At 51.7% G+C, this 138,865-nt stretch overlaps 5 protein-coding genes across 6 annotated transcripts in view; 4 read left to right on the top strand and 1 right to left on the bottom strand.

Moving 5' to 3' along the window:
* The window catches only part of ACE (angiotensin I converting enzyme), a 16,634-nt gene extending 2,753 nt beyond the window's left edge, over positions 1–13,881 (top strand). The window contains exons 2-25 of the mRNA XM_084300932.1: positions 355–522; positions 1,725–1,812; positions 2,087–2,230; positions 2,465–2,656; positions 2,783–2,880; positions 3,390–3,562; positions 3,815–4,038; positions 5,757–5,901; positions 6,193–6,291; positions 6,513–6,635; positions 7,127–7,338; positions 7,847–7,983; positions 8,256–8,414; positions 8,823–8,910; positions 9,112–9,255; positions 9,484–9,675; positions 9,896–9,993; positions 10,288–10,460; positions 10,920–11,143; positions 11,365–11,509; positions 11,716–11,814; positions 12,239–12,361; positions 12,909–13,096; positions 13,377–13,881. Of these exons, the coding sequence (XP_084157058.1) occupies positions 355–522; positions 1,725–1,812; positions 2,087–2,230; positions 2,465–2,656; positions 2,783–2,880; positions 3,390–3,562; positions 3,815–4,038; positions 5,757–5,901; positions 6,193–6,291; positions 6,513–6,635; positions 7,127–7,338; positions 7,847–7,983; positions 8,256–8,414; positions 8,823–8,910; positions 9,112–9,255; positions 9,484–9,675; positions 9,896–9,993; positions 10,288–10,460; positions 10,920–11,143; positions 11,365–11,509; positions 11,716–11,814; positions 12,239–12,361; positions 12,909–13,096; positions 13,377–13,576 (3,636 nt within the window). The 3' untranslated portion in view covers positions 13,577–13,881. The remainder of the gene's footprint in view (positions 1–354; positions 523–1,724; positions 1,813–2,086; positions 2,231–2,464; positions 2,657–2,782; positions 2,881–3,389; positions 3,563–3,814; positions 4,039–5,756; positions 5,902–6,192; positions 6,292–6,512; positions 6,636–7,126; positions 7,339–7,846; positions 7,984–8,255; positions 8,415–8,822; positions 8,911–9,111; positions 9,256–9,483; positions 9,676–9,895; positions 9,994–10,287; positions 10,461–10,919; positions 11,144–11,364; positions 11,510–11,715; positions 11,815–12,238; positions 12,362–12,908; positions 13,097–13,376) is intronic.
* Positions 13,882–21,315: 7,434 nt separating this feature from the next.
* On the top strand, positions 21,316–50,990 carry KCNH6 (potassium voltage-gated channel subfamily H member 6; the record flags this gene model as incomplete). Its single annotated transcript, XM_084300935.1, has 14 exons — positions 21,316–21,391; positions 24,269–24,499; positions 31,873–32,028; positions 38,202–38,413; positions 42,684–43,112; positions 43,900–44,299; positions 44,540–44,739; positions 46,438–46,690; positions 47,159–47,352; positions 47,767–47,866; positions 48,153–48,440; positions 48,823–49,003; positions 50,144–50,342; positions 50,703–50,990. 14 exons carry the CDS (start codon positions 21,316–21,318, stop codon positions 50,988–50,990), a joined length of 3,207 nt encoding a protein of 1,068 aa, XP_084157061.1.
* A 1,751-nt stretch (positions 50,991–52,741) lies between these two features.
* On the top strand, positions 52,742–68,670 carry DCAF7 (DDB1 and CUL4 associated factor 7). Its single transcript, XM_084301068.1, has 7 exons — positions 52,742–53,075; positions 58,115–58,273; positions 58,674–58,785; positions 59,858–59,976; positions 60,613–60,822; positions 61,412–61,529; positions 62,101–68,670. Exons 1-7 carry the CDS (start codon positions 52,938–52,940, stop codon positions 62,271–62,273), a joined length of 1,029 nt encoding a protein of 342 aa, XP_084157194.1. The 5' UTR covers positions 52,742–52,937; the 3' UTR covers positions 62,274–68,670.
* A 6,742-nt stretch (positions 68,671–75,412) lies between these two features.
* On the top strand, positions 75,413–117,957 carry MAP3K3 (mitogen-activated protein kinase kinase kinase 3). Of its 2 annotated transcripts, none has more exons than XM_084301373.1 (17): positions 75,413–75,514; positions 82,549–82,670; positions 83,016–83,105; positions 86,236–86,276; positions 91,033–91,132; positions 92,429–92,542; positions 96,002–96,122; positions 100,075–100,208; positions 100,870–100,931; positions 102,666–102,733; positions 102,991–103,083; positions 103,906–104,097; positions 105,938–106,086; positions 107,948–108,079; positions 108,953–109,082; positions 110,729–110,906; positions 113,353–117,957. In XM_084301373.1, the coding sequence occupies exons 1-17, from the start codon at positions 75,511–75,513 to the stop codon at positions 113,579–113,581; spliced, it is 1,959 nt and encodes a 652-aa protein (XP_084157499.1). In that variant the 5' UTR covers positions 75,413–75,510; the 3' UTR covers positions 113,582–117,957. The 2 variants fall into 2 exon arrangements, with proteins under 2 accessions (XP_084157499.1, XP_084157498.1); XM_084301372.1 differs by having other exon boundaries at positions 100,870–100,943.
* Positions 117,958–124,284: 6,327 nt separating this feature from the next.
* On the bottom strand, positions 124,285–137,030 carry LIMD2 (LIM domain containing 2). The gene is made up of 5 exons (XM_084301060.1): positions 136,876–137,030; positions 128,498–128,642; positions 125,925–125,969; positions 125,533–125,672; positions 124,285–125,073 (listed from the first exon to the last, which is right to left on the bottom strand). The coding sequence occupies exons 2-5, from the start codon at positions 128,537–128,539 to the stop codon at positions 124,914–124,916; spliced, it is 387 nt and encodes a 128-aa protein (XP_084157186.1). The 5' UTR covers positions 128,540–128,642; positions 136,876–137,030; the 3' UTR covers positions 124,285–124,913.
* Between the last annotated feature and the right edge of the window lie 1,835 nt (positions 137,031–138,865).

Below are 138,865 nucleotides of genomic sequence, written 5' to 3'. Positions count from 1 at the left end.
AACGTTGCTCGAGCACGGATATAATGATGCTGGCACAATGGCCCACAAGCATCCAACACCCTGCCCACGGGACACGGACCCCCCGTCCTAATATCCCCATCCCACCCAGGGCACAACACCACTTCCAAAACAACCTCAAAATCTACTCCTTGGGTGCTCTGCGAGGCGAGCGGGGGCTGCAGATGTTGCCTCTTCGGCTGGAAACTGTTGTCTCTTTCTATAAATGTCACGGCTCAGGGACAGCCCTGCCTGCCACCGCATGTCCCCTGCCCTCTGGCTCACTCAAACCCCGTGACTCTGAGCGCAGTGTCACGTCCCGGCGCTGGTCCCCACGTCCCCTCTCTCACCGCGCAGGTTGAGGCATCGCTGGAGGAGCAAAACTTCACAGAGGCATGGGGCAAGAAAGCCAAGGAGCTCTATGGCGACATCTGGAGCAACTTCAGTGACACCCAGCTGAAGAAAATCATCGGCTCCATCCAGACCCTGGGGCCCTCCAACCTGCCCCTGGACAAGCGACAGCAGGTAGGCAAGGCTGTGGTGAAGCCCTGGGAGATGCTTGGGTGCTGCGATTCCCCCTCAAAGCCTTTTTTCCTGAGCGTGCAGAGTCTGCTGCTGGCCCCTCAGCTGCATTTTGTAGGGTCTCCTGGAGGCTGAAAACTGGGGAAAAGTGATGGAAGGGGGGAGATGGGAGCTGGGGTCCCACCTCGGGGAGGTCACACAGCCAGGATCTGTCCCTAACGTCAGTTTGGAGCTACCTGCAAGCAGGGGCTGGAGATTTCCTGCTTACATTGAGCAGCCTTGGGCGTTCCCTGGACGCCGGCCAGGCTGTGCCCATGGCTGGGGCCAGCTGGCTTGAGCGCCCTCAGACACAGCCCAGCAAACAGGAGGGCTGTGGCAGCCACCTGGCTCCCTGTGCACCCGGAGCGGCTGTGACCGGTGGCACAGACCAGCAGCAGCGACATCAGGACAGCCTTCCCCATCACAGCCCCGAGCTTGCGGGGTCCTTTAATTAAATGCAAGTAAAATGCTCGAGGCAGCGATTCCTGCACATCTCCAGTGGCTCCCGGGGCACCTCCCCACCGAAACCCTGCTTGGCTTGCAAGCCCGGTAATACAATCCTCACTGGAGCAGCGTCAGCCCCAGTTCCTTCCCGGAAACCTGTCCCTGATAACAGAAAGGATCCCATCTCCCTGCACATCACCCACGTTTCTCCCCGCCCGCAGCCACCGCCGTCCCCTCCGGAGCAGAGGAATGGGAGCAGAGAGAGGGGGACGGCGCGGGGGAATTTCCGTCCCTGGGAATGGGCTCCCCGAGCAGGTTCCAGGAAACCTCCCGTTGCTATTGTTTGCTGTTGTTGAAGCTCACAGAAATAAATACCCTCCCCTCCTCCTGTGGTTTTTCTTTTTTTTTTTTTTTTTTTTTTTTTTTTTTGCCCGCTTAGATAAACAGCCTGTGCCGCAGCCCTTCTGACGAAGGGCGTTATAAATAGCCGTGCTCCGGGACACGGAGGGGGCTCGGTGAGCGGCCGTGCGTGGGCTGTCTGTCCCAAAGTGCAGAAACAACGGGTGACAACACACACCTCACCCCAAATAAAGCACTGTATAAACACCCCGATCCTCCTTTGGACACACACACGTGCTCTGGAGATGGGAAGTCTTTGTAAATCCCTCCTCAACAGCCCTTCCCACCCTCTTCCAGCCCCAATGCCTTTTCCCTCCCCGCAGTACAACACCATCCTGAGCGACATGGACAAAATCTACTCCACGGCCAAGGTGTGCCCGGCCAACGATACCTGCTGGGAGCTGGAGCCAGGTGCGGTCCTGTCCCCAACCCTGTCCCCATCCCCATCCCAGTCCCCATCCTCATCTCCGTCCCCTGCTTAGGGTCTGCTCCTGATGAGCACCCCCAGGCTCTGACTTCTCCCTGGTCCCAAATTCCCATTGGGATGGGGTTGGCAGGGTCCTGGTCCACATTCACAGGGCTGTCCTGGGGTGCGGATGGCTCGATTTGGGTCAATTTTGTGCCCCACTCCCGCACGTCCTTCCCGCTTGGATCTTTCATGTCCCGTGTGTCCCTTTTGTCTCAGACCTCTCGGACATCATGGCCACGTCCCGCAGCTACAAGAAGCTCCTGTATGCCTGGGAGGGCTGGCACAACGCCGCAGGAAACCCGCTGCGTGCCAAGTACGAGGAGTTCGTGCAGCTGAGCAACGAGGCGTACCGGATGGACGGTGCGAGCGGGATGGGGACGTGGTGGGTCAGGGAGCAGGGTGGGAAGAGGGGCAACACAGTGTCCTGCTCTCCCCATCCCACTTCATCCAGCCTCCATTTCACTTCTGTCCTGGTGTTGACACCCTGGGGAAGGTGCAAAAATCCTACTGGTGCCCAACAGGCCCAGCTCTTGGGGCTGGATGTGGGGCAGCCCCTTGGGGATGGAGCTGGGGGTCATCACTGCCTCCCTGCAGGCTTCGAGGACACGGGCAGCTACTGGCGCTCCTGGTACGACTCAGCCTCCTTCGAGGATGACCTGGAGCATCTCTACCACCAGCTGGAGCCGCTCTACCTCAACCTGCACGCCTTTGTCCGGAGGAAACTGTATGACCGCTACGGCCCCAAATACGTCAACCTGAAGGGTCCCATCCCTGCCCACCTCCTGGGTAAGAGCCAGGGGTCCTGGTGGGACTGCAGAGCCGTGGTGGGATGGCGGGTGGTCCCACTTATTGCTGTGTTTCTCTTCCTCCTGACCCACCCCTGGGTCTGCTCTGTCTGCTTTCTCTCCTCAGGCAACATGTGGGCTCAGCAATGGAACAACATCTATGACCTGATGGTCCCCTACCCTGAGAAGCCCAACCTTGATGTGACAAGCACCATGGTGGATCAGGTAATGGGCTGAGGGACCTGCTAGGGCACCACTGGGAAAAAAGGGGGGATACGTTGGCCAGGGCTTCCCCATAACTTTGATCCTATGGAAGTGGTTGCCCACATCTGCATATGGGACAGTAGAAAAAACAGGTTTGGGAGGGGTAGGGACAGAGAAATGGCCCTGCGCCCACTCCAGCAATAGCCAGAGAGGCAGCAGGTGGGAAAAGAGGCAGGCTGGTGTGGTGGGAGCAGTGCTGGTCCTTACGCTGGGGGCTGCATCCCCACCATCACTCATCTCCAAGCCCTCCTGAGACACCTGTCCTGCTCCTATCTCCTGTCCGTTCTGGGCACCAGCACTGCTGCTTGGTGCTGCTTAGGGACGCTCACCCCATTTCTGGGGATGGAGCTTCCCATCAGGGTGAGAGGGGCAGGAGCCCCTCCCTGTGGTGCTGTGGGAGTATCAAAGGTGATGCCCAAGGCATGGGCAGTCCTTTCCTTGGCCATAACCTGCTGCCTCCTGCCCTCCAGGGCTGGAATGCCACCCACATGTTCCGGGTCTCGGAGGAGTTCTTCACCTCCCTGGGGCTGTTGGAGATGCCCCCTGAGTTTTGGGACAAGTCCATGCTGGAGAAGCCGACGGATGGGCGGGAGGTGGTGTGTCACGCCTCGGCCTGGGACTTCTACAACCGCAAGGACTTCAGGTGCGTGGGGCCACACAGGGGCCCAGGGCTATGGGACAAGAGCTTCTTCCACCCCCTTGGTGGTCACTATTTTGGGTACCCCATCACCATCTGGGGTAAGGTTTCAGGGCACCACATAGCTGTGCCTTCCCCTCTACTGGGTTTTTCCTCTTTCCCATGGGGTGCTGCCACCCTCTAAGGGTCCTTCCCACTGGGGATGTGCGTGGGCAGACCAGGGACCCTCACCGAGCTCAGGCATCGCTCCTTTCACAGGATCAAGCAGTGCACAACGGTGACCATGGAGCAGCTGTTCACAGTGCACCACGAGATGGGCCACGTGCAGTACTACCTGCAGTACAAGGACCAGCCCGTCTCCTTCCGCAGCGGGGCCAACCCCGGCTTCCACGAGGCCATCGGAGATGTCATGTCCCTGTCCGTCTCCACCCCCAGCCACCTCAAGAAAATCGGACTCCTCAGCAGTGCCACCGAGGACGCGGGTATGGCAGCTGCCCTAGGACCAGGAGGGTTCATGGGACACTGACCATGGCACCAGGAAGGGTTTGGGATGTGCCAGGGCAGGCTGCAGCCTGGCAATGCAGCCCTGAGCAGGACAAACCCCGTGGTTGACACAAACCTTTCAACCATCCTTAGTTCGACGGACCTTTACTCTACAATTACCCTAAAGGAGGCTGTAGCGAGATGGGAATCGGTCTCTCCTCCAAGTGCCAAGTGATAAGACAAGAGGAAGTGGGCTTAATTTGTATCAGGGGAGGCTTAGGTCAGATATTAGGAAAAATTTCTTCACTGAAAGGGTTGTGAAATGTTGGAACTGGCTGTCCAAGACAGTAGATGAGTCACTATCCCGGGAGGTCTTCAAAAAACTTAGAGATGTAGAGCTTAGTGGTTGAACGGTGGGCTTGGCAGTGCTAGGTTAAAGGTTGGACGAGATGATCTTGGAAATCTTTTCCAACTTAATTGATTCCATAATCCTGGTTCTTGTTGCCATGGGTCCATGCATATACACCTCCTTGGGTCCATGCATGACCCCTTCTGGGCTCTGTGGGCAACTTCTTGGCTCCATCCTCTTCACCACCAGAAGCAGCAGCAATGCTCCCTGGAGCCTTGTCTGTTCCCTTCCCCTCCCCAGCAGAGACTCAAACCGAAAGCAGCACCTATGGTGTTTATTGGTTTTGACATTTCCAGTGTCTCCCCTTCCTGTCCACCCGGGAGCTCACCACGTAGCTCTGCGGAGGCGGCACCGAGTGCTCGCTCAGACAACCCGCCTGGTCACAAGGACAGGCAGCGGGTGACACATCCGCCTGCCAGCCAGTGCAGAGGAGGAGGACTTGTCGCTGCAGGACGTTTCCCAGCTTGGCAAGGGTCTGCACACCCCCCCACACCTCCCAGCCAACACGTCAAACCAGACAGCAGCAGAGGAAACCAAGCGTTCGCAGAGCCCTGCCGCAGGCGGCTGCTTTGCGGAGGAGGGCCAGTCCCGGGTCCTCCTGCCTTGTCGTTAAATCTGTTTCGTGATGGGGAAGCCGTCACAGCAGCCAAAATTGTTGGGCTGATGCTGCACAAACATCACGGAGCAGATGGTCGCTGCCTCAAGGCATCGCTGCCTGACTTGGCGGCCGCGCCACCACCGTGGTGGCAGCCAGCAGCCCGTCGGGGCAGTGCTGCCAACCCCTTCCCGACCCTACAGCTGCAGCTGGGTCTCCAGCTGGTCCTTCTTTAGTCTTCCTTTGCTCAAGGTGAAGGGGAAAGCAGATGTCACCATCACCTGTGCTCCGCGTGGTATGGTGGTGACTGCCCCAGGTCTGGATCCAAACCATGGCAGCCTTTGCTTTGGTGTGCCAGCCCTGGGGACCAAATCCCTTTCACCCTGAAGCCCCTGTAGGGTGAACGTGTTAACAGGGAGCCCTTAGAGTTACCCTCACCAGAGACTTCTCCAGGCTTCAGGCAAGGGGACACCAGGCTTGTCACTCCCATTGCTCCCATTCAGTAGAAAGACAAGTTGCCCCAAGCAGGAGCTGCAGTCAGAAAAACATCCTGTGTCCTGTGCACAAATTTCTAAGGATCACAATTATATGTTGAAATGTTGTTCCAACCTCTCATCCATCTCTCCTCACCCCACTGCCAACAAAAACCCAGTGACCATAGTGCCGCCCGCCAGGGCTCCTTCCCGACCTCATTCGGGCTCTGTTTCATGCAGAGAGCAACATCAACTACTTGCTGAAGATGGCCTTGGAGAAGATCGCCTTCCTGCCCTTTGGCTACCTCATCGACCAGTGGCGCTGGAACGTGTTCAATGGCCACACGCCCCCCAGTCGTTACAACTACGACTGGTGGTATCTGAGGTAGGGGACAGTGGCAGAGGGTGGATACATGCATGGAAGCTGAGGGTGTGCAAGGATGGAGGGTGGGCAGAAAGGAAGAAGGGGCCATGGAGATGGCTGGAGAAAGATGGGTGGAGGGGTGGAGGGGTGGGAGGGAGAAATGCATAGGAGGGTGGGTTGAGGATCGGGAAGACATGGAAGGACACTAATTGTGCAGATCTCTTCAGCACTGTGCCTTCATTTCCTGTTCCCTGCCTTGGTTCCTCTGGCTCCCTCTTTCCAGCTCATGTTCTTGTTCTCTGTTGCCTACAGAACTAAATACCAGGGTATCTGTGCTCCAATTTCGAGGAACGAAAGCAACTTCGACCCTGGGGCAAAGTACCACATCCCTGGGAACACCCCTTACATCAGGTAGAGGAGGTGCTGGGAAGGGGATGGAGGCTTGGGGCAGGGGGTGTGGGGACCCCAACTCTTCAGGCAGGGACTGGGATGCATTGCTCAAGACACAGACACCATCCAACACTTGGGAGCACAAATGGTGGGGAGCAGATGTGTGGCAAGGTGCCTTCAGCCATGCCCTGGGACTCATCTGCTTTGTCCCTGGTGCTCACCTTCACGGCCTTCCTCGGCAGGTACTTTGTGAGCTTCATCCTCCAGTTCCAGTTTCACAAGGCGCTGTGCCAGGCGGCCAACCACACCGGTCCCCTACACACCTGTGACATCTACATGTCCAAAGAGGCTGGAGCCAAACTCAGGTGGGGACAGAGAAGGGTCGGGACAATCGCCATGGGCAGATGTGTGCGTGGAAGCTGATGGTGTGCAAGGAAGAAAGGAAGGAAAGAAGAAAGGAAGGAAGGAAAAAGTGGCCATGGAGATGGCTGGAGAAATAGCTTTGCAGATGGATGGATGGATAGATGGAAATACAAGGAAGCACTGGGGTGGGGTGAGTGGTCCTCACCAGAGTCCTGCTATTGTCCCTGTCACTAGCTCCCACCCAGACAAGAGGTCACTAAAGCATGTTTGGTTCCTGTAGACTCCCTGGGCGTTAATGAATGCATGAGAATGTGGCGGAAAGTCTTCAGCCCCCAAGCACAGGATAGCTGGGGGGCTTCAGAGGCAGTTTCCAGGCTCACATCCTTCTCAGGAATAGCATCTTCAACCCATGTGAAGCAGAGACACCACCACTGCTTTTCTGCCGTCCATCCTCCGACCTAATGCTGGCTCCTGCTGTCCCACTCCTCTGCAGGGAGGTGCTGAAAGCTGGGTCTTCCAAGTCATGGCAGGAAATCCTGTTCAACCTCACTGGCACGGATAAGATGGACGCTGGGGCCCTCCTGGAGTACTTCAGCCCTGTCACCACCTGGCTTGAGGAGCAGAACAACAAGACCAATGAGGTGCTGGGCTGGCCAGAGTTCGACTGGCGTCCCCCCGTCCCCGAAGGCTACCCCGAAGGCATCGGTAAGGCTGCAGCCCCAGGAGGGACAGGAAAAGTTCTCCCAAGTGCCACCACCAACCCCTAGGCAGGACAGTTCTGGGGGAGATCTCTGCTGTAGATGGGTGAGGTCTCCATGCCAGGAAAGAGAGGAATAACCACCTCCATGTGCAGTCCCACAGGGTCCCATTTTGTGGGTGGTCACATCTTGCTTTGAAGCAGATGCCATATTCCAGCCCCTTGACGTACCGTTGTGCAGAGCTGTGGCCCTGCCACTGTAGTAAGGCCATCAGTCCTGGTGTGACAGGTCATCTGCTTTCAGCTGCATCCTTTCTGCCCAGCTGGAAGGGTTTAGGGCAGGCAGCTTGTCCTGCGATCGCATCCCCAGTCCCGTGGGACGCCTCCACCTTCAGCATGCTCCCAGGCATCCTTCAGCAGACCTGCAACTCTGGGACGTGTTCAGGTGGAGAAACCTCTTGAAAGTCCTCTTGCAAAAAGGACTTCCCCTCTCTTTCCTCTTATCTCTTCCTCTAGACAAAATAGCAGACGAGGCACAAGCTAAAGAGTTCTTGTCCGAGTACAACAGGACGGCCGAGGAGGTGTGGAACGCCTACACTGAGGCGTCCTGGACCTACAACACCAACATCACCGACTACAACAAAGAGATCATGGTATGGAAACAACCCAGGCAACAGCCACGGCAGGCAGCTGGTTCCCATTGCAAATGAGCTCTGAAAGCCAGGACAACCTCTGCTCCTAGCAGAGCTGTAGATGAGAACCCCATTCTCATCCAGAAGGTGACTTGTCCATGAAAAGTCATGCCATGAGGTACCCCCAGGGAAGCCACGGGGAGGTTGTCAGCCATGGCAGGGCAGGTGGTGCTTGTGGTGAAGGCCTGAGTCTCAGGGAGCTCCCTCAGGTAACTCCTCTCCTGCCTTTGCAGCTGGAGAAGAACTTGGCCATGTCCAAGCACACCCTCGAGTATGGGATGAGAGCCAGGCAGTTCGATGCCTCCGACTTCCAGGACCAAACTGTCACACGCATCCTCAAGAAGCTGAGCATCATCGAGAGGGCAGCCCTGCCTGAGGATGAGCTGAAGGAGGTGAGCTGCAAGGGGACAGGGCAGGACGGGCTGTCCTTTGCCACTACCCTGTGGGAAGACACAGGCTTTGCCCAGCTTTTAGGAAATGGCCCTGGGCAGCTGCCCCTGCCCCTGCAGAAGGTGATAGTTTGGTACCTTCTGCACAAAAGCAAGACCCTCACCTCCAGGATTTCTCACCCAAAGGTTGCCTGCCCCAGCCTGCTGTGGGTGCAGCTGCTTGTGTGGCAATGGCACATTGCATGCTGGCCCCATACTTGCCATAGTAACTCAGCTTTGATTCCTTCTGGGGTCATACTTGACCTGCCAGGACAGTGTGGAAGGGGCCAGGGGAACATCCCAATGGGCTGTGTTGTTCCCCAAGAGCAGGAGCAAAGTTAACAAGCTCACATGATTCGATTTCCTTTGCAGTACAACACGCTTCTCTCAGATATGGAGACCACATACAGCGTAGCCAAGGTCTGCAGGGAGAACAAAACCTGTCACCCCCTGGACCCTGGTAAGACCTGGCAGGGTGCTCAGCGAGTCATCTGCAGCAGGCCCAGGAAGGAGGGATTCTTCATAGGGACATGGAGAAGGGTCGTGAAGGGGCCTTTCCACCTTCTCGGTGATGGCCCCTGAGCAGTATATTGGGTCTAGCATCGTTGCATCAGGCTAGCCCAGCCAACGCCATCATCTGGCTTCACTGCTCTCTCTTTAGACCTCACGGACATCCTGGCCAAGTCACAGGACTATGATGAGCTCCTCTTTGTCTGGAAGGGCTGGCGGGATGCTTCTGGGAAGAAAATGAGGAACAACTACAAGCGATACGTGGAACTGAGCAACAAGGCAGCTGTGCTCAACGGTCAGTGTCCTGCTCCTTCAGAGACCCACCAACGTCTCAGCACCCCATGAGCAGAGAATTGAGTTGATCGTCCAACTCAAAGCCAATATCTTGAGGGCATAAAAGTCCCACCAACTGTCATTGGGTCCCCTGTCTCATAGGCATGGAGGGACCTGGGGTGTCTGAGTGGCAAGACAGACTCTTGCCCAAGAAGGGAAGTGTCTGACAGCTCCTTTTGCCCTACCTCAGGCTACACAGACAATGGGGCTTACTGGAGATCCCTGTATGAGACATCCACCTTCGAGGAAGATCTGGAGAAGTTGTACCTGCAGCTGCAGCCCCTGTACCTCAACCTGCATGCCTATGTACGCCGGGCCCTATACAAAAAGTATGGAGCTGAGCACATAAACTTGAAGGGTCCTATTCCTGCTCACCTGCTAGGTAAGGGCTTTGCGGAGGCCTTGAGCAGAGCTGTGTCTCCCACCAGGCATAAATTGCTGCAAGTCATGCCAGGACCTCATGCTTGCATTGTCCTTGTGCAGGCGGTGCAGGGACTGGTGACTGTGCAACCTGGCCACAGACAGGGTAGCCCATCCTGAAAAGTGGGGAGTAACAAGTTGTCTTTGTTCTTCTCCCTCCATCTTCCTCCTGCTCTTCCCAGGCAACATGTGGGCCCAGTCATGGTCCAACATTTTCAACCTGGTGGTGCCCTACCCAGATGCCACCAAGGTGGATGCCACCCCAGCCATGAAGGAACAGGTCAGTGCTTTTACAGTCTGCTCTGGAGATGTCCCCTGGGACCCATCACCCTCTGGCCGCTGGCAACACCCCCATTGCTGAATGCTTTGATGCTGCCAAAAGTTTCCATGACATGCCCTTATTCCTTCCCCATCCAGAAATACCAAGGGCTGGACCCAACAGTAGTTGCCATCAAAGACCTCCCAAGCCCAGAGGAACAAGACTGTCCCCAGCCTCCCATCCTTCCCACAGCCTCCAGCACCCACAGGATCCCCCATTGCCCCTCACCAAATCCTCCATCTGCTCTCTCCCCAGGGCTGGACACCCAAAATGATGTTTGAAGAGTCGGACCGTTTCTTTACCTCCCTGGGCCTCATCCCCATGCCGCAGGAGTTCTGGGACAAATCCATGATCGAGAAGCCGACGGACGGGCGGGAGGTGGTGTGTCACGCCTCAGCATGGGACTTCTACAACCGCAAGGACTTCAGGTGCTTGCAGGGAGCGAGTGGTGCCCCTGGCTCCTATGGTGCTGGGGCAGCATCTTGGTGGGATAAGGGCACACGGGATGGTGCCACCGCGGTGTCTCTTGCTCAGCAGCTGTGGCAGCCCCTCTCTGGCACTGCCACTGGTACCCAAGATGCTGGCATTGATGGCAGAAGTCCCAATAGCAGGGGGAGGGCAACTTATACCTTCCCTGAGCTGCCCAGAAGATGGAAAAGCTGACAAACATAGACAGGGAATGGGCAGGGGCAGCAGGAGAGGCAGAAAGACAGTCAGGGACCAACCCCATGGAGCAGGACCAGCATCAGACCTGGGGAGGGGACACGTGGAAAGAGACCAGAGGGAAACGTAGGTGGTTATGGTACCATAATGGGGTATGGTCGTTCTTGGAGACTTTCACCCCAGCTCTGCCCTTTCTTTTCTCCCCACCCCACGTCCTCATCCAGGATCAAGCAGTGCACTGTGGTGAACATGGATGACCTGATCACGGTGCACCACGAGATGGGCCACGTCCAGTACTTCCTGCAGTACATGGACCAGCCCATCTCATTCCGCGATGGAGCCAACCCTGGCTTCCACGAGGCTATTGGGGACGTTATGGCCTTGTCCGTCTCCACCCCCAAACATCTGCACAGCATCAAGCTGCTGGACCAAGTCACAGAAAACGAAGGTGAGTTGGCATGGGGGCACCCCACGGCACAGGTGGGGGCAGCTGGGGATGCAGAGGGCCAGGATGGGCTGGGCAAGGTAGAAGGGGACACGCACGATGGCTTGGTATGCAGGGAAGAGACAGGATCTGATGGGGACCCTCTGCCCCCGGGCAGAATGACCCACACAGGGTGGAGAGGTGGGCACAGTACCCCCTTGCTCACACCTTCCCACTCTGGACAGAAAGTGACATTAACTACCTGATGAGCGTCGCCCTGGACAAAATCGCCTTCCTGCCCTTCGGGTACCTCATGGACCAGTGGCGCTGGAAGGTGTTTGATGGGCGCATCAAGGAGGACGAGTACAACCAGCAGTGGTGGAACCTCAGGTGTGCTCGAGCTCAGACCTCTCTTTGGTGCAAGGTCCTTGGCCATCGTCCCACTTGGTGTTTTCTCCCTGTGGCCCAGGTGGCTGCAGTGGGACATGATGGGATAACACAACCCCTTACCCTGTCCCCACACCCCGCTGTGTCCCCTCCTGGCTTACCCCACCTTCTCCTCCCCAAACTGAGCTAATTCTCCCTCTCTGGCCCAGGCTGAAGTACCAGGGCTTGTGCCCACCAACACCAAGGTCTGAAGATGACTTTGACCCTGGAGCAAAGTTTCACATCCCTGCCAATGTCCCCTACATCAGGTGAGTGAGCAGGGCTGGGAGGGACACCGCTGAGACAGGTGAGCCCATGCAGAAGCAGGGACCTCTGATTCAGGTGCTAGCAATGGCACCTTGTTTCATGGCTGGAGGGACACCTGGTGGTGCCCATCCCAAAATACCGGGTATATATCAACAGAACCTTAGAGGGAAAGGCTGGATCTAGGGGAAATTTCTCCTTGTCCAAGGGAGGTGGGCTCAGCCACACAGGCAGCTATAAAATGCACACTAAAAGGAAAAAATGGCATCAGCACATTGGACCAAACTGATGCAGGTGGAGATCCAAAGCCAGTGATACTCCTCCAGGCTGGGATTCTGCACCTGGAGGATAAGGGGGAGCACATCCTCCCCCTGCACAGCCACTAGCAGGGTCTGTCCCCGTGTCCTCACCCCTCTGTGGCCCCTCCAGGTACTTTGTCAGCTTCGTGATCCAGTTCCAGTTCCACCAGGCTCTCTGTAACGCAGCTGGGCACACGGGGCCCTTGCACAAGTGTGACATCTACCAGTCCAAGGAGGCCGGGAATCTCTTGGGGTAAGTGCGGGCAGGGCAGAGCCAAGACCTTTATGACCCCAAATACCTCAAAGTCAGGCCACAGCTCTGCGGGACAGCAGAGCCCCTGGTGCTTCATCCTCTCCCTGCCCCAGCAATGCTCCAGTCCCTGGCCCTGGGACATGGGGGACCCTGGGCTGGGTGCTGCAGCTGTGATTGCAAAAGCAGCCACTAGATGGTAGCTGGGCCACTGGCAGGTGGAAGGCTCCCTCCCTCCTCCTCTTCCTCCTCCGCAGCCCCCAGTTCCTTAGGGAAAAGAGCCCCCTTGCTTCAAGGGAAGCACCTGTAAAATTAACGCTTTCACCCATAAACTGATCTGCATCGGTCTGGGTTCCCTGGAAGGCTTTAGGCGTGTAAAACCCCATATCCCACATGCAAAACCTTTTCCCCCACGCTCTGGGCTCACGGATACCAGAAAGCAGAGATCATGCCCCAGGGCTGCTGGCACCAAGAGCCCCAAGCCCTGAAGGCAAGGGCTGGTGGCAAAGGGGCAATGGGGAACCCACTGGAGCCGATTTTTCCCTCGCAGGGAGGCCATGAAGCTGGGTTTCAGCAAGCCGTGGCCTGAAGCCATGCAGCTCATCACGGGGCAGCCCAACATGTCGGCCGAGGCCCTGATGAGCTACTTCCAGCCCCTCATGACGTGGCTGGTGAAGGAGAACGAGAAGAACGGGGAGGTCCTGGGCTGGCCCGAGTACGACTGGACTCCTTACACAGGTACGTGGGAATGGGCTGGACACGGTGGGTCCACGATGGGGGAGAGTATGGTCCTCTCCAGGGTGGGGATGGGGCTCACAGCGGAGATGGAGCTGCCCTGGTACCCCTTGGCCACCCCAAAAACCACAGGGGTTTTGGATGCTCCTCCTTGACTTCCCAGCAAGCCGAGTCTAAAGGAGACAAGTGACCCAAGAGACCAGCAAAGGAGAAGCTGGTGACCCACCACAGCCAGCCCAGAGCCACCAGCACTAACCATGTCCCTCATTTCTCCATTTTCCAGCCGCTCAAAGCCAAGCTGGCTCCTCCGACCGTACCGATTTCCTGGGCATGTCCCTGAGCAGCAAAGAAGCCACAGCAGGTGGCTGGGTCCTGCTCGCCCTGGCACTCGTCTTCGTGATCACCACCATCTTCCTGGGCGTCAAGTTGTCCTCGGCAAGGAGAAAGGCCTTCAAATCCAGCTCAGAAATGGAACTGAAATAAGGCGGACACCGATGGGGGAGCACAGACAGGGTACGAGCGCAGGCACTCGGGCAGGCTGGTGGCAATGCTGTGGGCACGTTCGCCCACGAAGCCATGGGTTTCCACAGCCCAGGACTCCTCTCTCCAATCAGGTTGGACTTTTTTTTTTCCACTATGCAAGAGCCAAAGCAGAAAAGACCTATTTATTTGTCAGCGTCTGCATAAGGGGGAGAGAAATTCAGGCACCGGCAGGCACGGAGCCATCACGGGCTGCCCCCATGCCTGGGGGGCGCAGGTCCAGCCCAGGCACCCACCATCTATCTCCAACCCCTATGCCAGGGTGGCCAAAGCCATGGGGGCTTCAAGTGACAGAGGGCAGGCTTGGGAAGGACAGAGCATGTTTGTGTTCTCTGTCCATCCCTGGTTTGCCCACTGCTGGGCTGTTCGCTTGCATGGATGAAAAATAAACCCATGTCTTGTTACCCCCAGCGCAGCAGCTCGGCTCCTTCTTGTGGGTGGTATCTCCGTGGGATGCTGGGCTGGTGAGAATACAATTTCCTAGGGGTCAATGTGGCTTTTGGGGTCTCCTCCGTCCCCATCATGAAAGCTCAGCATCCCTTTATAGCAGCATCATCACCCCCTAAACATTGGCTCCCGTTGCAGCTGCTGTCTCAGGGTTTCTCCGTAGGGCACAGACCTAACGGAGGGGCTGCATTAGGGCCAGAAAACCCCAGCTGAGAAGTGGGTTTCCAGAAAAGTCCAAGCCTGAGCTGTAATGAGAGTTGAGGGTCACCAAGTCCAAGCAGGGACAGGGCTCGAGCTCGCGGCTCCAGCACAGGGACGATGCGCGTTTACGTAAGGGCCGGGGGGGCTGTGAGGTCAGCGATCGCCGCCTGCTCCCCAGCTCTGATTATCTTGGGATCAGCCGTGCTTGAGGCTTTTTTTCCCCGTCTTTCTTCTGCTTCTGTAAATAAAACTTCGTATTTGTTCTGCGGTGATTAGGTGCAAAACTAATCCCAGGCCAGGGATTATTGCAGCCTTAAAGAGCCGCGATCTGCTGCAGCCCCAAGCAGGAAGGGAAATGAGGGGACGCAGGGCAGATCATGCCATCCCTCTCACCCGATGGCCTCCACCCTCAGTCCTGTCTTACAGGGGGAAACAGAGACCTGAGAGGAGCAGAAGGCAGGTGTCTGCCCGCCCACGCTTGGGTTTGTGTTTGTTTGCTTCCATCTCCTACGCCCACGGGGAGGCGAAGCCGCCGGTCGCACGTCTTCCCGTTGCAATCCCAGGGCTGGGGGAGCAGCTGCCCCAAATGCCCGCACCCCACAGCAGCACCATCCCTGCCCCTCCTTCCCAGCCACGCGATGCCTGTGGAGCAGAGACCTTGCAAAGCGAGAGCTGGGTTGGAAGCCAAGTTTGCTTTCAGCCCCAGAAGGCAGGCTGCTGCAGGTGTGCTCCATCGAGCTCAGCTCCCCGCTGGTAATTTTTAGCCCTGTGGCTGCTTTCTGCACCATTAACGGAGGTCTCCAAGGTCATCAAGGTCTTGCCAGCTTCAGGAAGATTGCTTTCTGGAGAGGAGAGAGCCACACTGAGCACTCCGCTCAGGGACTGCAACATATGCTCAGCTCTAACTCCCCATCAGAGCCCACACGGGAGCTGCCGGTGGCCTGGAAGAGGCCACGACTAAGTGGTGGGTGATGGAAACACAGAGCTGCAGCCTCCTGCTCGGGGACAGAGAGGCAACACAAGCCAAAGGTCCATCCAGGAGGTGCAGGAGGACACCAGGTTACCACCAGCACAGGTCCAAAGCCCTTTCAAGGGATGATGCAGGACACGAGGTTACCTCCAGCACAGCTCCGAGCTCCAACCAGGAGCAGGACAGGGCACGCAGCTACCTCCAGGCCAGCTCAAGATGAAATGAAGGTCCTGAGCTGAGCTTAACTGGAGCTGCTGAGCCGTGGGTGGGGGCACAGGTGAAGCTTTCCAGGGCAATTAAGACCCTCTGGTGCCCTCAGGGCTCTGCTAACCATCACCAGCGTTTTACAAGTTACCTTTAAAATGAGGATGCTTCACCTCCCCTGTTGTGATAACATCTGGAGAGATTTTGCTGCCTTCTGGCTTCTGCATCACGCTTCCTGCTGAAATTAGGAGGCCTAGCAAAATTACTCCCTAGGAAAAAGGAATAAAAAAAAAAAAAAAAAAAAAAAAGGAAAAGCGAAAGAGCAGAGAAAGAGGAGATTCCCTTTCAATTCACAGAGCCCCTCCAAGGGGAGCTCAGAAAGCAGCACCCCAGGCCTGCGGGGGCTGTGCTGGGGATGCCTGCGCACAATGCTCCTAGAGAGCAGATTTGCTTCGAAACCACGCACATCAAAAGCAAGAACCACGCTGGGTTCCCTTCACCAGCCTGGAGACCCTTTGGGCACAGCGAAACCTATTTTCCTTTTTTTTTTTTAATTTTTTTTAATGCTCATTATCCTCACTCACCGTGCTGGGGGAAGGTGACTGGCGGGGGGGACCCCACGTCCCCAGCGGCTGGCGGGGGCCCGGCCAAGCCGGGTCTATTCTTAGCTGGTAGGTGGCCGGGCGGGAGCAGGCAGGGCGCGCGGGGCCGCGTTCCTCGCATTCCCCTTCCCCGGGGACAAGGAGCGCCTGGAAAAATGCAGCCGCGGCTTGGCAGCACCCGGCACCCAGGGGCCAGAAGCAGGGGCCAACCCCAAGCAGGGGTCATCAAGGGGGGGGGGATATGGCACGGAGGGCATCCTGCGGGTGTGGTGGGCTAAGATGGGGTCGGCAGACCCCAAATCCTTGACCCCTGCATGCCCACCCTCCTAATGCCCCCTCCGTCAGCCATCGAGCAGGGACTTGCTTCGCCCAGGGTGGCCCCTGAGGGTGTTCCCCCTAATTCTGGGGTGCTGCTTTCTGTCCCCTTCCCTCCTGGGGAGCAGCAGAGCCACTGTGGGCTCAGGTCAGTGATGGCACAAGTAGCTGGGCCCCAGGAGCCCAGGGAGGCAGACAGAGATGAAGGAAAGCATCGGGCACCCACACGGGTACCCCATGCCTGGAGGCACTTCCATGGGGCTGAGCGGTGCTGACCCCTTGCCCCATCCATCCTCCCACTCTCCCCATCCATCCTCCCACTCTCCCCATCCATCCTCCCAACCCCAAAGACGGTGGGGGAGTCACGAGCCTGCCCCGTGCCTCAGTTTCTCTTTCTGTGCAGCGTGGACGTGCCACATCCTGGAGCTGAGCTCCCTTGTTTTTTCATCCCTCTGCTGAACGGGATTTGGCCCCTGTTGGGAAATAACCCCCCAGGACTCAGTTTAGTGTCACTGAGACCTTCCCGGGTTTCTGGCCTCCCCCAGGATGGTACTGGGGAGAGCGCAGGGTTAATTTTGGCTGCACATCCAACTGGTTTTGTGGTTTATTTTTTGTACTTAGCTAACAAACAGTGTCACTGGGAAAGGTTGGGAAAAAAAAAAAAAAAGATTTGGAGGGGTGAGGTGGAGGAGGTCGAGGATGACCCCAAATCCACCCACGCCCCTTCCCCAGCTGTCCTCAGGGGCCACGACTCCGGCTCCATCTCCTCCCTCCAGAGCTTCTTCCAAAAACCAAGGGCACAAGGGGTGCCGGGCAGGGGGGACCCCTGTGCCTGTTTGGGGACAGCCCCGGTGGCCGCCAGCAGCTTTGGGGACTGCGGAAGTCCCATATCTCTGTCCTCAGCCTCGCTCTCCCGCTGTGCCTGCAGCCCAGCTCTGATTACCGAAAGGTGGAGGAACGCCGGCTCGCGGCTGGCAAACATTTCTCCTGGCAGGCGACAGCCGGCAGCTGATGGTTTGGGATCTGGGTGGGTGCCGAGCCCCTCGTCCCCACCCAACCACCCCAAATCCGCAGCCCCTTCCGCGGCCGTACTTCCCCCTTCCAACACAGCCGCCCTTGTCTGACGGCCGCGGGTGGGTTATAATTCCCTGCACAGCGCAAATATTTTACTTCCTGGCCTTATCCCGCGGAGTCCCCCGGTTCCCCACCTGCCCGGCAAAAACCAAACATGCCCCGGTTGAACCCGAGCTCGGCAGGCACAGATGGCTCGTGGAGAAATGATGGGGAGGGGCTGGGAAGGGAGGGCACCCCTGGGAGCACCCAGCACGTTTTTTTTTTCCCCTGGAAATCGGGTGCTTTCCCATTGATTGCCTGGGGTGTGGGAAGGAAGGAACGAAGGAAGGGAAAGGAGCAAAACCTCCAAAAGGCTCCCTGAGGGGGAGGAAAGAACTGAGCGAGGGAGGAGGAGGAGGAGGGGAGCAGGGCAGGGAGGGGATTACTGCTCGCTGAATTAGAGGGAGCCCTTCAGCTGCCTTGAACAGCAGGAGAATTTGCCCGGAGACCCCAATTCTTCCTATTTGGGATAGGCTGTAAGCATGGGATTAACTGCAAGCATATGCTTAAGTCCCGGAGAAGCCAAGGGAATTGAAAGGAGTCTGGGCACGGGGCACTCCTCAGGAGGGCACAGACACAGCCTCACAGATCAGCCAGCTCTGCTGGGATGTTCTGGGGGCACTGGGAGAGCCATGGAAGCACTGAGAGAGCCATAGGGGGAATGGGAGAGCCATGGGGACACTGGGAGAGCCATGGGGGCACTGGGAAAGCCATGGAGGCGCTGGGACAGCTATGAGAGCACTGGGAGAGCCGTAGGGGCATTGGGAGAGCTATGGGTGCACTGGAAGAGGCCAAGGGGGCACTGGAAGAGCTATGGGGGCGCTGGAAGAGCTGTAGGGGAATTGGAAGAGCCATGGGGCACTGGGAGAGGCCATGGGGGCATTGGGAGAGCCACGGGGGCACTGGGAGGCCCCTGAAGCTCAGTCCAGAGAAAGGGGGACTGAAGCTGCCCCACTGCCATGGCCAGAGGGGGACAAGGCTTCCTGGGCTCACTCCACAGACCCCAGCTTCGCAGAGGGGCCAGAGGGGCCAGTCCTGTGCCCTGCCCCATGCCCAGAGCCCCCCCCCCAGTGACGCCACGCTCCCCTCTGGGGACCCGATCAGCTCCGGCGAGGGCTGGGAGCCGTCACGCGCCCGCAGCACCGGGCACATCCGCAGCCACGTGCCGTGCCCACGAACAGCCCGGGCTGATTTATGGGATGAGAGGAGGGCAGGAGGCCAACCTTAAATCCTGACTGCCCGGTGATTAATAATCATAATTATCATCATATTAGCCATAATAATAATAGTTTTCTTTTCCCCGCGGAGCTGGACATCCAGGAATCTCGCGGCGGTTTCGTAAGGCGGAGTGACCGACGTCCCTATTTTCTGGCGAGGAAATTGCGGCACAGAGCTGTCTCCCTCGAGTCACCCAGTATATCAACAAGAAAACAGAGAAGGCAGGAGCCTGGACTCTGTGTCCCTCTCCCTCCCCCATGCTATTAAGCTGCATCTGTGTAATATAGAGCAAAATATCCTCCGCGACTCGCAGTAAATCACGGCAGAGGCAGCGTGCGGAGTGGATGGGGGGGAAGATAATGGGTTTTTCACCCTCTTCAACAATGGAATAAGTTTTTCTCTGCTGGGGGAAGGCTGACTTCTCTGACAGGCGGAGATAAAAGCAGCGGCAGGGCTCTGAAATGGGCTCTGGGAGCACCTGCCGTTGCCCACCCACTCTTGGTGCCGGCCCCAGGGGCAGGAGGCAGCCCCGGTGGGTGCCGCTGCGGGTCGGGTGCCCCCCGGGCAGGGCCAGGTCCCCATAAGTATTCCTGAGGTGCGCTGGAATATTAATTGAAAACCCCAGCAAAACACTCCTGCTGATGCTAATGGCCCATAATCCTCTTAGTCCAATTTCATGCCTGAAAAATTGTGCGTGGCGAACTCACAACAGAGAGCCCCTCGGTGGGCGCTGCCCTGAGCCATGGTGGGCTGGGAGAAAAGGGGCAAGGACCCCTTGGAGGCACGGAGAGGTGGCAGGATTGGTGCTGAGCCTGGGGCTCTGTCCGAGCATCTCCTCTGCCAGGGCAGCCTGAGCCCCCCAGCCCACCTTGTCCCGCCCCCCCGGCCCCCCAGCCCCATGGGGCCGAATGACCCGGAGCCCAAGGGTGACCCCAAAGCCCCTCGCCCCCCTTGGACCCTCCACGTCCCATGGAGTCCCCGTTTCCCCCGTGCCCCCCAGGCCCCAAAGGTGCCTCCCCAGTGCCGAGCCCCCCCCCGAGCCCGGCCCTTCAGCACCGCGCGGGTGGACAGCGCCGGGCGCGGGGCCCCGCCCGCCCCAGGAACCCCCCGGACCCCCTCTCCTGGGATCCCTCGGGAACCCCCCGACACCTTCCCTGCACCCCCAGCCTTGCCTCCATCCCCCTGTCTCCCTGCACCCCACGTCCCACCACTCCCCCCCCCCCAGCTCTCCAGCTCCCTCTCCCCTTTTTTCGGGCACCCCAAAGCCCCCCCCTTGCACCCCACACTTCTCGCCCCCCCCCCCGGCTCTGCCCCCGCACCCTTGCAGCCCTACAACTCCTCCTCCGCCCCTGCGCCCCCCCCTCCACCCCCTGCATCCCCTCCTCCACCACCCCCAGCACTCCAGCGCCCACCATCACCCCCCCCGCCGCCCCCTGCACCCCATCACCACCTCCTGCACCCTCCCCAGCCCCCAGCCCCCCCCAGCACCTCCTCCTCCACCAGTCCCGTGCCTCAGCACCCCCAGCACCCAGCACCCACACTCCCACCACCCCCCCCCCGCCTCCAGCACACCCTATTCCAACACCCCAATCACCCAGTGCCCCTCTGCCTCAGCACCCCAAGAACCCCAAGTCCAGCACCCTCCAGGCCCCCCCTGTCCCATCACCCCAAGGACTCCATCCCCACCATCCCTTTCCCAGCACCCCAAGGACCTCACCTCCAGCACCCCCCAGCATCCCCCTGCCCCAGCACCCCGAGGATTTGGCACCCAGCACCCTGCACCCCTCCAAGGACCCCACCTCCAGCACCCCCAGCACCCCCCGCACCCCACCTCCAGCACCCCAAGGACCTCACATCCAACAGCCTCCAGCACCCCAAAGACCCCACCTCCACCCCCTCCAGCACCCCAGGGACCCTCCTCCAGCACCCCAGCACCCCGAGGACCCCACCTCCAGCACCCCAGCACCCCCCCGCTCCCCCCACCCCAGCACTCCATCCCGGAGCCCACCGGGGCTGCGGGGCCGCCGCCGGCAAGCGCTGTGCCGGGGGCACCGGGGGGCACCGGGGGGGGACCAGGGGGGGCCGGGGAGGGGGGCAGCTCCCCACCTTCCCTCTGGTGCTGTCGACAGCCACCCGGGAACCTCCCGGCGGGCCGGGACAGCGGTGACTAAGCACTTTGGGGATTTCTACTCTTCGAATTTTATTCTTTTCTTTTCTCCCCCTTTCCAGCGGAGCCTCCCCCCTTCCTCCACACACACACACACACACACACACACACATCCACCCCCTCCACCTCCCACCCCCCTCCTCCTCCTCCTCCTCCTCCTCCTCCTCCTCCTCCCCTCCATCCTCATCCTCCCCGGCCGCCCCCGCCCGGGGCCGGGCGCGGCAGGGCGGGCGGTGGGGTTCCCCCTTCCGGCCGCCGGGAGCACGGGAGCCCCGGGCCGGCTCGGCTCCAGAGCTCGGCCAGCCCTGGGGTGAGGCGGAGCGGGGCCGTGCCGGGCCGGGCCGGGCCGTGCCGTGCCCAACCGAGCCGCTCCGGGCCGGGCCGTGCTCCCCGCCGCCCCCGTGGGAAGTTGCGCTGCGCCCAGGGCGCACCGGGCGGCGGGGAGATGCCGGTGCGCAGGGGCCATGTGGCCCCCCAAAACACCTACCTGGACACCATCATCCGCAAATTTGAAGGGCAAAGTGAGTACCGTAACCCCCCCCAAACCTCCCACCCCGCCCCGCTCCCCGCTCCCGCTCCCGGTACCGGTCCCCGTCCCCCCCCCCCCCCGCGGCCCCCAAACTTCGGGGCGCGGCGAGGAGCAGAGGGGGGGACAGGAGGGAGGCCACCGGCAGGGTGTCCCCCGGGGAAATAAAGGCTCCTCCGTGACCCCCCCGGGGAGGGGGGGGGGGCGGAGGGGTGGGCGACAGCCAGGCACTGTCCCCGCGGGTATTTATAGACAGGGCGACACCAGGGGACGAGCGGTGCCGGGGGAGGGGGACACCGGGGACCCCCGCGCCCTCCCCCGGGCTGGGAGGGGGTCCCGGGGGTGGCGGGGAGGGGGCCCGGCCGGCAGCCGGGTGTCCGGCGGCACAGACGGGCTCGCTGCTTGTTTGCCTTCAACTCCGCGCTGCTCCGAGGCAGCCGTCCCTGGTGAAATGTTGCCATTTGCTGTTGCTCCGAGTAATCCCTTTATATGAATTTTTTTGGGCTGCTTTTCGTGTCAAATATAGCAAAGAGTTCGGGCGCCTCGGGGAGCTCAGGGGTTTGCACGCCGTCGGTCGGGGGCCACGGCGGGGGGGGGGGGGGAGGCAGCGGGGGGCTGCGCTCACCTTGTCCAGGCACCCCGATGGGGCCGCTTTGTCCCTATGGGGCTGGGGACAAGGGGAGGGGAGCGGGATTCCCCCCCCCCCCCCCCCACAAGTTATATTTGGGTCTCTGCGGTGGGGTGCTGGGGCCGTGCACCCCCTCCGTCAGCACCCCATCTCCCTGCGCTTTGTCCCTGGTGTCGGGAGTTTTCTGGCTGGGCGACCGTCCCTGCGGGATCTGCTGTGGCAGTGAGTGACGTGACCCCGGGGACGGGAAGCGAGAAAAACTGTCCCTGGATCCTATCAGCCCCCGCTGGGACGCGGCGGCTGGGGGGCAGCGGGGGCAGGCGGCGAGGCGTGCCAGCGGGGAGGCAGCCAGGCCCCCTCGGCCCTGCGGGCTCCCTGCCTGCGCGCTGCCAGCCACACTCCAAAATATTCCCCTGGGGCAGCTCAGAGTGTAACAGGTGTTGGGGGAGACCGAAATGAGCCCCCCCGGGGTGCTTCACCCTCCTTTGTTTGTGGGTGCCCTCACCCTGCCCCGCAGCCCTCATGGGTGCCGCAGCACCCAGAGCTGGAGAGCCCAGGGCACCCTCCCAGCCGAGCACAAGGGCAAGGGCAAACCTGCAGGTGTGAGCAGGGCAGAAAGCAAATTTTGGGGCAAAAACACCCTCAAGGAGAGCTGGCTCCCCAGCTCGTCCCCACACCGGCCTTGGGCATATCCCTGTGCTCGGTGCGGCGCGCTGCCAGCGCCATCAATTCTGTCCTGCGCCAGCACGGCCCCGATCCGGCCCACGGGGCTGGCACTGCATGGGAGATGTTTATCGCGGGTGGTGCGCAGGGTTTGGGGGGATCCCTTCCCTGTGCTGCCAGAGCGATTGGGGCAGAGCGGGATGGGGCAGGGGAGGCAACTTGGGAACGCCTGGATGTGGGTTTTGCGCTCTTTGCGATGAAAACCCCGAGGGTGGGAGCCCCCCATGAGGGGCCACCGAGGGCTGACGCAGGAGACCACGGAGCCGGCATCCCCGCTCCCCCAGGGACTCCAGAGGTGACATTAAGGGGAGCCCCGATGTGTCGGGGGGGGCCCCCACCCCGCCAGGTCCTGGTGCCGCAGCCGTGCCGAGGTTTCTCCGCGTTGGAGTGAAGCCGGCGCTCGGCTCGGGAGAGCAGCGGGGCTCTGGAGCGCGCGCACGCTGCAGATGCCATTCCTGGGTAATCCGGGAGATTAATTGGGGTCTGGGCCGGGAGGCAGCCTCCAAAGGGACCCTCTGCTCTGACCTGCCTCCGGCTCCAGCCCGGGAGGATGCCAAAGGCTGGGGGAGTGCCGCAGGGGGGGACGCAGCCTTTTCCATCAGTGCACATAGACCCCGCTGCCACAGCCCAGCAAAGCCTCTCCTGGTGCCCAGCACCCCCCGATCTTGAGGAAAAGCAAAAAAAAAACAAAAACAAAACTGAAAAATCAAAGCTTGAGGCTGGGTGTCCCCCAGGAAAAGGGGTGAAGGGGCTCCATCCAGGCTGGACACCCCAGGCTCGGCAGCACTGTGAGTGCTGCACAGCGTGACACCAGCTTGGCCCCAGCCCAGCGATGCGGATGTGCCGCTCCCTGCCTCAGTTTCCCCCTTCCTCCACCTGAGCCCCGGCCTTCTCGAGCACGTGGGCCACGCAGCGCAGCGGGGTCTGCATTTCAGCTCCAGCCCGAAGGCACAATTATCCCATAAAACATTCGGAGGATCATTAGTGCGGCAGGTTTCAGCCTGGCTTCCCGCAGAAGCCGAGCTCACGCCTCCTCTTACCTCTTGCCTGACTTGAGTCAAATCTGAGCAAGGGTGGGAAGTGTCTGAGATATCTCGGGTCCCCGATGAGCTCCTGGGCTGAGAGAGGCTCTGCTGCTCTTCCCCATGGCTGCTGGGGACAGATTGCCCACGTTTTAGACAGCAGTGAGTCCTCGTGCGTTAGCAGGGAGAGGTGGCTCAGGGCTCTGCGGTGGCATTTTAGCAGGGACCCGTGTTCGGGGGTCCCCACAGCCACCGATTTGGAGGAAATTAGGGGGATTTTCTCTCTCTGAAGAGCAGGGCAGCACCCAGAGTGCTGTGGGCTGGTGCCAGCAATCGTCCTAAGCACCTCTCACTGGTGGCACTGGGGAGCCCAGCCCTGCACAAGCCCGGGGTGCCCTACAGCGGGTGGCACCAAAAAGCCCCAGCACCCCCCATCCAGCCGGGTCCCCCACGTGTCCCCACGTCCCCCTAAGCCCCGCGCTCTGCTGCGTCCCCGCAGACCGCAAGTTCCTCATCGCCAACGCCCAGATGGAGAACTGCGCCATCATCTACTGCAACGACGGCTTCTGCGAGATGTTCGGCTACTCGCGGGTGGAGGTGATGCAGCGGCCCTGCACCTGCGACTTCCTCACCGGCCCCGACACCACCAAGAGCTCCATCGCGCAGCTCACGCAGGCGCTGCTCGGCTCCGAGGAGTGCAAGCTGGAGATCCTCTACTACCGCAAAGACAGTAAGAGATGCTTTCGGCACGCGCGGGGCGAACCGGTGTCCCTAGGTGGGGACCGTGGTCGTGGTGGTGTCACCCGTCTGGGCTTGAGATGAAGCACAGCATAGGGTGGGGTGGGAGGGACCCTAAAGCTTGTCCTATTCTACCCCCTGCCATGGGCAGGGACCCTTCTCACCAGCCTTTTGGTTGCCCAAAGCCCCGTCCAGCTTGGCCTTGGGCACCTGCAGGGATGGGGCACCCCCAGCTTCTCGTCTTCTTTCAGCTCTTTGAAGCTGGGGCTGGGTGGCAAAGGGAGTCTGATGGCACCGGGGCTTTGGGATTGCACCCGGGACCAGGGCTTTGCCACGGGAGGTGGGAGCAGGGTGACCCCACGGCGGGTCCCAGCTGGATGGACCCAGCTTGGCCAGAATTTGGGCTGTGGTGGTGGCGGCACCTCGAGCAACAGAAAGGAGCTGCCGGAATATTTGGGAATGGGGTTTGCAAGCCCTCGGTGACAGCTCAGAGCCATGGGACCACTCACAGCATCCCTATGGCATGAACGAGGATCCCATGGGGTGCCCACGGAGGAGATGGGGTGGGACTGCGGCCCCGTGTGGGGGTGATTCTGCCACCCCTCACCCCAAAGCCTGCTGCGGGCGCTGGTACAGCGTCGGAGCCGCCCCTCCGGCCAGCAGGATGTGGCTGCGTGCGCACAGATGGAATTACACTAAGATGAAAATGAAGCTTTGATGGAAAATACTAGTGATTAGTTCTAATACTGCAGGAAGTTAAATAAATATTTAGTGCTCGATGCTGCCAAGCGGCGTTGGCTGGGACTGGCAGAAGTGGGGGGAATTCAGGAGATCAGGCGCTCGCTAGAGGTAGAAAACATTAAGTATTTCCTTTTTTTTTTTTCAACCTGCGGCGCCTTCCCATCGCTTCAGATTATATTGCTGGGGGCTGGGCTTGAGAAAGGGGCTGCACCTCGCTGCTGGCAGCTCCGAGCGTGCCGGGATGGAGGAGAAACAACCGGGAAGGGAACATGGAGGCAGGAGCCTTGGCTCCCGGCCCGCACCCTATCTCCCGGGCAGGGACCCGGGTGTCCTGGCCTCCCTCCCAGCCCCTATCTCCTGGGCTGGCATCCAGGTGGGGCTGTGTGTCCCCCCCCCCCCGAGCCACCATGGGTTGAAGGGGTCTGGCCGGAGCCCAGCGTGGCTGGGAAGGCACGAGGAGGAGCGGGCACACGCCGTCCCCCTGCTCCCTGCAGCGTGTGGCCGTGGCAAGGACAGGGCGAGTGGCTCCGCGTCCCCTCCCCGGGATGGGGACGGTGGCACAGGATGAGCAGGGAGAGGAAGCAGCCCCCAGAACCCAGTGCTGAAAAACTGGGGGCAATCCTGGCCCCCGCGGTCACAGGGAGCTGGAGGTGGCGGCTTCCCAAGGGCCGTTTGGGATCTTGGTGCCCCAGGGACCGCTCAGTCCCCGCTGGCAGCAGGATCCAGCCCCGTCCTCCCCTGCTTGAAGAGCTCCCGACAGCTCGTGGGATGCTCGCCACTCTCCGCAGAGCCCTGCTCTACCTCCAGGCCACGGAAACGCTCCGAGCTGCTTTCTTCTCTTTTTTATTAAAAAAAAAAAAAAAAAAAAAGGGGTAAAAAAAAAAAAACACACGCACACACACAACAAAGCCTAGAAGAAAGCCCTTCGTGGCTATTTTTAAACCCCAGCCCCACCAGCAACACGCTCGCCAATTGTCTCCCCCCAGCACTCAGCCTGCGATCGCTCAGCCCATTATAAATGGGCCTTATCGGCGAAGAAAAGGCCCTCGCATTACGGGGAGCTGCTGCTTAATTAGACCGCGGAGGCTCCGAACCCGCCCGTCCTCCTTTTCATCGCGGCGGCTCCAATCTCCAGGCTCGACCTGCTGTTTATTACTGCGGTACTCCCGGCTCTGCAGCTCGCCTGGTTCTTTCCTGGCTTTTGTGGTTTGCCGGAGCTGATGTTCTCCCCCCAAAACCTGCCTGCCCGAGCCCCCCAGCAAGGTTACAGGGGGATGAACGGAGGGGATGAGGGGGGACAGGGTGCCCGGGGCACCCATGGGTGTCAGGGCGGGTGGCTGTGCCCACATCCAGGCAGGTTCCCATGGGGGTTGTTGCTTTGGGGCCAGCACGTCCCTGGGGACATCACACCCATGCTGGCGTTAGCGTGCAGCTGATTATAAAAGGAGATTTCCTTGCAAGAAGCTGCTGGGCTGGACCTGCCCGAGGCTGGGATCAGCCCCACATCAATGAGGGGCTGGGGTCCCCCAAAGGTGGCCGGTGAGAGCCCTCAGGGCCCCCCCCCCAAGCGGTGCCGGTGGCCGCAGGTGCTGGGCACGGTGGCGCTGGCACAGGCGGCGCGGCAGCAGCTGGCACCGAGCGCTGGGCTCTAAATCTGCGTGGATGTGATGGCTGCGAGACAGCAAGGGGAGACGTGCGGACGAGACAGCTGGAGGGACAGCCACCTGCCGGCAGCCCCTCCGTCCCCATCCCTGTCACCCCCTGGGGACAGTGTCCAGAGCCTGGGTTTTGTCCCCTCAAGGGTTAGGGGCAGGGGTGAGCCCCGCAGATGCCTCGCGCCGTGCTGTGGGCTGGGATTTCCCCAAGGGCTCAGGAGGTCGCAGAGCCATCGATGTCCCCCACAGCTCCCCATGGGGCTGGTGGCTGCGGGGTGTCCCCTCCGGCGCCGTGTCCCCTCCTTCCCCATTTGGGGCACTTTTGCAGCACAGCCGCGGGCTTCTCTCCATCAGCTGCTGCCAGAAGCCCACGAGAAAGGCAGACGGGGACGGATCCGGCCACATTTACTCCTCACAACCATACAGATGGCAACGTGCAGCGTGCTGCCCGTGGTGAGGAGCAGGCAGGACCCAAGGGACCTCGTGGGTGGCAGGGGACAGCAGGGAGGCACGGCGGGCTGACAGAGCCCAACCCCAGCTCGATCCGTCGGCTTTTCCAAAAACTTGCGGCTTTTGCGCCGAGCCAGGGCAGCTCGCCCCGTGTTTCTTTAAGGGTCAGGCTTGGCAGAGCTGAGCCCTGACCTCGGGAAGGGGACAGCCACCGCCGCCCGACTCCAGATGGGGACTTGTAAACATCCCCGGCTCGCAATGACAAACACTCCGCTGCCGGGGGTCTGGCACTGCGGGGCCGCGGCCGTCCTCCTTGGCACGGCCCGTACTGCGCCTCCAGCTCTGCCCTGGGGACAGCATGATCAGGGGACGGGGCTGGAAGGGACACATCTCCACCCTCTGCAGCTCCCTGGGGGCTGTGCGCCTGGACCAGACATCCCAGGAATGGAGAGACAGGCCCAGAGCATCCCCAGCACCCCAGGGGTGCTTTCCATGGAGGGTTTTCCTGACACCCCTGCCCTGGCACCGATTCTCTAATCCCTAATCCCCCCCAACCCTCACCGACTGCGGTGTCCCCGGTGGGTGGTGGCACCGTGTGGCACCAGGACGGAGCCCTCGGGGTGCCTGGACAGCCCCGGGAGATGTCAGCGCTGCAGCTTTGGCTGCACAGCCCCGTGCTAAGCTGGACTAATTCCTGTGGCCAGCGGGGATTTAGTGAGGGAAGGGCCACCCGCACCCCAAAACGCCCTGCCAGGCTGGGTGGGATCCTCACGGCCACCTCGTGCTGGCAGCTCCCCGCTGCCCCCAGCTGCTCCGTGCTCCTGCTCCTTCCCCTCCTGTCATCCCCAGCCCATGAGCAGAAATCCCGGTGTGCTGCATCGTCCCACCTCCCTTAATGAGGTCGTTTGGGTTGTAGGGGCTTGCCCCAAGCAGTATTTTTGCTGGTCCCATGTCACAGCCAGTTTCGATAGGGTAGGAACAGGCATCCCCAGCACCATCCTCCTGGTGCACATGGGGCCAGGGGGCCACCCATAGCCACCCCCCAGCATCCAGACCCTATGGGACACCCACTTCCCAAGGGCTCAGCCTCCCAGCATTTTCCACCCCGCCTCGACAGCTTGATTTAGGGTCTCGGAGCAATCTGCACAGCTCTTTGAAGTTTCCACCAGGGCTCTAGCGCTGATTTCTCCCCGGACGGGAGCAAGGCTCAGCCCTGTGCACGTCTCGGGGGCGCGAGACGGCCCCGTCCCCTCCGTGCCCTTCCCACCCTTTTTCCTCCTCTCCGTTATATAATGCCACTATAGATTTAGCCACTCTGCCATGAGACCCTGCAGATTAAATCTGCCGGCCGGGGGAGGGAAGGACTGGGTAAGAGCTCCCAGGGCAGATTAATAGCTTGCTTTTTTAATATTCATAACAATACAGTTTTGTGTCCGGCTCCCGGAAACCCCCGTGTCCCGTTGATTAGTTTAATGCCGATGATACGGGCAAACAGTCACCGCTCGTGGCTGCAGAGGATAAGAGGGCCGGGGAGGGAGGGGCCCCACGATGACATTTTTAATGTTATTAAGTGCTCGCTTTTCATCAAGGTCAGGAGACGAGATGGGTCAGAAAGCACAAAGCCTCCGACCTCTCGGCTCTGGGGAGATGCTGGGTGACGGGAGGATGAACCCAGCCCGGGGTTTGGGGAACGAGCTGTTTTCCAGCCCGTGCAGACCCATCAGGTCTTGGAGGATGAGTGTGGGACCCCCCAAAGCAGCACCCTCATTGCCAACAGCCAGCTCGGTGCGGGGACACCCCCCGGTGCTGGTTCACCCCTCATTTTCCAGGAGAGCCCTCGCTGACACCCCAGGGACCGCTCGGCTGCCAGGCAGGAGGGAAGATGCCAAAAGCCTGCGCTGGGGAAGGGAAAAGAAATTCCAGCAGAGTCCCCAAGGCCACCACTCCCTGCCCCAGCCCACCGCGAGCCACTCGGTCCCGTTCCCGTGCCGCGTCCCCCCCCCCCTCCACCCCTTTTTGTGGGCAGCCCCACGGGCGGGGGCGAAGCGCAGAGAGGTTGCGAATGCCCCCAGGACTCCTCCAGGAGATCATTTGGCAGCTAGATAAAATTAGACGGATGGAGACAGATTAGCTGAACAGCTGAAGGGAAGAGACGGGCAGATGGATGGGGACAGGCGATCGAGGAACAAGGACAGCAGCGCAGGGCTGGGGGCTCAGCCCACCCGCACCGGGCACCGCAGCAGCCCCGGGGTGCCCGGGTACCCCACACCCCACTGCCCCAAATCCCAAATCTTTGAGGATTTGGCTGCGTCTCGAGGGAAGGTGCTGAGCCATCCTCTCCATCCCCGATGTCCTCCCATCTAATGCACGGGTCCAAGCCAGGCACCGAGCTCCCTGCACGCAGGAGGGATCCTGCCCCAGCCGGGGCAATTCCCCGGGGACCAGCGGGGGGTATCGGAGCAGCAGCCGGATTTGTGGGATCACAGCAGGTGCCAGCTGCTTCCCAGCCCCAACCCGAGCCCCAGCTGCTCCTCACGTCCCCAATTTTCAGCTGTTTGACATCAGCCTGGGATTAACCCTTCGGGTGCATGCAGGCCCTGCTAGGATCCGGTGCCCACAAGGTGTGCAGTGGCTCAGAGGCTCCCAGCACCACGGAGGAGCTTAGGAAGGAAAAAAAAATGAAGCAGTGAAAGGGAAGCGTGCAGCAGGGCAGAGCACGTGAGCCAGGATCAGGCCATCTGGATCGGGATGCCCTTGCATGGGAAAGCACAGAGCTGACGGCTGCCACGCCAACCTGCCAGCTCTCTGGTCCTTTGGAAGTTGGGGATGCTTCAAAATAACCTGCAGGGGTATAATAATAATAATAATAATAATAATAATAATAATAATAATAATAATAATAATAATAATAATAACAATAACAATAACAATAACAATAACAAAATTTTATAGCAGAGGAGAAAGCATCCCGCAGCCAACCCTACCACTCACACGCATGTGCCAGCAGAGCTGCAGCATCCCAGGGCTGGCACCGCATCCTCCGTGCCCGTGCCACCACCTAAGGACACCCGCTCGCCTCTCAGGCCCTACAGAAATACCTACAAAAGGTGGAAAAAAGGCTTCATTTCTCTCCATGCCCAGTATCACGGCACGCGGGTCGGTGCGGCGTGCCCGTGCGTCCCTTCCAGATGACTTTATCTGCTGAAAATCCCCCCCTCCCTCGACCACCTCCTCCCCACCTCCTGCTTTTAAGTGGATTTCCCCTCCGTGTGGTGAACAACGATGAAATCAAGAAAGGAAAGGAATAATCCCGGCGGCCGGGCCCTTTAAACGGATTTCACCCTATCCATTTCTTTCCCCTTCTTGTGCATGTGTGTGTGCGCGCGCCACTGACGTCAGGGCAGATTTGGAAGTTGCCCGATGCCGGCCATCTGCTCCTGATTACGGGAGGCCCTGAGCTCTTTAAAATTACACGCAGAAAGGCCGACGGGCCCCGAGCGTGGCCGCGCATCCCCGCGCTGCCGGCCCCGCTAATCCCCCGCTCGCAGGGCGCCAGCCCCTTTAATCACCGTGGCCAGGGACGGAGGGAAGGTTTGGGTGGTTTTGCAGGGGCTGGTGCTTGTTGAAATGGCCCAAATTGCCCCAAAGTGATCAGGGGGTTATCCTGTCACCCAGCAGGTACCTCTGCAGTGCTACTCCGCTGCCCTGTTGCTTCTAGGGGGCTTGGGGGGATTTTCGGGGGGATTTCAGCAGCAGGGATGCGGTCGGTGCCAAAGCAACAGGAGGCGGCTCAAGGAAGGGCTCCGCGCTGATTGCACCCTTGGGAATGGCTTTTTTTAGGATTATCGTGGGAATGAAGGGTGGTGGGAAGCCCTCTGTGTCCCCCCGTCGGGGAAAGGGCTGCAGGGAATTTGGGGATCCCCTGCTGCAGGCTGGCACCTGCCCGCAGCTCAAGCAGGACCGTGGGGTCGTCGTGTATCCAGCGGGTAAATCTGTGTGGCCCCATGCTCCATGGCCACACTGGGGTCTTCCCTACAGCCCCCCTGCTCCCAGGTCACTGCGCCCACCCCTATGTCCCCCCCGTGCCTCAGTTTCCCCAGGGTGCTGCCCTCGCCCACAGCCTGGACCTGGGATGGGAGAAGGCCGAAACGAGTCCCCCCCAAACTGGTTGGTGACTGCAGGGCAATTAGCGGCGGCTTGATTGCAAGCAGCACACTTAATGAGGTTGAACTGCTACCTGGAAATTTTCGGAGTTCTTAATTACCCACGCCGTAATTGCTAGTCTAAAGTACATTAATATAAATGACTGTCTGGGACAAAAAAAAAAAAAAAAAGAATAAAAAATAAAGGCAGGATGCGGTCTGCAGGAGCTGGGGTGTGGCAGGGCCTTCCAAATCCCCCTTGGAAATTGCATCCCTTAAAAAATACGGTTCTGCTAAAAACATTTTATGGCATGGGGGGGGGGGGGCGGGGAAGAGCCCCCTGCGTCCCCTCCTGACCTCTCCATCTCTCCGCTCAGCCTCGTGTTTTCGGTGCCTGGTGGACGTGGTGCCGGTGAAGAACGAGGACGGCGTGGTCATCATGTTCATCCTCAACTTCGAGGACCTGGCGCAGCTCATCGCCAAGAGCGCCGGCCGGAGCCTGCACCAGCGGCTGTCGCAGAGCTGGCGCGCAGGTGGGTGGCACTGGGGACACTGGGGACACCAGGGGGGAGGCAGGGCTGCATCCTCCGGGGGCTGCGTTTCTGCAAAGCTGCAGCTCCAACGGGTCAGGGAATTGAGCCACTTGAAAAGAAAATGGGTGGAAAAAGGGCTTTTTTGGCCCTTTGTGTGCACCCCCAGGCACACCGTGTGCTGTGCACCTCCTGATCCAGTTGGGGACCTCGGGACAGGGTGGGGACAGACCCCAGGCACAGGAGGGTGAAGATTTAAGGAGAGGGCATCTCGCCTGCTTTGCTGCCAGCCCTTTGATGTTTCATGCTGGGATGGGTTTGTGGCAGCCCCTCGGGTCCCTGCTGCGGGCAGGCAGCACTGCGTTGGTCGGGACAGAGGGCGCTGGCATGGGACAGGAGCCACGTGCGGATGTTTTGGGACAGCTGGGGGATATTTGGTGTCACCAACAGCAGGGCTGTGCCACGGGGATGTCACCGCACGAGGGATGCATTGGGATGGCCCTGAACTTGCTCCAACTTTGGGCTGTTTCCCACAGTCCCAGGCTCATCCCAGGGTTTTGCAGGGCTTTTGGGGGGCAGTGGAAAATCCGATAGCAATTTTTGGGGGAGGCTGGAGCAAAGGGAGAGCCGTGGCGAGGCCCTGCAGGGGGTGCAGGTACCAAACGATACCGAAGTTGGACCAGACCATGGGAAGCAGAGGTGGAGCTTCCAAATACCCTCCTGCTTTTGGGTCCACTGTGCCAGCCACCTGTATTTTAAACAGGTGAACAATCTTACATAGATCTTCCTATAAACACTACCTGGGGTGCGGGGCACTACAGGGAGGCTTGCGTCAGGACATTTGGGGACCAGGCTAAAGCTGTGGGAGCAGCCTGGGTCTGTTCCCCCACAGCACTGGGGGTGGCACAGTGGGATTGGGAGCACAGCCAGGGCTGGGGCTGCATTGAGGACTGACGGGGCCCCTTGACGCTGCCCTTTGTGTAGTGTAACGTGTTTTTAATGCAGTCACGCTCGGTGCACGGACACAGCCCCAGTGCCACGAAGGGGTTTGCGTGCGTGGCTGCAGGTCCCGGTGGGGATGCTGTGTGTGGTTTTGGGTTTTGTGCATCCTCAGGCCAGGCATACGCAGAGGGGACGAGCAGAGCTATGCGGTGGGTGTGTGTATATCCTGCTGTGTCTGTAAACTGGCGAGGTTTATAGGTTTATATTTCTGGTGCATCGCGACAAGAGCAGTTAGCCTCCGTGCACGAACTGCTGCGGACGTCCTAAATACCAGCACCGGTGTTGCCTCCTAGCTCTCATATGTCCATCTCGACATATGACGCGTTCCCGTCCTGTTGAACATCCCCTGAGGTCTGGGTTTGGCTGCGGAAGGTGCCCAAACAGAGCCAGCACCGAGTGATTCCCTGCGCACCCCAAGGAGCCTTGTCGGGAGAGGCGGGTGCCAGCCCGGACCAGCCCCTTGTGCGTGGGTTTTCTGGCACCGAGCAGCTCGGCAGTGCTTTGGGGTTAAGTGAGGGGAGGCGAATTGTGCCAAAACCCATCAGCTCCACACTATGCTGCTTTCTCCCAGAGGACGGTGCCTTTCTGGAGCTTATTTTGCATCCCGCGTCCCTCTGCCAAGAGGTATTGCCGCTAGTGGAGGGATGAGACGCAGGGAAGGTCAGCCAGAGGCTCATCTAATGGTGATTTAGGCTGCTTTGTTTTTAATGTAGGGTGAAGCCAAGCTGGTCCAAGCCTTGCCCAGCTCCTGGCCCTGCTGACAGGGTTTGCCCAGGGAAGGTTTTGGTCCGGGATGCGAGTTTGGTCCTGAGGGTCATGGTCTGCTCTGCAGAGCAGCCACAGAGGAGGACGAGTGATTTTGTGCTGGGCATCACTACCAGGGACATCGGGTCCTGCTGTGGCTGCTGCTGGTCCCTCTCTGCATCCACCCCTTCCCCTCCTCACCCTCTTCTGCTGCTCCTTGCAGCCCCAGCTGCTCTCACCTTGGTCCTGGGCTCCAGCGAGGCAGTGCCCTTGTCCCCAGGGGCAACCCCAACACTTTGGTCCAGCACTGGACAAAATGGCTGGAAGTACTTTTCCTATTTGTTAACTTGTAGGATTTTTTTGCACGTTGTGTTTTTGTTTTTGTTGCTTTTGTGTTTTTTTTTTCCTTTTTTCTTTTTTTTTTTCCCCTGAGTCCCACCAAGGAGATTTAGAGGCTCAATTTCCTCCAGGTCCAAATCCCCTAAGTGGCTTTAAGCAGCTTAGAGACGCTCCGCACCTTTCCCGTCTTGTATCCTCAGTGGCTGGGGTCTCCTGCAGCCCCGCCGTGCTCAGAGTCTGCCCTGAGCTCACATTGCTGCGGGATTAGTGAGTGCCGCAGGAGGAAGGCCCACGCATGTCCCCCAAAACCACCCGAAATCCTTCACAGCCCGCTCCCCCGCCACCGCCCCGACCTGCCTCGCTGCGGCCACCCCGTGCAGCTAGGTTACATCTGTGTCTCTTGTGTTTTGTCTGTGTTTTTCTTTTTAACAAGGTCAAGGTAGGCGGTTGAAGTTTAGTCTCCCGTCCCTGCGGCGACTCAAAGTCCAGCGGAAATCTCTGCCCACCAGTGAGTTTGATGGAGTAGCCATTGACTATGGAAAGGTAACCGCAGCCTTTGTCTGATACGAGCCCGTGCCTCAGGCCAGGACCCAGCGCTCTTCCTCGCTCTCCCCATCCCCGCTCCCCCTCGGCTGCTGTGGCTCGGGCCGTACCCGGTGCTGGGGGGCTCCGGCCCCGGCGGCGTTGCTTCGGTGGCATGGGACCGTGCTGCTCCGCAGGGCCAGCCGTGGCTCACGGGGGGAGCGGGAGCTGTGCCGAGCTGGGAGGAAGGTCCGGCTCCGTAGGGCGAGTTGTTTGGGATGGCGGAGGTCAGGGGAGATGTCCCCTCTGCAGAGATGCTGGTGGCAGCTGGAGAAGGTGTGGCGTGAGCAGGGAGCACAGCTGGCAGGGCTTGCAGGCAAAAACCTCGAAACGGCACATTTCCCCCCGTTTTCCTGGCCGGGACCAGCCCAGGCAGCTCTGGCTTCTCAGTCCTCCTGCAAAGACCGTGATGGAGGGTGATGCTGTCACTGCCGATCTGATGAGATTGGGGAGGTACCGGAGGAACCTCGTTAGAGCTTGCTCTTCTCAGTGTCTTCTTGGCTGTCGGAAGTGCTCGAGGTACCTCTGGGCAAAGGCGTGTTGTTTGCTGAAACCCTCCAGCTCGAGGCACAGGGCTGTGGGCAGGAGGCTTTCGCTCTGCTGAGGCATCCCCAGGCACGAGGTGGTTGCTGCGCTGGGTGTATCCGGACAGCCTGGATACAGCTGCTTCCCAAAATCACAGCTTGGGGAAGGCGGGAGGTGCATGTCTTCTCTCAGGTTGTGCTTGTGGCGAGCTGAAGGCATCCGTAGTGCTGTCAGCTGCTCTGGGTACGTTAGTCCCATACCCACCAGTGCTGCTAAAGGCTCTGGGCACCCCACGGTGAAGCCGTGTGGTGCACTGCAGCATTTCGGGGGCACACGCGTGGAAGATGCGCCCTGAGGACGTCCTGACGATCCACCACTCTGGTGGAGCCTGGTCCAAGTGGGGAGAGCCTGGCAGGAGCAGGGACAGCCAGCCCCACTGGTCACCACGTCCTACAACCTGCAATAAGGCCCTTGGGGATGGTGAGGAGTGCTGCACCGTGCCTCGGGCACGCGCTCAAAGCCCCAGTCCCAGCCACGGGCATGGCTGCATAGACCCGAAGGATTCTGCCCCAAAAGGTGGTGGCTTTGTGCTCCTCGCTGCAGAGGCCGTTAAAGGCTGGAAGCTCTTTAGGTCCCCGGGGAGGAACCTTTAGCAATGGCCGAGGGGCTCTGGAGGAGAGGGAGGACCTCATAGGGCTCAATTTGCAAACCCAGCAGCATCTCCAGGGCTTCCCGGTGCAGAGCACATCCCTTCCCCGGGACGGACAGCAGCACAGGACCCCGGGCACCCACCCGCCGTGGTGGCCTGAGCTCCTGCAAGGGGCAAGGGAAAGGCAGGACCGGTGGTGGGACACGGGGACACCTCAGGAAAGAGCGCTGCAGGGCAGGTGCTCCAGGCAAACCCACCCTTAGGGTCTCCTCTTCTCTTCTTGCTCTGCCTGCTTCCAGCTACGCCTTGCAAACAGCCCCGTGGCCGTGCGAGCCGGCTCCTGGCACCATCCCGGGGCTGCCACATCCCCAAGGGCTCGGTCACCCCCACCGCAAAGCACCCTCGGTTCTGGTCCAAGCTGGAGCTGAACGGGGGAACCGCAGCGCTTCCCGGCCCCCTGCCCCTCCTCTTACCTCCCCAGCTCCCTCCTTCCCCCCAGCACGCGAGGACTCCTTCTAATAAAACCCTTTCTCCCGGCTGTCTTAAAGCCCGGTGGCGACTCCCTGATTTTGAGGGACTTGAAGACATCGCCCAAGGAGAACTGTGTGCAGTCAGAGACCGAATCCCTCCTGGAAAAGGAGAGGAGGCTGAGCCTGGAGGCCGACCCCACCTTACAACACTCGTCCCCGAAACAGGAGCCTCCCTCGCTGGGCCCGCGAGGGCCGTACTCTGCGTGGGGTTTCATTCGGTCTCGCCCCGGGGGCAGCTTCCACAGCCTCCGCAGGGTCTCCTCCTTGGACAACTTTGAGGCTGCGAGGTCTGAGTTCCAGAGAAAATTCAGGGAAAGGAGGGCAAACTCAGGTAGGGGAAAAACCCCGGAGTTTTCGGTCCTACTGCGGGAGCGACGGCCCCAGGGGCCACCGGCACATCTCGGGGGGGGAGGTCTCTTACCTTGCACTGCTTTTTCCTCTGCAAAGTGGAGATTAAGTGGGGTCTCCTCCCTCAAACCCGCTGATCTCGGCGTGCTTCCCTGCGTAGGCAGGTCGTAGAGCATCGGTGGCGTCACGCGCATGGGCCATAGACCGTGAAAGGTTGTGTTTGGCTGCCTCGGGTGAGAGGCATCTCGATGCCATCCCACCTGGCCAGGAGGGAGGGAAGGGGTCGGCAGGCAGTGTGATGGCCCCGTGAGTGATGTCCCCATGTTGGAGGTGAAGGGGACAGCAGCCAGGTGGGAGGAAACGCGCCTCCACCCCATGTTCACGTTCGGACCTCTTGTTCTCGCAGAGACGTGATGCTAAATAAGGTGGAGGGCAGGCAAGGGAAGCTTCAATAATTGGGGATGGGGAGAGATCAGCATGCGGTGTTTGGCTTGAGGAAACGGGGTGGGGGATCGTGGTCCTCAAATAGTCACAAGTTACGGACCTCAGGAGGGGGCACGGCACAGAGGGGCTGAGCGGGCAGGAGGAGGGTGGCAGCAGGAGGGCACCTTCACGGGGTCTTCGGCACCTCCTGCCCATGACACCTCTTGGGGTGATGTCAGAATGTAGGGGATCGAAGGGGTAAAAAACTGAAAAAGTAACCCAGCCCTGCCCGTAGGAGATGGAGGGGGTGGGACAGACTGGTTGTGGTGTTGGGGATGTTCCCGAACCCCCGGGTGTGGGCACGAGCACCTCTGTGGGTACACGCTGCCATGGGCCAGACCAAGCTGGTGCCTCCGGGACTTCCTCCCTGGTCCTGCACCAGGGTGAGGCAGGGAGGAAAACCAGGTGGGATCCAGCCCCTGCAGCACGGTGACCCCAACCCCACCACAGCTCTTCTTCAGGAGAACGGAGGGAGGAGGAGGTGTCTGGGTGGGGACATTGCCCATCTCCTGGCTCGCTTTGGTGGCCACGAGCCAAGGCGAGGAACTGAGGAGCTGTGTGGGTCATGCTGGAGTATGCAGGGGTGGAGGACGCCCACCTTCCCCTTCATCTGCTTTCATACCAGCTCCTGACATCCCTCCCTGGTGGGTCTCATTGGGACTGGTCCCTAACCCACTGCAATCTTCAGGGGTAGCACAGCACGTTGGGTGCCTCCGCATTTTGGCATCCCATCCGAGCCCCCTGAAGGAGGTTTAACGGTGAGAAGATGGGTGATGTGCCTGAAAAGCAGCCCCCCTCAGGTGTCTTGGGTTGGGCATCCCACGTCAGAAGCCACCCCAAAGAAGCCAAGCCTTTATGGCCTGGTCAGTGCCTTCTGGTGGCACCCCATGGTGGTCCCGCACCGAGGTCAGAGCTCTGCAAATCTGCTCCTGCCCTCGCCACCCTCCTCAACGCTCCTCTCCATCCTGTTTCAGAGGCTTCCCACGTCAAACCCAACCCCCCGAACTCCACCTCGGACTCGGACCTGATGAAGTACCGGACCATCAGCCAGATCCCCCAGTTCACGCTCAACTTCGTGGAGTTCAACCTGGAGAAGCACCGCTCGGGCTCCACCACCGAGATCGAGATCATCGCGCCCCACAAGGTGATGGAGCGCACGCAGAATGTCACCGAGAAGGTCACGCAGGTACGTGGGCACTGAGATGGCACTGGGGTGGTGGCACTGCCACCAGGACATGGTCACGGCCATTCCAGTGGCTTTGGGAGGAGAGGGCAGCGATACCTGGAGTTTCCACCCTGGGCAGCATCTCAGCATTTGATTTTCATCTTTTCCTCTGAATGTTTTAATATACTTTTTTTTTTTCCTGAATCACTTTTTAAGGGTAATTTGTGCCCAGAGGGACACGGTCATGATGGTGGCCATGAAGGGGACACACGCGTGTGCCTGCATGTGCCCGTGGTTCATTTGCAGGGGAGGCTCTGGCTGTCCCCAGGACACCGGTGGCCCTCGTGTGCTCAGCTGGAGACCCCACGGATCCCCTGGGAGACAGCAGGTGGCACTGCACTGTCACCAAACCGGGCACACGTGGCACTGCGCTGTCACCAACATATGTGACGCTGCGCTGTCACTGCAGGGGACACGCATGATGCCGCGCTGTCACCGTGGCGAACACACATGGCATCACCCTGTCACCTCAGGGGACACGTGTGTCCCTGGACTGTCACCACAAGGCAAACACACGGCGCTGCCCTGTCCCCAGAGGGACCGAGCTCCCTGCTGGCCCTGGCCGTGGGACGTGGTGGCACGGGTGTGAGGAGGAACAGGGCGCAAAGTGGCGAGGGCTGACCCTGCTGTCACCTGCCCACGGTGTCTGTGACCCACAGCTGCCTGCCCTCCTTCTATGCACAGGAAGGGAATTATTTTTAAATCCCCATGGGGAAATAATGACGTTGGGGCAGCGAGTTAATTAAAAGGCCAGGGAGATGCCGAGCCACGGTGTGAGCAGGGAAAGGGGCGTTTTGGTGCACGTGGGAGGTGCTGCTGCATCCCACAGCCCTGGTCAGGATCTGTTACCAGTGGGGAAATTGAGGCACGGGGGAGCTGTGGTGTGCAAAATACATCCAAGGGCACCTCCCACCACTGCTAGGAGCAGCTGAGGGCTAATTTAATGAAAATGCAGCCATCTGAGCCCAAAAAAGCCCCAGGGTTTGGCAGTTTGCTCCTTCAGAGCAGATCTTCCCTCCCAGGAGCTTGGTGCCAGGAAACTTTCCACCTCGTGTCCTCCATGCGGGGCGGAGGGGCTCTCCCCAAACAGCACGGGATGGTTTTTAGGTTTGTTCCCTGTTTTCCCTGCTTTGGCTTGATCCTGTCAGCCCGCACCCCTCTGATCTGGGGGTGACCGCAGAGACCTGGGGACCAGCCCTGAAGGCTGCAGCAGGATGGCGAGTGGCCTCCATGTCGGGATGGGATGGGATGGGATGGGACGGGACGGGACGGGACGGGACAGACCTCTCCTCCCCATTGCATCTCCCTATGGCTTCAGGGGACCCAAGCATCCTGCCCATCCTCACCCCATGCCTCCCACCACGCCACAGCTCCTTGCTCCTGCCCTCTAAATAATTCACAGCGAGGCAGAGACAGAGGCGAGACGTGGCTGACGGCATCTAAAAATACCGGCTGGCAGCAGGGAGAGGCAGTCAGTGGCTGCTCGGGGCAGGCAGGAGGGTCGGTCACAAGTGCAATGAGTGCGCCGGGCTCAGCCTGCGTGGCTGGAGGCGCTCAGGTGCTGTGGGGTCAGCACCACCAGCTTGGGGTCATATTTTGTGGGTGGCACCTCTCCGGGTCCCCAGGGAAGGGGGAAGGATGTGGAGTTGGTCAGGGGGTGATGGGGAAAAGGGGCGGAGGTGCTGAGCGGTGTCAGGATTTGGTAAAGAGCAGAGAGGGGGGAAAGGCCAGTGCCTGCCTGCAGCCAGCACCATGGGCCTGATCCTGCCCCGTCCCTTTGCTTGAGGGTCTCCTGGTGGCTCTGGTGTGTCCCCTTTCCCAGCTTGGTGTCCTCCTCCTCATCCCCATCCCCCTGCATGGGGCTACACCTGCTCTGCCCTGAGCCCCACGGGGAGCAAGCAGTGGCCTGGGTCATCCGGGGCCATCAGGGCCCCCCCTCCATCACCCACAGCCCACACGCACCCTGCTCCCTCCTCCCTCCTCCTCCTCCTCCCTCCCACGGCCACCCCTCGCACCCAGCACCAGCACCCTGCACCCCCAGCATGAGCCTGCGGCTGCAGCTGAAGCCGGTAAGTGCAGGGGAAAGGGGACGGGGGAAGGTGCACCTGGTGGAGTCACCATGGGGGACACCCGGCACTGCCACCCTCAGACACCCCCTGAACCACCCAGGCCACTGAGAGGTGCCACCTGCAGCCCTCAGGGACAAGGCTGAAGGCATTCCCTACCTCTGGGTTGCTTTAGATGCACTTTTGGCGGTTGTTTCTTTTCCCTTTTCTGCCTCAAATCTTTGTGGTTGTCCTTTTTTTATTAATCCCTGCCTGGAAACCAAGGGGGCTCAACCCACTCTTGCTCCAGCTGCAGGAGCCAGGTGCCAGGAGCAGGGGCACACAGCAGGCATCTGAGCACAGGGAACAACGCTCGAGGTGCTCAGATTTGGGACTGGCCTCACCGAGCTGCTCCCAGCCAGGCAGGGCAGGACAATTAGGGTACAAGGGTGGCAGCATCGCCGGCTTTCCCAGACACAAGGCGTAGGAGCCTGTTTGGGGTCTACAGGACACATCTCAGCTTGGGGACCAAAAATTTCAGCAGCATCGCTTTGTCCCCGCGGGAACCATTCCCCAAGCCCACCCGGTGCCTCACTCCCCTCCGCAACGATTGCATTTCAGTCACTTTTTCCTATCCCTCCCTCTCCGTCCGCCGGCCACGTCGGCAGCTCCCGCGGCCCCATTGGCGCTCTCGTCCCCACGGGGGCCCCAGCATCGATCGGGTTTGATTAATCCACGCCGGGCTCCCAAATGCCCTTCGCAGCCGCATGCCTCCCGCCCGCCCGGCCGAGCGCGTGCGTGCCTGCGCGGGCGATGCCGCGGCCCCGGTCCTGCGCCCCCCGCGCCGGTCGCTGCGTGGGCGCATGGGGCTGGGGACCCCCATGGGGGACACCCGGACCTCACCGCGGGTCAGCTGCCACCCAGGGCGCCGGGCAAGCCGCAGGCAGGTAGGAGCTGAGGACGTGGTGGGAAAGGGCTGTGGGGCCGGATCTGTGCGGGGTCACAGCAGCAGGAGCCCTCGGGTAGCCTTGAAGGATCCAGCCCTTCCTCCGGAGCTGTTGGCAGAGTCGTGGTGGTGCCCATCACCACCTCAGGGTATATGGGGCTGCTGGTGGGATGTGGGATCGGCATGGGTCCTACTCTCTCCTCGGGGACAGATATTGCAGGCTGGCACCGAATCGCACCTGTTTTGCTGGGGCCTCCATGCGGGGATGCCCCTTGTTCTCCTCTATGGGTGGCACGGGTGGTGGGCACTGTGGGGACACCCAGGGGACAACAGAGTGTAAAGGACAGGCAGGGAGGATCTGGCTGCCCCCAACTCCAAATAACCCCCTTCATGCCACCGTCTCAGCATCCAAAGTAGGACAGCCCCATTCCTCTCGGTCCCCAAAACCTTGCGTTGTGTCCCCAAGGTGGCTTCAGAGCCCACCAGGAGCTGGCAGTGGGCCTGGAGGGGGGAACTGGGACATGGGGGGACTCACCGGTGCTGTGGGATTGTGTCCCCAGGAGGAAAGACAAATCCAGGGCGTGTGACAATGCGGCAGGCTGGCTGTGCATGTGCAATGGTGTGTGCCCCTTGGTGGTCACAGGTTGTCCCCTCCCTGAGGATGCTCAGATGGGAAATGGGCACTGCCCGAGGCCAGGTTTTGCTGTGGGTGGCCCCAGCTGTCCCCTCTGTCCCAGAGGGACATTGAGAGGAAGGTCCTGCTGTGACCAAGAAAGGCATCACACGAGGCTTGCAGGATGCTTAATGTGCCATCACCCTTGGGGGCACAGCCATGGGACTGCATCTCCAGGCTTGTTGTCCCCTGTGGTGGGGACACCCAGCAGCTCCTGGGCTGGTGGCACTGAGCTGAGGGCACAAGGAGGCATAATAGGAGGCACTGTCCTCCCTGCCAGTGTGGGTCTCAAGGGTGTAAATTGGAAAAATGCCTGCCCCGAGGGTCCTCCAGCCATCAGAGCTGGCCAAGGAGCTGGGCAGACCTTGGTGCCAGCCACAGTGGTCACCTCACCTTGTGGCCTCCTGGACAGACACACATGAAGGCAACTGAAGTGAAATAGATGTAGAAACCCCACTGCATGCTCCCTGCTGCCCTAACAGCACAAGGGAAACCCTCACTGGGCTCCTGGCCTTGTCCAACCTCCCTCCTGGTCTCCATGTCCTTCCCATGCCCATCTCCTGGCAGGTGCTGTCCTTGGGGGCCGACGTCCTCCCTGAGTACAAGCTACAGGCACCGCGCATCCACCGATGGACCATCCTGCACTACAGTCCCTTCAAGGCCGTGTGGGACTGGCTCATCCTGCTGCTGGTCATCTACACGGCCGTCTTCACCCCCTACTCGGCCGCCTTTCTGCTCAACGAGGAGCAGGTGGAGGAGAAGCACTGGAACTGCAGCTACTCCTGCGACCCGCTCAACATCATCGACCTCATCGTGGACATCATGTTCATCGTGGACATTGTCATCAACTTCCGCACCACCTACGTCAACATCAACGACGAGGTGGTGAGCCACCCCGGCAAGATCGCCATCCACTACTTCAAGGGCTGGTTCCTCATCGACATGGTGGCCGCCATCCCCTTCGACCTGCTCATCTTCCGCTCCGGCTCTGACGAGGTGAGGAGAGGACTCGTGGAGGGACGGGGAGAGGGGTTTAGGGGAGAGAACGAGAGGGGTATGGATGGGTTAATGCAAGCAGTGGGAGGATAGGTTGTACTGGGTCTGGTGGTTTTACTGTACTGGGTCTTCTGCAAGGAGATGGTCAGAGGGATGAGCAAGGATGTTTAACAGGTTTTTATTAAGCAGCTGGAAGCTGGGTTTTTATTTGCAAAGGGTCAGGCAGCCATGCAGACCCTACTATAAGCTAAGATAATGTCCAACTGGACCTGCTCTCCTTGCAGGGGAGACAGCCCGGGGCTCACCCAGCACAGCAGGCCACGAGCTCAGTTTAGGGACCAGCCTCACACATCAGCAAGGGTGAATTTGGGCTTGCATTTCAGGACAGACTCAAAATGTAGGCAGTGGGATGGGTCTGTTGTTACTGTGCTACCTGGAGGCCCCACCATGGCTCAGAGCCCATGGGATGGGGCAAAGGGCAGTCATTCTGGGATGTCCTCACCTACAAAAGGTGAGGACCCATCAGGAAACATGAGATTGGCCTTGGCTCCTCTCACTTGCTCGCCTGTAATCCCAGGGCTCCTTCCCTGCCCAGTCAGCAGAGGGAGGCCGTCCATTTTGTGGCACGATTCACCTAGCCTCTCTCAGGTGTCACCTCCAGGACAAGTGATTCATGCTCTCAAAGTGCCTTTTTAGCCTTCAAAGCCGGTATGGATAGACTGGAGACACGCCTTTGGCCACATTTATCCCCTGCTTGTCCCTGAGCTGTCTCTGCTCTGCCCCGCAGACCACCACCCTCATCGGCCTCCTGAAGACCGCCCGGCTGCTGCGCCTGGTCCGCGTGGCCCGCAAGCTGGACCGCTACTCGGAGTACGGGGCGGCCGTGCTCTTCCTGCTCATGTGCACCTTCGCCCTCATCGCCCACTGGCTGGCCTGCATCTGGTACGCCATCGGCAACGTGGAGCGGCCCTACATGGAGCACAAGATCGGCTGGCTGGACAACCTGGGCGACCAAATCGGCAAACGCTACAACGACAGCGACCTCTCCTCCGGCCCGTCCATCAAGGATAAATACGTCACTGCCCTCTACTTCACCTTCAGCAGCCTCACCAGCGTGGGCTTCGGCAACGTCTCGCCCAACACCAACTCGGAGAAGATCTTCTCCATCTGCGTCATGCTCATAGGCTGTGAGTGCCTGGCCCTGGCCCTGCCCCGGGGCTTGGAGGGGCTGCTGTGGGGTGACGCAGGGGGACAGCCACCAGGCTGCAGCACGTGGGGTTTTGGAGAGGATCTCCCTCTGCCCGTGCCTCTTGTGCACAGAGGATGAGGGAATAGAAATAGGGGATTTGGGAACCTGCTGCTTGCAGTCTGCGGTGGTTGGGTATGCATCTCCCCATGGCCCCCTGAGTCCTGCCCTCTCGTTGCAGCTCTGATGTACGCCAGCATCTTCGGCAACGTCTCCGCCATCATCCAGCGGCTGTACTCGGGCACGGCCCGCTACCACACGCAGATGCTGCGGGTGAAGGAGTTCATCCGCTTCCACCAGATCCCCAACCCCCTCCGCCAGCGCCTGGAGGAGTATTTCCAGCACGCCTGGTCCTACACCAACGGCATCGACATGAACGCGGTGAGTGCGGCAGGGGGAGGCCCCCGATTCATGCAGCACCTCATCCTGATTCTGGGAGCCCACCAAAACGTGTCCACCTTTTTGATCAGGGTAGAGAGGAGGCAGGAGATTTGGGAGGCTGAAGGGAGTCTGTCAGCCCTCTTTCCCTATTTCTCCCCTTTCTCCTTTTACCCCCATCTATCCATCCCTCCATTCCAGGCCCACGATAACATTTCTCGGCTGGAGGGCTGCTTTGGTGCCAGCGAGGAGCTCAGAGCCCCCGTCGGCGCCAAGCGCTTTCAGGACAGTGTCTGTTGGTGCCGCAGAGCCGGGATCGATCCAGCTCCTCTCCACGCTGCCGGTTGCTAAGCAAAGTGCATCCCGCTCTCAGCGGCAGGGAAAGGAGGGCATTTAAATAAACCTCAATCCATTTTAATTAGAGCCCAGAGAGGCAGCTGTTTGTTAGCAAAGGGAGGATCAATGGGGGAGCCACGCTGGAGAGGCGCCGGGGCTCAGAGCCTGGTGGGAAGGCTTGGATGGCACCAAGGCACTGTGGGGTTGCAGGGGGGGCTCAGCCTGGGGTGGTCTTGGGGTGGTCTCGGGGTGGCAGGACTCAGCTCTTGGCCATGGGGTCCTGTGCACAAACATGCTGGCTCAGCCAGCTGCAAGGCAGAGAGGAATGAGAAGGGGCAAGGCGAGGAGAGAGGTGGCACCTGGTGCTCCCCAACTTTCAGCCCTCACCAGGCTGCTAACCCGCTCGTTCCCAGCTCATCCTCCTTTTTTTTTTCTAAGACTTGATCCTCCTCCATCCTTGAGCACTACCGGGGGACAGATTTGCATTAATTCAACAGCTGCTGCCTCAATAAACTGGGCAGCGCTGGGAGCTTTGCTGCTGGGAGAGCCTGAGGTTATCCCTCTCCCATGGAGGGAACACCCTGAGCTGGACGTCTGTGGCAGTAACTGGAAATGAAGCCACAGCACCCCACAAAGCTCAGGGCCTGGCACAAATCCCCTGCGATAAGCTGAGCTTGGACGTGCCACCGCTCACACCAGCTCCTGCTGGATGCTGCTAAGACACGATACACTCTGATCAATCATCCCACGTCCCGATCGAAGCATCCGCCCCCGATTTCCCAGTAAGGAAACTAAGGCATCCTAACCAGGCATCCAAACCAAGGCATCCAGAGCAGGCATCCAAAGCCCTCGGTGGCAGCGACTTTCTCTGTGTTGCGAGTTTTACCTTGATTTCACCTTCAGGTTCAGCTTTTGCTCGAGGAGAGGTGTTTGCCACGGGTATATTCAGCTGTTGCTGCACACAACTGGCCTGTGCTGCTCCTTGGCGTTCAGGCAGATGCTGTTTAATTAGGACAGCACCTCGTTACCAGTTTGCGCTCTCATTCAGCCAAGATCAGTGGGTGGAGAGATGAAAGGGGGATATGCCACCAGTGGGTATAAATAGATTCATTTGGTTATTATTATTATTTAGTGCTCAGGAGTGCTTTCATCCCCAGCACAGGTGGTACAAGCCAGGGACAGCAGGCGTCCACCAAGGGTGTACGAACATGTCCCCGTTGCTCAGAACATGTCCCCAGCTTTGGGATTTAGCTTTTTGGGGGCTCCCCGTTTGGTCACAACATGCAGCACCCCGGGATGGGCAGGACCGTGGCCGTCCTTCCCGGGGACAGGGGTGTGAGGGCATCTCTGCCTCGCTCTCTGCAGGTGCTGAAGGGCTTCCCCGACTGCCTGCAGGCAGACATCTGCCTCCACCTCAACCGCACGCTGCTGCAGAACTGCAAGGCTTTCCGAGGGGCCAGCAAAGGCTGCCTGCGAGCCCTGGCCATGAAGTTCAAGACGACCCACGCGCCGCCCGGAGACACCCTGGTGCACTACGGGGACGTCCTCACCACGCTCTACTTCATCTCCCGGGGCTCCATTGAGATCCTGAGGGAAGACATTGTGGTGGCCATCCTAGGTGGAGAAGTCCTTCCTTCTGGGAGAGCAAGGGGCGTTGGGCGAGGGGCGAAGGGTGATGGGTGATGGGTGAAGGGAAATGGACAAAAAATGTGAGGTAAAGGGTGATGAGCAATGGACAAAAGGTGGCAGGTGAGGGGCAGAGGGCTTCTCCAAGTCCTGGAGAAGGAAAGGCTGTTCCTCATCATCCAGCTAGTCACCATACAAGCGGATGTAGGATGGAGGATTGCCTGGAGATGCTGGGGAGAGGCCCCAAAGGACTGAAGATAGATAGCAGGGTTCAGCAGTCCCCAGCTCGTACTGATGACCCACCACCCTGGCTTGGTGTCATGGTGTAATCTCCACATCCACAGTCAGGATTGGGGTTTCTGGGCACCCCCTTGTCCCCAAGCCCCTAAATGAGGTATCCTGGTCTAGCAGAGCTGGGGTGGGCCCCCACCTCTCCCTAACGAGCTGTCTGTTGGCACAGGGAAGAACGACATCTTCGGGGAGCCCATCAGCCTCTATGCCCGCCCAGGGAAGTCGAATGCCGATGTGAGGGCCCTGACCTACTGCGACTTGCACAAGATCCAGCGGGAGGACCTGCTGGAGGTTTTGGACATGTACCCGGCCTTCTCCGACAACTTCTGGAGCAACTTAGAGATCACCTTCAACCTGCGAGATGTGAGTGCCAGGGGTGTCCCAGGGATGGGCCGGTCAGTGCCTTCAATTTGGCCAGTGGGAGGGATGAAGTGAGGACGTCAGCCTGTGCTCCTCGCTCAGTCTCTGAGCTCTCAGGCCAGCCCTTAGGGTCCTTTGAGCTCTGCCACCAGCCCAGGAATTCCTGTGTGGGATGGGGAAGTGAAGAAGAGCCAGAGGTGGCTGGAGACCAGGCCTAGAAGGATGGTGGTTGGGCAGTGGCACCTATGGATGGGACCTAGCACCCATAGATGGGACACAGCACCCATGGAGGGACTGTGACACCCATGGATGGACTGTGACACCCACAGATGGGCCCTGGCACCCACAGATGGGCCGCAGGACCCATGGGTGGGCCATGGCACCTTGTCCTGGTGACCAGCCCCTCTTGTCCCTTAGGCAGACAGCGTTCCCCGCACACCACTCAGCGAGGAGTACGACTGCACCTACCGGCGCGTGCGCCGACGCAAGCACTCCCTTTGCCAGCCCAACAAGCCCGGTGAGTCCCCTGCCTCCCTCGCCGTGCCCCGGCCATCCCCAGCCCCATGCCAGCTCCGCAGCCCAAAGCATTGGCAGAGCCAGGGAGCGGGATTTGCCATTCAGTCACTGCCCTGGCAGGCACCCTAAAGTGGTGCATCTGTCCCTCTACGTCCCCACACTGACATCCACGCTGCCTTCCCTCCTTCTCCTTAGGATGCCCTGGCCCTACAGGCACCCTAGAGGAGACGGGGGCTGATTTTACCACTGTGCCACCCCCCGAATTAACCTGTTGTGCTGCCCCACAGACCCAGACGCGGGCACCTCTGATGCCGAGCAGTATCACACCTACTCAGAGCTCACCAACCCGCAGGACCCGCTGAGTAAGGACCAGTGGGATGACCTGGGCAGCAGCACCACCCCCTGCTCCCAGACCAGCGACGACGAGGCCAAGCCCAGCAGCCCCACGAAAGCTGAGCCCTTCCCCGCATCCAAAAAGGATGATTTTGCTCTGCCCACGCTCAGCCTCATCACTGCCAACGCCAGCAGCACGGAGGTCGGCAAGCAGGCGGCGGAGAGCAGCCAGTCCTACACAGGTAGCACATCTGCAGCTGGTAGGAGGGTGGAAGAAAGGATGTTAGGAGAAACTCCGGTGCCATGGGGTTTCTCCTAGCACCCAGGGACCCCTCTGGAGCTGTCCCAAGGGGCCAGATCTGTGCTGGGCCACACAGGAGGTAGCAGCTTCCATAAGTGTGGTGGGTGCCACTGTGGTGGACTGCTCATGAGCACCTTGGGTGCCCAGGGTGATGGATCCCCATAAGCACCTCAGCTGCCAGGGTGCTGGACTCCCCCTGAGCACCGTGTATGTCGGGGGGTGGCTTTCCGTGAGCACGCTGGGTGCTGGGCCCTGGAGCATCTCCATGCCAGGGAGCTGGGGGACGCAAATCAGAGGTGCTGAGGGGTCTCCTCTCCTTCCAGCCACCCCCCTGGATATCCCCAACATGTTCACCTTCTGGGAAGACCGAAGGCCGAACCACCACCCGGAGCCCCTGCAGCACGTCTCCCTGGTGCACAGCTCACGGGACATCCCCCTGCACAGCGACTACAGGCCAGGGCAGATCGAGTCCAGGCTGGAGCTCCTGCAGGCTCAGCTCAGCAGGTGGGCAGGGCACAGGGTTGGAGAGCACCTGGGGAGGGGAAGATCCAGGTCATCACCTTCTCCTGTTCTCCACGGGTGGCTGCACCAGGCTCTGTGTGCAGCAGATGCCACCTCCTGACCCTCTGGGACTCTGCAGTCCTTGGGGAAGAGGTGGAGGTGATTTGTAAATGCAGCAACTTCTCAACTACAAGTCTCAGCCTGGGCTGCAGCCCAGCACCTCGTCTCTGCTGTCCCATCACTCCTGGCATCCGCTGCTCTGCCACTGCCTCCAGGCTTGATGCAACCACAGACATGAAAACACCCCCAGGCTCACAGCCTGAGCCCTTTGCAGGCCTCCTCTTCCTCTTGCAAAGAGCTGCAAAACTCCTCATGCACATCGTTGCCTTCTAAATAAGAAAAAGGACAAGATTTTTGAATAAAAAGGAAGAGGCTGCACTGGAAACATGGGTTTAAAGGCCCCAGGCAGCACCCACACGAGCAGCCAGCTCTCCCATCCACGGTGCTGCACGTGTTAATCTCACTTCACCACAGCGCCTGTGCACATATTTCGGTGTCTCACCAAGGTGCCAGCCCCAGCAGCAGGAGCCAGACCTCCCATCTGCTCTGAGAGCACTACCAGGGCTACTGCCTGCAAGGAGGGCTGTGCCCACGGCTGCCAGTGTTGCTCGTTTCACCTAGGGTTAGGACAAGGCAGAAGGAAGGGGCTTATTCTGCTTTTCCTTTTCCCTCCATTACTCCATTCAGAAAGGTTGGCACCAACCCATCTTGCTCCCATTTGTCAGCACAGGCAGCTGGCCTGCAGAATTGATCCAGGTTAAAACTAACCACCGCGTTTTTTCCCCCCCTCCGGGATAGTTTTAACTTTGCTCAGTTCCCTGCTCCAGATCCCGGTTTGGCTTCGCAAAAAAATAAAACCAGGCAGGGGAAAATTGAGCGTGGCAGGAGAGAGGCAGCAGGACCGACCTCTCTGTGGCAGCACTGGTTTGACGCTCTGCTAAAAATCTCCCCAAGCAGCACCAGACAGAGCAGCAGCACCCACAGGCAGCCGAATCAGCACCTCCTCCCCGCCCCACCGCGGGTCCGGCTCTGACGGGGTGCAGCGGGACGCACTGAGCTAATGCTGGGCTGCTCTGTCCCCAGGCTGGAGTCCAGGATGTCGTCAGACATTAATATAATCCTCCAGCTCCTGCAGCGCCAGCTGTCCCAAGTGCCGCCCGCCTACAGCCCCATCTCGCCGTCCTCGCACAACCTGGCCATGTACGGCGTCGTCCCGCGGAGCCTGGAGCCGCTCGCCCCCTGCGCACCCCTGGAGGATGAGGAGCAGACGGCCCTGGGGCAGGTAAGGCCACCCCGTCCTGGCTCAGCATCCACTGAGCTTCCTGCTGCCCCCAAAGGATGAGCCCCGGAGGACCAGCAGTTCTCTCCTGCATGCAGAACACAGCTAAGTTTGTTGGGGTCCAGGCAAAGCCCAGGGGTCCTGACACCAGAGAAGATCGACTTGGGGATTCTTCTGCCCCTGATTTGTGGGCGCAGCACTTCCAGGTTTCCCAGTCAGTAGGGAACGGGGTGGGTTTTTGCTCTTAGGCTTCCCCAAGCCCAAAATAACATTTTGAAGGGGTTGAGACCTGATGGGGTGAGGAGAAAGCATGACTATGTTTTGCTTTTGCCATAACCCACCTGGTTCCTCCTTTCCCACCAGAACCCGAGCTACACGGAGGTGGAAAAGTTCCACTTGAAATCCAGGGACTCCTTGTCGAGCGGGATGCACCTCACCGTGGCGTCCGATGAAACCATGACGGTCTACTCCGAACAGGAGCACCATTCCCCACCTCTCCCCAACCCAGAGCCTCCCCACCAAAGGGCACCAAACACCCAGGGACTCTTGCGGGGCTCTCGGTTCCCTTCCCTCCCTGAGCACTTGGAGGCATCTTCCGAGCACCAGGACATTCAGAGACACCTCTCCGACCCAGTGCTTCCTGGAAGTTAGAGATGTGGGGGCTGCGAAGCAAGTCAAGAGGAACCTCAACTGTGAGCTCGGTCAGTTGATGTTGATTTTGACTGCAGGGGTAAGACGGAGGACAATGCCGTTGGCTCAGGGGTATCATTTGTAGCTGTCTTCTGCCACCGTGAAAGGAAGAGTAGAGTGGCTGGCTTCCAAGATCAACGTTTTCCAGCGGTTTCCATAGAGTAGATTTCATTTGCACATTATAGCGAACCCAGAGCAGTTCTTTCTGACGGCCACCAACAGGCTGGCTAGGCCAAGCAGCACCCACCGCCTCTTCCTTGCCAAGGCTTCCTCTCGAGAGCAGCACAAAGCCGAGTGAGCCACAGCGACTGGAGGGGAGCAAATCCGTGGCTCTCTGCTGCGAGGGCGCTTTGCTGTCAGCTCTTCGGAGCCGGGACCATTGCGTTGGTACTGGGCTCAGCCCAGCGGAGCCTGTGGGCACCACAAAATAAAGGGGAGTCAACCAGAGGAGGAGGAGATCTCCACAGCGCGGTACTGGGGGGAGCTGCAGGTGGGAAGCCCAGGACAAGGACAGAGGACAGAAGCTATCCCTGTCCTACCTGATGGCCACCGAGACACTGAGAGCCAACAACCCCCGCCACTTCAGCACGCTTCAGCACGAGTCCTAGGGCACTGACTTCTCCAGCAAGGCCAACCGCGCCTTGCAAACCCCAACATGCATCTCACCAATCCCTGTAGGAACCCAGCTGGTCACCGGCCTGGCCATAAAGCACAAAACTCAAAAGCACAATCCCAGAAAGCCGAAAAGTCCCAGACACCTCATCTCCAGCCCGTCCTCCCAGCTTCTCTCTTTTGATAAAGGTTTGATAGATGCTTCCTCCTCCTCAGCCCTGTTCCTGGCAGACTCCCACAGCGTCCCCCGTAGGAGAAGCCCACTTAGCACTGCCGCCTCGCTGTTCGGTTAGATGCTGTGACAGTCCTAGGCCGCCTGCTCAAGTAACGTATTGAGCTCCCTTTGAGAGTAGTCAAACTGTGAGCGTCTCTTTCTCTGGAGTTTTAGTGTACACTTTGCTAATAAAGATGTTTTTGGCACCTAACGAGGATTGCAGCTGTGTTTGTTGGGAGTACGTGTAAATTCACCAATGGGGAGCACCCAAGGGAGCAGCACCCAAGGGAGCAGCACCCAAGGGAGCACCCAGACCCGCACCCTGGTGCCGCACCCAGGCACCACCTGCCCCGCCATGAGGGGCTGAAGCCAGGCACTCTGCCCCAGCCTGCCCGGCTCCAGGCAGGAGCTTCCTAAGAAGCCGGGCTGCTTGGTGTTACTGGCAGTAAAGCCCCGTAATTAACCCTGGGCTAATTACAGACCAACCCCATCCCCCCCCCGCCTCTCGGCGGAGACGGGATTCGAACTCGGACCCCAGGGAGCGCCCGAAGCGGGCCTCGGGCTGGGGTGACGGACAGCGCTTCCAGCCAATCGGCTGTCAAGAAGGGCTCGAGAGCCCGCCTCGCGCCACTGCGACCCCTTGCAGCCAATGTGCTGCCGAGAACGAGCGCGGCCTCCCTCTAGGGCGGGACCACCCTCCGCGGTAGGTTCTCCCGGCAAGGGAAGGGCAAACCGACCAATAGGATACCGCGCGGCGCCAAACGGGCGTGCGTTCCACCCAATAGCCGCCCGCCTGGCTAATGGACAGCAGAGCCGCCCAACCCGCGCTCAGAGGGCGGGCCTCCGCGCGCGGCTTCCGCTCCCGTTGTGTGAGGGGCCCGAATCCCAACCGGCCGCCGCCGGGCGTCTGAGGCCGGGCCTGGGGGCGCCGCGGCCTCGCCCCGCTCCCCGCCGCCTCCGAGGCCGGGCCCAGCGCCTGCCCCGGGCCCTTCCCCTCAGCAGGGCCCAGCCCAGCCCGGGGTCCCGCTCCCGGTCCCGTCCCGGTTCGTTTTTCCCCCCTCCCGTCGCCCCCCGGCCCCGCCATGTCGCTGCACGGCAAGCGGAAGGAGATCTACAAGTACGAGGCGCCATGGACCGTGTACGCCATGAACTGGAGCGTGCGGCCCGACAAACGGTTCCGCCTGGCGCTGGGCAGCTTCGTGGAGGAGTACAACAACAAGGTGGGCACGGCCTCCCCCCCCAAAAAAAAAGGAAAAAAAAGGGCCCGGGGGGGGGGTTTGGGGGTCCCCCCCCTCTCGTTGGGTCCTTTCCTGTGGGGTTGGGGGGGCTGGGGGGGGTCTGTGGGGGGGTGCTGCTCGCAGAGAGGTCTCCTCAGTGGCCTCAGCCCCCCTCGGCGTGTCTGGGTTTTGTGGGGAAAGTTTTCGGCCAGGACTCGAGGCTGGGAGCGTGCGAGCTGGGCTGAGGCTGTGTCAGCAGCGTTACGCCTGTTTTACTGTTCGTTCTCCTCGTGGAAGGTTGCTGGGGGGGCTTTTTCATGAGGCTGTAAGCCCTCGGTGCCTTTGCTCGTCTCTGAGAGCAACGCTGACATGAAGCGTGCGGTTGGATCGAAGCAGGGCACCTTGTGCAGGTAGCAGAGAGGTGGCCGGCTCTTCAAATTGAACCCTTCATTTCTCGACAGCCTTTAATGCATTGGTCTGGGTAATGAATGCATACGAGCAGAGGAGGGATGAGGAAATAAACCCAGCTGTAGAGCATGCAGAAAGTTGTGTGAAGCTTGAAGCTGTTGCAAATAGAGCTCTGTGTTTATAGCATGGTGCTTTGTAGCTTTGTCGAGCCGCTTAATGGAGAAAATAAGGCCAAAAGTTGGCGTTGGGAATTGGGCATTGGGCAGGGATGTCACGAGGGGTGATCCGAAGGCAGGTGACACCTCTGGGAGCGGTTTGGTTACTGCACCTGCAGCAGTCTTGGCGGGATGCTCACAGCGCGCTGCAGCCCGGTCAGTGACCAGCTACGAATGAGTTGAGCCCCATCAGGGTGCTGGGGGTGGCAGCTCGCTGAGCTCCAAAACTTCCCCTTTCTTTAAAGGCCAAATCACCAACCTGTGAGTATTTTGTTTAGAAGTGGTGGAGTTGGCTAATAAGGGACACGTTTCTGGTGCTTTTCACTTTGGGTCGTTCCCTGGGGATTATTATTCCCAATCACAGCGTTATCGAGTCTGCTTTTCAGCTCAGGCTTCCACCATAAAGGCAGTTGAGTCAGCCACTTTTTTTTATCCTTTACACTTAGTTGGTGCAGACAAGCTCTGTAGGGCTGTGTAAATGACCCGTCTGTAAATATTCCCCAGAGCTTCTCCTGACCTCAGTGACTCAGGACTCACAATCCTGATGACTCCGGTCCCTCCGAGCACCTCATTCTGTATTTATGCAGCGCGGTGTGAACAGCAGGAGAGTAATTGTGCGAGGCTGAGTTGCCGGGCTGGAAGTACAGAAAATGGGTGATTAAAAATTCAGTTTGTACAACAACACGGCGAAACGTGGCCTTCGGTTTGTTGAGGTGGTTTGCTGTGATCCTTAAAGGGTGCTGGGTTTTTTGTGTGGTGAGGGGTGGGGTTTGGGGTTTTTTAAGGTGTTTTCAGTAGAGCCTTCTGCTGTAGGTAGGTGATGACAGGTAGAGCCCTCCTGGATAAAGTCAAATTGGTGCTCAGAGCATTGGTGGTGTCTTCCCTTTGGAGACCAGAGGGAGCTTGGGAGTGCTTGGGTGTTTGCACGCTCTTCATGGTGTCTCTCCGAGGCTCTCAGCGCTTTGCTGAAACTTTTAGGGGATGCTCAACCCCTCGGGGAACGGCTTCGGGCTCCAGGTTGGGACAGACCCTGCGTGGGTGTGCTGGGGGCACGCTCACTCTGAGTTCTCTCAGCTCCAACCTCTGTCCGTGGGAGTGGTAAAACTGAGGTAACACAGGGAAAGGACTGAAGGTGTCCCAAGTAGCCCATAATGTGCTTAGAGCAGGTTTTTTTCAACCCGAGTTCTGAGATAAGTGGGAATTTAAGTCTTGTCAGGCACGTGTGGAAGCTTTGTCCTCTTGCCGAAGCCGCCCTGCACGGTTGAGATGTTTTACGTTGCCAAATTCTGACATCAAAATACCCTTGCAGGTGGAACCAATCAAAAGGCTAACGAAAACTCACTTTCATTTCAGCTTTCTCTTTGCACTCGGATATCTTTGGAGGCTTTTGACAAGCACCAAACATTTCTGTTCCTGTTGCTGCAGTGTTTTGTTCTAAATAACCGACTTCCTTCCTTCCTTCCAAAGCCCAGACTGGAATAGCAATTCTAGCTTGCTGAAAACGTAACCAAATAGGTCAATATAGTTTTTCCTTGTTACTCTCCTGTTTTATTTATATATTTTTTAAGGTGTTTTAAAAAAGATTTAGTGCACCAAGCATTTGTGGTAGCAGCGTTTTCTGTTGGGGCTGTGAAAGGAAGAGGACAGATTCTTGTCCCCTTCATTTTGGGGACTTTCCATTTCTGTAGTAATTACCGGAGCTCCAAGTACGTGCGGCTACATGCACAAAAGGTCTCTTTGCACCTCTCATTTGTGGGGGATTCAGTTCTATTGGCTGCAGAACCCCAATCTCCTGCTGTCCCCAATTCCCAGACTCTCCTAACCGCTTTAATTCCCCTACGACTAACAAGCTGGAGGGCACAGGAGGGAGCTGATTGCCAGGATCTCTCTGAACCCCCAGGGGAGTTCTGCTTCAGCTCCTACACCTGCACCGATCGTTCCCTGGTAGAAGGAGACAGTGGGAAGAGCTGAAATTATTTAGGCTGGCTTTTCCTGAACGCCTTGGATTAGCAAACTGCTGCTAGGCTTTAGAACACTTCACAGATCGCTGGTGTGATGGGAGGCAGCTGCAGGCTCCTGAGCGTGGCTTCGGGGATCAGGAGTGATCTGTGGAAAGGAGCAGGCAGGCTGATTGCAGGCTGTACCTGGAGGACAGAGGTGCCACCTTCTCCTGCACGGTGCCTCAGATCAGGGAGCGTTTGGTGTGGTTGCTTTACCAGGGGGCTGTGGTTTTTATTTTTCTGTAAGGTTTAGGGTTGCAAAGACAAGTCAATCACAGCGACTTGATGGACAGCGGTAGGAAAACACATCCAGTTTCAGCGTATCTTGATCTATGGGAGAAATGAAATAATTACACAGCATTCCTGGCTGCCATCGCAGTGTAATTGTAAAGCTCATGGAGGTTGAACCCCCCCTTGTCCTCCTTTCCCCACCTGGACGAGTGACAGGTAGATGCAGAACGGCTCAGATTGTCTCCTGCCTGACCATTACTTTGGTTTTAGCATCTCCTCAGGCTTTTCTGGTCTCAGATTTAGGCACTGCTTCGTGCAGTAGTTGACAGCAGCAGATCTCACCTCTCTTGCAGGAGGGAGAGACGGGGCTCTCGTACGGGCAGCATCCCGAAAATCACCCCATCGTTCTCTGCAGCCTGCACCGAGAGCGTGGCCGGAGGGGTTCGGGTCCGAGGAGAAGAGTCAGACCTCTGAACGTGCTGAGCTAGGAGAGAGCAGAGCTGCTCCAGCGGTGTTTGCTGCTGCTGGGTCCCACAGTCAGCGGCAGGTGCCAGGAGGTCTCATGTCCTCGGTGGGCTTCTTGTTCTCCAACCTGGCCTGCGCCGAAAAACGTCAAAGGTCACCAAGGGGTTGGCTGGCACTGCTCTTTCTGCAGAGGGGTTAAACATGGTCGTGCAGGGTGGGGATCTGTCAGTTCGCACCAGGAAAGCGAGTCCTCTGCTGTCTGAGATCCCCCTCTGGTTGGGGAATGTTGATTGCTTCGGACCGGCTTAATGCCTGCACGTTGAGCTGCAAACAGCATAAGCAAAGGGAAAGAAATGATTACAAGTCGTTTGTCTTCTGATTCTGACCTTGCCGCAAGATTTTCTGTGACCAAGGACAATTTGCTTCCTTTGTGAAATCCGCTTAGCATTCCTGAGCCCTAAAGGAGTTGGAGCTTTCTGTCAATCGCTTCAGAAGACCGGGAGATGCGGGGCTGCTTCGCGGTGGGCTGTGAAGTGGAGCAGCTGCAGTGAGGGGAGTGCGAGGCAGACGTGGCCTGGTTTTAGAGGCTTGGTTTGACGTCTTCTAGGGTCTCTTACAGGGTGGAAGGGATGGATCTTCAGTTTGACAAGCAGCAAGGGTCGCATTTGTTAGGAGCATCCCTAAATGGACTCGTAACTGGACTGTGGAGGTGTGCTGTTGTGTGTCTGGGGGGAAATGCGGTGATTTCCAGCCTACTTCAAATGTGTAGTTCATGAACTGAATTGCATATGCCAGAATATTTAGGAATTGTGCAGATAAACATCTTAGAATAAGTCTATTAAGCCACGGTTTCCAGGAGGAAGCTGCAGTGTGGAAAGTATTAGGAAGTTCCCACTGTGAGCAGCTTACAAACTGCTTGCAATGAGTCGTCCTCGCAGTGTTTGTGTTCGAGCAGCGCTCAGCACAGTGGGGCTCTCATCCTGTTTAGGTCTTGTAGGCACTGCTAGGTAAACACCTCCTCCCAGCACCGTATTGTTCTCTGAGCGCTTTCTGACATGTCAATATTTTTCTAATAACATCATGTCTGGGACTACCAGCATTATTTCAGGTGCTGTCATGACCGAGCTATGTGGAGATAGCTTCTTGTCTGCCCTTCCCTCTATCACATTACCATGGGAAGAAAAATACTAATTTGGAGATCAGCTGCCTAAAATCTTTCAGCAGGCCCGCTTTCTTGGTCTTTTCACACAAAACACTAGAATAATTTTGTTGATGTTTTCTCTTCCCCCTCCTTTTTTTCCCAAGTTTGAATTCTCTTTGCTTTCTGACACCAGGTGGGATTAATCCGTGTTCTCCTTTGGTGCAGCTGTGGCAGGCTGTGTTAGCTCCTGTGACACTGAGAGTTAGCTGGTGGGATCCGGTGCAGTGTGTGGAAGAGAAGGGTGGGCTTCAGTCCTTGGGGCTGGGATTTTGCTTCACTTAAGATCACGTCTTCCAAGTACAGCGCTGTGGTGAGGATGGGTACTTCACTTTGCTTCCCAGCTGGGCACATAAGCACAGCTTTGAAGATTTCTCATTCCATTGCCATGATTAATTGTCTTTTGTAATTGTCCTTGAGGTTCCAGAAAGCATCCTTCTGAAATACGCTGTCCTAATGCACTAATTATAAATGATTCTTCTGTTAAAAATGCTTTCTCTTTCTTTTGAATGTGGCTTCTTACAGGTGCAGCTTGTTGGTTTGGATGAAGAGAGCTCGGAGTTCATTTGCAGGAACACCTTTGATCACCCCTACCCCACCACAAAGCTGATGTGGATCCCGGACACCAAGGGAGTCTACCCAGACCTGCTGGCAACCAGCGGTGACTACCTGCGTGTGTGGAGAGTGAGTAAATCCTCCCCGGGGAGAGACCTCTGATACTGACTGCTGCAGAGTTATCTCCTTTTGTACTTGAGACCAGATTTTTGACTTTCCTTTCATGGTGTCTTGTGCTTGCTGCAGTGTGAAGGTGAAGACACAAAATGAAGGCAGAGCACTGAATAAGTTTTTCTTAGCTGCAGTAATAATGCTACTAAATACAAAGACTGTAGGAAAGGCAGAATTACGGTGGTAATTGCTGTTTTAATCACCTGATTGAAGACAGAGGTGGTGATTGTGTTTTCCAGACAGTTAGGCTGTAAAGCTGAGGGAAAGAAAGCCGGGATTAGCGCTCTGTGTTGGAAGTACAAGTGGAACGAGTCGCGTGATGTTTCTATTTCAGTCAGATGTTTTGCTTTTCCTAAAGGTGGGTGAAACAGAGACCCGGCTGGAGTGTTTGCTGAACAATAACAAGAACTCTGATTTCTGTGCTCCGCTAACATCGTTTGATTGGAATGAAGTGGATCCGTACCTCCTAGGTGAGACTGACAAAACGCTGCAGCTGTTGGTGTGAAAGACACGCTTCTGAATCCAGTCTGGTGAAATCCCAGAGGTGCCCGACTGCTGTCATTGCAAGCAGCACTCTGGTAACTAACAAGCAGACAAATTTGTGTGTTGGAGAAACTGCCATTGTCTTGGGTTTTGAAAAAAGAAGAAAAAAAAAGACAGCTCTTGGAGACTTTTTTTTATGTTGAAAGGTGGCCCCTCCTCTACGGAGGTTGGATTAGGGGCCTTCCTTTGCTGCCTCAGTTGTTCCTACCTTGCAGATAGGAGCTATCAGCCTTCGGGGCTGGTGTTCCAGTGCTGAGTAAAAGTGGATGTGAACTCCTGTGACTTACCCAGTGTGTTCTGGAGTGGTTAGAAAACTCCATACCAAGCTTTTTATTTCTGAAAATCATTTCAATGGCAGGAGCCCTTAATTCAGTTGGAGAAGGGGGCTGAATGCTTAAGGCTTAATTTTAGCCTTTGGGAGAAATTGTCAATCCATGATGACTGATTCAGCAGAGGTTTGTTTTCCAGCAGAGGACAGCCGTTCATGTCAGGGGGATTTGCCCAGAGATTAACACTGATAATGTGTCTTAGTAATTATTTACTACATGATTTATTTTTTCTGTGTTGCATTGCTCCTCTCTTAAGAGCTTTACTGCTAGCCCCACCTTCAGTCCACAGAAGCAATCAGTTAATAACGATGTGCTATTGCAATTCTAGGATTAGGCTTTGGTTTTGACATGTGCATGAGACTTAAAGGATGGGGAAGTTCATCCCAGATCTGCATCAGGCTTCTGCATAGATTGAAGCAGACATGAGCTATTTACACTTTATTCCTGTGTGAAAGACTCTTTCCGCAGCTAAAAGGTTTGGGTCATTTAAATGCATGGCAGATTGCTGGCTGGTTGGCATTCTTGATTTTAATTGTATGCTGCTCTTGCAGCTATTCTGATCTGTAGATGTCAGAGGCTATTACACTAATGGAGCAAGTCATTAGCAAAATTCTCACAAATTATCGTATTAAGAATATTCATTTTGCTAACAGAAGCCTTTTTGTTTCAGGTACTTCTAGTATTGACACGACCTGCACTATCTGGGGTCTGGAGACAGGGCAGGTTCTTGGAAGAGTAAATCTGGTCTCTGGCCATGTTAAGACCCAACTTATTGCGCATGACAAAGAGGTGATGGCTTCATTTGGTTGTTTACATTGCATATATTTAAAGCAGCAGACAAGGAAAAGGGCTTTTCTGTGTTTTTTGTTTTTTTTTGAGAAATCTGATTATCCAAAAATTTAATGTTTTAAATTTAAAATTTAAGATGTATGGCTTTGATATGCATTAGTTATAGCTCAGATATACAGGTTTTATACGTTACAAACTGATTAAAGCTGTTCTGTTGGCTACTGCTCTGTTTACTCGTCATCAAATCTGGGCTTGAGAATATGTTTGTCTTACTAGATTATGCTCTAGAATATTTTAGAAAAATGAGATAAAGCACCAAATTGGAATTGTAATCAACTGGATATCAAAGGCAATAAACAGCTTACAGGATTCTTTCATTTTAACAAAATCTGAGTCTGGAAAACAAATATGTTCGGTTTCAGTGAATAATCCTGTAATGACGTGACTAGTTGTTTTTTCCCCCTTCCCTTTGGCAAACATAGTGACTTAAAAACTAGCTAGGAAGCTCAAGCATTTAACAGAAAATGTCACTACTAGTTCTGCTATTCATACGGAAAATCCATTTTGCTGTGAATTAGGAGGCAGTGCATTGACTAAAACTGAGGTTGTGTTTTTCTCTGCCCTGGTGCCGAGCAGGTGTATGACATAGCATTTAGCCGTGCAGGTGGTGGAAGAGATATGTTCGCTTCAGTTGGTGCAGATGGCTCGGTGAGGATGTTCGATCTCCGTCATCTGGAACACAGCACCATCATTTATGAAGACCCACAGCACCATCCATTGCTGCGTCTTTGCTGGAACAAGCAGGATCCCAACTATCTTGCTACGATGGCCATGGATGGCATGGAGGTGAGGCACTAGCTCTCCTGGGGGTGCTACTGGCTGGGATTTTTGGGAGGTTGCTTGGCCCTTCATTTCTTAACTTTTGAAGGAAGAGTGCAATGTTGTTATGTGGAGTATGATTAAGGATCACTTCTTATTTTAGTAATTTCAGTAGGAGTTAAAGGTAACTGGCATTATAAGCTTGGAGATCTCTGGGGCTCCTAAATATTTCAGCTGATTTTTTTAAGAGGGGTCCGTGAGCCAGTTGGGCAACAGCTTTCCCTTAAAATCATAAGTGCAAGTACTGTAGTCATCCTGTTCTTTCTCAGTTCATTGCATAAGGCAGTGTACCTTAGTTTGTCGCCTGTGCTGCTTCAGGGAAGCATAATTCATTTGCCATGTTCTCATATCTCACAAGCCTTCCTGGTGAGGCCTGACTCTTCTTGAGATGCACACAATTTGCTGACCAGCTAGAAACTATTCTGTGAGAACAGTGTGTGCTTGCCAGGTGCACCCTTTGGGGAAAGTCTTCACAGCCTTAGTTCAAATCTTTTTCTTTTCTGGAGGAAAAAATAAAAAATGCCAATTATTAACTTTGCTGTTTTTGTTTCTGAAGGTTGTGATTCTAGATGTCAGAGTTCCCTGCACTCCTGTTGCCAGGTTAAACAACCACAGAGCGTGTGTAAATGGAATTGCTTGGGCGCCTCATTCTTCCTGCCATATTTGTACAGCAGGTAGGTGTGGAAAGAGATTCCAGATCGATCTCTCGCCGTCTGCATTAGTGAATCTCTACTTGGGAGCTTTCCATTACATTTGCAAAATCCTTTCTTCCAAAAAGTTAATGCACTTCTCTTACCGCCTTTTGCTAAAGATTATAAGTGATTTAGAAGTCCTTTATTAGAGACTTTCCTAAAAAGCTTACGGAAATAGATGCCTGCTTGTTGGGTGGCAATTGTGAGCACAGTGCCCAAACTGTGCATCTCTGTTGGCTAAGCTATTCTATTTTCCATGCTTTTTAATGTTTTGTTGTTTGGTTTTTTTTTGCAAGCTACTTCTTAAATGTTTTCAACTGAAGTTCCACTGATTGTTTGGTTTATAACTGTCCTGGATAACACGTAATTATCCAAAGAGGTGTGCTGGTTTCGTTGGAGAACAGCTGCACCACCGTATCTCCATCTTGATTTCTTACCTGGACTGCAACAGCCATATTCTATCTAGCTGCTTCTACTACACCCATATTAGAGAGATCCCATGTAGGGAGATTCCATAATGCTTTGATTCTACTTATTTTGTTTTCTTGTGCAGCGGATGACCATCAGGCTCTCATCTGGGACATCCAGCAAATGCCTCGTGCCATTGAGGACCCTATCTTGGCCTATACAGCAGAGGGAGAAATCAACAATGTACAGTGGGCATCGACTCAGCCAGACTGGATAGCTATCTGCTACAACAACTGCCTGGAGATTTTGAGAGTGTAACGTTACTGCTTCATGCCAAATTGAGGCAAGGCCGTATAATTTCCCCTCCCCTCTAAAGTAAGAACAACACGAGTCAAGTGGCCAGTATCTGTTGTTGCTTTGCATCTACTGTTCCAAGAAACTGTTACAAGAATCAAGGACAGGTGTTCCCTGTCCCCAAGACTCTAAAATGCAGAGACATGCTGAGCCTCTTGGACCTTTTGGGTTCTGGTTTCCTTTTTTTTTTTTTTTTTTCTTCAGTTAAAGTTCTGTATATTTGTTTGACTGTGTTAATAAGCTTGCAGGCTTTCAGTTGCTGCGTATGTCCACGTGTTTGTCAGCCAGCTGGGGCAGCACATCTAACTAGTTCGATAGATGCAAGTGCAAAACAAGGTGGGGAAAAAGACGGTGATGTTAACAGCCACCTTGGCAGGAATCTATCATTCCTGTTGTTGCTGCCTCTCAACTGTTTAAACATTTGTATGTTTTTTATATATTGGGCTAACTTTCTATTGAGTAAGGCTTTTCTCCCGAATTCTTACTTTTGATATGTGATCCACTTCCACAGGCCCAAAGCAGGATATATTTGTTGATAGAAGTCACGATAACACTGCAGGCTCCCTGGCAGTAAAGGCCTGCCAGAATTAACCGTTGCCTTGGCTCCCAATACCTGGTTACCTGGGCAGAATTTTCTGGTGCTGTGAAGTACAAGTACTTGTTGCACAATTTCCTTACACTTTTCTGATGCTAGAGGCAGTTGCTACTATGGTAGGCCTTATTTTTAAATTATAACTGAATTTATTGTGTGTCTCCTGCAGTTGTGTTAGCTAACAGAATGGTAATAGGTTTCAGAAAGAAGATACTTGCATGACTTGAGCTCCCTCTGAGGTAAATGACTTCTCAAAAAATGTTATTTGTAATGGACTTTGGAGTGACATTTCCAATGAAATGATTTCCCCTTAGAGGGCTTACTATCTGAACCAAAATAAAATGGTTTCACACTTTGTAGCTTGCTTGATTGGCAAATAATATGACCAAGATTTTGTGGTTAACCTGCACCTTGGAGCTTCTTTGCATTTGGCCTGTGTTCCTGGGAGTTCTTGAAAGGAGTGCAAAGCAATCTTTTTTTCCTAAATGTATTTGCTTTGTACTGTCAGGTCTTGTTGAACGAGGAGATGAGTTGGAAGAGCTGGTCTGCTATCCAAATGAAAGCTGTTTCTCTGAAAGAAAGAATTCCCTAATGCAATGCACAGAAGATGGGTTTCAAATGAAAGAAACAGTGCCACAGAGGCTATGATTTGGCACTTGTCATCCTCATGTCTTTTTGGGATGTGTCCAGGGGCATCTGTTTCTGTTTTGAATAGTGGAACGCTCTACAGTAATACTTTGCAATCAAAGCTGAGTGGATTAGGCAAGATAAAAATCTTCAGCAAAGTCTTAATATAACACAGCTATTCAGATCGATGTTCCACAGTGCTCTCCCAATGAAGACATGACAACCGTAGCAGTGCTCTGAGGCTGTACCAGCTGAGTTTTGATGTAAGTGTCAGAAATTATCAAAATCATCCTTCCACCTAACGTACATTCACCTACAACTACAGGCAGCATTATAAATAGTAGGACGCTGCCAAACTTGAATTGTGATGGTTTATGCAGCAAAGGCGAGCTGGGAAAAGAGATTGCTGAGAAACAGTAAAACTGATGCTGAAAGTGCTGTCAAGTAGAGAACAGACTCTGAAAAGTTTTGTCATTCTGGACATGGGGAAATATTCTACAGATTACTTTTCAACATGAGCTCAGAAAAGCACTGCCTTGTGAATTTGTTTGGAATTCATTAGAAACAGCATTATTATTCCATCACCCCTTTTAATTTCAGAGCCAAGAAACTAACACGGTTTAAGCTCGTGGTTTGTCAGTGGCGTTCTGTATTCAGCTGTGGGTTTTTTTGACAGAAGGCTCCATTTGACTTGAAGGTCAGTTTTCCTTACTAGCTATGGTGCTGAGGGTAGTGTGTTCCACTGATTTGATCGAGGTATCAGAATGGTGTTAGCCAAACAGTTGGGTTACAACTTTTTTAAATAGTGCTTCATCTTAAATTGGAAAATACTCAGAATTAAGTGAAAATTAGGATTTTCTTAGTAGCAGCGTATAACTACGTGCAGAGCTTTAGAAACTCATCAAAATGTGCACATACTTGTAATGTGCTGCTTAATTACAAGCAGTGGATATTATGTGCTGTGTCACTAAGGGATTTTAACTTTGGCTTGGAGTGCAAAGTCAGTTGTTACCAGACAAGCTTTTAATTTAAGTTGTGGTTTGGGGAATGGCAGGAACTACCTGTAACGTTAGTACTTCCAGAAGTCCCCTCTGTGCTTTGAAGTCTCATTCTTAAATAGGTGGTGTGAGTCAAGGATGAATGTGCCTGTTGCTTAGCTTAACAAATCTTTTGCAACTGCCGAATTGTGCTTTAAAAAAAGACATAAGCTAATTTATTTGAAAATAAAGTCACTGAGAGACTCCATGGGCTATACTAAATGACAAATACAGCCTGCTTCTCTAGGAATAGAATCTCTGTTTGTACCAAGATGATGAAAAGAGCACCTGTGAAGGGGCTAACCAACAAATAACCAGGTAGCTTTTGCTAGTGTTAGAGTAAAATTCTGTTGTGAACCTAGAGTGTCAGCCCTTCCATCCATAAAACCAATGAAAGTTCGCCTGTGGTATTGGGTTCTCATTCCAAACTCTTCAAAGGCAAGTGAAGGAATTTTGTGGACTCCAGTGGATTCTAAATAAAACTCACATCCTGTTTGTGTAGCCAGTTGGGCTACCTTCTAGGTCTGTAACATGTTGCTTTGGGCATAATCTGTTGTCATTCTTCTTATGAAATTACATTCAGAATCACCAGAGGCTGTTTTGGAACAGGGAAATGCTACTTAAAATAGCTTCTTTTCAAAGAAGTCACTTGAAAGGTTAATGACTGAAAAGACATGAAAATCCTCATGGGTGAGATGTTCTGTAGTGCAAATGGCACTTCCATCCAGAGAGGAAGTGAGAGACTTCGGTGCCCTTTTGCCAGCACCTGCTGACACAGTGGCAGCAAACTAACTGTCTACTTGCTGGTTCAAGTTTGTTTGCAAGATAAAATAAAACCCTGAGACTTGCCACTGTACCCTGTGAATCAGAAGATAGAGTTTATCACATTTTACTGGCGTAACATTCAATTATGTTGGGTATGAAACCCTCATAAGCATTAATTTTTTCCAAAGTTCATGGATATAAATACTTCAGCATTTGATCTTGATTATTTTGTGCTTGCTGGAGGGTGCAGAGCAACTGCTTTCAAATGCCTCGTATCCCTTGAGTATGCAGTAACATTAAGGGAAAAGTCTGAGCATCAGTGAGGTTAGAAAAGCAGAAAATCGCAGGCTATTTTGGTACAGGCAAGGCCTTGATTCTGGTACGGAGATGTCATTTTTCTCTGGCTTCGGTAGTTGTGCAGCACTCCAGTTGATTAATTCCAGATATTATGCTATTGTCTGGTTGTTATGTTCCCTTTAAACCAAGCTTTCCACAGATTTCTGCTGTTATGTGGGCAACCGGTTGCTAGTATATGGGCTTCAACCAGGAGATTTCAATTGTGTAATACCTCGTTAGTGAGGGGAAAGCATCCAGAATACAAGTTGGATGTTGAATTAGCATGCAGTGTGCTAACCCTTCATCGTCTAACTGAAACGGCCTTTGGTAGGTTGCGTGTACTGGACTTGTGCTTCTGCGTGCAGGGATTTAAAAGGCAAGGATGTGAGTGCTTTGACAATCTATTTAGAAAGGAAACGGTGGTTTCAAAGAGCGATATGACAGGAGACTGATAATACAAGTTGTTCCGTATGGAACCTTGAAATGTACTTAAAAGGGGGAGGCATTGCCTCTCATAAGTCAAAGTTAATGATCCTTTCAAAACTTAGCTGTAATTACTCTCCTGAATGTTCTGGATAATAGTAAAAGGATCTATTTTTGCCTGGTGTCGCAATGAGAAGGCTGCATCAGGCTCAACTATAGATCATTGCCTACCAGGGACTAGGTGAGGGGAGAAGTCCAATATATTGGAATTCTTCACACAGATGCTCTTGTGCTTGTTTTAAATGTAAATCAAGAAAGCTGAGTGTGTCTGTTTTGTTCTCTTGCAGATGGCACTTTAACAAGTATATTTTTGGTAAGATTAGGAGGAGAGTCATCTTTTCCTCAGTCTTTTTATGGTAGGCGTTTGTCTGTGTTTTGTGTGAAATGTTAAATCCATCAGTCACTGAAATCCTCAACTGGCTACGGTTGTCAGTATCTAGTGGACCCTCATCTGTTTCTACTAAACACCCAAACCATGAGCACTTGACAATGCTGTTTGTGTTAAACTGAAGCTCTCTATTCAGAGAATGACACAACCTTGCAAGGTCACCCCAAGTAATTTAGCACAGCTTGTCACCCAGAGAGTCCCTCTTGCTTTATTTAGGAGCTTGGCAGTGTCTGGCAATCTCTCCTCTACTGCTTGGCGGCAGTAGTGGCAGGTTGGTGGTGCACAGCTGTAGCTGGATTCTTTGGGTAACGTTTTTGTGATAGAAAAATTGCTGCTGCTGTCTGTAAATTCACACAACCTAAATTCTGGAGCTTGTCAGTTCCTCGTGCTTAATGGTGTTTTGTCTCTTTCAGAACATCCTCAAAAGGATGAATGGCAGCAAGGGTAAGCTGTTGGCTCAGTGGATTGCAGAGTTACAGTTCCATCCAAATACTGGACTGGTTTGTCTTCCCATTGCTGGTTAGCAAAATGGCCCTACCCCCTCGCATCCATTCTGTTACCTTATCAATTAATACAGGTTATCTCTACACATTTACTGCTTTCTACTGTCAGACCAGTATTCCAGAGCAGGCCTGTATTTATTAGACAGTGGACATTCAAACCGAGTTGTCCAAGACCTGTTCTGGAATGGGCAAGGTACTGTCAGCTGTGTCCCTGTTTCTCTTGATCTTTGTGGAGAATCCAGGGATTTATTTGTATGTGGCACTTAACGAGCACTTTCTCATGCTTAGAGAGGCAGCTGTACTTCACCCTTCTTACCTGAGAAGAGTCAGAAATGTTTTATTGTTGGGGATATTGAGAGGAATACAGCATGCCCCAGCTCTTCTTTTAGGAAGAGATTTCCAGAACTTTTGATCAGCAGCATTCACCAGCACTAAAAAGCAGTAATTAAAAATGCAGCTAAACACCAGTTACTGAATGCTCATCATTTGTGGCAGACTCCAGAGACAAAGGCACTTGTGAGACTTGCTCGCTGCTGTCTAATTTCGGAAGATAACTTTGGCTGCCATGTGTCTCAGTAGCCTTTTGTGCAGCCTTTGGTACTCAGCATCAAGCTAGGATTTTCATACTCATAAAAACAAATCTGGATGACTTCTATCGAATTTATTCCTTCTCAGAAAATCTAACAAAAAGACTTTCCTGAAAATTATCGCTGCAAAGGGTAGCTGTAAGCCCATATTCCAGCGCTCATTGATAGCCACAAGTCAACATCCCTTGGAGTTTGCTCTCACGATTGTAAGACGCGTGACTCTCAAGTCTCCTCTGTTAGAGACGATGATCAGTCTGTCGAATCTGAACCAAGGCAGAAATGCAAGAACTAGTGAAAGTCATAGTACAGCTGTGAAGCAATGTGTTGCTTTTCTGACAACCTGGTGCATATGAGTTATGAAATCTACTATTTAAAAGGAACCTTTTTTTAAACTTGGGTTGCTAGCAGTGTAAAATGTAATTTAAATCTGTTGCGCCGAAGCATTTTTGTTACCGATAGTCAGTAGGAGATGTTTACTTTTTGTGTGTTTTTTCCCTTCTGCTCTTTCCATTCACAGTCCCGTTGTGGTAATTTCCTGAAGGTGTAATCTTTGTAGCATGATTGTACAAACATTCATATGAAACTCCGACTTCTTGTTCTCACTAAACTATGTTAAAGCAATAGTAGTTTTACTTCTGTCCTTCTTTTCTCCACCTTCCATATTGAGATTTGCAACTTTGCTACTATACTGTCCTAGAGGAATCCTAGTATCCTGCTATTCAACAGACATGTGTTGTTGACATGGATAACTGCAGTGTCCCTTTACTCCTTTATTTTTATGGAGAAAATGCAAAAGGTTTTGTTACAATGGATTTTAACACCTGAGTCATGGAACCATACTGTTGAAACTCTGTAAATTTTAAGGCAATTTTCTGAAGTCGCTTGAAAGTGGAATGTTGCATCCTTTTATGCTATTTCCTGCTTCCTATGTAGTTTTATTCAGATTTTTTAACCTTCTTTCTAAGTTTCAGCCTCCTGTGTATTAGGTACAGTATTTTCTGCCTTTCATACTTTGTAATAAAAATGGAACATTTGTAGATTGACTGCAGTTCACTGTGTGGTGAGTTGAAACTGGTACCCGTGGGACTAGCAGGGAAATATTTTTAAATAGGTTTCATGTATCCTGCATGAAGTTCATTGCTGTGGAAGGGAGGGTGATTGCTTTATCTCGTCTCTGCTGTACAAAGCTGGTGAGATGTATTAATTGCTTATCCTACTAATAATGAAACTAACTTCATATTTCTAGCTACAATAAGTTACAGGTTGATCCAAATTATATCGTTAGGAAGCCAGTCACAAGGGAACTTGAACAGAATGGTTAATATTTAAAGTACACCCACATTTACTTTTTTTTTTTTTTTTTGAAACAAATGTACCACGTGTTGTCTGTGCTCATGTTTTCTGACTTCCTTGCACAGTGCTTCTTCCCTACAGAACAAATAGTAATTATCTGCCTGCGTGTTTCTGCTACTTAAGATGAGGGGAAGAGGGATTTTCTAATACAAATAATTGGTCTCTAAGGCTTTTTGAATACAGGCAAATTGAAGACAAAGCAATTAGGCCCTTATTTAGTTCCTAAGCCTTATGTATAGGTGACCTCTGTTAAAGGGCATTTTCTTTACAGGCTCTGTCACTGGTAGCATTGTTGCTGCAACTGGGACCTAAAAGGGAGTATGGGTGGCAGAACTTGGAAATCTGTTTTTAACCTTAAAAATTGGTGAGCAGGACTGATGATTGCAGTAAGTATTTAGATTATCTCTGGTTCAACTAAACTGTTGTCTGAAAACTAGTGTACTTTTGGATTCTTCTCTAATTCTTTGTGTACTGGCTTTGAAATTAAAGCTTTTTAAGCTTCGTAACCACAGTGGAAAGAGTTGCCTATAAAGATGCACTGTTTAAGCTATATATGGACTTTGTTCCAGTAATCCATATTTGGAAAAGATGCCTTCCTTCTAAGAATTGTGTCTTTACCCTAGAAATATATTTACATCCTCCTAGATTCTTTTTCCTGGATCTGTGCTTCAGAATTCTCCAAAGAAGGTTTCTCCGCTTCCATTCTAGTGGAAGAAGGCAAGAAATTTAAATTTCTGTATGCTAAATCCCAGCAACTGTTTTCAATATTGAGACATACCGCAGCAGCTTCCCACTTGGAGAACGTGCTTTCTTCTTTGTAAAGGTAAATAACAATATGTATTCAAATAGCATCACACTTGCATTTGCTACGAATCAATTTATGCAGAAATCTTAAGTGACAATCTCAAGCGGCAAATACTTAACGCCAGAATTCAAAGATGCCAAGCACTACCTGTCATATTTTTAGTAACTTTCAACTGAGAAGAAAATCCCCATCTCTGTAGGGAAGCAACTAAAACAGAGAAGTAAAAAACAGAAAAGTAACATTCATTGTGAAGCCAAATTACTGTTCTTTTGGTTAACTTTGCAATCTAAATTAAATCTGTCCTTTCCATTTGGCATAACTGCATTTTAAACTTCTTACCCAGTATGGTATTGTGGGGAATGCAACAAAAATAGGATCAGTGCTATCGGAGGTAGGTCACCTTCCAGCTGAGGGAGCTCAACCTGTCTTCCCATCTTTTCCCTTCATTAGGGACCGGTAGGATGCAGAAATGTGTCGGTTGGATAGGATGTGGGGGCTAGCTCAGCAATAACCAAACAAATCTACCTGTTTCTCTGGGCGTCCTGTCTCTCTGGTGATAAAGACTAGAAGTCTATAAAATACAGCTGGAAGCAACCGGTTTGCGCCCTAATTAAGTCCTGTGGGAAAGACTGTGATAACAACTTCTGCAAATTGGACCTACTAGTGCAAAAAGTCAGGAGCTGGTAGATGATGAGAGAAACAGACTGCTTGTCAGTGTAGCAAAACAAGTGCCATTAAGTCCTGCAGAGGAATATGCGCAGAAAAAGAAACAGCAAGAGGTTCTCTGCCCTTTGTAAATATTAAGGAACAGCTGACATCTGCTGTGGCTGGCCAGCTCGCTTGCTGTGTGACCCTGGGAAAGTCACTTCTTTCATAGCAGCCGTAAGTGGAAAGCACGTAATTCATCACTGATCAGTAAGTGGCTGGAAAATACTTGAAAGTTAAAGATGTCCTGCAGTAACGCACACTAGTTACGGTAATGCAGTGACAGTAACAAACTTGGGCTTTAATCTTGGGCTTTTTTTTTGGTGCCGCTCCATAAGTGGTCCAGATTGCCAGCTCAGAAGCAAGTAACGATCTAAAAGCACACAACACTTCTAACGTCCTTCCTCCTCTTCCTTCTCTTCAGTTCAACCCACTACAAGCAGGAGAATGGCTCCTATTTTTTTTAACCAGACAGCTTCAGAGCCCCCTCTGCTGGAGTGCTGACAGCAGCAGGCCAGAGTGTGGCCAGCAGGACAGGACAGGTACCAGCTGCTCTTCTGGGGCTGGGGAGTGAACGCTGCACTTGTCCTTTTTAAGGATGCATTTCACATGGTTGATGCACTCTGTTGGTAATGAGGTAAGGTTTTAGGCCCTTTTGTGTTGTGCCACGCTCTCCTGAAGCTGGATTACGATGACAGTCCTGTCAGTTCTTCATCGAAAAACCTGCCTGGAGTGTTAAAGCTGAGAACACCAAGAGAGTGTTCACAGAGCCAGAACTGCCTGGAACCAGTGTGACTGCTCTTCTCAGATCTGCAGAAGAGAGTGCAGAACGCTTCCATGCATCGTCTGAAGATTTATGGAGTTTCTTCTACGCTACCCACCCCCTTTCCCCAGGTTTTTTTCTTTGCACAGCTCCCAGTTCAGCGTCTCTGGCTGTATGGTCTGAGAGGTTGAATAAGGAAGTTTTGGCATGGGACAAGGCTCAGCCTGGAGACTGCTAAGCTCCCCAGGAAGGATGTGTGTACCTAAACAAGAAGGGAAACAGGAAGGAAAGAAGAAATAGTACATCTGATAGCAAGGAGAAGAGGCTCTTTGAGTCAGACAGGTATGCTTCAGAAAACGGAAATACTACCAGAATAGAAAATATGATGGCATAGCAATTAAGAGACTGGGAAAAGATGCCAGGAGTTAAAATCCCAAAGGCCTACTCCAGACTTCCTGTGTAACTTTTAACAAGTCACTGGCTCTCTGTGCAACGCTCTTTAATCCCTAAAATAGGGATTACATTTCCTTTTCTTGCTTCATGCTGTGTGACGGCATTAAACAATTAGGCCTCTGTAAAGTTCCTTTAAAACAAATGAGTTGACTATAAGCACAGTAGCTCCTGTAGAGTCTTGGTGAATATCTGTACTGATGATTTTACATAAAATGGCTTCAAACAATCTGAATAGCTTGAAGCTGAAGTGTGAAGTATGTTTTATCGTTGTTATTTACAGAAATGCTGCTGCTTTTCTGGAAAGCAGCAGCTTTAAAAGGATGTGGGCAATCAGGGTGGAAACCCACAGAATATCAGTTGGTATCATAGTGTTTTTAGTAAAATGAATAACCTCATTCTTTTGTTCAAAATTAGTGCATCACTAAGTAGATGGTAAAAGTGGAAAAAAATATATATTCTTTTTCCCCTGAAGATATATGAAATAGGGTCATCTGCTAAATTTTCATGGTAGAAACTGTAACTGCAGTCCAGGAAGGGTGTACCAGCTTGTCTAGAAAATAAAATATCAGGCGGGAAGTCTACAATGGGCCAAAAAAAGGTCTAATGCCACTGGTGTATAAACAGGGTCATGATAATGTCTCCAAAAGAGCACAGAACTGCAAATCAGCAGACACAACTTGCTGTCTTGTACATCAGGCTTGATAGGTGCGTGAAGTAATGAACCATCAAGGACAAATCATTTGTTTTCAAAGGAGGAACAAGAAAAAACTTCAGTGAAATCCAGGCTTTCTGGGCACTTGGAGATGGAAAGAGCACGTTTAACCAGGATGGCTGTCTCCTACCATCTGCTGGGGGCTCCTCGTTCATTGTCAGAATTGATGATTAGCAAGTCTGGTGTCTCTTCGGTTTAAATAAGTCCACTTTCTACACAAAGGACTTGTAATAGCTTTCATGTAACAGGACTTCAACTGAGAATTTCATTCAAAACCACGTAAGAACTGGAAGAGAGACAAAAATACCAAAGGGTGAGGTGACAGTGTTTTGACATCAGAGCTGGCACAGTGGGGAATTAATACTGAATTTCTTCAGTTTTAGTCCCAGGAGCAATCTCATTAAAACCTTCCTATAATGTCCTTGGCACAAAAAGCAAGTATGATAATTAAATTTGGTGATGAACAAAAGTGGGAGGCTTCAATAATAGGAGGGAACTAGAATATCTTAGAGAATTGATGACTTTGAAGAGTGAGAGGTAGACATGAGATGAAATGTAGCTGTGGAAAGTGCAAAGCTGTGAATTTAGGGGCGAGGAGAAATTTGCAAAGGATGCTAATGGTTTATTACTTGGAAATTAGTGCAGAAAGGAAGTTGGTTTTACTAGTTGATAAAGGATAGCGATGAGCTACTTGAAGCTGTGAAAATGCATGAGGAAAGTTGGTCTGGTGGCGATGAAGATACTGTCATCGAGAGAGAGGAATCAAATTGGAACGGGGGCAGAAAAGGCTGCCAGGAAGATACCACAAATACAAAGCTTGTATTATAAGAGCTAGAGTGGCTTACTCATCTATTAAAATGAAGCCTGGAAGGGGATATGATTATCTTCTCGAAGTATTTAGAGAGAAAACACCAGGGAAGAGGAAAGGATTATTTAAGTAAAAGGATAATCTTGACATGAAAACAAATGGCTATAAGCTGGGCGTGAATATGAGACGGAATATACAGGAAAAGCAATTCAAGAGATACTAAAAAGCCTAAACACTGAGAGCATTAGACTTGGTTTTGGGTGGGAACTTCAAGGTGAGATCTGGGGAAGCCATCTAGCCCAATCGCCTGCTCAAAGCAGGCTGGCTTCAAAGTGAGATTATTGGCTTTGTGCAGAGCTTCGTGCCCTAGAGAGGCCAGATCTGTTGATCTAAGCATTCCTTTACTGATTAATGTGTCTATCTAGTATGGCATTGCAAGATCTTTTTATTACCCCAAGTAGTTTACCAAAAAAAAAAAAAAAAAGTAATGACATCACAGATATTGTCATCATGCTTCGGCTAAATCCAAAATTCCTCCTGGTGTGTGGGGTCTGGATTCCTGCACTTGTCCACACTTTTTAAAAAACTTTCTTTTCCAGTCTGGTTTTCTTTGCGTGGCTTATCCAGTGGATGCAACACCTTTGACACTGCCATGTTGGTTGTGAGCAAAAACATTTAGAAAACGATGCACTTGCTGCTAGATGTCTGCCAGACTGAGAAGCAGCTGCTGGCACCATCTGCTCGAGGTGGGTTTCCCAGCAGCGGGGTGGCCAGTGCAGCAACAGGGAAGGAGAGCTGTACTTGCTCATAAAAATAAAATAAAATAAAATAACCACACCCCCCGCTGTCCCTTCTGCAGAAAAAAAAAAGCACTATCAAAATATCATCCCACAGGTGGAATGGAGACAGAAGCAAGGAAAGAGCAGCTGAAGCCTGGACATCATTTCAAAAGGTATGAGTTGATTTATGAAGTTTGAGAGGGAATTATTGGTTAGATGGGACAGCTGCAGTAGTCCTCCTTTGCCCTAAAACCTCTGCAATTGGATTGTGTGATGTCTGCTTTGTTTTGGGGTGATCCCCCTCAAAGCTTCTTATGTTTTGTGGCACTGAGCTTTTCAGCAAGGACGTGTTCTGCTTCTGGGCCGTCTGTTCGAGGTGGCCTGGCAGATAAGGTTGCTGGAACGGGAGGAGGAAGAAATTGTCATCGAGCCTACAGGTGAGCAGTTCCACCACCAAAAACACTTCTCGTTAAGTCAGACCGCTAAATAAAAAGCAGGAAATGCTGAGCTTCAACTCCCCTAGGCTAGAGTTCACTCCTGGGCATGAAATCCAGGTGAATTTGCTTCTACGTCGAGTATCTTTAATAAATACGTGATGACCTAGAGGCATTGTGGTGTTGTGGAGAGTAAGAAATTGCTTTCTCAGGCTTAACAAATGAGGGAATTAAGCTGTTACTCTGACACTTGTCCCTCACTGCACCCTGTGGGGTACCTGTGGGGCTCAGGGGACGTGGGCACGGATTGGGGTTAGGGCAGCCCCTGGGCCAGGGCTCTTCCCACAGGTGGCCTTGGGGGGTACTTGGGGTAAGTGCCCAATGCTTTTTTTTTTTTCCTTTGAAACCCCCCAAAAATCCCATTTTTGCGGCTTTGAGGCTCTATTCCATAACGGAACCGTATTCTTTTTCAAGAAAAAGAAGCCCTTTTATCAAATAAAAGGAGGGTTTCTGAGCAGGGCCTTCCCCTCGCTGCCACCCTCCCCCTGTGCCGGGGGGGGGGGCTCTAGGACCCAGCGCCGAGCCCAGGGCAGCGGGGGGCGGGCCCCGCGTGCCGCCCGTCACGCTGATTGGCAGCCAGCAGCGGGCGGGCTCCCCGCTCACCCCCCTTGTGGCGAGCCGAAGGGGCGGGCCCACCACCATCCCCATCCCTCTCCTTGGCGCGCTGATTGGCGAGCCGAGCCGTCCGTTGGCGAGCCGCGCCTCCCCCATTGGCTGCCGCCGGCGGGCCGGCCCCTGTGATTGGCAGGCGGCGGCGGGTGCGCGGCGGCGGCCGAGCCGTTTGTTTTGCTCCCGGCGGCGGCGGCGGCGGGGAACGATCGGCACCGCCCCAACCCCCCCCCTCCCCCTCCCTTCCCCCGGTTCCCCCCCCCCTCCCCCTTTCCCTCCCCTCACGGGGCCGCCGGAAGGAGCCCGGCAATGTGGCGGCCCTGAGCCCTCCCCCCTCGGCCCGGCCGCCATGGAGCCGCGGCGGTGACAGCCCCGGAGAGCAGCCCGCAGCCCCCCGCCGCCATGGGTGAGACACGGGGGGGAACCGGGGGGGGCCTGGACCGCGTTATGGGGCTGGGGGTGGAGCCTGAGGGGGAGATGGGGGCACCGGGGGGGCTGGGGGGGACCGAGGGGCCTGGGGGGGGCCGAGGGAAACCGGGAGGGGATGGGGCAGGAGGGGACCGGGGGCTGGGGGGGGGTCCCGGGGGGTGTGGGGGGCCCCGCGGGACCCGTCCCGGTCCCTGGGTTTTGCTTCGGGGCCCTCTGGTAAAGAGCGAGGCCGCCGGGCAGCACGCACAGCCCGTGCTTGCCAGGCTCTTTTTTTTAATAATTATTATTTTTTTTTATTTTTTTCATCAAAAAATCGGGGTGGTGGGGCCGAACGTGGGCGCGTCGGCGGGTGGTGTGGGGTAAATTGGGTGGGGGGCAGCACGGGGCTGCTCGGGGGGTGGCTGCTGGTGGCCTCCAGCTGGGCTGGGGGGCCAGTGAGGTGGCTGTGGGGTCGGTGAGGTGGCCGTGGGGCCAGCAGGGTGTCTGTGGGGCCCGCAGGGTGTTTGTCCGTCACGTTGGTCCCAGGCCTGTCAAGGCACCGCTTCCTCCAGGAGCTTCCATTGAAGCTTGCTGGCTGCGTTTAACTCCGAGGATCACGCACAAAAACACCTAAAGGAGTTCGGTGAACTCTTTCCAGACTAAAAAGTTGGTCTCCAAAACTGGCAGCACCGAATTTGAATGATTAACATGTGTTTTCTTGAAGTTATGCCTTCTGTAAAGAACTGGTTACGTTCTTGGGTTTTGCTTTTGTTTGTTTGTTTTGTTGCCTCATTTCCTTTTTAGTTTAAAGAGATGTCTCTTATGTAAGAGAATAAAAAAATTGACTTCTCTAAACCCGAATTTACCCCCCCCTTACATGCTGGCAGGGGAATTACCCCATGTAACGTGCTCTGGGCCACTCTGCTTGGGCAGGGAGGTCAGACTGGACAGTCCCTGGCGGCCCCCTGCAGCCTCCTTCTGTGACTTTCTGAGCAGATCCTGTGAATTTCTGCTTTTCTAATTGCCGTGCCTTGTGGGCTGCAGCTTGTTCCCTTCCTCCAGCTAAGTTTGCTGTTCTGAGGCTCACCTGCATTATTTAGTCCTTGCTCATAACCAGGTCTATGCTGTAGCTTCATAAAGCACTGCAAACCTTGCTCAAAGCTGAAGTAAAGCAAGTTCCCTTCCTTCGTGGCCCTGGACAATCCTAGCTATAGGAGCACTTACCTCAAACAAGCTTGTAACTTGCTCTGATTTTGTAAATACAACAAAAGTGCTCATCCACAAAGAGGTTTCTGTGTTATAAAGGAAGGTGCAGGATCGCTTGGTCAGTATCTTCCCTGAAGGAACCAACCTGCTGGTACCTGGCAGACTTAAAATAGTTGAGAAGGACGGGGCTGGGTTTCCACAGAAGTGTTTTCCAGCAGCTTTGGGACGCCCGTTTGCAAGCAGCTGGGTGCAGAACGATGACGAGCAGTTCATGGAGCACTCCTCCATAGCGCTGCACGGAGCAATTATGGGACAGCTGCGAGCAGATTGCTCCTGATAGGAGAGTGATAGGAAAGGTCTTATCTAAATTAACGCGGCACTCGTTATCGAGTCTTAACAAGACTGGTGGATAACGGGCTGCGTGCTGCTCTAGTTTACTTCCCTCGTGTTTTTCGGAAGCTGGTCTGAGCTAAGCAGAGGGGATGGTGACCAGAGGTCAGTGTCACAGGTTTGGGGCTCCGTGGATGCAGCCGAGGCTTGCTGACGGTGGATCAAAGACGGGACTACAGCTGAGGCTGGTTTCCCAACGGGGAGCTCCTCAGCAGCATTTCAAGTAAATACATGCATAACCAGTTCTTTTATTGATGTCGTAACTTCACAAAGCATTGCGAGCGTTGCTCAAAGCCAAAGCAGAGCAAGTTCATCTCACAAGTTTGCCTTTCGTAGTGAATCTGGGGCTACTCGCTGCTCACCCAGAGAAATGCACGTGGACATGGGACAGGGGAGAGCAGCCTTTGGGCCGAGTGGCCTGTGCAGGGCCTAGGATGAAATGCTCGTCGCAGGCCCAGCTGCAGTTGAGTCTTTCCCTCGATCTGCTCTTTTTTTCCTGCCTGTGTCACTTCCTTCCCTTGGCTCACAGCTTGCCCGTAGCCAGCTCCTGGGTTTCGCTGCGGTGACAGCCCCTGCGGCGGCGGGGGGGGGAAGGGAGGGGGCCAAGCCTGCAGGTCAGGGCCAAATCCTGCCGGGGGGCTCTGTCGGTGAGGAGGGGGACCCCAAACACACCTCGCATGCGTCAGGTTCGTGGACGTGCTCTGATTTCTCTTTTAAAGTACAAACCAAGCCGCTCGTGATTTCCAACAAAAACCTGGCAGAGCAGCATTTTGCAGGGACAGTGTGGCAGAATACCCAGCACTACGATCAGCGCAGTGCTGCAAGGGGCTCAGCATCCAAACTTCCCAAAGAAATGCTTGAAAGCTCTGCAGACACGCACGATTTCTCTCCCTAACTTGTGATCCTTACTCACTGCCCCTGCATCTGCTGATCGTTTGTGCAAGCAATCGGCTTTGCTATTGTTGGGGGGAGATAACAAACAACCCCTTATTTGTTCAATTTTCTTCTTTTTTTTTTCCTAAACAGCTGCAGCATCGTGCTTTGTGTTATCACACTGTATAAAGCAGCATCTTGGTTTATAGGGGTTTACAGACTTCCTGTTTTCACCAGTGTGCAGATACTTTTACTCTGTTTGAACTTTGTGATTTTTTTTTTTTCAAAACTCTTTCTATTTTCTGCCATTGCGAACACGCTGACTTGCTCGGGCCCGTGCAGTAAGCTGTGTGTGAGCTGAAATAAACGCTTTATGCAGAGGAACAGCTTTCTCCGTGAGCAGCAGTTCCCCTTTATCGATGTTATAAAAATCCTTGAGTGTAGTTTTTAAAACATGAAAAGCATTTCCTGGACAACATCTTTCCCGCACAAAGCAGAACTGTGTTTCCCAGACCTAGTGGAGACCTAGCAAAACAGGGGCTCTCAGTGAGCTTCAAAAATTGCTTATTTTTCATTTGTAATAACTTTTGCATTGTGTGATTAATGCGATGCTGCTCGTGCTTCCTTAAAGCCAGCCGCTGGAAATCAGCTATTTTGATGGAAATAAAGAAGTATTCATGCTCCTCAACGCTAAATCCATCACAAGGCTGTCTGAAATGGAAACATTTTTTCCATGCATTACATTCAAATCAATATTTGGCCTTGGTTTTATGTTAGGAAATGGATTGTTTCTCTTTTTATCTCACCAACATAGGGATGAATTATAGGATATGTTTTGGTACTGGGGTCCTAACCCGAACCCAACCCTAGTTACTAGGGGTCTGACAGCCTGCTATGAGCCTACTAAAACGTAATTGCATCAGATTCAGATTCACCTGCAGTTGTTCCATCAGCCTGCCCCGTTCCAGCGTGTTCCTCTCTGCCTGGATGGAAGCTTTCAGCATTAGAGATGAAGCCCAGACCGCAGTAAGCGTTGCGCAGCCCTCGCAGCACACCAGCCAGGGTTTAGCTGCCGCCCTTAGGAGCTTAACATCTTTCCTGTGAATCCACAGGTTGACTTATAATCTATATCAAGAGATGGAGAAGTGATTAAATGCCCATACTCCTTGCCCAAATAAGAGGCAGAAAATCAGCTGGGGCCTTGGCACCCGAAGCCCCTAGCCCGTGATCCTCTCGTACCTGCTGCTCTTGGTTTCTGAGTGACGTGTCGTGCTGTTTAGATGCAACTCCTCATTCACTGATGGGTTCCTTGATTGATTTGATTTCTTGTCATGAGTGCTCAGTTCTGAGCCGTTCTTGTAGCTGTTTTGCTTGCCCAAAGGAGCCCTGACCAGCTGCCAAGATGAGCGCTTCTTCCTCCTCCTGGTATCTGGCCAAACCCCAAGTGCACTGTAGTGGAAAACTTGTGTCCCTGCTCCTCACGCCGTGCTTTGGGTGGCAGGCACTCCAGGGACATGCCAGTCCCTAATTTGCAGCATCTTGTGCAGAGTCCCAGTCTTCGTTGGCCAGGTTACTCAGGGGTTATGCTTAACATCAACCAAGATTCAAGAAGAAGAGCAAACTGGAGACGTTCCAGTAAGGTAAAAGGTTAAACATTCAGTGTAGAGTTGGAAACAATTTAAAAAAGGAGCTGTGCTGTCAGCTACCTGAAACTTGAACTTCATTCACTTGTTTTTTTCACATTTTCCTCGCACAAAGGTTTGCTGAGTGCTGAGATAGGGATAGGAATCAGTTCCCTTAGCCGTGCACTTCTCAGAAAGCACCCTCTTGCTTTGGGTGGGTTACTCATTGCCTGGTTCCTTGAGTATGCGGATGGAAATTAAAGGAACAGTACCACAGTGTGGTTATCTCATCTGGCTTGCCTTGGAAAATTGTGGTTTGGTGCGTTTTATTTATTTTTTTTTTTAATTTTGTTTGCTGTGCTCTGCTTTAATTTGAAAGGTTTTATTCTAAGTTAACGCCTCCTGCAAGTGACGTGGGGAGAGCTCCTTCCCTTCCCCTCTCTTGCCTGGCTGAGGCATGATGCTCCTGTTTCACTTTGGATCAGATTTATGTCTTAATAAGTGACACAACACCTCATTAAAATCCAAATAATCCTTTTCTTGGTGGTGCTGGGAGAGCAATGAGATGAAAGCACGATCTGAGAGTGGGATGCTAACCCTCCAAAATTGCCCTCAAGCTACTGGAGGAGCTCCGTGTTGCATTTACCGATTCTTGATGCAATCAAAATCCTGGAAACAATTAATTTGTTTGTCAGTGGCTCTTAGCAAACACCCAAGCTGAGTAACCTTGGTAGGAAATGCCCCTGGTTGTTTGCAGAGCACCTGCTCCACGCGTTGAAGGACTGCCGAGGTCTATGGCTATTGACTGGGTTTAAATGAACTGGAAAAAGTTTAATGGGAATATGATCCAGATTGTGTAGTGGTTAACCCATCGCTCTTGTTTCGGCGGGGTGCATAAAGCTGCCTCTCAAGAAAAAATAGTAAAACGAGAGCTTCAATCGCCTTACCAGCAAAGTATTTCTGGAAGTACTTCTGCTCTACCTCTCCATCCTGTCAGGGAGGCGAAACAGAACTGGGCAGGAACCAGGGGCTGGAACAAAGGCAGTGGTAGTGTGGCTTCTGTTCCGACTGGGGCTGGTTTAGATGCTGCCCCCGTACACGTAGGTATGTTTTCATCCTTTTTGCTCCTAAGTGTTGGTGGTGTTTGTTTCCTGCGTGCTTTAGGAGCTGGACGTGTCCCGCATCTGTCAGCTTTAAGCACTGCAAAAATGTGTTGTTGAGGCACTGCTTAATTCTGAACGCAGTCTCCTGCATAAAACATCAGGCAGCTTTATGGAGAGGCACCCCTGGATGACAGCATAACGTGAAGCTGAAGAAATGATTGCTCCCAGTGAGTCCCCTTCCCAGGGAAATGCAGGTGCACCCCAGCCTGTCACTTAACCTACAGCTGGTCCCAGGGCACCAATTCCCAATGTAAGCCTGCACCCATCTGAATCAGCACCTTGGCGTGTGAGTAAAGGTGTAGCCCTGCTGGAATTATGAAAGAACTTCTCAGTTATTTACACATCAGCCTCAGAAACTCTCGTTTCAGTTCAAGCGTGTCAAACCCATGTTTCAGGAACTTGGGGAGAAAGGAACCTGCGTACCTGACACACTTCGTGCAAGGCTGGGTGTCGTCTGTGCCTGTGTTGTGTAACAGCACTTCCAAATGTTCCTACCCAAAAAAAAAAAAGCCCCTAAAGCATAGCTTTGCATCCAGAATTGCTGGTAAAGTCCAACCAGACCCTTAGAAAGGGCAGATTGTCCTTCTGGGCATGCTTAGAGCTGATTTAATCACTGGTTCATGTTTCATGCATCTATTATTCCTCAATATCAGGAAGGATTGAACTGGACACGTTATTTGCCAAGGAAACAAGGCTTTATCCCCCAAAACACCGAGTCCATACGTGAAACCGCAGCCCAGCAATGCGGTAGGCATGAGCATGCCATTAGTGGATCGTCTCGGTGGTGGCATCTGATGCTTTGTTGCACAGATGGCACGGACCTAGGAGCAAAGACACTAGCCCAGTCCCATTTTCAACCAGATTTCAACTTTTTTTTCCCCTTTTACAATGTGTCGAGTAATTTAGGATTGTTATGCTTGCAGAAGCAAAGGGTTCTTTCCAGTAGCTGCTAAACACCTTCCTGTGTGCTGGCATCCATCACAGCCCGGCTGCTGTGCGTTCCTCAAGAGAACACCTGAAATCGGTCACATCAGGAGTCTTAGCATCAGAAAAGCTTTAGTGTAGTGTACATAAGAAATATTTTTCTGTGTCTTTTTATTTTTATACATTTGCAAGAAGCCTTGACGAGAATCTGCTGCACTGTGTGCTGGCAGCAGGGAGTTTTTAGTGCTGGTCAGTTTGGATCTGTTCAGTAGGTCTTGAAGTCTCCTAAGATGTTTTGAACTCTCTTCTTTGGGGGAAGAGAGAACGGTTTGGGGAGGTACCAGTACAAATGGATCTGAATTGAGATGTCCTAAGCTGGCTCACCGGCCAGATCTTCGTTTTCTTTCTGCTGGCTGCGGTTTGCTCCACTGGCAAGCAAGAGTTGTAAGGTAACAGGATATAGGATTGGGAGGAAGAGATTCTTACTGGGTTTTCCTTGGCAGGAGCACGTCAGTTTGCTCTTCCGAAGTGACCTGTGGCGATGCAGCAAATCTTTCCAAGTCGTGCTGTTTGTTCTGAAGCCATCTTAACAGAACCAGAGGCTGGGATGTTTGTTCCGAGCCTTCCTATGGCCGGATCTTCTGTGACATTGGGCGAGAGACTTAAAACTTGTCTGTTTGCTACCTTGTGATATTAGGTTGAGTTTGGGCTTTTATGACTGGATGAAATGTCAGTGTATTTACAGAGATCTCTCAAAGGGTTGCATTTCTGTGATCCAGCAGAAAACAGGTGCAGAAGCGTCAGAGCTGATGCTCACTCAGGCAACTCACTGCTAAAATTCTCCTCCATGGCAGACGAACAAGAGGCCTTGAACTCCATCATGAAGGACCTGGTAGCACTCCAGATGAGCCGACGGCACAGGCTGACTGGATTTGATACCATGAAGAACAAAGACACCGCTCACTCCAACAAACAGGTAATAGGCTGGGCAACGGGTACCCGAAATTGCTGCCTGGACTCAGGAGGGATGCGTGGGGTTGACAGTGGGTCTGCTGCGAGTCTTCTGTCCTGTGCTTCTGGCCTGGCAGCTGAAGCATCACCACTGGATTAGCTCCCTGTGTTTTTTTCACTTGCTGACCTTCATGGACCCAGGAGGGTGCAGTTTGGGTACCTCAGCACTCCATCTTCCTCCCACGTGTGTTTTTGATGGTATTTGATCTGTGTAGAATAGCTTAAAAGTTTACAAAGTGGTTTTCTTGTTTTGCAGTCCATATTGCCTTTTTTTTTTTAATTACTTTTTTTTTTTTTATCATTCGTAAAGAAAAAACACAATGCCAGCAGTCCACCCCTCTTGGGCAGCCCTGCAATAACAAACCAGTGTGCCTCTGCAGTGGAAGAAAAAAAAATTCCGGTAAGAGCTTGCGTCCTATTCGGTGTTAACAATTACGAATTAGGAGCATGTTTTTAAATTGTGCGTGGCAGCATTTACAGAATTCACTTAAGCAGGTGTGGGAGGCCAGGAGAGCTTTTCATTACTAACTCTGTCATATGGCAGTAGCGTGCACTTCTCCTTGTAGTGGAAATAATCCTTAAATTCAGAGGGAAGCAGAGAACGGAGAAGCAGTAATGATGAAAAGGAAACAAGTATTTCAATTTCTGATTCAAAAGAAGGTCACTGAAGTTCACAGTTGCATAAAGCAGTCTGTTGGGTAATGAACTAATGCTGGTCTTAATCTTCACATGATTCAGACTGCGTATGAATACAGGATGAGGATCCTGATGAAAGTGAGTCAAACTGAAGTTGGTTCAAGTACAGTGAAGGGGATTATCTGAAAGGGCTGGTTTTAGTGAAACTGTAATAAATCTTGCCTCTGTGAAAGAGGAAACAGCCATTTACAGGTGTCTGAATGCAGCCAGCATCCTTCGTGGGGAGGCTTGGCTGGAGTTACCCATCCTATGTCACATGAAGAGGGGAATGAAGCTCATCCTTATTTGAGTATGGGGATGTAAAATCCATTTTACAAATGAAATACTTTTCCCAAGGTAATAAGTGGCAGGGTCAATACTTTAGAATTTCTCTCTCGTGTTGCTAGAAGCTTTTTTTTCTTTTTTGAGAAAACTATTGCATTGACTTTCTGGTAGAAAGAAAGGACAGAGTAATATAGCTCTGGCACTGTATGCTGCGTATCATGTAAATGAAGTACTGCAGTGCAGAATTAACAGTTTCAGTCCAGAACTGTTTGTCCACTACTGTCTTAAAGAATTAAATCAAGTTCCTCATAATTAGATTGGAGTTAACATGAGAAGTTGTTGATATTGGTAAAATCACTCTTTCCAGTTATATGCTTGTTACAGACATAAGCTTGCTGGAGCAGGCTTTAAAGTTCATGTCTGTCTCTTCCTTGTGCTTTGGCTGCTCATAATCTACTTGTTCAGCTGGGATCTGGGATTTCTTTGAATGTCTGGACAAATCCATAGATGGAGCAGTACAGAACCCTTTCCAAATCATTCTGAAATGTAAATTCAGTGAAGTCTTAAATCACAATCTGTAATCAGTCTTTATGATACCACATCACAGAGCTGGAACACTAAAGCCCCAAACTTGGATTTGTTTTCTTACTCTTCTCTTAGGACAGTTTATGTGAGTCACTTTGAAAAGCAGTTTGTATAGGAGATAAGTTTGCTGTACTTTCAAAGGAAATGAGAAGTGCTATAGTTTAACTCTTCTAAGTTCTCCCTGAAACACTAAGATGACTTTGAATTCCTTGAAACAGACAGTGTCTGATCCTTTTGGAAAAATTATCAGGAGGTAAATGCCAAATTATGTCAGTACCCATGATCACTTTTCCCCCTTTCTTTTTGTTACAAATTACAAATTTGAAATTACAAACTAAATTTCAAATTAGTTTGAAAGGGTACAGCAGAGTCGAGAAGATATTTTAGTTTTTTTCAGGTAACAGCAAGTAGAAGAACAATTTCTGCAAAGCCCTGAAGATTATTTTTTTTTTAGTTCTTTCTAGTTAAAATAATGAAACCTAAAATGTCTAAACCCAGAATTCATCTTGGGGTCAGAAACTTAATCTATACAACTACTGTCACATAATTTCATCCAATTGGTCCTATTTAACTCACTTAGACTGAATTACCTAGAATTGTATAGAAAAAAAAACCTAGAGCCTTCCTTCCCAGAAAATCATAATATTAAGGGCTCATTCCTCTATCCATCCGTATCCAACTGTTTCATCAATAGTTAGCTGGTGGACCTCTTTTATAGCTTATTATTCTTACGCTGTTTGTTGCATTTTTCTTTTACTGTTCTGCTAAAATGATTTCTCTATAATGTGCTTTGTTTTGGTGTCTTTCTAGGGTAAATTCCTTTTCTTCCCACATCTAAGAAACTGTCTCTGGTAAAGCTGATGTGTAAATTACCCACCTGCAGATTATTGTTGCTGTGATTGGGAAGCTCAATTCGGATCAATTATGTACCTACAGTAGTGCTGCAGGAATACCGTGTACTCGCAGTGATTGCATGGGTCCCTTTGAACTGCATTCTTGACCACTAGGCCTGCCAGATATTTCCTCTAGCTAAAGAGCATTTCCTGGCCACATTTTTTTTGAAGTTCCTAGATGTATGATTGCCTATTGTCTAAGGCTTTCACAGATGGCTTAATCTACTCCAATCACATAAATTGTGCAGCAGAAATTATGGAGGCTTATCAGAGCAGATTTTTCCCTTTTATTTTTATCTTTGTGACCTAAATTGGGATTTGAACTTTGATCTCCAGAGTTGAAAGTTCAGCATGTTGACTCTTCCGTGTCATCCAGCATCTTCTGAGTTTACAGGGAAATGCACAGGTTGTGCAGTCAGGGCTATTAACCATCTGCCAGATATGGATGATAACCCTGTGCACTTTCAAAGGTGACATAATAGTTAACTTGTTTTTATTCTCATAGTTTGAGTTTCAGGGACTGAGTTTTTTTGCAAAAGCAGAGACTTTGTGTCTGAAGAGTGAAAAATGTGGTGTGTTCTCTGTGTGCCTCTTTTCTGCCATGAAGAAATGCTTTGAGGATTCATAAAATCAGCTTCAGTTCCCATGAATATGCAGTTGGACACCATTTCAGGCTCCTGGCATGCAGTGTTAAAGATGGATTAATTTTCTTTATAATTAAATGTGTCCTCTGTTTAAATGGCAATTAATACATTTAAATTAAATAAAATGAATTAACTATTTAATACAGATTACAACTTAGTTTTTACCCCCTTTCCTTCTCTTTCTCCCTTAGCAATTTCTCCATTCCACATGGTGCTGTGCTCACATGCCACCCTATTAATTGTCTGCAGTTGACTTTCTCCATGGAAGCTGACGCCCTCAGATTTGTTGTGTTCTGGTTAGCCTTTTAGGAGTTGGTGCCTCCTGCAGTCACAGAATCACCTGCTTTGTGTTTGGGCCTTAAAATCCTTATGTGCTCCATTCATTTGCTTTATTCTGTGTATGTCAGAGTTCTCATTGTGAACTAAGTTTTTGTTCTTTTTTATGCAGAATGATGTAAGGATAAAGTTTGAATATCATGGAGAAAGGCGGTGAGTCTGTCTTCGCTACTTTAATATTTTGCCTAGTAGAATACTTTAGTCAGGTTAAATATCTTGTTGGCTTCACTCTCCTTGATGCTGAGTGAAAAACACACACAGTAGTGAGAAATGTTGTCATTAAAGACAGATTATACACAACTTATTTTTTTAGAAAATAACTTTCCTCTTATTTATTTCCATAATATCTATTTGTAAGTGAATTGCAGTAATATTAAGTAAGCTTCCAGCCTGAGTCTTTTTATCTCAGATATGTTTCACTTTTGTTTCATTTAACTAAAACCAAATGAAGCTAATCAAACTAGCTTCGTTCTTCTCTAGTTTGTCACTTCCTGATGACCTATCACTATTGCTGTCCTGCTGTGACTGAACAACATACACAGCAAGGGAAGGTGTTTCATTGGTCTCTGTTTCCTTGTTATTTCCTCTGATGCATGGTATTGAGATGCTTTCTTAAAAAAAAAAAACACAACTGAATGGACGTTTTTTGTTCGCAATGTTGTGTCCAGTGGGTAAAATTTAGTCAGGTCTTTCATTCCCTGCTCTTCTGCATACGCGAGTTTTTCTTGCTGAAAGAAAATTTCTCACACGAGTAAATTTTACTCGTTTTGTAAATCTTGTGACTTTGTGTATGCAGAAGGTCATTACTGAGGTTTAAGATCACCTTACACATACTCTTAAGATACTAGTGCATCGTATAATCCCTTCATTTTTCTTGTCAAAGGAGCTCAGGTGTGATTAGTACACACTTTCTCTGTCACAAGTTGATTTTGCACTGTTCATGCTCATTGTTAAAGGATCACTAACTGTTGCTTTTCAGAGGAAGTTATTGGTATGTTCTTTGGCACTTTGGGCTCCTGTTTTGCTTGTTGCAGGAGGTTATAAAATACACCTTAATTTTGGAGAACCTGACAACCTGCATCGGTTGATTACACACATTGTTGATGTGCCAGTCAAACATTCACAGAGGTCTTGTAAAAATGCATCTTGTGCTTATGCATGCACCAAAAAGGGTTTAGAGATAAGGATGTATCTAGTTTAGTACATCGAGTTAAACCTTGACTGCTCATAGCCTCTGGATATAAAATAATAAAGCAATCAACACATTATTAATTATGGCTTAAAACTTTCCCCTGTTGTTCATAGTTCATTTTTCACATCGAGGCCTCAATTTAAGATTATTTTAATGAACATTCTCCTGATGCTCTGTGTTTGGTCCAGTTTGGACCACGATGCTGGAGCTGGTTATAGCTCAGTGTATTGGAGCAGCCAACAGAGTGCAAATGCTGTACCAGTGGGAGCTCCTGGAAGCTGTAACGGTTGCCTTGAACTTTCAAAAGCTGGTCTCAAAAAGGCCCTAAATTATCTCATATTTGAGAGGACCTCTCGATACCGTCATAGCTGGTCAGTGGCCATGTGAATGTACAGGAAGGCTCCAGGCTTGCTTGCAGCCTCTTTGAGGGTCCTCTTGGGCCCCCACTGAGGTCGAAAAGGGATCATGATGTTATTTATGTTCCAGTTTCCTTTTTCTGAAGAAATCATTTGAAGAAAGCATGAATTCGTACGCTACTCCTTACAGGCATCCTATAGAAATCCTTCCATTCCAGGCAGTATTTTCAACATGAAGCGGTTCATGATTTGATGGTAAAACACAAAGTTAAGAAAACATTTTTATGTGTTCGATAGTACCTCAGTACAAGTTGTGTACAGAGATCCTAACGGCCTGTTACTAGCAAAGGTTATCGACTGGGCTGCTTAAACTCTTCCTCAAGTGTCGTCCTTTGTCGAATGTAGGTATTTTTGTTAAAGGAGGAAAACAATTTTTGTTGATAAAGCAAACCGTAAAGAATAACTTAATTTTTTCCTCAAAAAATTGAACAATTACATTCACCTAAGTCCTGTATGGTGAATTTTATGACTAAAAAACCGATTTTGGACACTCTGCTCTGTCAGAGTCATTGTGGGGACTGTGACAGAGCCGCTGTGCAAGGTGTCACAGCTTGTCGCGATAGCGTGTCATGACAAGGCACCTTGGAAGCGAACTCCTGTCACCACAGTCCCGTCACCTTCTGTGTCTCCTGCCTGAGTGCATTTAGGATGGCACAGAGCTCGGGGAGAAGGAAGGTTTTCCTGAAGTAACATTAAAATGAAAAGGTTGATTGTGTGTTAGTCTAATTATGCAGTTACGCTTGCCTGAATTCCCCATTCCCAGAGCGGTATGCAGTTACAGACAGCGAGCTCGCCCCGAGAATGTAAGTGTGTGTGCTGGGTTTCAGAGGAGCTGCCAGAGCTGACCACAAATATTTAAGGTGGTGAGGCAGGAATGGGCTCCTTAAACCATGCAGTCCATGATTTTGTGTTAGAAGAGTGCATGGAGTTTTTTACACTAATAGAATTTGTGGCACCTGAGAACAGCTCTGCTTTTCAATGCCGTGAGCACAGAATGGAAGCCTTCATAAGGGGCTTCAGTTCAGCTGAGAGCTAAATTACATTTCTACGGTGCCAGAGTGCTATAATTTCATGGACGGCTTTCTTAGTAATATGTAGAAAATGTTATTGTGGGCTGTGTTTTTAACAAGGACAATTATTTCTAAATTGCTGAACGTTGTAGGTCTGGTAGCGAGATGAACCCTTCCTGGGAAGTGGCTGAGGAAGCCAACTAACACTAGAACTATTTAAAACAAAGGCTGCATGTAGAGAAAGGACACTGAGTGTTGGCAGAGCGTGCTGGATGGACTTTCTGGAAGTTGGGCCTTCCGTCCTGAGGTCAGGTTCAGCACAAAGCCGTGTGATTGCCCCCAGGGATTCAGGGTTTCACCAAGCTGCGAGCAAGATGGATCTCGAGCATCTGCGGTCCGTTCAGGTAGTCTGTGCACTTCTTGATGGCAGAGTTGCCAAGCAGTGCCACGTTTATATAAATAACCACATTTTTTGTGCCAATATTTCAGCTCAGCAGAGCTGAAGTTGCAATCTCAGAGCTTTCTGATAGCTCCCCGCACAGCAGTGCCACATCCCAGAGCAGTTGGACCTGCAGTCAGGAGGCAGCCTGGTCTTGTGGCCTGTGGCAGCAGATGGCGAGGAGTCTGCTTGCAGGAGCCCGAAGGCAGGAGCAACCACCTAAATGGATTTCTGGGCGGTCAGCATCCTTGGTTCACTAAAATAAGGTCTGACGAGTTGTAAGCTATAGTTTACATTTGAGTCCTCCAGTTCTTGACCCAGCACATTTTACTGGCTGATTATTCTTCCGAGAGAGGCAAAATCGTCTTTTTCCATGGCCGTCAAGGTAGCAACTTTCTGAGTACTTGGCAACTTCCTGCAGGAGAACGTTCCAGCAAAATAAACAGTTTTAGGTGCTTTGCTGGAACTTCGTTTTACTGCTATGCCTAAAGCATTATCGCTTCTATCCTCATGGAGGCAAAATGGTAATAAATACCTAACAAAGAAATCTATACTGCGCTTTTCTTAAAAGCATGCCTGTGCTGTGGTGTGCACCAGGGTTCCCCTAGGACAGTTGTACCTGTTGCCATTTCAGCTTTCTTGAGGCCATTGATGTGTTATTGGCCTAGGACGCTCTGCCACTCAGCTGGCAAGGAAACGGCTGGATGTCAGGACAAGGATTTTAGTGGGCCACAAAGTCTGGGCTCACAGATAGCGATCAGAAAAAATTATATCTCTGCGTATTTTAATTGTCAGTCCGTTGGTGGATATGCCCATAGTTGCATTACATGTAAGCACACAAGAATAATACTTACATGTATTTTATTTAAATCTGTCTCTTTTACTAAAGTAGGGAGGACACATGAGATTATGATGAGATTGAGATTGATCTGCTGTATATGAATATTTTGAATTACTATAAGTCAGATGTCGTTACAGCTGAAGCAGTATTTAAGTTTTGATATATTACACCTCTGTAATTAAAAGAGAGAGAGAAAAACCAAAATTAAAAGAAAAAAAGCCACGAGTGACCAACAGTTGCACGTGAGTTAGGTTTGACTTCAACTCCTGAGGAAAAGCTGCTGCTTGTTGCAGGGGGTTCGAGGTAGAACTACAGAAACAGGGTGGTGAGCCTGTGTTTCGGGTGTTTGGAGTTTGACTTGAATTTGCAGAGGGCAAATGTGGAGCTCATGTCCCCGATCACCTTTGGGATTGAGGGCTTTGAGGTTCCTTTGTGTCTGCCTGCCGATACCTTCCCTCAGGAGTCCAGGCCTAACTTGCTGTGGGAAAGTTTGCTGAAACCTTTCAGTTGGAACACGTTTTGGAAAATATTAAGAACTGAGTTTTTTTGTTCAGATATCAGAGTATTTAAACCAAAATGCCTTTTTGTTCTTTGGGCCTTTTGCTGCATAAATCTCACTAAATGTATTTGTGTGTGTCTAGTGCCTGAGGCGCTATTCTTTAAGCCAACATACATAGTAGATTTGTGTCCTCTTATGTGGAAGAAATTTATTCAGTAAAGGATACTTTTCTATCCAGGAGCAAGGGCATTCTATTTGAAGTCTTCAGCTGAATAATTCTGAGGTTGCATTTTGCATTTTGGTGAACCAATTTGCAAATGCACCAGAGATTAACAATTCCTTGCTAAAATAAATAATATTAATTCAAGCTTAAAAAGGTAATTACCGATTTGAGGATGAAAGTAAAACATTTGTGTTTTGTTTCTGTTTTTTAATGATTCAACCATCTAATTTGATTGCATTATCAGGTATATGTCTGAATTCAATAAGTAATTTTCTTGTTGTTTTTCCAGAATTATCCCATTTGTCCGTCCTGTGCGCTATGAAGATGTGCAACAGAAAGTGAAAACAGCCTTTGGCCAGCCCCTGGACCTCCACTACATGAACAATGAGGTACAGAGCATTCTTATCAGTGTCCAAAAAAAATGCAACAATCTCTCTAGATGATGCCTCCTTTTTCCATCCCAAATTGTGTGCCTTTAAATTTAGTTTTCAATTTTTCCCTCTAATATGGACCCATGATTGAATCTCTCTGCTCCAGAGGAAGATGTGCTGATACAGACAGAACATGACACTGATGTCTGTATTGTAGACATCATCATCTTGCTTCTTCCTACTGGTGTTATTTGGGAGACTTTCTTGGGGAAGTAAAAACAAGTTAATTGAAGTATTTTGGCTATTGAAACCAACTATCACAGGCCAGTAGATACGCAGTCTGCAGACTACAGGCAGTCCCCACATCATTTCTTTAGCTGTCCAGGAACAGATTTAGAAGTGTCTAGTTTGCCATCCAGGCATTTGTAACACATTTACTTCTTGCTGGCTGTGACCCTTCTGCACATTGCTCAGCTCGCAGGCAAACAACATGAGTGAGGGTACGGGGAATGCTATCGAGTGGTTGTGAGGGATTATGGGCACTATAGTTGATAAAAGAAAGTGACCTGGGGAGTATGCACTTGTCTCTGAGGAACTGGGTAGTCTGTGTTAACAATTTAAGTATTTTTTGGCTTTCTCCTGTCTTTTCCTGTTTTTTTTTTGTTGTTTGTTTGTTTTGTTGTTGTAGTGTTGCCTTTGTGTTGTTAGAGACTGCATTCCTATGAAAGAGATGTAAAACCCCATTCACCAGTAGAAGTCAAACAAAATGAAAGTATTTCTTCCGTGTTAATAACATCCACGTATCTAGATGTGAATTGGCTGTGGAATAGAAGGTGTCTGAGGGTAATTTAATGGGGTTTTACCAGCAAGTTTTTAAAATCTTATTTGATTCCCTCTTTCAGAGCGTAAATCTTCCCTGTGTTCATCTCTTAGCTGAAACCTAGTTTTTGTTTGATTGTTAGGTCTGGATTCATAAATATTCAGAGACAATGTTCTCATCAGGGAGTCAGCCTGTCTCTGACTTGTTCTTAGCAAGCAATGAATTCAGGTAGCAATTAGTATTTTGTGGATGTTGCCTTAGGGAAATTTGCATGAGGTCAACCACTTTTCTGATGGTATGGAAGGAAAGCTCTGTATAAAAGGACAGTAAGACAATATTGTGATGAAAACTTGTGGCATAATTGAGCAATCAGAATCCTATTCTATATTCTGATCTTACTTTTATTTTTTACGTCTTGTTTAAATTCCTGTTGCAGAAGTAGACTCTTTTTTCTGTTCGTTCTAATGATTTTTTTTATGTTCTGTATTTTGCAGCTATCGATTCCTCTGAAAAACCAAGATGACCTGGATAAAGCAGTAGATCTCTTAGACCGAAGCTCTAATGTGAAAAGCCTTAGAATATTACTGCTGTCTCCGGACAGAAACCATGTACGTAACAACTTCTGTGACTGCAGCAAAATGTAGTCGTAATGGTGATTTTATCCAAGCATAATAGGAATTAGTAAGATTTTTCTGCTTCAGAGACACACATGAATATGTTTATTCTCTTTGTTTTGGCTTTACCTATGGGGGAGTTTGTTTTGTTGTTCTTTTTTTTTTTCCCTTTTTCTTTTTTTTCTGGCTGCAGCAGGTGTTTAGGGACTAAACTATTGAAAAGAGGTTTTCAAGCTGTAATTATGAAGGATGTTTTATGTGGAGTACCCAATGACTGTATGCAGAAAACTCTTGATGAGTTTGATTCATAGAGAGCTTTTTTAAGTTTCAATTAGTAGCACAGTGTCAAAACTGCACGTAATTATCTTGTCTTTAAGAAAGCACAAGTTGTTCTTGAAGACAAGCTATTAGCAATTTTTTTTTCTGGATGGAACGCCTCAGGATATACCTGATGCTTTTCCAGTTCTGTGGCTTAACTGCTTTGAATCCAGTCTTGCTGTGTAGGAACTGAGTTGCTTTTAGCTGATAATACACACCTAAGATGAATTTGACTGTCTCGGTTCACTGTCCATCATAAGGGGCTGTGGCAGTCAGTGACTATCAGAGCAGTTTGCACTTTTCATCAGAAAAGACTGTAACATAAGAAGTAAGTCAAATTCCCAAATATGCCTATTTTAGGCAGTGAATTGAAATACGAACTGAGGAGGGCATAAAATGTCCCAAGTTTCTTATACTGCTGGTCTGCACGTGAACTCTGTTCACTCAGGCTGTTAAACCAGTGCTTTTGGGGTGATTATTTTTGGTGATTTTTTTTCTTTTATTTTTAGAATAAAAGTTATCCAGCTTTTAAAGCCAAAGACCCCTGGTAGCTTAGATATCTGATTTGCAAATTACTAAATTTTCTTGAACAGCATGACACAAAAAGCTACACTGTCTTGAAATCTCTGTTGATCGTAGCTTGTCAATCTTGAATGTTCATCCTTGTGCAAGTTCTGCAGGCTGTGAGCTCCAGCTCTTGGAATAATCACTCCTCTAATTCTTAGAGCTGTCAGGGGAATTAAATACACTTTGTACTATTTTTGAAATTGATGATCTATGCTAATAGACAAATAAACACCATCAGGTGTATTAACAGCAGCTTCTCAAACGTGCCAAAAGCTGGAAGGGTACTGGGGGAACGATGATGTTCTTTGTCCTATGGCCTGTCCCTAAGCATTTGTTACTGGCCGCTCTGAAGACAATGCTTGGCAAGAAGGCCTTTGGTCTGACCTAGTGTAGTCAGACTTTGTTCTGTGTGGTCAGGAAATGGTCTGGGAAAGGTGGCCTCTACTTTTGGTATTATCCAGTAAAACAATCGTCTTTTACAGCCCTCTTAATTCCAGTGTCTTGAGGCTACAAACCAGATGTTATATGATACTATCTAAACTTTACGTAAGCCCCCAAGACCTTCCTACAGTAAACACTCAGTAAGTCTCATCCCTACACCAGCCAGTAGCCAGTACTGTGGTGGTGTCCTTTTATTAGCTGTTTTTTCCTCTTTTGCTCAAAGCAGAAACAAACAGCAAAGTCTTCAGTAAGTGCCACTGTTTCCCCCCTCTCCTCTGACTTCCTCTTCATCTCTTGAGTTGCCTGACAGGAGAGCCCTACATGTGATAAAGCAAAAGCCCACGAGCCTGAAGGAGGTTTCTTGGCTGCATGATCTCATCCCACTGAGGGAGCGGGAAGCATTATTTTTCCTGAAGTACAGGATGCAGATTTTGTTTTAGTTGTGCTCTTTTTCTGGGGATGGAAAGGTAATGCCGTGACTTTGGCACTAATATGTGTATAAAACAACTTTCCAGTGACTAGTACTGTGAGCCTGTCTTTGTTTTTATTAATTTCCTTATGCCTCTTACTGTGGCTCACTTGTGCTCTTTCTTATAGCAAGAAACTCGCTCCTGTCATCCTTTCTTTCTCTTCAGAAACTAATGGGAAGAACTGGTTAAGTTGAACACCTAGAGTACTAAAGGGAGACTGTCCACATAACTGGTGTGACCTTTGCATCTGTTATTCAGCTCCCATGAATGTATTCATGACGGAGTTTCTGCAGTTTAAACCAGGCTCCCTCCTTGCTTGGTGCAAAGGATTTTCCTTTTTAAATGACCAGCTGTTTGATGGTTTTACTTTTTTGATTCTACAGCCTCACACCTTGTTTGTCAGTCCTATTCAAGTAAAATTCAAAAGAGAGGATTCATTTCCTTGGGGTCTCTTTGGTTCAGTTTGTCTGAGTAAAATAAGTGCTTCAGAAGCATTCAATTCTGTAACAGATGAGAGAGAGGGCATATCCTATCCTCTTGTAAAACTAGGTACTTTAGCACAATTGAAATCAAAAATCCCCTGGTCTTGAGCACCTGCTTGGTCATGTATAACATCTCATTTGCTCGGGGGAGGTTGCCAATCCACAGTATTTCAAATATTTGGACCCTACTGCAGCATCCTCACACAACTGGTGCCCAGGATCAGTATTCACAGCAAAGCTCAGTTCCATGGTAAGAGCCCACGTTACCTGTGCAGTCCTCAGGGAGTGTGCAGAGGGGTTTACTCCCTGGAGCTCCACAAGTGAGCACGTTAAAGAGTCTGGTTTCAGCATTTAAGCCTTGCAGTTTCTCTGAGAGAGCTCTGCGTAACTGTCGCACAAGGAGGACGACAAATTTCCTGGGCAGCTTCTTACTGTAGTGAATTGCAAAACCACCCTGTGGTTTCTCTTTCTACAAAGCATACTCGAGTTACCCCTTCTGTCTTCCTCAGCAAATGCAGGAGAAGTCCTGTGGCACGTCTCCTTTCACTGCTCTTTCTGCTTTGAATGAAAGGAAGGCACTGTGGAAAAAGGATCTTTAATTCGATTACATCCATGTAAGTGCAGGGAAGGATGAGTGAAAGCAACGCAGGCAGCATTCATCTTGTAATCTCCCAAGTCTTTGTGCTTTCAAAGTCTAGGATTTATTTTTGCCTAGGCTGATCAGTCAGCTCTCTTAAAAAATGTGGGGAATCAAGTTGCTAGCTTTCTGAAAGAGTGCAAGATTCATAATTTACTGCTGCTGGCCAAAGTGGCTGGCAAAACTGCAGCTTCTTCCGTGGTCTGATATCAGAGGGTGATCTGAGCCCCTTTCCTGTTAGCTTCACAGGTAGCTGCTAAAGGAAGACAAACACTGAGACCGGTAAATCCTGTGTGTGATTTGAGGCTGGAGGGAAGCATGCTCTAGTTGTTTGACTCCTGTTCTACAGAATAATTGCAAAGCTTCCTCTTTTGCTGCCTTTATTGTTTGTGTTCTTTGAAGTAATAAGACAGCAGGCTGTAGGGCTGGTTTTCAGCTACTTTCTTGCTACTAAACGTAATGTTTTTGAAACTGTGGCCAGATTGCTTGAGCTCCTCAGTCTCATTTTGTTCTATTTCACTTTCATTTTACCCAACAGACAAGTTCTTCACCCCATTCTGGACTGCCCAAACAAGTCAGGATTAAAACCTCCCAATCTGTGGGGGATGTGAACACACCCTATCAGCAGCCAGAACCCAGAAGTAGGCATCTGTCTGTCAGTGAGTATTTTTGCCACTTCTGCTTGTCTTTATTTTGTGAAAATTACCTTTTGGGCACTAGGATTTATGGTATAGTGTTTATGAAAGCCATGAGAAATTGAAAGGTTATTCTAGGACAAGGCTGTTCATTTTCAAAAGCTCTTAATATGTTTATAATAGAATGTTTCAAAGTTCCTTACTAAGTTGTTGAACAGCTGAGGAGCTGCTAAAAGGGATGTGTTAAAGCCAGATTCATTGAGGTTAGAAGTTTGGAAAGCTTACGTGAGTCCATTAAGCTTTTTTATTTAGATTGGCAATTTCACTTCATGAAATCTAGATTTGATTTTTTATTTTTTTTTATTTTTTTTTATGTTGAGTTTTGGAATTGGTGCTTGGTCCTGTAATCAAGCATTTTATGAGTATCACAGGAATTGCCACGGCGTATCTAACCGCTGCCCTACATACAGAGTTCCCTTACTTTCCACTCTCCTAATTACCTATGGGTAGAGCACAGGCAAATACGGTAGGTGAGTGGCACAGCTGCACAGAAAATAATTTTAAAAATTCAATGTAATATGTAACTTTGTCTCATTTCCTTTGTGTTTGTTAGCTTAGTGAATACATACTCAGTGAGAAGGTCCACGTAAGACTCCAGTAATGCAAATAATCTAAACGTGTACGTTGCCAAGTACTATCAATTCTCATAACTTCTAAAAGTTAGTGTGCAGAGTTTTAGAGAAGGAACTCACTGACTGTGTGTACATGTTGCAGAACGTATGATGTACCATAGTGCATTGATTTACATCCACACGCATGCATTTCATCTGCATGGTTTCTACCTGTGGTAGGTTTGGCTGAGTCGTCCCAGTTTCTCATGATATCCCCCTGTATAACTGTAAAGTACTGTTGAAAGATGCTCAAAGATGCTAAGATTTTTATATTAAAAAAATAAAAATAAGTGTCTGAAGTTCCTTCAAAGATTTTTGGGTCAAAACAAAAAGCTCCGTGGTTTAGAATCTGTGTCCTCTGTGTGAAACCTCAGTGAGCTGTGAAAGAGCAGGAAGAAGGTGAAGGTGATAATAGGGATCTGCAGCCTGAGATGGTGTTCTGTGTAAATGACTTTTGCTTTAAAAGTGAGAAAAGCTGAAATTTGCAGGAAACAGAAGCAGAGGATAGTTGTGTTTGCTTTAGCAGCTATTTTAGGGCTTTTCAGGCCCAGTGCTTCAGCTGACAGGTGCTGCAAATCACAAGGGCAGCACTAGGAGCTGGGAATGTCAGTGTTGTTCTGTTTCCAAGTTCTAAACCAGCTCTCTCTGTGGAAGAGGAGTGCTTCAGGTTCATTAAGTGTAAACTTGAGGCGTAATCTTAACCATATTTTGTTTAACAGTATTTGCAAAGCAATCCTGGTGTCAAATAACAAATCTGATTAAATTAGTACAGACAGTCCCATACTAGGGGCCCTAAACCAGAGTCAGATTCACACTGCTCTGACCAAAGTTAATTGGGAGAGGAAGCTCAGTAGAGAAGGACTTGAGAACTGGACCAGCAGTTCTCTAAATTAGACTAATTTAGCAAGTCTTCTGTATCTTTTCTGGAGTCTGCTGATCCCCTTTTACACAGTTTGCTTTTGTGAAGTAGCAAACAAAAACAAAGAAGTGCTATAAGCTGAAGTACGTCTGGGACTGGTACAGAAAGGGTTTACCCATCCATTCTAGTTTGAAGTTAACATGCATAAAAAGAGCAGCATTCCTTGGTCCTATAAGGCAAGCAGTGATATCCATGCTTGTCTGAACACCACGTTTCTTTTTTTTCAGACAGATTCGATGCCAAAAATATTTGATTTTTAAAAATCTTTCTCTTTTGTTGGCATTCGAAGGTATCCAAATCATGATGCCAAAGCTAACAGACTGTACCGCGTGTCTGTCATGGGGAAGCGGTACGGTACTAAGGGGCCCCTTCTGTAACCCTATTGCACAGACTCTCTCCTCTTATCCTGGCTTATGAACATTTTCTGATTAGCCTGTCATCAATCATAAAGGCACTAGTTTTATTTTCTGAACATGTCAAAGTTTCAGGCTGCTACCTTATTAAGAGGTCCAGAAGGATTCCAGTTTTTCAGGAGGTCTTATAGTAAGTTGGCAATAGCTTAGCATTAAATCTGCTCCCTCTTCCTCCTCTTTTCCTATCTTTGATTTTGGAAAAAGAGCGTACCCTTGTTAGCTAGCATTTCAGGCACAGAAACTTCCCTGTTCGTGACATGTCGTGAGATGGAAGTCGAAGGCAGAGTAGAACAGAAGGTGTTTGCAGGAGATCCATCCGTGTAGTTCCTGTCTTCTGAAACAGGCATGCCTCGAGCCCGCTGTCACCAATTCAGAGGAAGTCAAGATAAGTTTTATTTAAAAAAAAAAAAAAAAAAAAGAAAAAAAAAGAGAAAAAAAAGTTGCTAAGCATTCTGGCAGCACTTGTGTTTTTTCCACTCACTTCCTTTGGTACGCATTGATTTAGTGCCGACTTCCCTTTCCTGCCCAGTGCTGGTGGCCGGTCCACAATAGCGGCTGGGCTGCTGCCAGCAGGACTGGGGCTGCCTTCGGCCAGCCGTGGTGGCATTGTCTCGGAAAGAGTGAAAGTGTGCTCCCGTGACTCACTCGGTGCAGCCACAAAGCACACTCGCTTGTTTATCCCTGCTGCAGTTGGCTCGTGCCATCACGTGAGCTCCGCAGAGCTGCTTGGAAAATCAGGTAGTAGCTCAGCAGATTTTTGTGCATGCAGTCCACCTCCCCGCCGCCTGCTCTGAACCATGCCAGCAGAGGGTTTTTTTTCCTCTCCGCAGCCCTCTGAAAGGTGTACATGCTGGTTTTCGGCTAGCTTCTGCCAATGTTTGCCTTCACTCTTTATTACAATAATTTCTGTAGAAAATATTTTCCTTGGGAGAGGATTTGCTGATCTTCACCCATCTTTCGTAGCACCTGAGTACACACAGTTAATTAAAGACAGTGTTGTGAGGAGCACAGCTTGAGAGCTGATCTTAAAACGCTGTCTCTGACTTCATGGGTGACCTTGGGCAGATCGGCTGGACCATGGCATTTCTTGGAGCTCACGACTTAATGTGGTGGGAGCCGCAGGTGGATGGGTTACTGCAGAAAAGGGTTTTATTCCTTCCTGTTTCTCAAGTATCGTCTTTGAGATCAGCAAAGAAAAAGCAAATCCCAGGGGCTGAGCTTTTCTGAGAGGCACAATAGAAACTCCTTAGGCAGTACCATAACAGATGAGTAAAATGTTTTTCTCATTGTTTTCTTTTGGCCCCTAAACATACACGCTCTGACCATTTACCTGTCTCATAAATGAAAATTGCAGAATTGACCTCTGTGTGTTTTTGCCCAAGCTAACCGTACAACTTCAATTTCACATAGCAGGACAAATTTTGGGGTCATTTACAAAGTTACCAGTCTTCCCATGGAGCACTTAAATTGCTCCGTATCGGTACGATCAGCTGATGATAGCTAGCAGGGATGGTGTTCTCACTCAAAGGAGATGACACTAACTGAGGCAAAGTTACAGCCAAGGCAGAAGATCGATTGCTCTGACCAGAGTTTTGTCTAGTGATTAGCAGTGTAGTGAAGTTTGTGCCCCTGTTAGAAAGCCAGGAAGTCCTGAAGTCCTCTGCCTTCCCCAGGATAATGAAGTTATGCTCAGAGGATTGAGCAGAAGAGGTTAGAGACAGGTGACAGCTCCTTTAGGAGCTTTGCCAGCAATTTTCTTGTAGCAGCTTAAATGGAGCCACAGGAGCTCACTCACCAATTTGCTTTTTTACATCACACCTCCTGGTCCCACTCCAGACTATAAGGCTTACTCCAGCATTGCTGTGATCAGAGAGATCTAACGTTAGAGGTGAATATTCGGGTTTTGTGTGCATGCACATGCTGTCTCGTTTCAGTAAGCATCAGTCTCAAAGATGTCCTTCTCTCTGGCTCAGGTTCCCAGAACACAGGCCGAAGTTCACCGCCCCCTGGGTACGTTCCAGAGAGGCAGCAGCGCATTGCTCGGCAGGGTTCCTACACCAGCATCAACAGCGAAGGCGAATTCATCCCGGAAACCAATGAACAGTGTGTGAGTATGAACATCGGGGTAACAAAAAGGAAGCCCAGCAGTTAGGGAATTGCTGCTGCTGTCTGGGCCCTCTCTTTCACTCCAGAATAATCAGTAGTTGTAGCTGTGTTAGCAGCTACTGGTGTTGCCTTGTTCATTCAAGCCGTGCTTCAGACCTCAGTGCCTTTGTTGGACTACCAGAAGCTGTTGCATTGGTTATTGGGCACGGTCTCTCCACCTCCGAATGAACCCTGCAGTTCTGGTGGCATTACACATGTATGCTCAGGTTTCCTATGGACCCTCTTGCATTTGAAACTGCGGTTTCCATTGAAAAAAGTAGGAAGTAAGGCCAAAGGGCAACCTGCAGGTGGGGACAGCAATGCAGTAGCACCAGCAGAGACTGTTTCTGAAATTACTTGTGCTCAAACCCAGCACGCTGGTCGATTTACTTTAATCGTCACAGCAAAGTCCTTCATCACCCAAAGCAACGCCGTGGCTCAAATTCAGTATGTGCTTAACAGTTTATGTGGGAGTTGTAGGAAAAACATACGCTCCAAATAGCTTTAGACTCTCCTCTTCCTCTGGACATCCTCCAGGCGAGCAGTAGTGGACTCTGATTCTCTTGTGCAGCCTCATTTAGTCATCAGACTGACGTTGCTGTGTGACTTCTTTTGTGTTGCAGATGCTGGACCCTTTAAGCAGTGCTGAGAACTCGGTGTCAGGAAGCTGTCAGTCCTTGGACAGGTCAGCAGACAGGTATAGGCTGGTAGGAACTTACGTGCTCAAATCAAAATACCAGTTGTACTTCTGCAAAAGGCTATTTTCCATCTCAAGTTTTCTTGGAGAGAACTAGGAATTTATTTCCTACCTATATCCCAATATATTTCTTAGAGAGAATTAACTGCATCTTAAGGCTGTTTTATTTTCTGGCAAAACCATACACCAACAACCTGGTGCTTCAGTAGCTCTGTGTTAGAAATACAAAGTTCTAAAGTCTGCCGTCTGCGTGGAGCCTGGGCTCAGAACATCTGGCTGCGGGGTATTTAAATCTTTTAGACAAGGCTCTACTTGTTCATTTGAAAAAAGAAAAAACAACAACCTATTCTAAGGTTACACAAATATATCATTACACCAGATTCCTGTGCCCTGCAAGATACTCTATTAATTCCTCAGGTAAATGGGGGGGGGCTCTTCTTTTGGTGAAGTTAGTCACAGTCTGATGGTCTAGATCTTTCTCTTCCCTTCCTTTGCTGGTGGTGGTGCCCATCTCCCGCAGGTATTAGGATCAGTGCTGCCTTTGAACATCTAAAGTGTGCGTGAAAAAGGCTGAGAATTTTTAAGTGCTTCCCATGTAAAATCAATAATCCGAAATAACCTAAAAATCATAAACTGAAATGCCCCACTTAAGGTTATGTACGGACCGTCCTAGAAAGAGTATTTTTTTTACAAAGACAAGTCCTTTTCTTAATTCAAGGAATCTAGAAGCTACAAAATTAATTTCTTCCCCATCAGGCTTTGATTTGCGGGAGAAGGAAAGGTGCACATGCCCTGAGGTGTCAATAGGCAACTGTAGGTCCTATTAACCTGAATAGCAACCATGGCTTCCCATATAGGCTTCACCTTGTTTCTAAGGTTCTTCTGAGCTGGTTCCTATAGGTAGTGTAAGCATTTATGTTGAGGTTGGGTTTTGTGTCCATCTGCTTCTTCCACACAGTTTGAGTCACAAAGAAGCAGTTAAATTAACCTCTGTGTGCACACATTTACATTTATTTATTTATTCTGTGTTTTCTTACCTGTCCTTCTCTCCCCTTGTCCTTTGCTGGTGTGGGTATCATCTGGGGAAGCTGTTTTTCTCCTTGTACACTGGTTTAAACATAAAAATAAGTGTAGGTAACCTGGCTTTGGTAAAGATTAAGTTTGTGTAATCTCTTTAGAGGTGTTAGAGGCCTTCTGCCAAGCAAGAAGCTGCACTTAGGCTTGCTTTGAGGAGTCCTGCTTATTGGGGAGAACTGTAAGGTATCGTTGCTGTGGTTGGGCTCATCTGCTGCTGGTAGAGAGGAAAGGGAACAGAAGTTTTCAGGACAGGAACTCTTAAAACTCACGATGAACCTCTTAGGGCAGTGAACCCCTTTCTCTCCTGCCCCGTAAGCAGTGTACAAGCGGTGTCCTGTTTTGCTCTTCCTCTCAGCCTTGGATTTAACCTTCCATTTCACGTAGCTGCAGGAAGCATTAGGTTTCAAACCATGGGCTGGGGAACCACTGAACGAGTGACACAAACTGAACAGAAAGGATGCCTGCCCATGCTGGGAAACAGTCTGGGGCTAAGCCTGACTTCGTTTTAGCATTAAATTATTGTAGGGACACCAGCTTGAGAATCACTGTTACCGATGTGCAAATACATTAGCTTGTATTTTAAAGTCCTTGTAGGTTTCTCTCCAGCTGCTAGCAAAACTTACTCTTGCCTTCTTTCTTTAATAGTCCTTCTTTTCGGAAGTCACGGATGTCAAGGGCACAAAGCTTTCCTGATAATAGACAGGAGTTCTCAGGTATGTCAGCGTCCAGTATAAAGAGTTCTTGATCCAGACATTTCTGCTGTTTGCTGGCTAGCCTCCATGTTTGCTGGGATGATAAAAATAGAGGAACTGGGGATATGTTGATTGAAAAGTGCTGAAGTTATTTATTTCCTACATCTTCCTAAAAAAAAAAAAAAATCAAAAAAATCTGCTGTATCAGGAAAATTCTGTCCTTAGAAAACGTGTGCTTTCTGAAGGACCCTCACTTCTCTCTTGGCATCTACTTCCAGACCGCGAGAATCAGATTTATGACAAAGCCGGGAAAGGCGGAACCTACCCTCGGCGCTACAACGTCTCCATGCAGCACAAAGACTACAACGATGGTGAGTGGTGTTCACACCTTCATTCCAGACTTAAAAAAGAAACTGAAGCATTGGCAACCTCCAGGGACCAGCAAAACTTTTCAGGAGTCTCTGAATACCCTGCTCCGTGCAGTTAGTGCCCGAGTTGCTGCTATTGTGCATGATGCTGCACATGATGCTTGTCTCTTTCCAAAGGGACACAATATTTCTTTGATTATTTTGTCCTTTCTGCATATATCCAGGCTGATCTGTGAGTGGTAAGGTTGAGCATTGGACATATTTATTCCTACCTGAAGGATTCATCATGCTTCACTAGTTCACAATGCAAACTTGGTGCTGTGTATTTTAAAACAAGATACCAGGGACACAGGCACAGCTCTGCTAGGCAGGCTTTAAGGAAATTAATTTCTCCAAGTTCCATAAGAGGCGCAAATTCTCGTAATCCTTGTGTGTGTTTTTCATTTGCAAGTCCAGGCACGTTATTTAGAAAGTCATTCTGTCTGTGTGGTTGTTAACAAGCTTTGGAGCTTGTGCGGTAGCTTGTAAACCAAATTTTGCTTTGGAAGGCAAGTTCTGTTTAGATCTTGATAGAAGCACAACAGCTCCGAGGACGTTACAAAGTGTTCTCTCCCCTCTGCCTTGGGAGTCATCCAAAGCTGTGCTGAACTCAACATCAGCCCTGCGCTGTTACATTTTTGCATATTGTCTGTTTGGTAGTAGGTTGTATTTCATGGGAAAAGAACACAACGTGTTTTTTCAGTCCCTTCTCTTCAGTGCTTAACTTCCAGCCGTTACCTCCCAGATGTAAGGATGTCATTCAGAAATTTTACCATTTTTCTCCAGGTCGGAGGACGTTTCCCCGGATACGGCGTCACCAAGGGAATCTTTTCACTTTGGTGCCTTCAAGTCGTTCCCTAAGCACTAACGGGGAGAACCTGGGCCTGGCATTGCAGTACCTGGACCCCCGGGGGCGCCTGCGGAGTGCTGACAGTGAAAATGCCCTCGCTGTGCAGGAGAGGAACATTCCCACTAAATGTAAGTGGTCACTTTGATGCTGGAGAAAGGCTTCCTGAGGTTACAAGCAGGCAGGGCTGTTAGAGATGAACTCCAGATCCAGTTTAGACTATAGCTTGATTTTTAACAAGCCATTCCAAACCACATAATCACGTGGCTGTGTTTTGCCACCAGGCTGTCTCACCAATGAGAGGTCCTTTTTTTCCCCTCAGTTGAGCTGGTTTAGAAGCTGGTGATAATCTTTGGTCAAACAACAGTCCAGGAAGGCAAGTGCTGCTTGTAAAGCATTTTTAGATCTGTATAACCAGCTGTTTTCTACTGCCTCCTATTTTGGTAGTAAGGTTTAGCAAGCCATATTATAGTCCACAGTAACATGATCGTGTAAGAAAGATTTTAGGAGTTTGCTGGGCTTGAAAAAATTCAGTAGTTAAGTAAAAATATGTAGGCTTGCATGTGAGATGGCTTTTCCTTTAGAAAGCATTGGAAATTCAGCTAAGAAATTAAAAAAAAATAAAAGTTGATTGGATCTAGATGATGTACAGGATTCTTAAACCAGGCAGACAAGCTTATTTTCTTGATACATTAACATTTATACTCAGGCTTGTGGATTACAGTTATTTTACAGTTAAGGACTATTTATTTCACTTGCTCCTTAGTAGAAAGATGTACTTCTGTATTTATAACATCCCTGAGTTGTTTTTTTTTGGGGGAACGTTTTATTATTGTTTTAAAAAAGGGGAAAGAGAGCATCAATCATTAGTAATGAACTTCAGCGATCCCATACAGTAATTTAGGGATCAAAATAAAGACATTAAGCCAGCAGAGCAAGCAACACTAAAACACCGACTGGCAGTAAATCTGATTAAATTAGACATGGCAAAGCTAATCTCTGAGCTCTTCTGTATTTTCACACTGTCCAGATGGCTGGTTCCTGTCTGTGTTTTTACAATTTCTTGTTAGATGCAGCATAATTGGAAGCATCGCGCTGCATGTGTCTGGTAGCGTCTTTCTCAAAGTTTGAGTTAAAGCACTGCTCTCTGAGTAATGTGCTGTGGTGTTAAGTGCAATCTGGAAAACTGGGCTCAGGACTTTCTGGGTCAGGAGGCTGCCACTTGTACAGTGAGCTGGCCAGTACAGCAGAACAAAGAGAACTCGTAATTCCCTGCTGACGTAACCTCCTGCTGCTTTAGCTGGTTCTCATGTGTGTTTTTTAGAGTCTTAATTGTTCAGCAGGTGACGAAGATACCTTCACTGTTCTTAGGTTATGTTCCCTACCATACACATTTCTAGTAGGGAATTCTTCTGTTGTAGAGATAGCCTTGCAGTAAAATCCTTCATGCAGGAGAAGGAACCCTAAAATAAAGAGTAGTTGGCAAAGAACTCAGAAATTGTGTCCTTCACATTGTCCCAGAAGCTTAGCAGTCATTCTTAGACAGGTGGGATTGATTTAGCAAGGCTGAACCAGCTCTTCTTCATCTGGTGTGTGTAGTACATACATATCAAGGGTCGGAAGGTCCTGTTTAGTTGCTGCCCCATCTCTTAAGATCGTGGTGTTGTAGAATCCACCCTGCTGGCAGAACGAAATTCCACCAGCCTCATTTAAAACTTGTCTATAGCGTATCTTTGTGAAATGTTGCACAGTTTCCCTTTGATGGGATGCTGTGGCCTGGGAGTCTGGATGGTTGAATTCTGCTCAGAGCTCTGCCACTAACTGATGCTCTGAGAGTCCCTTTCATGTCTGTTTCTTCATCTGCAAAATACCTGCTTCAGTCTTGCTATGATGGGAATCGATCTTTGAAAAGCTCACCATTATCTATAAATAGCACAGCCAAAAAGGAGAATTTTTCTGCTGTTTTTTTAGCTCCGAGTGCTCCAATAAACTGGCGACGAGGAAAACTGCTGGGCCAGGGTGCCTTTGGCCGTGTGTATTTGTGCTACGATGTGGACACGGGCAGAGAGCTCGCAGCTAAGCAGGTCCAGTTTGACCCAGAGAGTCCTGAAACGAGCAAGGTAATTGTTTTTGCAGCTACTAAACTTTGCCATGCAGACTTTGAGATCCTGTAATTTGCCTATATCTGTCTGCCCTCAAAAGCTGGTATCATTATTTAGTTTGTACTAGGGTTTCAAATCATGTGGAGAGGAATAGGAGTCATTTAAAAATTGCTTTTCCGTATTATTAACTTCAGTCTGAAACTAAAATCCATTTTCTGGCTTCATTTTTGGCTGTCTATTCGCAACTTTTTGGTTTGTTGCCAGGTTACTTGAGGAATACTAGACTGCCCTGTGTTCCTGGTTAGACACGGATGTGAGTGAAACTAGACCCAGAAAGAGCAGGACTTTTTTTTTTTTTTTTTAATTAAGAGAAGAAAAAAAAGCTTCACACACTTGCAAAACCCATTTTCTGGGCTTTTATGGCTTTCTGGGCCCTATATCGAGCGTATAAATTAATAGTTGCCTGTTTCCACTGCTGAATTCTCTTTGTCCTCAAGATAGACTGAACTGTGGTGTGTAAATTAAGCAAGAACATGGTGTGACAACACAGTAGAGATTGTGGTGATGGGAAGGTGTACCTTGAAACTGTACAATAGCAAATGATTCCATCACAGTGAATGCAGATGGATTGACTGTTAGATTTTTGCTACTATTTGAACAAAGAACTGATTTCCCAATATTAAACAAATCCACTCTGAGCTGAAATAACTGATCCATGAAGATTTAATTATTCTGACTTTATGTGAAACGTTGATGCCAAGAGCAGGCCTAACTTGGTACGTTGTAAGTTGTACCATGTCTCTGCTGTAAATCAGACAGTACAGCTGAGCCAAGGAAGATCAGGCTGGAACAGATTTTGGAGGCACTGAAACTCCAAACCTTGAACTATCAGTTGGCCCCATTGAGCTCCTTCCTCTGGTTCCATGCATCTCTGCAGCAGCCAGGTCCCTGCTCTTGGAGAGCTGTATCCTCTCCTAAAGTGAGAGGAGCAAATCTGGCAGCTTCCAGCAGCAGGGGAGGAGAGAGTTAAGTAGGACTAATTTGGGGGAAATCGTCGTTCCTTTTTCCATAAGTCCTCGTGCTCCAGTGCCTTTGATGTTCAGCCTGTTTGTTCCCTGGATTCAGCAAGAAGCTGATACTTTTCCTGGACAACAAACATCTCCGATTCAGTCTGAAGCTGTTGGATAGCCTTTTTGCCTCTGCACTACGATACCCTGTTGTTTGTGGCAGACATAAAGCAGAGAATTAGTTTCACGTGCATAGCTGCAGATTCCTTGAAGTAAATAAGAGGAAACTGTTTCTAAGGTTGATCCAAGTAAAATCATCAACGTGAACCATAGCAGGACTACATGAGAAAAGAAGTCGGGAACTTTTAGCTCCTGTAATCTAGCTATCTAATGGATTGGGGTTCTTGCAGAAAGATTCCTGGCTATTCTGTAGCAATGTGTTCAGACCTTTTTCGTAATTAAAATTAAAGCTCGCTGCCATCAACTTAGTGCTGAGGAGTAAGGCTATTGCTGTGTTGTGTGCAAATAATTCTTTCCATCAACTTAGCTGGAGCTATTGAATAACTAGGTGACAGAATCAAGGCAACAATGTTTTTTGGTTTTGTTTTTTTTTTTTTTTTCCTGGTACTAAACTCATATATGATACTTCTGTTCTATTTCTAACATCTGCACTGCTACTACCAACTACACAGGAAGGACTGACTTGAGGCATTGGTGAATGTTTGCCTTTCCCAAGAGCTAGTTGAGCCAATGCCATGGATTAGACTGCATCAGTGTAGTAGTGGTCTCATCCTGACAGTGATAAGGAAGGATTTATGAGGATGGAATATTCCTTGAAGCTAAAACTTTATTTTCTCCTTCAACATCCGTAGGAAGTGAGTGCCCTGGAGTGTGAAATTCAGCTGCTGAAGAACCTCCAGCACGAGCGTATTGTTCAGTATTACGGCTGCCTACGGGATCGGGCAGAGAAGACCTTGACCATATTCATGGAGTACATGCCAGGGGTAAGAGCTGGAACAAAGTGAGAGAGGTGGTTTTGTTGATTCATAGTAAGCTTTTGCTTCATCTATGTAATCCATCAAACACTGGAACAGGCTTTCTAGTGAGGTGATTGATGCCCTTATGCCTGTCAGTGTTCAAGAGGCATTTGGATAATGCTCCTAATAATACACTTTATCTGTTGGTTAGCCCTAAAGTGGTCTGGCAGCTGAACTTGGTGATGTTTGTAGGTCCCTTCCAGCTGAAATATTGTATATTTCTATGTTGTGTCCTGTTAGGTATGTTCCCTTCTCATAATGTGTTACATTGCCACTGACTGCTTGCTTTTTATTCATGCCCAAATCACCTCTTTTGTTTTTTTTTTTCCTAACGTGTCTTGTAGTTGAAATACGTTCTGTTCATTCATCACTAAAGCTAATTCTTTCCTTCAGTCTAAATTTGTTCTGCCAAAGTACTTGAAAGAACTTGGGCCAACTTGTAAATTGGGCTAACTGAATTAGCAGAGTCATACAGTGCAGCAAATTAGCTTAAAAATGACCCTGCAAAAAGGGAAACCTTTGACCCGGATCTGTCTGCTGAACTAGTTTATTGCTTGTGTCCACAGACAGTTGTATCAACACAGTGAGAGGATGGAGGAAGCGTGAAGAACCTCCTCAAGCTGTTTCTGCTGTAAAGCCAGCTCCTTGCTTTTCTCAAAATGGGCTTCATAGGGCAAGAAGTTCTGAGAGCTTCACAAAAGGGCTTTAGAAGAGGCCAGAACTCATTACTTGTGCTGGTTGGGTATATAACACAGTCGCAGCTCTGGGAATTGAATGGAGACTGCAAGATCTGTGGTTTGTCATTTCTTTGCCAATCTGTTCTGTTTGTTTTTGGTGCAGGGGTCAGTGAAAGACCAGCTGAAGGCATATGGTGCTCTCACGGAAAACGTAACCCGGAAATACACTCGCCAGATTCTCGAAGGAGTCTCGTACCTTCACAGCAACATGATTGTGCACAGGGACATAAAGGGTGAGATGAGCTGGTGATTTATATATATAGCACATGCTAACGGAATTCTGGGGAGAAGAAGCCAAATGTTAAATATTCGGTATCCTGGTTGTGGCTTCTTACTATCGCTTTGCTCAGATATCCCTTTTTGTCTTATATCCTGTCCAGGTCTTAGGGATGGAGATATTCTGGGCTGGGCGAGGGAAGTTGGGCTGTTCTCTCTACAGGACCTGGGAGCGTGGCAGTTGGTGTTTGTAGTAAGGAAGACTGGAAGCCTCTAATTCTTAGGACTACTCAACTGCAACTCCACCCCAGTAAAATGAGGTTAAGTTGCCACCTGACTTTCACTGCCCCCATAACACAAGTACATTTCCCTGTTGATTCCCCTCTAATTTCCTCTCTGACCAAAGTGCCATTTCTCAGCTGTTAAGCATACCACTTGCTGTCAGAGCTCAATGCCTGCTTTTGACAATCCTGCTTACCTCAGGCTCTTGTGACTTGTCTTTCCTGCTCCGTGCAAGGAACCTCTCTAACTTTGCATATGAAACTTGCGTGATCAGTCCTTAGTTGTCCTCTTCCCAATATAACCTCATGGAGCCAGGCAGTCTCCTTAAGAGTTAATGTCAACAGATGTGGCAGACACCACACACATTTTTCTGTGCTCTAGAGGGACGGGAGCATTGCTCGCTGTAAGAAAAATATCTTCTTGTTCCTGCCTATAAATCTTCATTGCCTCCCCTGTAGGCTTGGCAAAGGGAAATGAGGTGCTGATTCTTGAATAACACCTTGTATATTGCTCGTGTGGTGCTCTTTACCAAATGATTTCCTACCGATGGATTATTCACTAGTCTGTACCCATCTTCCAGACCAAACTGTTCATTTGTCCCTAGGGTGCTGGATCACCAGACTTGTTATTCCAAATTCAGCTCTCCCACTGGGGAAGAGGAGTGGTAAAGCCATCTCACAGCACAAATGCATTTTACTGGGGGGCAGGAGGAGTTCACCTAGGTATATACCAAATAATGGCAACAAAGGGTTCTTGAGCTTATTGCAGCTTTGGAGGAAGAATTGTTTTTGGTGTCTAAGCCTTAGCTTGTGTCCACACACGAGCTATCCTCTAAGTTTGCTTTTTTTTTCCTCTGTGTTTCATGTTCAGGACCTCTGACCAAGTGAAGTGGAGATTGACTTGTTTATTGTAGGAGTTCAAAGTGGTTTAATTAGGTACATCTGTTAACCATCGCTTTCTGGTCAGCTGGGTATATTCACCAAAGTAGTATCCAAATAAAATCCTTTTCTACACAGCCATGAACTATCTAAGCCATTGGCCTAGGGGCCCTGTATAGGCTGTCTGCGCTGTTTACAGGCAGTGTTAACAATGACAGTGCTGACTCAGCTCTCGTTTCCCCTCCCCCTTTGCTTCCTTGTGTTTTTCCCCTGAAGTTTTTCCCATTTGCAGCCATTAGCAGTTGGCTTGTCTACAGCCTGAAATAAAGAAATGATGTTTAGCAGGTCACCTGAGGCTTAACAGGGTTGAAAGCCATACCATGAGCATGGGTATTTCTGGGCTGGATATCAGCTTCGTAGGCTGCAGATCCAACAGCTGGATTGCATGAAAACATCTGTCTCGATTCTTTCTTTTTTTTTCCCCCCTTCTTTCTTTTGTCCAGGAGCCAATATTCTCCGTGACTCTGCTGGGAATGTGAAGCTTGGGGACTTTGGGGCCAGCAAACGGCTGCAGACAATCTGTATGTCTGGAACAGGCATCCGCTCTGTCACTGGCACACCGTACTGGATGAGCCCAGAGGTGATCAGCGGAGAGGGCTATGGAAGAAAAGCAGACGTATGGTGAGGGATCGACTTTCTTTCTGTCAATCAATTTAGAGCTTTTCTGGAGTAAGATTATAGAGATATATACCTTATCCCTAAGATAATAGGCATACACATCCTGTTATCCCTATATATCCAAATTCAGATTTCATCTGGATCAAAAGTGCGAGCAGTTTAAGGTGAACTTAAGAAGTTGGTTTGAACTTAAGACATGACCTGCTGCAGGCTGAGCTTTGCAATGTCAACACACAAGTGCCCATTTAGTGTTTCCATAACAATTTCCATTCGTTCCTCCCTCGAACTGATAGCCAGTTCCCTAACTTTCTGGTGCGAGGTTTCCACCCTTCTTATATCCCTTATGTTGATAAGAGACCAAAGTTTGTTTGGGGAGAGTCCATTCATTTTGTTTTAAAATGAGAGGTATGCTTATAACCCTGGAATTGAACAGAATTTGAGTATGTTGACAAAGCTTTAAAGGAAAGATGCCCGAACCTGGAATAACACACAAGGTACAGGTCAGATCAGAGGTGATCTGAAGCATGCATGAGTGGAAACTGTAGCCATGCTATTATTGGCATAGCCAAGAAACAGCCTTTTTCGAAAGGCAAAAGAAAATGGTCCTGTGTCAAAATGTTAGTTTTGGAGGCTTTAAAAAGGTGAGATTATAAAACCAAGCTAAACGACAGCAACAAAAAGTAAGTTTGTGTCTCAACAGTAAAGCAAGGCCTGTGCTATTTCCCATACAAGCAGCGAGTGGAAACAGAGCTGAAATTTTCTCATATGCAAAGAGTTAAGTTCTGCATAGTCTCCCAGTTGGGATGCTTTGGGAGAGAACGGAGCACGTGCCCTTCCCCCTGGATTGCTGCAGTTGTGGATTTCCTCTTGGTGCTGACATCGGTCCATTCCCATCAAAGAGACGCTGCCGTTGGCTGGGCTCCAGTTCCTACAATCCCCATCGTTATTTAGGGGGGTCAGAATTTTCCAGCGCAATGTTAGTCCCAGGGTGGATGCGTATGGCCAAGAGGCTCAAAGACGTAACAAATCTAGCCACCTGGCTTTCTGCCACTGCTGTAGGCCCCTCTCCAATTTTCTTTTTCCTAAATAGCAGAATATGTGAGCTATTTGTTATTGCTGGAGTGACTTGACATGAAAAACATTCCTGCTGTTTGCTGAATATCTTAAAGAAACCGGATCTGCTTAAACGGTATAAATCAGTCTAAACAATAATATATCCCTGCTTGCTCTTGAGCAAACCCCCAGCACTTCAGCACACATGGTTTGCATTTTCTGTACTCTCTTCGAGTAAGTCTTAAATGGCTGGAAACCAGTGTAAAATTTTCACGTTGGAGTTTTAAACCTTGTCAAGAAGTCGTTTCTTGCATATTCACTGGGTTTAATTCCTTTCCTTCCTTGTCTTGGCAATTGTTGCAGGTCTGCCTCTGAAAATGTCTTTTCTTTGCATTTCACTTCAAAAGAAGGTGTAGTTTAAAGGTAGACGAAGCAATTTTGCTTTTTTAATGGAACAGTGTGATCAGAACATAAAACTGCATGTTCGATGTTCATTAGCTGCCTTTCCTTAATCTGTGGCCTTGAGGAAGCAATCAGTCCTTTTTGTACAAAAAAAAAAGGGTCACTGCTGTACTACAGAAACCTGTGAAAGTTTCGGTGTCACACTTGCTTCAGAAAGGTGGCTAAGCCGTGTCTGTCCTCATAATCACATTCTTGCCTTGAATCACTGCACAGAGCCCCATTATAACTTCACTCGTTTTTCCCTAACGTATCGATGTATCTGCCCTACTGGCATCTTCATTTGCTGCCTTTTCAGTTTGGAGCTGTTAAGATTTTAATTACTTTTTGACTGTGGCAGATGCTTTGTGTCTTATGGAGATGTGAGCTTTCTCATGTGGGTATTCTGAGGAAGAGCAATGAAAAGGGGTTTTGCCAAAATGGCTTTGTGGGGTCAACCAGCTGTGATTCACTGGACCTTAGCTCAAAGTCAGTTTTCTGCCCTGCAACCCAGCAAGTGCGTTTGAGATAGCAGCAGCAGCACCTGAAATACCACTGAGGTCCAACAACAGCTTCAGGGGCATTTTGTGTGCACCTCTTGTCCCCCGTTGTTAATACAAATGTTTCCTGAGAGTAGAATTTGGGCGAAGGAGAGCCGGACAGATGGCGCTTCGCAGTTCTCAGAGCAGCAAGAACCCAGAGGAAACCAGGCTCCCTGTCTCAGCACTTTATTGCTAGGCTGCCAGCGGTAAAAGCAGCGATGCTGGCAGATCTGGCCGTGGATCTGTGCACACATGGCGTTTGCTGAGCACAAAGCCATTTTATAGCATTTTCAGGGCAGAGCTGTACCTTGGTGCAGCCTGTTTGGAAGTTCTCTCTGAACACTGAGCGTTATTGTGGCAGTTGGTTCTTACTTCTTTTTTTTTTTTTTTTTTTTTTTTCCTGTCTGCCTTTCCAGGAGCCTCGCTTGTACTGTTGTGGAAATGCTGACGGAGAAACCACCCTGGGCAGAGTACGAAGCCATGGCAGCCATCTTCAAGATTGCCACCCAGCCAACCAACCCCCAGCTCCCTTCCCACATATCAGAACATTGCCGGGACTTTCTAAAGCAAATCTTTGTGGAAGCCAGGCACAGACCCTCTGCTGAAGAGCTGCTCAGACACCAGTTTGCACAGCTCCAGTACTGAATTACCTCCCTCGCTCGCAGCTCCTGCTGGGCTTTCGGTGCCCCGCCTGGTCTAGTTGCAACTGCCCGTCGTGGTGCTGCATCTTCAAAATGCCAACTCAGCTGTCCTAGTCCTTTGGGGAATTTATGCCAGGGAACCTAGGGTCTGCCCTCGTGCCTGATACCTTTGTTTGCTGGACTAATGTTTGTTCTACCGACAGCTGTCCGAACAGAGCTGCATTTTTGCCCTAGTTACCTTGATGTGAAGCTGTAGCTGGCTGCATGTTTTCTGCAGGCCCAAGAATGGGAATCTACGAAGTGTCTCGCCGGTTGAACCTAGAAGAAATCTGAACCAAAGTGGGAACTGGAAGAGCTACACTGTTCAGAAACGTGCAATGGCTACCCAGACCAGCTTTCTCCGAGTGGCTCCTCGTGTGGGTCACTGCTTTCCAGACTTCTGGGGCTTTAGAGGCATCTATAGTACATGAATCCAGCAAAAAGCCATGTGTCATTGAGCATGCGCTCACTATATTATATATTTTTCTCCTTAAGTATTCAGCATCTGAAGGTGTTCAGAAAATATTGATTCAGAAGTATGTGAATAGTGTTATTTTATAATGAAACCATGGATTTGGGGGTGGGGGTGAGGGAGGTCTTTCTAGCTAAATGTCAGGATAATCAAAAAAGTTTCAGCAGAATGCAATCACTCTAGGGCCTAAGGCAAGGGCTCTCCCACTGACGTTAGAAAAATCCGGAGCTTGATTTCCAAGGCTTGATCTGTCCTAGCATTAAGGCAGTGCTGGTAAGCTTGTGTCCTCATAGCCAACAAATCTGTGTCCCTGGTTCATCTCCCTGAGACTGTTGGGTCTAAACAAATCCCTTGTGGAAGGGAGATGTGCAGAACAGCTTTGTGTTGTACCTATCTTTTTGGCTGGTAACTTTTTACCGTCCCTTAAACCAAAGATAGTTTACCTGGTGTCCAGGAATGTACTTCAGGAAAAGCTTACGAGTTTCTTTGATGGCCTGGCCCAATGGAAAATTACGAAAATAGGTTGCTGTTTTTTCACCGGGAGAATTTGCTGGACACTAGTTTTACTTGTGCACAGTAAGCTAGAGTCAAGGTGAACCCTTCAGCGAGTGTTTCGTTTTACAGGTGTGCAAGTGTTCATTTAAGGTTTCTATAAAATATTTTGGTCCTATTTAAGTTTTTGTACAAATTAAGTAAACGGTGAAACAAGGAGAACACTTGTAATGGTAGCATATTTGTGAAACCAGACGAGAGAGTTGCAGAGATCCCCAGACAGGTACCAGCAAGATCTATCCAAGTCATTCTGCATTTGAAGTGTTCTACATCTCTGATAGCAGATTTCCTGATGGGGCACCCACAGTCCTTATTTCACATAGAAGAGCAGCAGTTTTTAAGTGCTGGGGATTCTTGGTTAATTAATACGTTTTCTGTGTGAAATGAAACTAAGAGAAGAAAGCACATTGCTAGCTCAAATATTGCTTTTTAGAGCAACATCAGAGGTGTTCTGCTCTTGTATTGGAAACCACATTATCGGTCCACATGCCTCCCCCACCCCTCCTTAAAAAAAAAAAAAAAAAAGAAAATCACTTTCCTAATGAAGTAAAATTAACAGGAGTTCATTTTAAGTGAAAGCTCTTAGCAGGATAAGGCAAGTTTTAATGAAACCAAGCTCCTTAAACACCCAACAAATAATATGTGAAATTAGAAGAGGGAACTAAAAAGAAGAAAAGCCCTGAGAGGCTTTAACAATCTGACGTGGTTTTTCTGTGCCGAACTCAGAGCAATGTGTAATCAGTGAAAGAAAGCTAGTGTTGGTTTCCCTTTTGGCTCTCCTGCACCACTACAAGGATGCACTGTTTAGGGTGCAGGCACTTAGGGGGATTTATTTTTTTTTTCAAATGAAAGCCCTTGTTCTATAATTTATTTAATTCTAGTGAGAGCACTTCTATTGATCTCTTTAAAATCTGGATCTTGACTCCAAATTGTCCAGACACATGGCCTGACTTTTGGCCTGCACTTCACTGTCGCTTGCACCAGAGGAAGGTGAGGGCGTAACACTACTGTTCTGTTCGGGGGAGCCTTTTACACCACTTTGCTGTGGCGTAAATGGCTGCGTATGCTGCAGAGGGATGTGAAATCCTTCCCGTAGTCTCGACAGAAGTAGGGTGGTCAGCACTCCTGTGGGGCCCGGTAGCACTCTTCAAGCCTTGCAACTAGCACCTGAACGTACCAAAGATTGGAATCTTTTATTTTTCACACTTGAACCCGCAGGCGTAAAGCAGCGACCTAGACTGCAGTGATGCTGTCCGTGTAGGTTTCTCTGTACCCTCGGCTTGTCCTCACCAAATCGAGACCTCCTTCCGTGGTCTTTCCTTGCCGTCCCACGCATCGTGTCTTGGGAGAATAGGGCATGAGGAAATGGTGTCACTTTTAATGTTTCGAAGCAACTAAATCCTCAGGATCTGTTGTGGCTTTTACCTCATATGCGGCATGGAAGGCTGTGCCAGAGCAGAGCAAAGAGCGTCGTGGGCTGATGGGCTCAGTCCTTTCCCCGCCAGAGCTTCTGGGCCTTCCCACCACCTATGCTGAGATGTGCCTACTCTGTATACACTTGTATTCCAGTCTGTAGGAAGGGAAGTCAATAGCAATTGTACAGTGACAAGAGAACATGGGGTGCCAGCTTGGACTTCTTGTATTCCAGTACCTGACCCAATGCCACCCGTTCGGCACAGGAACAAGCCAAAGCATTACTTGTATGTTTGGAGATGCACTTTTATGAATGTAGTTTATATCGCTCTTTTTTAGCTCTTTTTACATCATGTAAACGGTGATGCCTCATACTTTTTTTTTTTTATTTATATCGTAAAAGATCATATTTGGTGATTTTTATATATATCGACTCGACTGTTACGGGGTAGGGGGGAGGATGGGAAATTAATTTGACGCCTTTATGAATTTAAAAAGGAAAAAAAAGCAGCTGGTTTTGCAGAGAATTTGCTGATGGTTTATAACAAGTAGAGCCAAGCCAAAATGCGTTCTTTGTTTCCTCACAGCTTTCTTGATTATGGAAAAGGAAGATCACGATTCCTAAGTCCACAGCTATAGCGAATAAACACGGGGCCAGCATTTATACTGTGGTCTCCTTATACAGCCCCGACATCAAAAAAGTTTCAAGTGGACGTAAATGTAATTATACCTCTAAATTGAATCACATCTGGCCTCTTTATCCTGGCAGAATTGGAAAAAAAAAATGGGGATAAACTTGTTTAGGGGAGAGCAGAGGAGGGAGTGCCAGGCTAACAAAAAGCTGTTGTGTCCGTTTCAAATGTCATTTTGTGTTTTCAGCTCTTCCTTCCTGGGAGGCAGATACAGTGAATATTTAGTATCGCAATTCTTGATGGAAGGTGCTGCAAAAGTGGAGAAAATTCTGTGTAAAATAATATAGGAGTGTTACTATCCTGAAATAGTTGTGAGTCTGAGCAGGAAAATGTCTGATTCCCATCAGAGAGGAGCTTGAGGGAATGGGGACTTTGGCTATCCGTGAGCTTGTTAGGAAGCAAACTATTGGCATTTTGGTCTTGGTGTGACGATTCTGTGCATTCCAGGTTACCAGCTTCTTCTCCACTACATCTGGTCTTTGCCTATTCTAATTGCTGTAAGTTGCAGCACTTTGGATTTTTTCACATTTTTGGAGTTGTATTCCAAAGAACTTGAAGATGCTCCAAAGAGGTTCCTTTGCCATTAATTACCAAAACAAATCAACCCAAAGGGAAATTGGTACCTGCTCAGGTGACACACGTTATTTCCAAGTGCCAAGAGAGCCAGGATAACTTGTGAAACCTCAGTAACTCTATCCCTGCTGTACAGGCTTTCACTGGTAGGCAGAGGCACATTTAAAGCTGTGCAGGGACAGCTGAATGAGATCCCAGTGACTGGTTATTAGGTTCATAGCTGCTGGGTGGAAAGGTTTTATGTATTTGAATATGTACAGGCCTGTGGCTGTCACCTTGGTACCTGCCCTTGGAGCTGGGAGTATTCAGTCTGTCTAATATTCAGAGGAAAGATTGGTGTTGTCTGTGGTTTAATGGTGTTTGGGCTTCAGCCCTCTAAACCCCAACCTTGTTCAGGAGCAAATCTCACAAAACAGCTCTGAATTCCCCAGTTAGAAAAGGCAGATGCCTAGGAGGCAGGTTCGAAAAGGACATTGTTGTGTGTTAACACCCGTCTGACACAAACCATGCAGAGCAGGGAGAAATTGCTTTAACCTGGATTGTGCAGAAGACCTTGAACCAGTAGTCTATATATACCGACCGGGGGCTTGCAGTGCAAAGCCAGGCCAATGTATCGTTTTATTTACAATAAAATTATCATTTATATGAAAGTCTTTTTGGTGGTTATTTGCAATGTAGCGTCTGTTGCTTCCCATGTAAATGATGCTTCTGTATAAGTAAATAAGGTAACAAGTTTTCCTCCTAACCAAGGACCTTAACTGAAGGAAGAAGTCTTTCTTTTCAGGAATTTATATTTTGTGACAGATGGAGAAGTGTCCTATTTATGAAGTATTGCTTCTTGGATCGGGTAAGTATCTGTCATCTGCAAGGCTGCCTCTGATGAAGGTCACATTCATCCATTCCCTCTCTTCAAAGAGGTAGAACGGCTCTGTCTAGGTATTTCCACTGCCCCTGTTGTAGTGTAAAAATAGCTGTCTTCAGCTACTCTCCTGCAAGGTGAAATGGTTCGTTAGCTCTTCATTTGGAGATGCTTCTGATGGAGAGCAGAAGCTGAGGCTTATGTTTGGATTGTGCTGTGGTGGTGAGTTCTTCAGTCCAGGCCTGGGTCTGTAAATGGCCCTAAATCATCGGTGCCTACAAGGGCAGATTGTCATCATGTGTGGGAGAGGGACCTGGGCAGTTCACAACAAGACTGAGGAGGTGGTTTGTGTGGCAGTGTCTGCTGTGTGTGTTTTACTTGGGAGTACCCCTGAGGAGGTAAGGTTAAGTGGGTAACTCCAGTTCTAGCTGACGAAGCTCAGCCTGCTTGGGAATGTGTTTATTCTATGTACCTGGAAACAGTTCCTGAATTGTTCTGCCTTTGCATGTGTTGCCATTTTAGACAGCAAAAATTTGGAGGAGTGTGGCCTCTGGGCTTCAGGCAAATGGGAGATTCCACGAGGTCCTCTGCCAGAACTGAAGCCTCCTAGCAAAAGGGGGGGAATCTGGGTAGCCTTGCATTTGGTGTGCTAGGGATTTGGGACAGGGTAAGCTTAGGTGTCCTGGAGTAGGGCAAGGGACTGGGTGACCACATTTCCAACTATTTTCAGGCTTTATTTTTTTTCCAGCATACTATCTTAGGAAAGGACGGAAATAGTGCTCCTATAAAATTCGTCTACACTACTTGCTCAGATTCTCATTTTTTCCTGGTACTGTTCTCTCTGTTTATGTGTCTCCTGGTCTTCATTGTTGCTGCCACTTGAGCACAGTGGTTTGAATGCCACCAGCGTCCCCTGGGATGCTGATTTCCCCAGGCCCTAACCACAGCCTTCCCTGTATCCACAGCCTTTTCCCAGGCCAGGCTGTAGCTAGTTGCTATGCCAATTAAATACTGCAGTATTTCTTAATGTAAATTATGAACAGATAAGAACAAATGGGTTAACAAGCTGATGCAATAAAAGCCCTGGTACATGAAACAAGTACGTGCGTGGCACTTGTGTGCTCTTCCAGAACAGCTGAGAACCAGACAATTGAAGCTGTCCCAACATAAAGATGTCATGTGGAATTAGAAATAACCATCTGCCGCTGCTTCCTGACACCCTCTGTGTGTGTTAGAACCTGGACTGAAGGAGAAATTTAGAAACCTGCAGGCCCTGAAAACCACTGTTAATGGAAGAGCCCCTTCCCAGAGACAATGCCTTCGTTCCCCTCCCCACTCGGTATGTTGAGCGGTAACATTTTCCCACTCTACTTTGTGCTGTGCAGCCTCACCTCAAGCACTGTGTGCAGTTCTGGGCACCTCAGTACAAAAAGGACGTGAAACTATCAGAGAGTGTCCAGAGGAGGGTGATGAAGATGGTGAAGGGCCTAGAGGGGAAGACATATGAGGAGCGGCTGAGGGCACTGGGCCTGTTCAGCCTGGAGAAGAGGAGGCTGAGGGGGGACCTCATGGCGGCCTACAGCTTCCTACAAGGGGGAGTGGAGGGGCAGGTGACCTATTCTCTGTAAACACCAGTGATAGGACCTGCAGGAATGGTGTTAAGCTGAGGCAGGGGAGGTTCAGGCTGGACATCAGGAAGAAGTTCTTCACCGCAAGGGTTGTCACACACTGGAACAGGCTCCCTAGGGACACAGTCACGGCACCAAGCCTGTTAGAGTTTAAAAAGCGTTTGGACTGTGCACTTAGTCATATGGTCTGAATTTTTGGGTAGACCTCAATGGTCCTTATGAGTCCCTTCCAACTCAGGATATTCTATCATTTTAACATTTGCTTTATGAACAGGAGATGCACATCTCAGGCCTGTAGGATGGCATGTTTTCCCCTGGACTCCACTCCCCCCTCTAGAGGCAGCTAGTTTATTTCCATAAATACAGCATCTGCTCCTGACCTGAATCTTCACCGTGCCTGTCCTTGGCTGGTGTTGGAGCCAGAGCTGGGAGAGGAAAATGACTCCAAGCTTGGGTTGAAGGTGGATACAATCAGCCCCAAAACACTGATCAATGCACAAAAGAAATAAAGCTAAAAACCTCCACTGCCTTTATGTTTTTGTGGTAATTTGTGTTACATGTACAGCGTGGCTCGAGGGAAGGTGACTTAAGGTAAGTTTCCTCTTTAAAGCCAGCACTAAACAGTTCTGAAGCAAATGTAATTTTAAATCTCTGAAGAGATTGGTTATACTGCTCTGCTGCGGCTATTTCTGTTAGGATAGTAAAGTCTCAACTAGGAACAACGTCTTCTGGATTTAATATCACTTGGGTGTGGGTGTATTGCATTATATCCAGGAAATGCTGGCACGGTTAGCTGTCATGTCACTTGTTCTTCTGGTGTTGATCTCTGCCTAGTGCTCTGTGTCTTATCCAAAACTGGACATCTGGATGGTATAGATATAAAAAGGATTTTTACTGATTTTTTTTTTTATCCCTACAAATTTATTTTTTTTTTTTATTATTACGTGAATTTATTGGCTTGAATTCTTAGGCTCTGTAAAAGGTCCCTTCTTGAGTTGAAAGGCAAGCTGGCTAACAGGGAAGCCTTGAGCTTGTATGGAAAAGCAAAAAGAAAGCTTTGGTGTGTGCAGTACAAATCAAGGCTTTTGGGTGCCTGTCAGTTTTGTACTGTCAGTGGAAAGACCAGATCTGTGCTGCGGGGGGAAGGAAATGCAGGTGGCAGTCTGCCATTGTCTGTGCTTCAGATGAAGCCGGTTTGAGTGTTGCAGGAGTCATCGATACAGCCTGGAATAGCTTTTTGCTGCTATTAAAGGCGCTGTTCTTGAGCTCTCTGTTGCCTTGCAGCCCAAGAGAGCTACAGCATGTTGTGCTTTGGCTGCAGCTCTCGTTGCCTCTCAGGCTCCTGTGCCAGTTTCACTGTGCCGGAGCAACAAAAAGCAGCCCCGACAGGGACAAGGACACGACTTGAAATTAATTCCAGGTAGTTCATCTCAGCACGAGTGGGTGCAGGTCCTGTGCAGCTTCCTCGAGTAGGACTGTGTGCAGCATCGTCCCCCTAACTCTTGCTTCACTTACCAAATAGTGCTGGCTGCTTTCTGAACCCAGCTGATGCTCCTTATGGCTCTGGAGCATCTTTGTCCCAGGCAGGCATGGGGTGCCGCTGTGCGGTGCTGCTGAGCCGCTCCAGGGGGAGCACAGGGTGCTTTCGCCCTCGCTCAGCTTCTCCAAGTTGATGGCTGGCTTCTGGCCACTCCAACTAAAAATCTGTCGTGGTGTTTGGCAGCTATGGGCACTGGGAACCTGTGGTCTTTATCTTCTTTGTGGTACTTAAGCTGTTAAATCTTATATTTATGTGGGGTCTGAGCACCCTGGATCCTACAAACTGCAGGCGCACAGCACCAGCAGATCATCGGGCTGGACTGCTGCTCAGGGGAGGCTGGTGGCAGCTGGGATGAGGAAAGATGGCTTTTGTGCCTAAAGACAGAGATCTGAAGCAAGGACATCGCAGTGAGAAGTGAATCTTTAATCTTTGTCTCATAAAAACCTCTCTGATGAGAAATTTCAAGCCGGGGTTTCTGTACTGCTGCTTCTTGGCACTCCCTGGGAATGTAAAGTGTGCATTGTCATCCGTGCACTGCCCCCGCCTTCAGACTTATCAGGCAGATCAGATGAGCACAAAGCGTTGTTTAAAACATCTTCCCATGTGCATTACCGCTAGGATTTCCCTGTGTACAGAGCTGGGCACGTTCGTCAGGGAGGCAGGAGTTTGCCTTTAGCTGCTCAATGTGCAGCAGCCGTTCTGTGAAAGTAGCTGGGTCGATTTCGGCTGTACCCGTGTGTGGATTTGATATTAATCAGATTTCCTTCCGTCCCCTCAACTGTGCCTGGGTCAGCTTGCTGCAGCCCAGTTTGGTGATACATAGGATGTTGGTTTGTGTTCTCCAGATGAGAAAAGGGGGCTGTGCAGAAAGCAGTGATACAGGAGATACTGTATCTTTTTTATCTATATTCAAAAGACCTCACACCTCGTGGTCTTTTATCTGTTCCCTCCGTTTCTGCTGTATTGCCAAGACTTTGCTGTGCCCATGTGAGAAAGGGGTATAGGAAGGTGAGATGGTAAAAAAAATGGGGATTGCTACTGTCTTTAGCCAAAATCCCAAATTTCAGTTTTTAGAGTGAAGGGAGGGAGAAAAACAGAACATTGTTCTTCTCATTTGATGTTCTTTTTTTTTTTTTTTTTTCTCTTTTAACTGAAAGCCTAACACTTGAAAGTTTTTTTTCTCCCTCCCCTACCCCAAAATCGTTTAGTATAGTTTAAAATTCTTTGTATATAATTTCCCTGCTGTGTGGAAAAGAGCAGCAGCCTGCCAATGTGAGAGAATGGGGAAGTGAAGCCAGCACGAAACAGGAAACGAAATCGAGGAGCCTGCTTTCATTTTCTAAGCCAGGGTTGCTGAAGGAAGGGACCAGAAGCTGATGGGGTCACGGGGCCCCCTCCACAGGCACTTGGTGCTTTTGTTTGTATTACAGTGAATCCTACAGGGTTGGTCAGGATGTGGCTTTTGTTATGGTGTAAGCGTGGTGTGTGCTGCACGGCTTTTGGTGTAAAGAGGAGTCAGCAGCTCTGGGTGGTTGTGGTGGTTGGAAGCACTTTGTGAGGCTCGGGCTCCAGGCTCTCTGTGTGTAGTCCTTGCTGTGCTGGCACTGGAAATCCCCAGGCAGTGCCCACCCCACAGACCTGCCTGCAAAACCTTGGAACTAACGAGGAGAAATGACTCCTCCGAGCTCCTGGGGTTGTCCAGCACACATCTCTGAGATCAGCTGGGACTGAGGGAATGGCCTCACATTGCACCAGGGGAGGTTCAGGTTGGAAATGAGGAGACATTTCTTCTCAGAAAGAGTGGTCAGGCATGAGACTGGGAGAAATTTCTTCTCAGAAAGAGCAGTCAGGCATTGGGACAGGTTGCCCAGGGAGGTGGTGGAGTCACCGTCCCTGGGGGTGTTCAAGGAAAGGTTGGACGTGGTGCTTAGGGACGTGTTTTAGTGGGTGATACCGGTGGTAGGGGGCTGTTGTACCAGATAATCTTGGAGTTTTTTTCCAACCTTAATGATTCTATAACTGCAGCCTGCTTCACCAGTGAAGGAGAGTCATGGAGGAGCCTGGCCATCAGGGTGTATCCCAAGCCCAAAAGGACCAAGGGTGAAGTATTGAGGCCTCCAGCTCCCCCGGGAGGAGCACCACAGTTACCTGGGCTGAGACACATCTGAAGAGGCACCGTTGGTTTCCCGTGGATGGCCCATGCCCATCTCTTCCCCTCTTTGGTGGTTTCTTGGCTGGCTCTGGGTTCTCCCAGCAGCATTTGGTGGTGGACAGGACCTCAGCAGGAGCTGCTGTTGGGCTCTGAGCAGCCCAACTCCCACAGTACTTAAAGGCAGGAGGTTCCTCACTGCTTTCTCTTTCAAACCAGCCTTGCAAATCTGTGTGTGTGGAGGCAGCAGGTAAATAATAATTAAAAGCAGACCCACCTGCTTTCTTTAATCCCATTTCACTAGGTCTCCAGCCTGGCAGGCCTTGCTGGGCACGTTAATTTGTATTAATTTGTATGGACTCCCCTGTGCAGGCATCACAGCAGATGGGGATGGGCCAGGCCAGGCCTCGCATTGCCCCAGCTGCAGCGTGAAGCGAGCCCGCGTCAGGCTGCAGAGGCAAGGCATGGTGTTTATTGGTATGGGAGGGGAAGCAAGCAAGCCATGAAGTGTATAAAGGGTAAAAAGATCTAATTGATATGGCAGTGAGTTGCCTTTGAGGGTGGTCTGGGCTCCAGGTGGAAGCTGACGTGGTTACAACTGCAGCTTCGGGTCAGGGCTTGTAGCGCGCAGGGTGCTGATGCTGCTCAGGGCTTCACATCGCTCAGGATTTCCACACCCAGGAATAATTTCTTGGGACTTTATGGGCAGAAGCTCTTTCCACGGTAGCTGCCCAGACCTGACCGCTGCTCCCACCTCCCCGTGTCCCTAGGAACACAGGACAAGACAGGGAAGGCTTGGAAACCTTGTATTACAAAAATAAAAGAGCGCATGGCGCAGTGTCACACGTGAGGCCCTGCCGGGCTCCAACGCAGAACGTACCAAAGAAAGGCAAATATAAAAAAGACAGACACTGTTAAACAGTCGCAGGGCAACATCCTTAAGGCTGAACAATCCCAGCTGAACGGAGCTGATGTAAACCAAAGACCCTCCTTATTCAGAGCCCCAACAAGGCAGAATCGGTGTGGCAGGAGCAGGGAGCTCTGCTCTGACTTACAGGCTAGGTTGGGGCTGGCTCTCAGAGCCCCCAGATCTCCTTTTCCATGGTAGCAGGCCTGATATGTGTGAACAGGGCCGGGGCATTCCCATGGGGGCAAGTGCTTCTGGTCTGATCTCATCAGGGAGAGAGGGCTTCAGGTTTGGGGGCTACACCCCGCTCACCTCTGCCCTGTCCTTAGGGTGTGCAGGACCCCTCTAGACATCCTCCAGAGGCCTCAAAATCAGGCTGCCTCCCTTCCCTTACCGCCCACAGGCTCTTGGGGTCCCCTTTGCTTTACATCAGCTCAGTTAGCTGCCGGCTCAGCAGTGTTCCGCGCCGTCTCTGCTCGGCTCCATCTAGGGAAAGCTGGGCTGGGTCCCACTCACGCCGTCTTGGTCCCGCTCTCCACTTCCTTGTGCACCCACAGCTCTTTGTGCTGCTTGCGCCCGAAGCCCTCGTCGTAGTTGCCTTTGCTCTTGAAGAGCTGCTGGAAGTGGGGCTTGCAGTAGAATTCCCCGTGGAGCGCCGCGTAGCTGCCCAGGCTGGGGAAGGAGAAGGGGTTGGGTGGGCAAGGGGCAGCTGGGGGTGCCGGGGGGCTGGGAGGCTCAGAGAGGGGAAAAAGGAGGAGGGAACATGCTGCCCCTTAGCAGAAAGGACCAGCTGCTCACTCCAGGGGTCTTGGGGCTGCTGTGAGCAGCTTTAAGGGGCTGCAAAGAGGGGTCCTGCAGGGCAGCTCAGCCTTTGCCCTGTGTCAGCTAGGGAGGAAGCTCTGGAATCCCCATGGGGCTCTGTCCCTGCTCTCGAAGGGAAAAACTCTTCTTCCATACCAGGTGGGATTAAACCGAGACTTGGGACCAGATGGGACCACAGCCCTTAATGCTGTGACTGGGAGACCGAGGGCCTTCCCCTGCCCTACAGGAGGGAGGGCTGCGGTGGGCAGGGGGTGCACATTTTGGAAGAGCCTCCCTGGCCCTGGCTTGGAGATACCCGGCACGGCTCACCTGAGCTTGGCATGGCAGTGCTTGCAGCAGAAGCAGGCGTTGTGGAAGACAAATTTATCCGCCACCAGCCGCTCCATGGGGTAGACGGTCTTCTGGCAGGCCGTGCACATCTCCTTCACCTGCGCCTTCAGGCTGAAGGACTGGGCAAGGGGACAGCAAAGAGAAAGAGGGTGAGGAAGGGGGTTTGGAGGTCTGGTGCCCATCTCACCATGCAGCCGCCTTCCCCATCATCCATGCTGCCATTTGCTGGAGCACCAGTAAGCCTGAAGCAGCCTCCCATCGCCCTCCCAGTGCCAGTCCACTGATGCTGGGCTGGATTGGTGCTCAAGCTTTAGGTTTCCGTCCTCTCCCCCTCACCATGAAGCTGTAGAGTGCCATAAAGCTGTAGGTACCTTGGAGCGCTGCACCGTGCTGCCTCCTGAGTTGTTCTTTGCCTCCTAAGGAGAGATGGAGCAGAGAAATCAAAATGAGAGCCTGAGAGACTAAAGGGGCTCGGTGCTGAGCTGTGCTAAAGGAGGAGCAGCAGAGGATTTGTACGGGCAGCTGAGCAGCAGGACCTTGGGGCACGCTGGCAGCCTCAGCCTGGCCATCACAGCACCCGGTGAGTCTCTGAACTCATTTGCCCAGAGGCCGTGACCTCAATCAGGCCCCGGTGTGCAAGTGACTGCTTGCACTGTGCTGCTTCTCCTGAAGTGACAAGGAGGAGGAAAGGAAAATAGAAAAAGAGGGAAAGTTATTTATATATTGCAGAGGGAACTCGCACCAGGAGACCGTGGGATTTCCCTGGGGCTGTGGGCACAGAGCAGCCAGCTCTGCCACCCAGCACTGCTCACTGAGGCTTGGGTCTAGCACGTGCCATGGCTTTGTTTCGTCTGGGACCAAGATGTAGCAAACACACCGGCTGCTTTTTTTTTAGAGGAGGCAGCACACGAGTGCAGACACAGGGGTGTCACGCTGTCGGCACTGCAGAGCACAGCCCCGGGGTCGTGCAGCTCTCCCCATCTGCAGGTGATCGCTGTCCTTGGCTTCCTACCATGCATGTCTCAGGCCAAGCAGGGCTGGCATTAGCCCTCAGTGAAGCAGAGGGAGTGCAGCTGAAGCATCCCTGCTTCAAGATCCCTCAGGACAGAGAGGGGGAAAGGGCTTTGCAGAGGGGCTGCAGCAGCCCCCATAGCACAGCCCCTCTCTGACCCACACTGGGAAGCCTCACATGCTGCCTGGTAAGTCCCTTAGGTAACAACAGCGCTGTTTGGGTGTGAGATGCTGCTCGTGTCCCTTCTGCCCGACAACTATTTACCCCACAGGGCTGCAGAGTGATAATTAATGCTTCTTGTGCTGGAGGCACAACGGGCTCAGCCAGGTTTTTTCCTTCAATGGGAGGGTGCCAGGCTGGCTGTGTGCCCACCCGGGGTGCCCCTCGCCCTCACGAGGTGTGTTGTGCTGGGTGCCCCTCGCCGGATGTTTTGTGTCTGAGCTCCCCTGCCAGGCACTGCCGCGCTGCGCAGGAAACGCCTGCGCTGTGGCTGAGACCGAAAAGCTTTCAAAACCTCCCCACAGACTGCACGTGTGTGGGGCAGGAGGGGGAACGGGGCACAGGCAGGGCTAAAGATGAGCCCTGCTGCCTTCAGCTGCTTGGCGGGGGGGATATTGCTCAGCCCCTGCAGCTGTGGGGGGAGCAGCGGGGCAGAAGCAGGCACTGAGGTGCCCCAACCTCTGCCCCCAGCATCTCCAAGCGAGGTCTCTGCAGATTCACAGGGGTCCCATCGTGAAGTCCCTCTGGTCTGCAGCTGCAACAGCTCATCACCTCCCCCTCCTCCTCCTCCTCCTCCTCCTCCTCCTCACTCAGTCACCTGCAAGCCTTTATTATTTTTTAGCCTCCCTTTGCACTGATGAAAATGCCCCCTTTCTCCTTCCAGTTGGGAACAAAGGGAGCATTTTTTAGTGCATTTTTCAGCCAGGGCTGCTCTGTGCTCCTCGTTCCCAGGGCAGTGACCTGGGAGCATCACCCCGCCACCTCCTCGTCCTTCCCCTTGTCACTGCCGTAGCCCTGCTTGGGCAACGCGCCCCAGCTCTCTGCCCCCAGGGTGCTCTCCCACCCCCCTCCCCCTGCTTTGCCCTTCCCCCGTTTCTCCTTTGTATTTTTGGAAGCAGTTTGTCTCAGAGACACACAGGAAGCTCTCACTTCGCTAAGCTGCCTCTTCAGACGTTTCCCAGCTGCTCGCGCTGACTGAGGTCTGCGATGTGATTTTTTTCTCCCTCCTGCTTGCACAAGGCTGGAGGAGGAAGCCAAAATCAACAGAGGAACATGGGCGGTGGGGAGACTCGGGCTGCGTAAAACCAGTTGCGTCCCTCGGCCCTGCTAAAGCATCCCCCGGTGCTCTCCGGAGGTTAGGGTAGGGTCTGAGGTGCTCTTTCTAGGCTCAGCTGAACAGAGTGAAGGCAAACGCTGCTGCCTTGGAGCTGGATCACATCCGTTCCCAAGGCTACAGGCAACCCACCGCCTCTCGTCACTTCTCGGCAGCCTCCTGGCTCGGCTCAGGCTCACCAGCTATCGCTATTTCATATCTGACCCATCCTCCCTCGGGGAAGGGCCGTATCCTGTCCCAGCAGGGGCTGTGCTTCAGCTTTGATGTTTTTCCATCTCCGAGCGCTCCGACCCTAAGCAGCTCGCATGCTCTCCATTGTGATCACTGAAAGCCATGGAAACACAAACAAACAGCCGGCAGCTCCAGGCAGGAGCAGGGTGAGGGACGGGCTGGGCGCCGGGATGCTGGCTGAGCACCGTGCTCAGCGAACAGCACCTTCTGCTGGAACATCCCTGCCCCTTGTCCTCGCATCTCAGTAGCAGCAACTGCACCTTTGGTGGCTCTAAAATGCCCACAGCTTCCCTGCCCAACCTTCCACCCCAAGAACAAACCCAGCTGGTCTGGAAATTCGCATACAAACCACGGGGGGGGCGACGTACATGAGCCGGGGGGGTGCTGGCGGCTTCCGTGGCCTGGAACATGGTCCCTCGCCCTCCTCTGTGTGCTTGATCCTGAGCTTGAAGCTTGTGGCCCGACGGTCCCTGGGGAGGTGGCTGAGTGGTGCAAGGTGGCCTCTTGCAACACCTGGAGAGGAAATGTCAGCAGGATGAGGCCGGTTTCATCACCCCAAACCCAGCAGCTGCTCGTCTCTGCAGGAGCTGGTGCCTGCTCAAAGCTTGCTCTGTGGGGTCGGGGCAGCCTCTGGGGTCGGGGCAGCCTCTGGGGTCCAGGATTCCTGGGGCACCCCCGGCAGGAGGTACAGGTCTGGGGCACGGCGGGGTTAGGGAGCTGGCAGGCGATCTTGGGCGCTGAGCTGAGCCTAACGCACAGCTCGGTACCTCCTGTCCCCTTTCCTATGCAAAAATATGGGCTGGGATGGGTGAGGGAGACACAGAAATGCGACAGCTCCTGCAAAGAGCCTCCAAACCGCGCATGGAAGGAAATTACCAGGCAACGGCCAAGCTGTTGGCAGCGAGGATAAGGGATGCAGCTTCCAGGCAGAGCTGCTGTCCTGCCCAGGCAGTGGAACTAGAGCCCAGGGTTTCACCGATGCAGCCACCAGAGGATTGGCGACGCTAAAATCACAAATATGGTGATTTTAGTCTAATTGTAACCCAGAAAAGCCTCGCTGAGGTTGAGGCTGAGCGTGGTTCCCTGAGAGGCTGCGGCCTCCAGGTGATGTGCCGAGTGCCCAGGAGGCTGAGTTCGAGGCGTCTCTGACCACTTTTAATGCAGCACGGAACAAAACAAAACAAAACAAAACCACCAGCATTGCAAACCAGTTCCTTTGGTACAAGATAAAAAGGCCCTGACATCCTCGCGGGGGTTTCCCCGTTGCACCTTAACTTGAAAACACCCAAAAAAGGCCAGGGTTGATGAGCCCTGTTCTGCACATGCAGAGCTGAGCACCACGAGGCGCAGAGGGAGGAGCAGAGCAGCAGACAATGAACCCGTGGCCTTAATCCCCAGCCCCCCCACGTTGTCCTGGGTGCAAAAGGGGGGAAAGGGGTGGCTCTGCAGGGACAGGGAGGTGCTGGGGGCTGGCAAGCCAGCACTCCCTGCTCCTGCTGATCTTGTGGTGATGTTTGTAAACGTGCCTTGGGTTTTGGAGGGCACTTTGGTCCCCAAAATGTCCCAACACTCAGCAGCTGGCTTCAGGCATGAGCAGCGCCCAGCTGAGCACCCAAAATTAATGCCTGCTTTCAGGGTTCAGCTTTGCTCCGGGCCCTGAGCAGCAGCAGAGGAGCTGGGCTCACCCTTGCAGGCCAAGGGGCTGGGCAGCCCCTGCTGCAAACGTTTCAGAGCTCCGGCTGAGAACATGGCTTCGATTTTACCTAAATCATTTCCCGTCTCCTCTGCGGTTCGCTTGTTATTTCCTGCTCGCGAGCAGGGCGGGTGGTGGTGCACGCAGGCGGCTGCCGTGGCCCCATGCACACCCTGGGCTGGACAAACAGGGCTGGGGGTGCAGCCCGAGCCCACAGCCCCTCTCTGCCCCCCACGTCCTGGCTCAGCACCTTCCCTCTGACACCTCAGGGGTGTGCACGGTGCCTAAAGCACCGCACAGACCCCAAGGGGAGCCTGAGGAACCCAGCAAACCCCGCTGGTTTGCACCCACCACGTGCCTCGAGCGCAGATGCATGACCCTTGCCCTTCTCACCTGCCTTTCACCCTCTCCCCTACAAACACACCTCCACCCCAGCTTCCCTTCCCCTTCCTCTCACAGCTCATCTTCCTCCCCTACCCAGTTCCCTCCTCTCCATTTTCCACCCCTCTGCACCTCTCTCCTCCCCACACACACACTCCCTGGCTCCTTCCACCTCCTTTTTTTTCCTCCCTTTGCCTCTTTTCCCACACGCAGCCTCCCCCCAGACCCCAGACCCCAAACCCTGTTCCTTTCCACCCCGTCGCAGTTAACCTGACCCACATTTTGATGCTCTCCCCCCAGACCATGCTCTCCATCCCGCTGCCCCCATCCCTCCCCGCACGCCCTGCTCGCAGCCCCATACCCACGCTCTCCCGATCAGCCCCACAGACACGAGCAGAAGTTGCTAAACGTCCTTCCTGCTGTGGGGCAGGAGTAGAAATCTTGCAGGGGAAGGGTGTGCTGAAGCGATAAGGGAAACACAACGAGTTGGAGACCGCGGGAGGGATTCTCAGAGGCTCCCAGCTGCTGTCATCGCTTTTTCAGGGAGGTGCTGGGCTGTACGGGGGGGGGGATTTGAGCCCCAGGCAGTAAACACACGCAGAGGAACCCCCATGGCACAGGCTTTGCTTAAGGACACATTGCCACATAGGTGTTGGGACGTCTTCACATTGCCAGGGCAATCTCCCAGCACGCTGGAGGGGCTCACCGATTTTCTGAGGACCACAGGACAGCATCTGTGGCAACGCAAGGAAGCCACGACCAGGTCTGTGCTGAAGGCTGGCCATAACTGCTAGCTCTGACTTCCCCAAACCTCTGTGCCCCAAGCCAATTCGCCACCTACCCAGCCCAGGAAGAGCAGAACACTGTACTGACATCTCCTAATCATGCAGCCAGCAATTTCGGCTCAGGATGGGATGAGAGCACCTTCACCCTGCATGTGCTGCTCTTCCTGCGTCCTATGAGCCTCCAGCCTGGGCTTGTGCCCTCTGCCCACAGGGATGGAGCAGCCTGGTGGCAGCGCTGGTGGCTGCAGGGTGGGGAGCACAGAGAGGTTTGGATCTCACAGGGGTCTGGATCTTACAGGGGTTTGGCTCTTGGTGGCACTGGAGCCAGCACGATGTGCTCAGCGCCCAAGCTGCCAGCCAGGGACTTTCCTGGTGCTCTCAACAAGCTGTTTTTTAGCTCAAGACCTCGGGGTTGGAGCTCTTCTGGCATCTGCAGGGGACGTGTGCCTGCTGCCGTGTGAAAACAGCCGGGGAAGCGCCGCAGCTCTGCCTTTTGGCACTGACCAAGGAGCTCTTTGGGTTGAGGAAGGCAGCGCTCAGCCCAGAAGCTCCCTGCTCACAGCGTTTGTCCTGCAGCCCCTCCTGTCCCCGCTCACCTTCCTGCCTAGCCCCCGGGGTCAGGCGTTAAGGACAGAGAAGCGTTTGGAGGGGCCCCTCTGGGAAATTCCCAACTGACTGGAGGATGGCGGCATCCCCCCGACCACAACCTGCCCCCAGAGCAGCCAGGCCAGGCGTGGGGTTTTTCCACCCTTCTCCTAAACCAGCAGGGCCGCCCAGGCTGCCCTCGGTGCCTCTCCAGCCCGGTCCCACGGGGCCCCCGGCGCGGAGCAGCCCGCTGCTGGCTGCACGCCTTGCCGAAAGCCGAAGGTTTTCCGCTACAGGAAAGCAACGTGACTGCAGAGGGCGAGAGGCCCCTCTCCGCCATATGGTTCCCATTAAGGGCCCTGTGAAGTGAATGTTTACTGCTGGGATCGCTGGGCCACGGCAAGAGGCTTTCCCAAAGACCAAACGCAGCACGGGGGATCCGGGCCCCTTCCTTCCCCGGGTCCCAGGGGGATGCTGAGGGTTCCCGGCAGCACGGCAAGGCACGGGCAGGGGCTCAACACCTCAGAGAGGCTGTCAAGCCTCTCCCCCATGAAACTGAGCACCACCGATGTCCCCATGATCGTGTGCAGGATCAGCACAGCTTACACACGCAGGCCAGCCCCTGAGCAGCTCAGTGCCTGGCTTTGTGGCAGGGCTGCAGGGAAGGAGCTGGATGAGGCCAGCCCCAAGCCTGGGGGTCTCCAACTCACTGCACAGCCAGGCCCTGTTTCTGCAGCCATGGGGCATCATGGCCAAACTACACCATGAAGAGTCAGCATTAAATGGGCCAGCAACTGACCAGGGGCTCAGCACGCCTGATGTTGCTTCAGCCTCTCAAGCATGGAAAGAGAGCGAGCTGCATTTGTGGGGGAATGGCAGAGTGAGCCCGGTGGTCTTGACTCCAACCTTGGCCATGGAAGAATTTGTCAACTTCAGATCTTGGCTCCTTGCATGGCTTCAAGCCAACCACTTGACCTCACCAGTAGCAGCTTTGGGATGCTTTGGCTCAGGACAAAGCACCCTGGGGAGGACCACCAGGGCCACCGGTGCAGCCCCACCACCCCGAGCTGCTCCTGCCTGCACCCCACGGCCCCACACTTCCTTCCACCAGCCTTCCCCACTAATCCCCTTTCCATCCACGTCCCGCACCCGGGCTGCCTCCTGAAAGGCTGCCAGTGGGCAGGAAATCTGCAGCCGAAGTGCTGAGGGATGCTGACAATACTTGTGGGGACGAACAGGGCTGCCTTTGTCAGGGCACCGACGAGGGGACCCGCACACGCGAGGAGTGAGCCCAAGGGGAGCCCCTGCCCACCCCTTCTGCTCTCCCACCTTCATCCCTGCCCAGCTCTGCCTCCCAGAGGAGGTCACAGCCCTTGGAAGGACCGGGGCGAGGGGATCCGGGCTGGGGCAGCCCCTGCCTAGCTCGGAGGAGGAGGTTGAGGCAGGAGGATGCTGCTGGGATCCATCTGATTTCCAGGAGTGGAAACTGAAGCACGGAGCAGCCCGTTCCTTGGCCCACGGCCATGTTTTATGGCATCCCTGAAAGGTTAAGGTCTGAAGGGAGTCTCTGCGCCCTGGGATCTCTTCTCTTGCTAGGAGTCAAGATTGAGTGGACAAATGCAGCAGAAAGCCCACTGGGAGGTTGGGATGAGCCTCTTTTCCAGAGACGAACCTTTCTCATTAATGATTGAGCAAGCAGCAATGGCCAAAATTGCAGGTTTGAAGGTTCGGGTTGGACATTAGGCAAAAACACTTAACAGGGAGAAAGGCCTGGAAGCTCTGCAGCATGGTACTGATCAAGTGCCATATAAACCTGGTGCAAAGAGGCACGAGAGGCAAAGGGCAGGCCGTGCACCCTTCCTCCCCTTCTCATTTTTCCATAATCCCTTCTACAACCTCGTCATGTTCCACCTGGAAACCTCACCTTCTGGTTTCCTGCCTTTATCTGTTTACTGGCATGATGCCCACAGTTTGCCCACCCTAATGTTTGCCTCTCCAAAGTCTTTGTAAAGGCTGTGCCTGTCGGCCTCCTCTTTCCCCAGGAGAAGCCAACCCTTTTACTCTGCTCTCCAGTCCTCCAGCTCCTTTGGTGGCTCACCGCAGGCAGGTGGATGCCCCACACTGGAGGAAACCTTTGTCTCTTGGTATGAATACTTCCCTGGCACCACAGAAAACACTTGGCCCTATGTTTTCTTCTCTCACCTCTGCCAGTAATCCTAGATGCTCATTCTTCTTCAGTGCCCTCCACTTGCTGAGGTCCCCCCGCCTACAGCAGCTTCTTGTTGCAGCTCGCCAAGCACCTGGCTTGGCTCAGCTCCACTTGAGCCATTTCTAGGAATCTGGCTCCCCGTCCCATTTGCTGATCTGCTTTTTCTCACCATAGGCAGATGTCCTGCATCCTGCCAGCATTGCTCCATCTCACCTGGGCACTAAAGGGGCTGCTAACATGTTCAATCTCTAGACCTCCCCTTGCAGCAGGATCCAAGTGTCCTCTTTCCATTTTGCTGTATCTTCTTTGTCCTCTTTCCCCACTTCTTTATCCTCTTTCCTAGCTCTACCTGAAGTCTCTTCCCTGGGGCAGTGTACCAAGGGCTTTCCTTAAATGTGGACTCGTTAGGCCACATTGTTTTGGAAGCTGGTTATCACATCGAAGGAAGATACCAAGATAACTTGACATGATCTGTGTTGAAACCATGCTGCATTTTATTCTGCTTCCCAACATTTAATTCCTCTTCCAAAACCTCTCCTAGAAAATCATTTTTATTGTACTCCAACCAGCGGACTTGTAACTACCTGTAAGTTCCCCTTCCCCCAAACATAACCTGTAGGTGTTATGTTGGCTGATCTCTTCCCTTGGAATATCACTGGTAAAACACCAGGCTTTGGTCTTGCACTTCCTACGTGGGTTAGCCCATACCTTGAACAAAGCCCAGAGAGCCCCATCAGCCTGGGAGCTGGTGCTGCTTCACCACCTGCAGCAAGAGCAGGGGGGAGTTCTGCGCCCAAAACCCAAACCCCAGCACAACCTCTTCCCATGGGCCTTCCACACCAGCCCTGTGAGCACTGCTGTAGGCTCCTGCCTTTGCTGCCCAACATACGGATTGCATCCAAAAAGTCAAGCCACCAGAAATGACATTCGCATGTCAAGTTTCAAAAAAGCTCCTTATTTTTGAGCTGACCCGTCTGTTCTCAGTTCAGCCTTCACCTCTGTGCTCTCTGGTAGGATTCAGGCTGCCATAGAGCCTGGCGTGTACAGGCTCTTGTGTCTGAAAACCCTTAAGCCGGCCACGTGGAGAGAGTTATGGGCACACCAGAGGAGTGAAAAATACGCCTAAATTGTGCTTAGTAGTGTTTGCAATAATCCCTTCACCTAGCTTTAATGTCCTCCATCCCAGCGCTGTGCTAGCAGCTAGGTAAGCTCTGCAACACCCCCAGACGGCAGATAGAAATGGCTTATCTGGAAAGTGAAAGGCAGACACCTCGGGGAACATGGCAGCTGCCTGACCATGGGCAACACTTAGAAAGCTGGGGATGGGCAAAAAGGAGAGGAAAACCCCACCGCAGCTGGGCCTGAAGGGGGTATCTGTAGGCTCGTGGAGCTGACACGCCAAAGGAAACCAGAAGTGAAACTCCCTTCCCTAACGAGAAGTCTCGTGGGACTTGTGTTGACCAAAAAAACGTCAGCAGCTTTGTTTTGAGCCTGGTGACAGCGAAGATGCATCCTGTCACTTCGCACCCTGTGCTGTGCTGGCCCACGGGGGGCCCTGCAGACCCTCGCTTCCTAACGGGGATTTGGTTCCCTCGGGGCTCCCACTGAGGAAGGACGTTAGCACGGGGGCAGTTTCAGACTACACTCGATCAGTTACCCTGCAATTATTATTTTTTTAATCTGCATTAATAACGCCGCAGACGAGCTCTTCCTGGCCTTAAATACGTGGCAGCTCAGCTGGGGCACCAGATGTCTTCCCTGGGAGAGCCCTCGCACGACGTCTTCGGTGGACAAAGCCCAGCTTCCAAGGCATGATCCAGGCTGCCGAATTAGCCGGCTTTTCCAGAACTGCTGCCCACCCCATGGACAGAAACCGGGGGAAAAATTGATCAAAAATGTGACCTGCGAGGTAGCTCGGCTGGTCTCAAGTGACCCAAGGGGATTGCAGAGATAAAGCCGGTGGTTAACGGTGCAGGACTGTGACCTGGGAGACCTGGAGTTGCTCCCAGCTCTGCTGCTCATTTTGGGGTGATGCTGGGCACACCATTGCATTATTTTTTTTCTGTTCCCTTTCCATCCCCCCCCCAGGCTGAAAACAGAGCTGATCTCCTTTGTGAAGCCCTGGGAGATCCCTGGCTGTTCGGGGCTGTGTCAGAGCTCGGGGTATTTGTGTTGTAATTAAATCTCACAGCCGTGCAACAGCCTCCCCGGGGAAGTGATGAAAGACCTGGCGCTGCAAAGGTTCAGGGCCGGGCAGGATGGGGCGCTGGGAGACACCACCGGGAATTAGCGGGCATCAGCCGAAGGGGATAAGGAGCTCGGGATCTAACAGGTTCCCTTCCATATCTGCTCCTTCCAATCGGCTTAATAAAATGGATCTGTCCAGCCCCCCTCCAGCACGCACTGCAGCGCACAACAAAGAGGGAGCTCAGCCCAGCGCGGGGATGTGAGCCCCGAAATGCTGTGCCTCCAGACCCTGCTGCAGCCGTGCCGGTGCCCCCAAGCCCCCCCCTCACCCCACAAAGCACCGGGTGCGGGTCCTGCACCCCCCCAGCCCACACGGGGTCCGGGGTGCTCACCCCCTGCCCCTCCCCAGCAGCATCGCCCCCCCAAAAGGTGCCTGGAGCTCTGGCAGCATCCCCTTCTCCCTGCCTGCCCTCGGGGAGCAGAGCCCCCCTTGTGCTCCCCCCACCCCAAATCTGCTTCCCGTGCCCCCCCTGGCCGAGCCTCCTCCCAAAGCAAAAGTTCCCGGCACATCTCCTGCCTGGGGGGCCGACCTCTGGGGTGGGGGCGAGCATAGGGGGATGGAAACCCCCACCTGCTGGGTGGCCCTGGCCAGCAACACTGCTTTTAGGGCTCCCCAATCTTCGCATCCCTCCGTTCCCCCCATCCCTTTCTCCCTGGGTGCCTGCCTCTCTCCCTCCCCTCACATTTCCCCTCTCCCCCCCCATTTTCCCCTCTTCCCACCTCCCCACCCCAGCCGCCAGCCCCACTCTGGGCGACCCCTGATGCTCCCCCAAATTTCGTGGTGCCCACCCAAGCTTTGTCTCCCACCCAGCGGCCCCGTTCTTCCCGGCGCAGCGAGGCACCCACCATACGCCTGGGCTCCGCGGTGGAGGTGCCGAGCGGGAGGGCTTGGCCCCAGCGGGGTCCGGCCGTCTGTCCGGCCGTCCGTCTGTCTTTCGGCCGTGCCTTTTGGCCGTGCCTTTTCTCTGCGCTGCAGAGGCCGGGGCTGTGGGCGCGGGAGCGTTTCCTGCAAGCTCCCACGGCCGCCTCGCGAGCCCTTTTTATCGCTCGGCCGCCGCGGTGATTGGTTCCCAGCTTCGTGCCGGCTTCGAGCCGCTGGCTCCTTTGTGTGAAGCCAACCTCTCACCCCGGCCTCCCCCAGCCCTCTCCCCAGGCCAGCAGGGCGATGCTGAAGCCCCCGGCCCACCAAAGGTTCCTGCCAAAATCGCCCCTCGCCCCCCAGCTCCCTGCCACGAGGCGCGGGTGGGCTTCGCTCACGGCTGTGGGCTCGCTGTGCCTGGCACAAGGCCACGCAAAGCATCCCATGGGGACCCTACAGGATCCGACCCTCGAGGATCCCGCAGGATCTGACCCTCCACAGTCCCCCTCCAGCCTCCTGAGGGTTTTGGAAACCTGGGGTTTTTACCCCCGGGTGGGTTTAGGAGCATGCGTGGGGTGGTGGCGTGTGAGGTGCATTTCATGGCCAGGGTGGGTATTGGGGTGAGCAGGATCACCACCGAGCGTCCCCCCTGCTGCTGCTGGCTATGGGGCCGAGGGGATGAGGTTTGGGGGCCGGGGGGTCCCCAGAAATAGGGCAGAGGGGCAGGAAGGACCAGGTAAGCACTAACAGTTAAATCTGCAGGGAACTTGGAGGCAAGCTGGGAGCGGGGAATTGGGGATGGGAAGGTGGGCTGGGGTTTGGGGTACCCCGTGGTGCATACAGGGGCTTCCCCTTCCCCTCCCAAACCCCTCTGGTGTGGGGGAAATGGAGGCCAAGCGTGCAAAATGCTGCTGGGGAGAGCTTTGGGGTGTGTTCAGGCTCCTTGGTGCAGCGTGGGGCTGGGGACAGCACTGGGTCTGAGCGCGGTGCCTGCTAACAGCTTCAGAGGCGGGCGAGCGATCGCTTTGGAAAAAAAAAAAAATTCAGTGCAAAAAAAAAAACATTTACAGGATTTACGGCGGTGTTTACCGGCTGAGGCAGCGGTGCCGTTCGTCACCTCTGGCCCCCGAGCAGCCTCTGCGGTGAGCGGCCTGCTGCTACCCAGGGCAAAGGGAAGAGGAAATGGAGAAAATCCACAGCTGTCAGGCCTGGTGGCAGGGGCAGCGTGCACGTGTGCACACACACTCACACACACAGACACACTCACGTGCACACAGGTACTCGCCCAAAAGCACAGGCACGCTGGCATGTTTGTGCACACACACATGCATGCATGGACACATGCACATACACACGTGTGTGCTCCCCCACACACACACATGTGAGCCCACACATGCATGTGCACATGGCTGCATGCACCCCAGCTGTTGCACACAGCCACGTGTGCACACCCACGGAAGCAAATGCAAATGCTCCTGCACATGCATGGTTGCACACACACAGCCGTGCACACGCACCCCTGTGCACCTACACACCCCCAGCTGTGCACACACCCATTGTGCACATTGCTGTGCACAACCCCCTGTGCAAATCCCTGTGTGCACACACCCCCATGCATACACACACGTGCACACGCACACCTTGTGCACACACACACACACACAGAGCTATGCACACACACACTGGTGCACACCCACGCCCCTTGCACACCCACACATGTGCACTCACACACCATGTGCACACACACCCATGCACACACACCTGTGCACACACACACACATGCACACACCCACTCCCCTTGCACACCCACAAACACACCCCATGTGCACACACACACACTCATCACACCCACACCCCTGGTACACCCACACCCATGCACACCCCCCCCATGTGCACACACACACAGCTATGCACACCCGCACCCCTTACACACCCACACCCATGCACACACACACTATGTGCACACACATAGCTATG

The sequence above is a fragment of the Netta rufina genome, assembly GCF_964035555.1.
Source record: "Netta rufina genome assembly, chromosome: 24".
Classification (NCBI taxonomy): Eukaryota; Metazoa; Chordata; class Aves; order Anseriformes; family Anatidae; genus Netta; species Netta rufina.
This window is presented reverse-complemented; position numbering and strand designations above follow the sequence as displayed.

Excerpts from the sequence above, each read along its gene's own strand:
- DCAF7 (XM_084301068.1), top strand. The coding sequence starts at position 52,938 with ATGTCGCTGCACGGCAAGCGGAAGGAGATCTACAAGTACGAGGCGCCA. Across the intron at positions 58,274-58,673 it reads ACTACCTGCGTGTGTGGAGA|GTGGGTGAAACAGAGACCCG; the intron begins GTGAGTAAATCC and ends CTTTTCCTAAAG. Across the intron at positions 60,823-61,411 it reads TGGCCATGGATGGCATGGAG|GTTGTGATTCTAGATGTCAG; the intron begins GTGAGGCACTAG and ends TTGTTTCTGAAG.
- MAP3K3 (XM_084301372.1), top strand. Across the intron at positions 100,944-102,665 it reads TTGGACAGGTCAGCAGACAG|TCCTTCTTTTCGGAAGTCAC; the intron begins GTATAGGCTGGT and ends TTTCTTTAATAG. Across the intron at positions 106,087-107,947 it reads AGAGTCCTGAAACGAGCAAG|GAAGTGAGTGCCCTGGAGTG; the intron begins GTAATTGTTTTT and ends CAACATCCGTAG.
- LIMD2 (XM_084301060.1), bottom strand. The coding sequence starts at position 128,539 with ATGTTCCAGGCCACGGAAGCCGCCAGCACCCCCCCGGCTCAT. Across the intron at positions 125,970-128,497 it reads CCAGCACCCCCCCGGCTCAT|GAGGCAAAGAACAACTCAGG; the intron begins GTACGTCGCCCC and ends ATCTCTCCTTAG. Across the intron at positions 125,074-125,532 it reads CACTGCCATGCCAAGCTCAG|CCTGGGCAGCTACGCGGCGC; the intron begins GTGAGCCGTGCC and ends CTCCTTCCCCAG.